The 144,179-nt window shown below is 45.1% G+C and overlaps 1 protein-coding gene across 1 annotated transcript; it reads right to left on the bottom strand.

The window, feature by feature from the left end:
• Positions 1-71,806: 71,806 nt before the first annotated feature.
• On the bottom strand, positions 71,807-121,319 carry ZNF644 (zinc finger protein 644). The gene is made up of 5 exons (XM_082266016.1): positions 118,392-121,319; positions 107,433-108,029; positions 89,679-89,801; positions 77,589-77,691; positions 71,807-73,114 (listed from the first exon to the last, which is right to left on the bottom strand). The coding sequence occupies exons 1-5, from the start codon at positions 121,294-121,296 to the stop codon at positions 72,922-72,924; spliced, it is 3,921 nt and encodes a 1,306-aa protein (XP_082122142.1). The 5' UTR covers positions 121,297-121,319; the 3' UTR covers positions 71,807-72,921.
• Between the last annotated feature and the right edge of the window lie 22,860 nt (positions 121,320-144,179).

Here is a 144,179-nt window from a genome sequence, read left to right as displayed (position 1 = left end):
CTTTACAAAGTGAAGCTTTACCACATTCACTTTGGGGTGGATTTACTAAAGGCAAATTGACTGTGCACTTTGCAAAGTGCAGTTGCACTCTGCAAGGGCAGTTGTTCTAGAGCTTATAAAATGAGCAGAAGGTCTGCTAATTTTCATCATCCAATCATGTGCAAGCAATAATGCTGTTTTATCATTTTTAGATTTCAATGCACGTGATTGGGTATTCTTTGCAAAGTGAAGGTTACCTAATTTACTAAGCTCTGGAACAACTGCACTCGCAGAGCGTGACTGCACTTTGCAAAGTGCACAGTCTATTTGCCTTTAGTTAATCAACCTCCAATCTCAGCGAAAAATGAGTAGAACTAAACTTGCAAAGTGCACCGTCTATTTGTCTTTAGTAGGTAAACCCTATTGAGTTCTGTAAACAAGCGGCTAATTATATGAGAAAGTGAAAAGAGCTCCACTTGCTGGACTACATAATAATAATGGTAAATATTTCATATTTGGCTGACACTGACTGCAACAAAACAGTTTTTTTTTTTTCAAAAATATTTAGAACCTATTTATTACTTTTTATTGCTGTATGTGAAGTTCTCCCTACGCTCATTTCTTGGCCTGCTGCTACAGAAAATAAAGGTGAAATCTGTCCAACTGGGTCATCTTTTTTTTTTTTTTTAATCTACTTTTTATCCCTGACCAAAATAAATAGGTACAAAACCACTATAACTTTGCTTTAATTTATAACCATTATATAAACTTGCAAAGCAAGACACATAGCCAGCTTCTCTAATGAGCAAAAACAGCTACCCCCATGTACACGTTATTACAGACTATACATAGAAAAGGGGTATTTTAAATTTCAATCTGTTTGTACATTTTCTGTTAAAAGAAAGCCAGTTAGAAAAAAAATAAAAAAATGTAAAGCTTACGTGCAGCCATAACAGAAAAATCAGTATAAGGTACATAATTTACAATTAGTAGGATGTGTCCCTTGTGCTGAGCCTTCTCCTGTTATTGGTAATTTTTCTCCATTCCCCTTAAACCCACCCCCTCACGCGCTGGTATAATCTTCCAGTGTAGAAGAGATATTACAACTAAGGGGCTGTGACTATGCCCTCTATTTCCACTTTTTTGATGAAAGTCTGTGAAAGCCTTTTAGTTGTATTAACACCGCCACAGTGGAAGATTATGGTGGTAGGGGTCAGGACAGAGGAAAAGTACTACTAACAGCAGGGGAATCTGCACAACTGAACCCTACCAGGTCACATTGGAGTCTGCCCATGGGAGTTTTATTGGAGTCTGGAAGTTCCACTTTAATAATAGGGGGACCCTCGTGTACCCTCCCCACTTGAATGAGTATGGGGTACGTATGCCTACCTATTCCCAAAAAAATAATGTCACCTTGCAATAAGGACACCAAAATGCTTGACAAGTCCTTTACTTAAAAAAAAAAATTCTCAAAAAAGTTCCTCATTGTAAATCCATTGTCAGTCACTATGCCCGCCACCGTTGACTCATAGAAAAAAAACCTGATGACTTTGGTGCTCGCAACCAATCTCCCTGAGCTGTTATCGGCTATCTAAAGGAAGGCTGGGGGATAGTAGGGACATCATTGGTTAAATATAGCCATAGCCATATTTGGGTAAAGTTATTGCCCAAATATGAGTATGTGGCCATATGTGGACACTGACATAACCGGCACCGTTCTGCACCCATTTTCCTATGTGGCTGGGTATTCTCAGCCAATTAAGTATACGACCCGGGTGACGTCAGTGGTTGTTAAGAACACGGCAGCTTCAAGAAGCCACTGCTTCCTTAGCAATCATTGAAAGCCAGAAGCTGTCATGTTTGTCCATGCCAATTGCCCTAAACAATCAGCATTCAGATGAACATCTAAATACTGAGCTCATCCCTAAACCTAACTGACCTGTCAGGTGGATATAATGTAAGTTCAAAACAACACTAATAATAAAATATGTTTTTACAATATTAATACGTATGTGTAAGATTATTTACATCAAGCTGATCAATTTACATATACATGTAAAAATAGTTGAAGTGTCTATACATTCTCTTTAAGCAACCATAAGCCATGTAGTTATATTTTTTTAAACACACACATTAATATAACCATTTACTAGGCATACCCATGGCATAGTGTTTTTTTACAGCTGAAATTGCATTTTGCTGTGTAAGTTTTCAGCATTGCTTCCTCTTGGTCTAATGTAAGAGCACATTGAAGTTGTACTTGTGAGAGGAGGTGGTAATATAAGAAAGAAGTATTTCCCACTGGGCGATGTGAATAGCGCTTGGAGCACAGAAGCCAGATGGCTGATGCAGAATCTTCTGCTGAAATACATCTCTATTCAAGATGATGTTGCACTCTATTTTCTGTCTGGGCTGTCAATATAACTCTGCCATGGTATTTAAATCACATTAAGCTTTCTTTTATTCATATACCCCCATGTGATTTTTTTTTCTGGATACAATGAATGTGCTTGCTTACAACCAGTGGTAGGATATGCTAGAATTAGTAGGTGAATTTAATCCCTTTGGGGACCATAGCTCCAACTCATGCATATAATGTCCAAAATTCTGTTTTATGTCTTATGATTGATCACATAAATAATCTTTCTGATTGCTAAATTCAATTTATATTCCTTCACAGTGCTGGAAATAAGGGCATTTTTAAATCGGGGGGACTGACAACTATTGAATATGTAACTTAACTTAAATGCAAAGAAAAACATTTTTTCTTTCTACAAACCACATTATACTAATCAGACACACATGACAAGACAAGAGCCTTGCTATAACAAGCCTGTGCCTGTTACACAGATTCTAACTGCATACAGAAATATACATCTCAAAGACATTGTTTTGATGCTTTATTCTATTATATAATTTATAATAAAATACTATACATTTTAAATGTTAATAATGAATGCAGCACTGTTTAACATAAAATACAACTTGGTCATGAAATATAAAATTTATTTTTTAAATGTGTTTATTTGAAAATCATATTGAAAATAAATATAGTGTGGAGTCCATAGACATAATCTGATATGAATTTAAAAAATGAAAGCTAAGCAAAATCCAAACAGGTCTATGTTTTGCATTTTATGGTTCTTAATGAGGTTCGGAAAGACAAATGAGGGGTAAATCGAATCGGTATCCTCAAATGCAGGGAAATTTGTTGGGATAACAGACTATTTTGTCTACAATCCAACAGGTTACACAGGAATTATAATATACAGTATTTTTGTATTTGTGAACTCCTTGAGCATTGTTTTACCATTTTTGTTTTTATTCATGTTACAAACATAATGTTTGCATTTTGTTTCAGGTCCTTACTGGATCAGTTTGAATTTCACTTAGCGTTCATTTAACTGAGATGCAATTCCTGTAATAGGTCTGTTTATAAGTGCTTATTTATTATCTGCGAACCTGATACAGGGTGGGGATGCCTGAAACTGTTGTTCAGCGTACTTACCTTTGCACCTTTGTTTGCACAGCAGCAAAATGTAGACAAATTTGTTGATAACCTTACAGTTTATCACAATAATTTTCTCGCGTACACCTGCGTGCCTTTGGTATGTCAGAGAGTAAAGAAAAGAAACTATGAACAGAGAAAAATTATTGCTTATTCTACAAAGGTATTCTAAAATGGCTTGGAAAAATTTGTTGATGAGCCAAGAAAAAATGAGATATAACTGGATCATATTGATATTCTAACCATTTCAGCCGCAACAGACACTTTCACCTCCTTCCTTCCCAGGCCAATTTTTGGCTTTCATTACTGTCACACTTTGAATGACAGTTACTCAGTCATGCAACACTGCACCCAAATAAACTTTGTATAATTTCTTCACACAAATATAGCTTTTGTTTGGTGGTATTTAATCACCACTGGGTTTTTAACTTTTGCTAATTAAATGAAAAAAGAACATAAATTTTCAAAAACCAAAAGTTTTCTTCTTTTCTGTTATAAAATTTTTCAAATAAATATTTTTCTTTATAAGAAGAAGTCTTTCTTCATAAATTCAGGCCAAAATGTATACTGCCACATTTCTTTGGTTAAAAAAAAAAAATCAATGTATATTATTTAGTCTAGAGGAAAGTTAAAGCATCCACAAACTATGGAATATATATATATATATTATTTTTTTTTTAATTAAACGGCCTCATTTCTTGAGGCCCGATAATGGCGGTACAGTACAAATACCCACTATATTACCCCTTTTTGGAAACGAGATAGTCTAAGCTGTTTAGTAAGAGAGTTGAAGTTGTAATTTTTTGGAAAATGAAGAAATTAAAAAAAATTCTTACCTATTGTCACCACTGCAGTACAGCGTCATCATATAACTTTTATTAACGTTAATTTTACAATTTTTTTAACATTGTTTTTGTTTTATATTACAATTTGTTTTCTTTTTTTTTCTACAATTTTTTTTTTCTACAATTTTTTTTATTTTTTGTGACCAGAGTAATGCAGTGTTACCTAGTGACACTGTATTACTCTGGAGAGGTGATCAGGATTTTTTTCTTTTTTTACACAAAGGGGTTGATTTACTAAAACTGTAGAGTGAAAAATCTGGTAACCAACCAGCCTCTAATTTCAGCTTGTTAAACTAAGCAATAACAAATAAACCTGGAAGCTGATTGGTTTTTATACAGAGATAAACCAGATTTTGCACTCTTCAGTTTTCGTAAATCCCACTATAATTGCTTATAACAGTGAATATTGTGACTGGCCACAGCTATCCCATGGCACAGATGCACTATCTTTGGCCCTGTCTGTATTATGTGATCACTGTGACTAATCACAGAGATCCACAAAAGAGTACACAATGAATGGCTATGAAAGGAAAGCCATTCTTTGTGTACAATTGCCTTTAGATCTGCTACAATTGGTCACACTGATCACATGGTACCATCAGTGGCCCAGTACACTGGTCTGTCATCCGCTGTGTCTAGTGGACACAGTGGGTAAAAGATCATGCCCAAGCATGGCCCATGGGGCATGCCTGAGGTGTGTTCCTTGAAGGACATCATACGACATCCACCCTGGCTAGCAGTGCTACCGCTCAGCCATCATATTACTATAGGCCTGGACAGGAAGCAGTTAAACTGCTTTTTGTAGTCAGTATCACACCTTCAGTCACATGGTCAGAAAGCCAATTTAAGAGCGAGACCAGAAGGTATTCTGCTGTTTACTATCATTGTGTGCACCAAACTGAGCCTGGACCAGAAAAAACATAGGAGGAAATAAGAAAAAGTCCAACAAAAATCTACACAATGTGTGAGAGATATCACCAGTACTGGGGTGCTGATCCTCTATACAATCCTAGTTGCTTGTAGTGTGCATGTAAAAATCCTGGTCGTTGCAGCTCCTCCTAAGATCCACTGGGTGGCGGATTTGATATGGATAGAAACTGAAAGGATAGGAGACAAGAGTGCACGCCGACCTCGGGTAATAACATTTTAATAGGGGACACACAATACACTGTACGATAATTGCACTCACATTTCTTCTCTTTATAATGGGCACATCTGCAAGGGCCTTCTCCTCATCCCTCTCCTGGATGGCTTACAATGTGCCCGTCAGCCAAGGACGCCGCCGCCTACTGTTTCTCCCCGCCCAGCGTCTATGAGCCGGGCCATAGTGCGCCTGCGCACCAGCCCGCTGGTTATCTTAGTAGCGCGAGTGCACCTGGAGCCTTGTCCGACACTCCACTCAGCACCTCTGGGTATGGGGGATATGTAAGAGGGTGTCAGAAGAGATTCAGCATTGCAGACTTGTTGCCATGACTATGCATTATGGAGGCGGAGCCTCCTTCTTCAGGTCCTGCCCTTCCTGCCTTTCTGCCTCCTTTTATAAGCATTCCAGCCGCAAATCTATTTAAATTTAAAGGGCCAGATACCTAAATAATGTAACCCATTGTGGGAGGGATGAAGGAAGGGACTTACAGGCAACCTAATATCCACATATAGTTGATATAAGCATGAAATACTCAAAACGTTACTCATCCCCAAACATATCTTATAGAATGGTACATATTCAGCAATTACAATTATAATTATAAAAAATTGTATCAATTCCTCAGATTAAACATGGCTCATTAGGACCATTTCAACCCTGGGGTAATTTACCATATGATCTTTAGTATTAATATTATTAACCAGGGGGGGGAAGGGGGGAGGGAGGGGGAAACAAATGGGAGGGAATATATTATATGATTATAAAATACTCTTTATTATAAACCGTGAAAAAAGTATATGTAAAAACTGTAGAGATTAAAAACTATAAAGGTTAAAAAGTCTCTATATGACATGTATATATGTATAAAAATGGCGGTTATAGAATTATCTGAATCATTTTTAGAACTAGTGTGTATATACATATTAGTCTACACATATTTGTCTACACATATTTTGTGGGGCTCAGATGATGGTACTGACCTCCAGTTCCTCGTTCAGCCCCCCTGGGGACATGGAGCCGAGCGAGAATATCCAGAATGTGTCTTGCCTACAAAGTCTGGAAAATCTAGGCCTTTAGTACAACCACCATGAGCTTTGCAGAAGTGCCTGGGTACGCTATGTTTGTCTTTCTTCTGCTCTATATAGCGGCGATGTTCTCCAAATCTAGTGTGCATGGCCCTGACTGGCCTCCCTATGTAGAGAAGACCACAGGGACAGTTCAAGCAGTATACCACAAACTGCGTACTACAACTAATGAATTGTTGGATCTTAAAGGATCTACCTTCTTTTGATTTGAAGCTACTTTTCCCATGTTCCATGAACGAACAGGCCAAACATCTACTTTGTTTACACCTACATGACCCTACCATGTTTAAAAACATTGGGATATTAACAACTGTTCGTTTATGTGATTTGATTTTACTTTGTGCAACCATACTCTTTATATTGTTAGCTCGCCTAAAAACAACCTTAGGTTACTTTGGGAGAACTCGACTTAGTGCCAAGTCTTGTCTCAATATAGGCCAGTGTTTATTGATTGCCTTTTTGATGGCCCAATGTTGGTCGTTAAACCTGGTGATAAACAGTATATCACGGGGGGAGGGGGTCCTCTCCAACCCTTTAGGCTCCAGACTCGTATAGCCTTCCAGGTAGCGGTTCCTAGCCTCAGGTAAATGTTCTTTTGGGTACCCCTTCTCCACAAACTTCCTCTCCAATGTATCTGCTTGTGACAGGCACTACACTCTGTCGGTGCAGGTTCACATCACAAGTAGCTTCACATCAAAAGAAGGTAGATCCTTTAAGATCCAGCAATTAGTTGTAGTACGCAGTTTGTAGTATACTGCTTGAAGTGTCCCTGTGGTCTGCTCTACATAGGGAGGACAGTCAGGGCCATGCGCACTAGATTTGGAGAGCATCGCCGCTATATAGAGCAGAAGAAAGACAAACATAGCGTACCCAGGCACTTCTGAAAAGCTCATGGTGGTTGTACTAAAGGCCTAGAATTGTTTGGCATTGAGGCCATACCAATGTCTCTTCCTGAGGGGGAAAGATTTTCCAGACTTTGTAGGCAAGAGACCTTCTGGATATTCTCGCTCGGCTCCATGTCCCCAGGGGGGCTGAACGAGGAACTGGAGGTCAGTACGATCATCTGAGCGCCACAAAATATGTGTAGACAAATATGTGTAGACTAATATGTATATACACACTAGTTCTAAGAACAATTCAGATAATTCTATAACCACCATTTTTATACATAAATACATGTCATATAGAGACTTTTTAACCTTGATAGTTTTTAATCTCTACAGTTTTTACATATACTTTTTACACGGTTTATAATAAAGAGTATTTTATAATAATATAATATATTCCCTCCCATTACATCAGTGTTGGATCGCACCATTGATCACTTTTTGAGCAACAGTGGGCTAAAAAGAAGAGGATCCAGGGGGACTCCCCTGTGGAAAGCAAAGCATAAAAAAATAGACTGTTATTTGTGAAAATGCATACAGTATATACAAGCCAGAATGTCCTGGACAGACAAAACTAGAGCTTTTTGACAAGCCACATTAGCAATATGTTCACCGATGAACGAATGAAGCTTTCAAAGAAAAGAAACCCATACCCACCATGAAACATGGAGGTGGTTTGGCTAGGTTTTGAGGCTGCATTTGCCAAGAGGCATTTTGAATCTCTGCAGATCAGAATGAAATTTCAAGACTATCAAGGAATTCTGAAGTGAAATGCACTGCACAGTGTCAGAAAGCTTAGTCACGGGTCATGGTTCCTCCAACAGAACAATGACCCAAAATACACGGCTAAAAGGACTCAAGAATATTTAAGAACAAAATGCTGGACTATTTTGAAGTCTGACCTAAAACATGCAGTCTGGAGAAGGCACTCTTAAAACCTGAGACAGCTGGATGAGTTTGCTCAAGAAGGGTGGCCAAACTTGTTGTTGGTAGGTGCAGAGGTCTCATTAAGAGCTACAGAAGTTGCTTGTTTGCAGTGACTACCTCTAAGGGTTGTACAACAAAATATTGGGTTGCGGGTCCTATACCATTTTATTTAAAATATTTTGTTAAATCAAAAGCAAAGTGTGATTTTTTCTAAAATTTGGAATTAACAATGATGGATAACAACATGCGGGTTCTTTCTTTTTTGTGGTACAGTGTAATTCCAGTCAAATACTAACTAAGCCTAAACCTACTCCCACCCCCATTCTAAGCTTTTTCAATCCAACTACACTGCAAAGGAACAAAGTCTATACTTACCTATTCTGAGACGGCTCCGGTCCAGTCACTTGATCTGGTCCCAGCTTAGAGGAGGAACAGATGCCCCAAAGTAGGCCTTGTGGGTGACATCTCCGCCCAGGCTCTGTAGTCATTGTGGGCCATCTCTCCTCTTCACTAAAACCTGGAGAGATCATGTAACCAGACTGGAATGCCCTCAGTATAGGTAAGTTTAGACTTCTTTCCTTTACAGGGTAGTTAGTATAGGTATAGAATAGGGGTGGAAGTAGGTTTGTGGTTAGTATTCGACTGGAAATATACTTTAAATTACATCAACTCAAAATTAAACAAACGTCAAAGGAATGCCAGAGCACTACGGATTACCTTTTTTTTTTTTTCAAAATGTTTTTTTATTGATTTAAAAAAAAAAGAGGCACAATTACAGAGGTACAAAAACAGCCCCAAACAAACAGTGATAGGGGTTTCGTAGAACCTCCTACTTCCGCCCCTCCTTCTCTCTCTGTGGATGAGCAGAATAACAGTTGTGCTTACAAAGTTAAGACAGCTAAGCTGGAATAAGCATAGGAGCCCCAACTTTCCCATAGCCCACTAACCCTAACACTAGTCACTGGATCAAAGCAGTCCTAAAACCACAGAGGAGAATAACAAGCTAAGAGAACACAAGACAGGTCAATTACATCATAACCACTTTCTTCCCCATCCGGCATCTACCCGAAATGATAGAGAAATTATTTGGGACTAGCCGTTTGTGTCCGCCACTCCATGCCTTCTCAAATTCTGTGGACAGCTCTGGTTTAGAGTAAGTAGTAATAAACCCCTAAACCTAGGAGAAGTGCCTTTGGGAGCTGCCAGTTACAACCATGATTATTCCAGAGCTGTTAACAGTTTGGATACTGTGATGTGGGGGGGGGGGTTGGCCATCAGATGTTGAGTGCTTCAGGTGAGTGTACTGTGACTGAAATTTTACTAGAGATCAAATTATTTTCCTAATGGATTCTAATGGAGTTTTTTTTTTTTTTTTACAAGTATGCTAATGACCTTGCACATCATCATAAAGATATGTATATGCACTGTTTTCTAAAAAAACATCTTGGTTCCCTCAATGTCTGAAACTCATATTACCCTCATACACGAGACCATTAAGGACTTCCATCATTGCTGTTCTTACAAACTCATTGCCTTATTGAATTGTAATTCAGAAGAAAACTGGTTGCACATCACAATTGTAATCCAATAAAATGTCCTTTATTATTTAAGTATGGGACAAAAGTGCAGGATAGGTTACAGTTGACATGTTTGCAACGTAGGATTACTTAGTCATAACGTTATGACTAAGCACTCCTACGTGTGAAACATTTCAACTGTAACCAATCCTGCGCTATTTTCCAATGCTAGAAGAATAAAGGAAGTTTTATTGGATTACAATTGCAGCGTGCAACCAGTTTTCTTCTCATTGTCACTGCGGTAGCGAGCCAGGGTCAGCATCTGTGAGTAATCCTTTAGATACCACACCTGAGCGGTATCTTGTTCTCTTATTGAATTGTAATCTGAAAATTATCCATCAAGGTGTATCAAGTGATTACATAAACTGATCCTGATCAAGCAGGGTTCTTTTGACTTCATAAGAAATGTGCATACATTAATACAAGACATCTTTCTATTCTTGAATACACATGAAGGACACTCCGTTGTTGAAATTATAGATTTTATCATCAAAATGGAAAGAATTCGCCAAAATAGGCTTTGCAAAAAAATTAATTCTTTGGATTTGGCTGCTACAAAGGAGCCCTATTGCTGCAATGGACCTTTTCTGTGTATATTCCAACTTCATTCAGAGAAGTGACAGGGATGTACACTTTCTCCCAAATTATTTTCCATAGCCATAGAACCAATGGAAGCAGTTCACCCCATTCCATCCTTATCTGGATTACATATTGGTTAGCTAATATTCTATTCAGGTCCTCAACAGAATTTCTGAAGCAATAGGTTTGAGTGAAAAGTAAGAGGAATCATTGCTGTTTCCTATAGATTCAGCTGCAGGAACTACTGCAGACCCACCCTGGTGGGTTAAAAAAAATGATGGTATTTTAGGATTATCTTGAATTTACTAGAAGAACTCAGTTGTATACTGTTTAGGGGCCTTCAGGTGCTGTATCAGCTCTTTATATCCATTCCAAGTACAATGTACAAATAAGATCTTGGCTGGATTGGTACGTACAAACCCAGTCCTCAAATTCATAATTTCCTTAATATATTAGATCTCCAGCCATGGGAGAGCTGATATATTAGGGGAAAATATGCTGTGCCCACAATCACTGACATTACTTTACCAAAAACAGAAATTCACATTTCAGTGAACTTGGGCAAGCCTGTAACCTTTTCAGCTTTTCTTACTTAAGTACAGCTTGCACATGCCATGAATTCTACTTTAAAGATGACTGATGGAAAATCTACAAAACCCAACTTTAACAATATTATACTCAAAGCATCCCCATCTGAGCTACTCTTTCTAAAATTAGAATAAAAATCAAATACAGTATATCATTTATAAATGAAGGAGGCTTTATGCATGCTTTAGGCAAAAACAGAAAAAAAGGAAAGTGACTCTCTAAGAGGGAGATAAAATGACAAATATAATGAGAAAGTCCAAAAATAACAGTCCAAATATGGATCCAAAGTTGGTAGGTGGGTGGCTGCGGGCTGGAAGAATGAGAAGCAACTCTGTGGGATGAATTAGGACAAAGAGACTAGCAGCGCCATCTAAGTGTAGTGGATCTTTGAAATTACTTAAATCAAGAGGTAAAACAACTCACATTTAAGAGAGTTTGTAAGTTCATAGTGTCATCATTCCACTGACAGCTTGAGCGTGAAGTTGCGGCAGGAGGCACAGGAGTCAGTGGAGCGATTACATTGGATCATTACCAGCCCAGGAGCACTGGAAACCACCAGTGCAACCAAGGCTGCACACCCAATGGATGCTTCCTAATAGCGGGACTGTTACTGTTGCAGTGGAAATCTATATTTACATGCATTTCACAAGCTCTCCTAAATTTGAGTTGTTTTACCTTGTAATTAAAGTCATTTTAAAGATCCACTACACTTAGATGGTGCTACTTGTCTCTTTATCCTAATGGATGCACTTGCTTTATATACATGGTCCCAGTCAAAAACAGAATGGGGAATTTTAAAAGATATTTCATAAACAAAGAGAAATGTAAAGTTCTATCACCTATGTACTGGTTAGCCATATGATTTCTAGTGAAAGCAAAATTAGTAAATTTGGAAAGCCAAATTATAGATAATATTCTTTTTTCCCATTTCAAGGCTTGCATTATGGCCATTTTTACTTCATTGCGGAAACACTCAATTTTCAAGTCATAAAAGCTAAGCTTTAACAAGTCTTATTGCAAGGACATGGATTCATGATGACAACACTGACATGAGCAGAGGTATAGAAGCCATGGAGGCTGCCAGACGTAATTTATGGTGTTGTGCAGTGCCCTCCAGTTTGCAGAGACTCCCGTCCTATTTCCTTCACTATCATCAGAATGACATAAGGTAGCTAAAAAGCTACAATTCTGAACTATTGGCGACATTTGTCCCAAGCTAAGAAATTTAATTTACAGTACATTTTTTCAACTATAAACAAAAAGAACCCATCTTGATTTTTTCCCAAGCATCCTGTGTAACACGGAACATATATTTTTTCTTTAATCATCAGCTTAAAACTATTATTTTAAAGTGCCAATACCCTCTGGCACTGCTGATTCAGTCACAGACCCATAGGGCCACAAGCAATGACTTAAAGTATCAGGAATGCAAACTCTGATACTTGCAAAATGCTCTTTAGCAGAGCCAGATCATCTACAAAGCAATCTAGGAAGGAACCTAGGGCCCAGTGAAGGTCCAGGGGCCACAGCTACAACCTTCATTCTCCAGCAGTAAACCAATGTGCCTGTTGGTCAGTTTAGCCAAGATGCAGAGTCAAAGCTCCATGGATCCACTCATTTCTTGGTAGACGTGCTCCATACAAGGAGAGCACCTCTGGGGAAAATAGCCCCAGCTGCACTGCTGTATGTGGGGCTTACTTAGCACCCAATCTTTCACCCCAAAAGATCCACAGAAGGGGTTCCCTGCCTTTTCAGAGCCCTTAGCATCATAAGGTCAGGCACTGCTCTAAAGGGGAGGCTGAACCTGTTCGGAAAAGAGGCTTTTTTCTTTCTTTGCTTCATTTACGGTATGATGTAAAACAACTGGAGGAGGACTATAGAGGAACTGGTCCTGGATGATTTTCCCCATTAATGACATAAGTGTTTAATGACCCACTCATCATATTGGGTGATGGAGTTCCAGTGAGTTTTCTAAGGTGAAGGCACACAGGTGGAGGTGCAAGGCTGCAGATTTGTCATTTCACTGTCTGCCTTCTTGTTTGGGGTCAGTGATTCAAAGAATATTAAAGCAGTGTCTATAAAGAGGTCAGCATATTTCTTCTTGTTCCTTCTCAGTAAAAACTGTGACCATTTTCTTCAGTCGAGGATAGTTATCTCTCCCTCTCTCTCTCTTTATACAGTAAATTTAAGTGTACCAGTTATGAAATCTATGGGGACTGTCAATGCTGACTTCCAAAAGATGCTTGGAACTTGGTTTCAAAACTGTTCTGAGTGACAACCCTGGGACAAGCATGCAGAAAATGAGGTCAGAATCCCCCAGCAGCATAAGGACCAGGCAATTAGCACTTCCAGAAAGAGAGGTAAGCAATGTCAGCCCACATTTCTCAGAATTTCCATAAAGGAGCCCTGTCATCAAAGTTACAGATGAATTCCAAGGCCATACAGGAGCACAGGACTGCAAGATGACTACTTTTAAAAATATACATAGCACCAATAGGGCAGCAAAATACAAATAGCTTGTGTCACCAATAGATTGCAGGTAAATACACTTAAAACTTCAAGTATATTAAATGCTAAATCATAGTGTTTTTTTTTTTTTTTTAATGTGCCTTTGAACTTGCTAGAAAATGACTCCTCCAGAAAGAGTACACTCTCTATCACATCCCCCATGTGATAGCCCCTTCTCTTCTGAGAGTGTCTACTTTCTGTCCTTGCTGGCCCAGTTCCTCAAGTTCCTCCTAGCAATCATACAGGGCATCTTCAAAATTTAAAAATATTATTCCTCTTAAATTCGTACTTGGTCTTCACATACTAATACATTTTGCATACATTGACAATTATGAACCACATTATGAACAGTAGTCTTTGTTTCATTATGGATTCAGTCTCCTGCTGCTTATGTTAAAATGATTGTAAAGGGTAATTTTTTTTATTAACCACTTCTGGACCAGAAGGATTTACCCCCTTAAAGACAAGCTATTTTTTTGCAATTTGGCACTGCATGACTTTAACTGGTAATTGTGCAGTCATGCAATGCTTTGTCAAAACAAAATTTATGTCCTTTTTTTCCCACAAATAGAGCTTTCTTTTGGTGGTATTTAATCACCTCTGTGGTTATTTTTTTTGTTTGTTTTTTTGTGATATAAATTAAAAACAAGTGAACATTTTGAGAAAAAATTACATTTTCTACTTTTTCTTATAAAAAATATCCAATAAACTACATTTTTGAAAAAACAAAGATTAAACCCTGCGCTAACCCTAAAACTAAAAATAAGTGTCAATAAAAAGTGTTGCAGCTGCTGTTCGCCAAGTAAATACTCAGATAGAATGTAGGTAATCAATTAACACAGCGCTAGCATATATGAATAAAATAATAAACTTCCTCATGTGACACAAAGAAATATGAACAATAACAATATATATAAATGTCCAAAAAATTGTAGAATTAAAAACATTTTCTTTTTAAAAATCTCTAAGAAAGTGTCCAAATATATAATCGGTGATAAAGTGCTCCAGTGCAGATCAAACACACGTGCTTCAAGTGGTGGTGACCCCTCCAGGACCCCTACTGACCAGAACATGTGGACCCTGTGAGGGTCTAATGAGCTTATGGACACTTAGATGTAAAAGACACCAGGGCTTCTCCTCAGGAATCAGGGGCTGGATGGACCTTCTCAACCATGAGTAATCCTAGATTTCCTCCAGACAGTGTTGCCAAGATAGAAAGGGGACCAGGAATAGTGAAGCCCGTTTTGAGGAGTTTTATTAAATTAAAGCCAAAAACATACTCACATAATAAAAAAATAAAGGGGCGAGGTAAATACAGTAAGAGCCGGGAGCGCCGCTAGCAGCGTTCATTCCACGGCTGGTCGGGAAGTAAACCGGAAGTGACGATAGCTCGGGTGCCGTACCGGAATTACGTCAACGCATTTCGCCCTCCCAATAGGGCGTTTTCAAAGACATCATATCCGGTACGCCAGCAAGTATTTGTATCATACAAAGGGCAATACTCATATCCGGTGCTCAACCCGCACCGAAAATCCTACGGCAAACAAATAAAGTCACTTCTTAAAAAGGATAAACATCAATATATAGGGCATATCATTAACCAAGTCAAATGTATATAATTATCTTAATATAAAAGCTATTAATATCTTCCGAGGTTACTTCCTGATCACATGATCTTTAATAAAACTTTATTTATACATTACAACCATATCGGCATGTAAAATCTTAAAATCATTAAGAATAATGGACTAAACCTAATTGATAAACTAAGTTTGCAGTGATAAATGTAGGTGAATACTGAATTAATAGGTAAATAAGTGTCAGTGACGAAAATATGTGTGGATATTAATATTTTGGGGTCAATAAATAAAATTATAAATTATATAAATTATCAAGTGTCAGTGACAAAAATATATGTGGATATAAATTAATATATTTATTTAATATGTTTATTTAGGTCAAAAGATAGATAAATTATATAACATATGTGTGAGTCATAAAAAATAAATGATAGGATGATAGTATGGTGATATAAAATACATAATTGTTGACCATATATCACACCATAAAGTGATAAATATGTGTATTAAATGTGAATAAAAATGACAATATCTGTAATAAATAAATGGTTCAGCCTTGGGACTGAGACAAGATTGCAGAGAGAGCTACAAACTGGATTTGTGTATCCAGCCCATTCCAGCTGATTTGGAGTTTTTCCCTGGTGGTCTCTTCCCTTTTGGCGGATTACATTTGAAGTCTACTGGAGCTGTCCTGCTGGATATAGGTGGTAGTAGTCCTAAACTACTCACTGCTCAATCCTTTCCATCCTCTGGTAAGAGGCTTCATGTGGTGGAGGTTTTCATGGAGTGTTTTGTGTCATCCATAACACACACCAGGGTGCATATCTATATTAAGCATCACCTTTATGAACTGTTATTGTTCGTTTGAACATTTAGAGGACTCTGTATCTCTCTTTATCATTTATTGTTGATGCTTTTTAGTGTCCATTTTGCTGGTCCTATTATTTAGGGGCTTGAGAGGTCCACTTATGAGATAGTACATCATCAAAACTTTTTAGCGCGACTCTTGTTGTATATATTGCCTTTCACATTCCAGGTGTTTCGAGTTCGCTGCTCCTTAAAGGCGTGGGTTCATTTGTATTACAATAAAATAATAATATAATAATCATGTAAAAAACGTGAAATATAAAATATGTGTATATAGTATAAATCTGAAATGTCTAATCATACGTGACCAAGAAATGGTATTTTAAATCAATTAAAATAGTATTAAATAAACAAGCCTAAATATAGGCAAAGATATGGTATGTAAAATGTATTAAAACAAAATTTTTTTTTACAATCTAGATAAAAATCTATATAAAAAGCTAAATAGAGTTGTTGGTAGAAAACAAGGGAAAGCTTTATGACTAAATGAATCGAGAGTGAACTTTGATTTTACCAATTAGAAAGAAAACAGTTTACATCCAGGCCAATATTAAGTCCCATAGGTTTGAGTGTACCTAGGCAGTGGATCCACTGGGTTTTATTCTGAGAGATGGATTTTTTAAGATCACCCCCCCCCCTCCAGTGAGCTTCCACTCGGTCGATCCCACAAAAAGTAAGGACCCTAGGGTCCTGATTGTGTACTAGTTTGAAATGGTGGGACAGACTATGGTTTTTATAGCCTATCCTAATATTATGAACATGTTCTCTTAACCTTACTCTTAATTCCCTAGTGGTCCTCCCTACATATTGGAGACCACAGGGACATGAGAGTAGGTAAGTAACATGTGAGGAGGTACATGTAATGAACTTGTTTATCGTGAACATTTTATCATAGCTGTGTGAATAAAAATCACTAGTTTTCCTCTTGCAGCATTTTGAAGTTTTGCAAATCATGCATTTACCGCAGCTGAAAAAACCTACTTGGTCTAAGAAGGTGCAAGTCTTTTTGGGAGGATTGGCAACATTATGCGCTAGTTTTAATCTGAGAGTTTTGGGTTTTGTATAAATAAAGTTAGGTTTAGAAGGTAAAACAGATTTTAAAATGTCATCTTTAAGAAGGAGGGGCCAATTTTTTTTGACAATTCTTTCAAATTGTGTATGTTGCCGTGAAAAACCTGTTAAAAAAGCAGTTTTATTAAAGATCATGTGATCAGGAAGTAACCTCAGAAGATATTAATAGCTTTTATATTAAGATAATTATATACATTTGACTTGGTTAATGATATGCCCTATATATTGATGTTTATCCTTTTTAAGAAGTTACTTTATTTGTTTGCCGTAGTATTTTCGGTGCGGGTTGAGCACCGGATACGAGTATTGCCCTTTGTATGATATAAATACTTGCTGGCGTACCGGATATGATGTCTTTGAAAACGCCCTATTGAGAGGGCGAAATGCGTTGACGTAATTCCGGTACAGCACCCGAGCTATAGTCACTTCCGGTTTACTTCCCGAACAGCCGTGGAACGCACGCTGCTATCGGCGCTCCCGGCTCTTACTGTATTTACCTCGCTCCTTTATTCTTTTATTATGTGAGTATGTTTTTGGCTTTAATTTAATAAAACTCCTCAAAACGGGCTTCACTTTTCCTGGTCCCCTTTCTTTCTTGGCAACACTATCTGGAGGAAATCTAGGATTACTCATGGTTGGGAAGGTCCATCCAGCCCCTGATTCCTGAGGAGAAGCCCTGGTGTCTTTTACATCTAAGTGTCTATAAGCTCATTAGACCCTCACAGGGTCCACATGTTCTGGTCAGTAGGGGTCCTGGAGGGGTCACCACCACTTGAAGCACGTGTGTTTGATCTGCACTGGAGCACTTTATCACCGATTATATATTTGGACACTTTCTTAGAGATTTTTTAAAAGAAAATGTTTTTAATTCTACAATTTTTTGGATATTTATATATATATATAATTATTGTTCATATTACTTTGTGTCACATGAGGAAGTTTATCATTTTATTCATATATGCTAGCGCTGTGTTAATTGATTACCTACAAACTACATTTTTTTCATACATTTAGGCCAAAATTTATTTTGCTACATGTCTTTGATAAAAAAAAATGTAAAAGCAAAGAAATGCAAAGATAACACAAGGCCCAGACCACCCCCCCCCCCCACCACAAATGACCCCTTTTCAGAAAGTAGACACCCTAAGCCATTTGCTGAGAGGCATATTGAGTCCATGGAATATTTTATATTTTGCCACAAGTTTTGGCAAAATGGCAAAATTATTATTATTATTTTTTTTTTACACAAAGTTGTAATTTAAATGACATTTTGCTCAAACATGCCATGATTATATGTGAAATGACACCCCAAAACACATTCTGCTGCTTCTTCTGAGTATGGAGATACCACATGTGTGAAATATTTGGCAGACTAGCTGCGTACAGGACCCCCGAAAACCAATCACCGCCTTCAGGCTTTCTAGGGGAGTAAATTGTTGTTTTCACTCCTCACTACCCATCACAGTTCCAGAGTCCATGAAATGCCAAGACAGCACAAAACTCTCATAAATTACCCCTTTTCGGAAAGTAGACTCCCTAAGCTATTTGCTGAGGCATTTTGAGTATTTTGCAGATCTCGCTTTTTGTCACAAAGTTTTGAAAATTGAAAAAAGAAACAAAAATTTCCTTTTCTTTTTTTTCCAAAACAAATGAGCTGCATAATACTCACCATGCCTGTGCAGCGGCAACAAACTACGTGCATTTTTAAAAGCCTTTATAAGCCTTGATAGGTTACACTTTAGAATTACTGCCCTTGATCTGACGTTTGTGGCGATACTTCACATGCATGCTGCAATCGCTGTTTACATATGACACCAGACCGATGCTTGCGTTCGCCTTGGCGAGCAAACACAGGGGGTCAGGGGTGCTTGAATTTTTTTTATTATTATTTATTTTGCTTTTTTTATTTTATTTTAACACCTTCCCTTTCATTTTTTTTTATCATTTTTATTGTTATCACAGGGAATTTAAATATCCCCTATGATAGCAATAAGTACTGACAGGTACTCTTTTTTAAAACAGGATTGGTGTGATAAGATGCTTTCCCAATTTCTTAATGGCGCTGATTATATCTTGCGAAATCAAAGTCATCAAATGCTTGTAGCTTCCGGTATCCTCGGCCATAGAGATGATTGGAGCCATTCTGGTCTCCAATCAGCTCTATGGTCAGCTGACGAAACCACCGCCTACTGTCTCGGGTTACCAGGTGGGACAGGAGAGCTCAAGAAAACTGTGGAAAGCGGAGGGGGGGGGGTAATCGCTTGTAAAAGCAGTCTAGCAGCTAATTATCTGCAAAGATTGCTTTTGCATGAACACCGACCACTGGCTGTGGTAAAGTGTGTGGTATTCCCACCATTAGACCTCCCAGCATCCACCCACTTCTAATGATGGGCATACATGCAATTTTCCTTTATTTTCGGACAGTCCATGGGCTCAATGGAAAAAAAAAGAACATAGCAGATTCCTCCATTCGCATCAATCGATGTGGATGAAGAAATCTCTGCCAAGAAAAGTGCTAAAAAATATATGGCGAAGCATAGGGGAGATCAGCCCCCTGTGTCCACCCAATCCCCTATGCTTTGCCATATATGCTCCTTTTTAGACTGTGGTGGTAAAATCCCCTCTTACAGTGCTGCAGTCATTGAGTTAGGTATATGCTGAGAGCAAACACCGTTGCTGTCAGAATAAACAAATCAGTGCTGCAGCTGATAGGCGTACCTGCAAAGCAAACTGTGGTTAACAATGAAAAACAGTAACAAAAAGACATTATAGTATAACAGTATATTATAAAGTACAGTAAAAGTAGAAAGAGTAGAAAAGTAAAGTAAGAACAGAAAATTAACTCAATAAAACGACAACTATTTTTGGCTTTTTTATTTATTTATTTTTTTTGTATCTTTTTTTACACTTTTTTGTAACTGTAATAAAAATGTTCCAGGCTAGGGTCTCTCAAAATGCGAAAGCCATCAAACTTCTTTTGAGACTCTTTGTGAAAGTGCGCCCTAGACTGTGCCACGCTGTACCCTATACTAATACTCTACTAGTGTGTGGTAGCGACGGAAACAGTCCCCGATGCAGTGACCAGGTTGGCCAGGACAGGAGGGACAAAAATGGCAGGTGTCACCCCTATATCCGCATTTTCTACAGACACATCTTCTTTGGGATGCTCTTTGGGTAGGGGTACCAGGGAGGACATCTGAAAAATACCTCTCCTGCAGCTGGCTCACTGCATCTGGATTGTGAAATTTGGCCACAGCACTTTCTGGATACAGAAGGGCTGTGAGGATCTCTTCCTAGAATTTTAGGAAGGATTCACTTCTTCTTGATACTTTGTATAGCACATAAGCCTTCAGCAGAGCCAATTGGAAAAAGTATACAGACACTTTTTTGAACCAGCGTCTGGCCTTACGGGAAATTAAGTATGGTGCCATCATCTGGTAGTTGAAGTCCACCCCTCTCATGTTAGGTTATATTTGTGGACACAGAGGGGCTTCTCAACCACACCAGTCGCCTTTGCAATTTGAACTGTCGTATCTGCGTGAATGGAGGACAGAACGAAAAAATTCTGTGTGTCCTTCCACTTCACTGCAAGCAATTTATTACACTTTAAGCAGGCTCTCACCACCCCCCCCCCCCCCCGTCTAAGTCAGGAATCTACAAGTTGTTGGGGGGAAACCCCAGCGATTAGGTCGCATGGTGCCATATGCGCCAATTCCAAAATGAAAAAGGTGACTAAAAAGTGTTACGCTTGTGTAATAAAAGTAAAAGAAATGAATATAATATATGACAGCGCTACCAGGAAAGTAATAAATAATTCAAAGTGATCCTCAAATAGTGATCAATATAAAGTGCACTTAATGATAAATATGACAATAAAAATTTATATATATCACAATATAAAGTGCAAAATGCTTTGTGCTAAAATATGACCATAAAATTAATATATGTCACAATATAAAGTGAAATAAACAGTATAATAAGTGTTAAAGTGATTCAGTGTAAAGTAAAGTGCAGTCCAAAATTATAAGTCCATTGGTGCATTCAAATGCGGTGCTGGACAAAGGGTGCTTAAGGTGTTCCACACTGTGGTGAAAAGTGCTCCAAACGGCCCCTTTTGGGGATCCACTCACCAGATGTTATAGGTAATCAAGCCTTAACAACCATGGACTCTCCAACACAGCCCTGTGGATGGATGGATCTGTATGTCACAAAACGAGCCTCTAACCTTTACTAATGGTCCCCCTCGATAGTATTTTCAAAAGGAAGCGAAGGAGCCAAACATAGTGAAGCCCGTAGCAACTTTTATTAAATATAATAAGTAAAAAACTACTCACAAGCGTAAATAGGATAGACAGCTTTATAAGAACCACATAAAACGTAGCATGCGTCCACTTCTGGGATCGCTAGCCGGCTTGCGTTCCACAAGATGGAGGAAGTGACGCTGCGGACGCACTTCCTGTTGACGGCATACCACACATTGAATGGGCAGACCTCAGAACATCCTTTCACCTACGTGTTTGTCAAACAAACCAAGTTATTGTATACTTTGACTGAATACAATTGTTTTTAACATGGTTTTCTGAATAAAATATTGTATATTGTTCTATATATGCTTACCTCCTTTACTTGATGTGCCGAATCCTACAAAGTCCCATACATAAATATGACCATGACTAGGTTCTAGGACTAGCGGGTCAGATATTTTGTTATATTTAAACACTCTCAGGGATGTGGATTTGCTACAGCGAACAGAGTTGATTATATATTTTCATTATTTCCGAACTTAAGAGAAAAGTTTTTATGGTAAGTCAAAAATCCAATTGTCTCTATGGTTCATTGACGGACGCAGTCCTCTGATCCATATCATTAGGGACATCCTAAAGCAAAGTAAAAAAATGAGGGGTGGGAACAGCAGAAAAGAACAAGTCCCCAAGGCTAAACATAGCCAACCAGGTAACATAAAACTCATCGGAAACAAACACTAAACACTCTCAAGGAAGGCCAAAAGCCCTCCAGACAGCAGCCAGCAAAACTTTGCGGCCAAAAGAGTCATCCGTAGATGCCAGCACATCCACCTTATAAAATTTGGTAAATGTGTGAACAGATGACCAGGTAGCCATCTTGCAACCTGAAGCACAGATGCCTGTATGGCGAAAAGCCCAGGAAGCACAAGGCGCCCGAGTAGAATGCGCCGAACCTGACCCTTAAAACCCCGCACCACCGTCTGTCTGATCCAACTGGAAATAGTCGCAGCAGACGCAGGCAGCCCTGTTCTTGGGCCACCTGTGAGTACAGAGAGCGAACCTGACTCACGAAAAGACTCAGTAGTCGCCAAGTACACCTTGAGTGCCCAAACTATATCCAGAGTATGCAATGCATACTCCTTAGGATGTTTGAGCTTAGGACACAAAGATGGTAATACAATGTCGTCGTTCAAGTGAACACTAGAAATCACCTTCGGAGGGAAGGACGGATCCGGATGAAGTACCACTTGTCTCCGTAAACCAACACATAGGGAGAACAATAGGACAATGTCGCCAGTGCCGACACCCTGCGTGCAGAGTGACAGCAACCAAGAAGGCCACCTTCTGCAACAAGATAGGCAGGGGATACCCCCGAATACTTGCAAAAGGAGGTTCTTGAAGAACCGACTGCACCAGATCAAGGTTCCCAGTTGGTGAGGGAGATCGCACCGGAAGCACCAAGTGTCACCTGGAAGAAGTTAGGCACCAGAGAACTGGCGGCCAACGGCCTTTGGAAGAAAATTGCCAAAGCTGAAATCTGATCCCTGATAGTATTCAAGGCCAACTTTTGATCAACTCTCTGTTGAAGGAAAGCCAAGATCCAGGCCACCGAGTAAGAGTGAGGGGAAGCCCAAAGAGACGCACACCACGCAATATACGTCTTTCTTGTTCGATGAAAAATCATCCTAGAAGTCGCTTCCCACGCTTTAAGCAGAGTGGGAATCACTGAAGCAGACAATCCCCTGCCCTTCAGCACCTGGCTTTCAACAGCCAAGTCGACAAAGCCAGCGACCGTAAAGCAGGATGGAAGATTGGCCCTGGAGACAAGAAATTCTCCCTGATAGGAAGTCTCCAAGGAGCGTCTGTGACTAGCCTGACCAGGTCGGCATACCAAACTCGGTGAGGCCAGTCCGGAGCCTCGAGAATGACCAGAATCCCTTCCGCCTCGATCCTGCAAAGAAGTTTTGGCAGCAACTTGAGAGGAGAAAAGGCAGACCGTTATCGCTCGCTCTCATACGATTATGCGTGCGTCATCCTTGCGCAGGTGACCATGCTAAACTTCTCAGTATCGTTCATGTTGAACTTAATTTAATATTTTTTATTAAAGGCATCATTGATAAACAAACATATATTGTCTACAATACAATAATAATGAGAACATTTTAGTCACATCTTATTATCCCAAAAAAAAACCTGTTGATGCCTTCACCTATTTTATCCCTCATTTACCACAAAACAAACCATAAAACCAAAAACAAAACAAAAAAAATTGCTCCTTTCCTTCCCCTCCCTCCCACCTTCCTCTCATCCAATGGCACAAATTTTTTTCCCCATAGGGCCAATACTCCATAAGAGCTTTTCCTTCTTCCGAGAGAATAAATAGATTCCAGGCTTCCCATGGTTTGCTTATATTTTTCCCTATTATGTCTAGAGGTGAAAATTAAATCTTCCAACTTATTTATTTCCTCGACCTTCATTACCCAATCTTTTACCGTAGGTGCTGACTCTTTCTTCCACTTTCTTGGAATACATGCTCTTGCTGCATTTAATAAATGATTTACTATAGAGCTCTTATATTTTTTGGTGAAAGTTTCCGACAATTGTAAGATAAAGAAAGCAGGGTCTATTGTAATCTCTATTTCAGTAAATTTTTGTGTCACTCTTTTGACCTCTTCCCAGTAATGCCTTATCTTAGGACATGTCCAGAATATATGAATTAAAGTGCCCTGCTCTGTCCGACACCGCCAACACCTATTCGATACTGTAGGGTAGACCTTATTTAATCTATCTGGAGTATAATACCAGCTTGTCAGTATTTTATAATTAGTCTCTTGGATCTTAGTACATATTGAAGTATTAAAAACTCGTTCTATTATCTTATGGCGCTGTATAGGAGAGAAAGAACACCCCAATTCCCTTTCCCATTTATCAAACCTAATTGAGCTCAGTTGATCCAGAAGTGTAATTAATAAGTTGTACATTTTGGACAAAATATGGGTTATGTCACCTGGGTCTGAACAATATTTTTCGAAAAGAGTCAAGTGTCTGTCAAAGTCTTGGGGGTTGGGGATAGAGTGCAAGAAATGATGTAACTGTATCGCATTCCAAAATAGTAGCCTATATCTACCCTCCCTGTCCATCAACTGTTCTATCGTAGGCCATTTTTTGCCCACCAGAAAGTGTAAAGCTTGAAACACACCATTATCCCGCATATCTCCAAAGGGATGTGCATCTAGGCCTACAGGAAAACTCAGATTCCCTAAAATAGGGAATAAGGGAGATCATCCATTTGGCCCAGAATCCGAGGGCCGCTCCCTGAAACTATTTTTAGAGTATTACCTATCAAAGGGTGAGTCCTCAACTTAGATGGCAGAATACTAAAGCACCAAGCGGCCCTTTTTAGTGGTATTTCCGTTTGAGCTTGTTCCAGCTGTACCCATAGCTTACCCTCTTTATGTTTACACCAATCTATCTGTCTACACAAATGTGAAGCTTGATAGTATTTGTGTACATCTGGTAAAGCTACACCTCCAAATTTTTTGGCAGGGACAGAATTTTACGTGATAATCTAGGTTTCTTTTTAGCCCAAACAAAATTAATAAATAGTGTATTGATCTGTCTAAAATATTTTAAACTGGAATCTTGATTGGTAATGTTTGTATCATATACAAAATTTTCGGTAGTATTGTCATTTTTAGTAAATTACATCTACCAAACCAAGAATGCATCCCTGTATTCCATTTTTCCAATAAAGTCTTAATTGTATTAAAAAGAATGGGGAAATTATTCTCATATACCTGTTTTACTTCTTTGGGCATGGATGTACCCAGATATTTTATAACCTTCTCTGACCATTTAAACTTAAAATTTTGTTTCAAATTTTGTAGAGTAGACCGAGAAACATTAATACCCATTGCCTCCGATTTATCAAAATGTATCTTCATATTGGATAAAAATTTATATTGTTCAAATTCCTTCACTAAATTTGGTAAAGATATTTCAGGTTTAGTAATCGAGAACATCAAGTCATCTGCGTATGCAGTTACCTTGTAGTGTCCAGCTCCACACTGTAATATCTGGATTTTCTCTTATCCTACAAAGAAAAGGTTCCAAAGTGATTATAAACAGAAGAGGGGACATCCCTGCCTCGTTCCATTCATAATAGGGAAAGAATTTGACAAGATTCCATTAACTTTAACCTGAGCCCAAGGTTTAGAATATATAGTGTGGATCCGTTGCATCATACAAGGTCCCAAACCTATGTATTTAAGAGTAGAAAACAAACTCCCAATTTATGCAGTCAAATGCTTTTTCTGCGTCCGTTCCTAAGAGAACGCAAGGTTGTTGAGACTTATTTATTAGATGTATTAAATTCAATATTTTAATTGTATTATCTTTTGCTTCTCTCTGTGGGACAAATCCTACTTGGTCCAGATGTATAAGGCTATTTATATATTTTGTCAATCTATTTGCAATAATTTTAGCAAACAACTTCAGGTCCAGGTTTAATAGTGAAATTGGTCTAAAACTTCCACATAATGTCAAATCCTTCTCCTCTTTAGGAATAACCGTTATCTGTGCTCCCAATGTCTCTCTACAAAAGTTAGTTTCCACTCCCACTTCATTGAACAATTTAGTCAGGTAGGGTCCCAGGACCGGAAGAAAGGCTTTGTAATATTGTAATGTGAAGCCGTCAGGGCCTGGGGCTCTACCCGGCTTCATTGACTCAATGGCCTCTTGTACTTCCCTGTCCGATATTTTGGAGTCCAATTCCTCTATCATCTCTCTAGTTAGTGTAGGCATGTTTGAGTTAATAATATATTCTTCTATTTTAGAATGATCTATTTGATTAATTGGTAAGCTGTATAAGGCTGCATAAAAGTCTCCAAAAGCTTGTGCTATTTGTTTAGGGAGCATAATTTTCTGTGCCGTAGGGGATGTTATCTGGGATATGTATCTGGATTTCTCAATTTCCTTAACTGCTTTTGCGAACATTTTCCCACACTTATTACCTGATTCATATCCCACCTTTCGACTTCGTTGTATGGCCGCTTTGGCCTCATACTGCAGAAGGTCTGTAATTTGCATATGTATTGCATATACTTTTTTCTCTATTTCTATAGCTAGGGTCTTTTTATGTTCTTTTTCTATATCTTGTAAAGATGATAAAAGTGAGTCTAATCGTTTTTCTCTTTCTTTTTTTATTCTAGATCCGTGTTTAATTAATGCCCCCCTAATTACAATCTTGTGTGCTTATAGAACTCCAGTCCCACATTCTGATGTATCATTAGTTTGGAAGTAGTCTTTTAATTCTTTTAGTATATCATCTCTTACATGTGGGTATTGTAGGAAACTTTCATTTAGTCTCCAGAATCTATTCGTCAAATTTGATCTTTCTTTTTTTCAAAAAAATATAATTTTTATTGAGGGTAAACAGAACATTGTAGAATTATCGCAGAGAGAACACACGACATTCGACAGTAACATTAATACAAAGAATACATAATAGAGAAAATAATAGCAATAATACAATAATACTCAGTTGGATCAACATACCTTGTAAAAATATATAGCATTTGCAATATATAGCATAGAAAGGTTCAACCGTATAAACGGGAGACATTTGTGTTCAAAACTTCCAAGCATGTGTATAGGATACCTCAGCATCAATTCTAGAACCCAAAATAAGTAAAACTCTAAAAGGGAGGAACAGCGGCAGATAACATAGGAAGGAGAGGGGGAGAAAAAGAAAAAGAATGTGGAAGGGGGGAAAGGAGAGGGGTAGGGGGATAGACATTGCACTGCAAATCACAATCAGATATAGTTGATGCAAGCACGACTCAACCTTCTAACAGCCTAATTATGACCAGCTGAGACGGAGCCAAGGCTGGGTCATCAAGCCATGGATGCCATAATGAGGCTAACTTCTTATGTGCCTTTCGGTGTTGGTATGTCAGTTTTTCCCTAATCAAAGAAGCATTAACCTGTGCAATCCACTGCCCTGCGCTTGGAACCCTGGAGGAGATCCAGAATCTAGCAATAAGCTTATGAGCAATATAGAGTAATCTTAAAATAGCCACATGAGCATTTGGAGTCAGGGTGTCCACCTCCGGAGCACCAAGCAAGCAGAAAATTTGATCTTTCTGTTAGTGAATACCACAACATAATAGGTGCATGGTCTGACCAGGTTATATTCCCAATTTCAGTGTTTTGGACCGCTTGTAAATGTCTATGGGGGATCAAAAACTGGTCTATCCTAGAATAGGTCTTATGTACTGAAGAAAAAAAGGTATAGTCTCTCTCCGTTGGGTGAAATAAATGCCAAACATCAATTAGTTGATGATCATGGAGTGCACTAACAGTTTTTTTCCTAAATCTGTTAGGAATAGAGGAGCGACTACTAAAGGTATCCAACTCTGGTGTTAAGGGGATATTCAAATCTCCTCCCAACAGAAGTTGTCCCTCCATAAAGTCCGACACTATTTTTAGGGTCTGTGAAAAAAAGACATCTTGTTGGGAGTTGGGTACATATACTGAACCCAGTGTAACTTTTATTCCCTCAATCAGTCCTTTAACCAGCATGTATCTCCCTTCTGCATCAACTAAAGACTCTTTATGTTCCCATGCTAAGCTACTTGAAATAAAGATAGAAGTCCCTTTTGACTTAGTTGTTTAGTTTACGGAGTGGTAACTTCGGGGGTACTGTTTATTTCTCATAACTGGGATCTTATTCTCTCGGAAGTGCGTTTCTTGAATAAATGCTATATCTGCATGTGTGCGTCTCAATTAATTGAAAAGCATGCTTCTTTTTTCTGGAATATTAGTTCCTCTTACATTGTATGAAATAACTTTTATAGGTGCCATTGGATACAAGCAATTAAATGGAAAAAAAGGAGAAGGAAAGAAAAAAGAACCCCCCGATAAAAGGAAAAAAAAAAAAAAAGGCCTTCAAGTAAGGAGACCTTAAATGCTAAGCCGATAAGCTATACCTATTATACAGCACCGCCTTCCCCTACTGCATGCAGTCCTACTGAGGATTCAACCCGGACATTTACCGGGGTGAGGTTCCCAGACCCTCCCATTCTCACCCTTCTAGACTATACCATGTCTGTTAAAGCAAAAGATTCCCCACACACATATCTTCACCCTTTCTCCTATACTGTTTATATAAAGATAAGGAAAGAGGAGAAAAAAAAAAAAAAAGGGGGGGTAGGAAGGTAAAAATTCTACTTAACGTCCCAGCATATATAATAATGGTAATCTCAATTCATTCCCAGCCCCCCTAAGCTTACTAATAATATTGACAGCCTGCATATTACATTTTGTAACAATAATTGTACTCAAAACTCTAAAGGGTATACCTCTTTTGTGGAAAAGGGAAAAACAAAAAAGGGGGGGGAGAGGGATAGGAGGGTTAAGGGTTCCCACTGACGCCCCGATGTGTGTGACACCGGTGATTTCAGTCTAACCCCACTCCCCTAAACCATGGTGAATGTGTCTAGTGATATAAATTTGTGACTCTTAGTAAGTGCGGAGAAAAAAGAAAAAACCCCAAACAAGGGATAGGAGAGTCAATGGTTCGATAATTTCAGTTTGAACCCCTCTCCCCTAAACCTTAGTGAATGTGTCTTAATAGTGTATACTTGTGACTCCTAATAAGTGCCAAGAAAAAAAAAAAAAGGGGGTGGGGATTAAGGATAGGGAAATATTCCCCCCCCCCTTTCGCCCTCCTAAACCATGGGTGTGTCTTAATAAAATAAACTTACGTATTACATTCTTATAACCTTGATCAAATACAACAAAAGTTGAGTCTCTTAAAAAAAAAAAACAGTGAAAAAATACCCCATCAATCCTACATCATAAATCAATACTTCCCAACTCAAATACAATTCATACCCCAACAAAACCTATCGTGAGGAAGAGAGAAAAAAGAAGTGAACCGTGGGTGTGTCTTAAAAGTATAAACAACCTTCGTATTACATTTCTTATAACCTTAACCACTTAAGCCCCGGAAGATTTTACCCCCATTCCGACCAGGGGGTATTTTGCGATTCGGCACTGCGTGAATTTAACGCACAATTGCGCGGTCGTGCGACGCTGTACCTAAACGAATTTGACGTCCTTTTTTTCCCACAAACAGAGCTTTCTTTTGGTGGTATTTGATCACCTGTGCGATTTTTTGATCACGCGCTATAAACAAAAAAAGAGCGTCAATTTTGCAAAAATAGCAATATTTTTCACATTTTTTTATATGAAATTCCCCCAAAAAAAATGTAAAAATCAAAATTTTTAAAAATTTTCGGCCAATTTATTTTATGCTACCTATGTTTGGTAAAAAAAATCGCAAAAAGCGTATTTTGATTGGTTTGCGCAAAAGTTATCGCGTTTACTAACAAAGGGAAAGATTTTTGTCATTTTTGTTGTTTTTTTTTTTAACGCGTAATGGCGGCGATCTGCGATTTTTTTTGCGGTACTGCGACATTGCGGCGGACAGATCGGACCCTTGACTGACATTTTTGACACTTTTGGGGTTACCAGTGACATTTCTACAGTAATCAGTGCTATACATATGCACTGTTACTGTAAAAATACACTGGTAGTGAAGGGGTTAACTTTATTTGGAAGGGAGGGGCTGTGTGTGTCCCTAGGGGCGTGGTTTCTACTGTGATTGGCTGTGGCTCTAGCTGTAAGGACACTGATCAACGGATCTACATACCAGATCCGTTTTATCAGTGTCTTTGCAGCGAGGAGAATGACAGGCAGTTTGTTTACACAAGCTGCCTGACATTCTCCCTCTCCCCCGCCGATCGCCGAGTGACCGGCGGACATCGGGTCCGCTGGTCACACGCGCGGGGGGGTCCGTGACCACGCGGGAGCGGGAGCGCGCCCCGGGGGGCGCGCGCTCGCTCCCTAGACCCTCACAAGCAAGCAACGTAGCCCTACGTTAGTTTGCCTGTGAGGGGCTGACCGCCGACGTAGATAGTCGTGCGGCGGTCGGCAAGTGGTTAATCAAGTGCAGCAAAAATTGAGTCTCTTTTTAAAAAAAAAAAAAAAAGACCCCTCCATATCTTCATATACAATAATTCAAGTTCCTTCTTTCTTTTTTCTTTCTTTTTCATCAGCGCATATTTAACCGCGATAGTAATGACAGTCTCCTGATATGTTCTTCTGAAATGGATTCCCCCAGGTCATCTCTGGTCTAACATCCAGGTTTTATCTTTTATTATCTTCTATATTTCTTCATTCTCATTCCGATTCTCTGAGTACAGATCTGTTGATAACCAATTGGGGATATAAAAATCCTTTAAACCCAGAAAAGTAAATAATTTAGGTAGGTCCTCTAATGATCAAATTCATGTTGAACTTAGTATATGTTCTTGCCTACGACAGAACCCATGGTGCCACCAGTGCATCTGCCAGAGGGTCCTGGGAGCGGACCACAAACCTCTGCACTATCCTGCAGATGCAACGCCAACAGATCCACATCTGGAGTGCCCCAACGAAGGCACAACTGCTGGAACACCTCCGGATTAAGGGACCATTCCCCTGCATTCAAGGCCCGTCGACTGAGGCAATCCGCCTGCCAATTTTCCACACCTGGAAGGGAACAGCAGAGAGCTGAAAAATGCGCTCAATTGTCCAGTAAAAAGGGGAGGAAGGATTCAAGATCAAGACTCCCTGGTCACCCGGCTCAGCTGGAACTGAATGTCCAGAGAGATTGGATTCCAGTCCCATTTGAGAAGGATTGCCTCCTGGGGAATCCTCGAGTGAAAGGGACCGTCTCAAAAGATGACACCATCAGTCCCAGTACTTACATGCAGGTCCGAAGGGACGACCATGTGCTGGACAGTAACAGTTGACCGCAGTCTGAAGTTCCAAGAGTTATTTCCCCAGAGGGAGAAGCACTCTGACTGAGGATGGGTCCAAAGTCAGGCCCAGATAGTCCAGTCTCATGGAAGGGACTAGAGATGACTTCTGAAGGCTCAGAATCTACCCAAACTCCTCCAGAGTTCACGTGGGGACTTCCAAATTCATTGTAAGCACCATAGGGGACTCCACATGGAGAAGCAGATCGGCCAAGAACCCAGGACTGATACACCTGCTGCCGCAACAGCGCCAGGACTGGAGTCAACACCGTTGTGAAGATCCGAGAAGAAGAAGCGAGACCAAGGGGATAACGCCACAAACCGACAGACCCATGGCAAAAACGGAGAACCCGTTGGTGTCCTGTACATAACGGGATGTGAAGGTAGGCATCTTTGATGTCTATGGAGGCCAGGAATTCCACTGATGTAGGGAAACCACAATCGTGCGAACCGATACCATCTTGAATTTTTGATCCGCGTTGTTGAACCAGAGCCTGAACTGCCTCAGAGCGCCTGCAAGCGATCCGGGAACAGCTGCCCATTGGAAGGGAAAAACTTACCGGAAACACGGATCAAAACTCGATCTTGCAACTAGACCACATGAGCCCCTGAACCCAGCTGGCTGGGATCCGTGCCAGCCGCAGGTCCGAGAACCGGCAAAGACGCCCCCCTAACCCATATATGGGTGAGGACGCACCTTCAGGCCGAGTAGGCCTTGTCCGCAGGTCTGAAAAAAAACAATCTAATGTGCGCCAGACCAGGGTCTTTTGGAACCACCTGAGAAAGTCTTGAAGGACTTTGCCACATCGACTGTCCTCGAGGGACGAAGAAACTGTTTGTGAGCCAAAAGGGAGGGACCCCATCCGCAATGAAGGCCCTTACCCTTGTCAGCCCGTGGAAGAAAATCACTCTTCCCCCCGTGAGACCCTTATATAATGTCATCCAGGGCAGCTCCAAACAGGTGATCCCTCTGAAAAGGGAGATCCATTAGGGCCTTCTTAGAAGTTTGATCCGCAGACCAACACTCCAGCCAAGTATACGCCGGACAACCACCACCAAAACCGACAGGTGACCCAATAAAGGAGCCGTGCCCAGCGCGGCATCGCAACAATTTGCAGCCGCCGCGCCAGTTCATCCAACAGCTCCCCCAGGGCAGGAGGGACTCACTCCTCACCAAATCACGGCGTTGGAACTCTGCCCATCAGGCAGAATCTTTGTGGCAAGGGCAATCACAAACACTGTTCCCAGTGCAGAACCAGCCAGGGAGTACAGATCGTGGGCCATAGCCCGCGTCATCCTATCCCCCAGGTCCTTAAAGGACAAGGATACCTCCACCAGAACAACGGCAATCCTATTCAGCCTAGAGACCGTAGGTGCACCTTAGGTGGTACAGACTCCTCAAAAGGATAACGTCTAGCAGCCGCCTAAACACCCCAGCGGAACATCTCAGACAGTCACATTCTTTATGAGCATGCAAGCAAATTAGGCTGCTCCGGATGGCATGTGTACCAGATGCAACCTGCACCCCAAATTGCAGGGTGTCACGCACCGAAACAACCAGTGCATCCACCAGCGCCTGTATCATGCGCGGCAGGGGAGGTAGAAATGTCATCCTCATTATCCGAGGAGACCGGGCGCAAGGTAACAGACCTGGCAGGGAGGCCCCCGTCTGCGGCGGCTGAGACAGACTCAGAATCCAAGACATCAGAGGAGGCAGCGGCGGTGGAGAAACGTTTCAGCATACCCCCGCCCTCTCAAGGCCACCTCCACCCGGGCCCAAATGCTTCCCAAACTACCAAAAATGCACTGATGGACAGTGGAGCTCTGGGAAAGGCCCTGCGGCCTCCGTGAGGGGGTCAGGTGGGATCACATGGTCTGCAGGGTCCATACTGAACCAGAAGAACCCGCCAGCAAACTTTGCAAAAAAAATTACAAAAATTAAAAATTCAGCGCCCCCCGCAGGTCAGGCACGCCCGCAGACCCCCAACAGAGAGAGAAAGAGGCCCCCAGAACCCACTGTCCCAATATGCATCCTCAGGACAGCACGTGTAACCAGCAAGCCCTCCCATAAGGGAGTGAGCAATGGAAACTGCCCAGGGTGAAGGGAGGAGCTCCACCCCCGGAAAACGCCTCCAGGTACTCCCACCTAGATTCACAGCAGAGAATCCACTGCAAAATGGCTGAAAACGGGTGTACCAAGATGGCTGCCATCATAATAACAGACGAAGCTACAACAAAATGGCAGCCCCCCTCGGCAACCGGACCCACATAGAGATTTCACCCCCTCCCCACACCGCCGACAGCCCTCCTACAGCAGGAAGCACTGGAGGAACCGACCGAGCCCCCCCCCGCACGATTGTCCGTTGCATAACAGGACAGAGGGCAAACCCACGAGTGTGAGGGTCCGACCATCCCAGGGAGGGGCCTGTGTCCACCCCAAAATCCGCCAGGGAAGAGGGGGGGGGAACATTTACTCACCATACCAGGAACACAGGCGGGCGCCATCTCCTGAAAGGACCCCTCTCCACCACAGTGTGGGGGCTGTCGGCCAAATAGGAACGCAACCTGGCGAGACGTTTAACTCGTGGGATCAGTCCCTGTCCAGTGGAACTATGTCGCGGCTGACCCAGCGCGGAGCTAAAGCCTGCACTCGCTCGCTGGCCAGACTGGGGTGACCACTGGATCAAGATGCCCAGCCCGGCATAGTTGCTTGAAGATCTCACAGGAAAAAATTCAGAAGGAAAAGGCTGGGTAAAAAAAATCTACATAAAAAAATACTTTTATGCCAGGACCAAAGATCTAGGAACTAGGTCCTTACTCCTGACTAGGCAGATTTAAAACTGACATCCTATGCAGGAAGAGAGAGGGTGTACCCCCCGGGACTGCCCATAGGCGTAGCCAGAACTTTTTTTCAAGTGTCCTAATCCTGTAGGGGGCAGTATAACCCTACTGATCTGGATCAGAGGACTGCGTCCATCAATGAACGATAGAGAAATCCAGTTTTCTCTTTCGTTCACTGACCGCCAGGTAAACCCGAATCGCCCGTATCACATCTCAGGAATGGAAGGCAATTTCCTTAGGATGTTTAGGCTTAGGACATAGGGACGGTTGCACAATGTCATCATTCAAGTGAAACCCCGAGACAACCTTAGGACGGAACGCCTGGCAGGGTCATAACACCACTTTGTCCCTATAAATCACCAAGTAAGGTGACTGACAGGTTAACGCAGCCAACTCTTAAACAGGACAAGCGGAATACACTAAGAAAGCCACCTTCTGCGACAGTGAGCAGAGGAGTTTCTCAAAGAGAGGCCTTTGAAGCACCCGCAGAACCAAATTGAGATCCCACAGAGGTACCAGGGATTGCACTGGAGGAGCCAGATGGTGAACTCCCTGTACAAAAGTGTGAACCAAAGACTTCGCCGCCAACGGCCTTTGGAAAAAAAATGGCCAAGGCGGAAATCTTGCCCTTGATGGTGCCGAGGGCTAAACGTTGATCTACACCCAATTGTAGAAACTCCAACAGGCGAGATACAGAAAAGGAGCGAGGAAAAACCCCTGGGACTCACACCAAGTAATATACACCTTTCAAACTCTATGATTAACCCTCCTGGAAGTAGATTTCATAGCCTTCAACAGCGTAGGAATCACCACCTCTGACAGCCCTCTGTCTTTCAGCACCTGGCTTTCAATAGCCAAGCCGTTAAAACCAGCGACCGTATAGCAGGATGGAAGATTGGTCCCTGAGACAGAAGATCTTCCCTGAGAGGAAGTTTCCAAGAGACGTCTGCTACCAGCCTTACACGGCCTGTGTACCAAGACCGGCGAGGCCAGTCTGGTGTCACCACAATGACTGGAAATCCTTCTACCTCGATTCTGCGTAGCAGTCTCAACAGAATTTGTATTTGCAGAAAGGCGTAAATCAGACGATACTGACCCCAAGGGGCCACCAGAGCGTATGCGGCGTCGGCCAAGGGGTCCCGAGACCGTGACACGAACCTCTGCACCTTCCTTTTGAGATGGGAAGCCAGCAGGTCCACATCGGGGGTCCCCCACTGAAGACACATTTGATGGAAAACCTCCGAGTGAAGAGACCATTCACCTGGATCCAACGTCTGCCGACTGAGATAGTCCACTTGCCAATTCTCCACCCCTGGAATGTTCACAGCAGAAAGGGCCAGAACATACTGTTCTGCCCACCTCAAGATGCCGGCCACTTCCGAGGCCGCCAGGGCACTCTTTGTACCGCCTTGATGATTGACATATGTCACAGCCATAGCATTGTCCGATTGTATCCACACAGGGCGCACCTGCAGACGATCCGTCCACTGAGACAGACAAAATCTGATTGCCTGAATTTCCAGGATGTTGATCGGCAACCTGGGACTCCTCCCAAGTCCAGACACCTTGAGAAGAACACACTCCGAAGACACCTCCCCATCCTACAGACTAGCATCCATGGTGATTACAATCCAATACAGAGGAAGAAAGGATTTTCCCAGTCCCATGCCACCATAGGATAGACTTCCTCGAACCCTGACTCAACCGAATCAGACTGTCCAATGACAGCGGATCCTTGTTCCATTTGATCAGGATCTCTCTGTGCAAAGGTCTGGTGTGGAACTGCGCAAACGGAACCACCTCGAAGGTAGAGACCATCAGACCCAGCACTTGTATGCAAGTCCTGAGTGATGATCGATGGTTCGACAACAGGAGCCGAACAGCCTCCTGTAGCTTCAAAAGTTTTGTTTGAGGAAGAAACACCCGGGCTGCCACTGAGTCCAGAGCCAGACCCAAGTAGTCCAGCTTTGTGAATGGAAACCAAGCAGATTTCTGAAAATTCAGTGTCCATGCGAACTCCTGCAGAGTTCGAACCGTAACCTCCAAGTTGGCTTCTAGAGCCGATGAAGACTCTGCACGCAGAAGCAGATCGTCCAGGTAACCAAGTACCATAATCCCCTTCTGCCGTAACAAGGCCAGAACTGGGGCCAAAACCTTTGCAAATGCCACAAATTGAAAGGGCTCCTCACCTATGGCAAAACTATGAAAACACTGATGCCTGACATATATTGGAATATGAAGGTAAGCGTCCTTGAGATCGATAGAAGCCAGCAGATCTCCTTGATGAAGGAAAGCTACTACTGTGCGGATGGATTCCATCCGAAATTTCTGAACCCGCACAAAGTGGTTCAGAGCCTTGAGATCCAAGATCGAACGAACCTTGCCTTCCTTCCTGGGAATTGTGAACAGATTTGAATAAAAACCCTGGAAACGTTCCAACTCTGGAACCGGCACAATAACTTCTTGTGCTAACAGGTCCTGCACTACTCCGTTAAAGGCCCTGTAGCCGCTCTGGAGACAGGCATAAGTTGGAAGGAAAAAAACAGAATTTTTGTAAAATCTTACCGTAAAATTCCTTTCTCTGAGTCCTCCGACAGTCGCCGCCCACTCATACAGTCTTCACCAATGGGTATTGACTTCCTCTCCGCAGGAGTAGCTAGGCATAAGACTTGTTAAAAACAAAAGCATTTAACAGACACACCCATGGGGGCTGTCCCACTGGTCAATACCCCCCTGCAGTAGCCATCCCAACTCAGTTTGGTAGCATAGCAGTAAGTGTACAAGAAAACCCCAAAAGAGGGGCGGTGACTGTCGGAGGACTCAGAGAAAGGAATTTTACGGTAAGATTTTACAAAAATTCCGTTTTCTCTTACGTCCTCCGACAGTCGCCGCCCACTCATACAGTCTTCACCAATGGGATGTCCCAAAGCAGTGTAGACATGAGGGGTGGGAGACGCAACCGTATAAAAGGCAACGCAGTACCCACATCAGAGAAAGGAACCTTACACACACAGTAAGAGAACCTTCTGGGCAACAGAAAAGGCTCACCAGGAGCAACAGCCCAGGAAAGCAAATAACCCAGGAGATAAACAACCCCAACAACCAGAGACCCACAAAAAAACAAGGGTCCCCTATGGCACTGCAGCACAGAGAACTTTGCAGCCAAAGGAGGCATCAGCTGATGCCAGAACATCAACCTTATAGAATTTGGCAAAGGTGTGCACCGACGACCAAGTCGCAGCCTTGCACACCTGGGCCACCGAAGCCTGATGCCGGTAGGCCCAGGACGTACTCATCGATCTGGTAGAGTGCGTTCCTTCAAAGCATAGGCCTGGACAATCGTCTGTCTGATCCATTTGGCAATGGTCGCCGCAGACGCAGCAATGCCCTTCCGAGGTCCCTCAGGAAGGACAAAGAGGGAATCCAATTTCCGAAAGGATTCAGTGGACGACAGGTAAACCCTGATCGGCTTGACAACTTCAAGGAATGCAACGCAACCTCCTTGGGATGTTTAGGCTTCGCACAGAGCGAAGGCAACACAATGTCCTCATTCAGGTGAAAATCAGACACCACTTTTGGGAGAAAGGATGAGTTAGGTCGCAAGACCACCTTATCCTTATGAACCACTAGGTAAGGGGAGCGGCAAGACAACGCCGCCAACTCCGACACCCTGCGAGCCGAAGTGATCGCCACTAGAAAGGCAACCTTCTTAGACAGCAGAGGCAACGATATCTCCCGGATGTTTTCAAAGGGAGAACGCTGTAACACGGACAGAACCAAGTTCAAGTCCCATGGAGGTAAAAGCGCCCTCCGGGGAGGGGCCAAATGTCGCACACCTTGAATGAAGGTGCGAATTAAGGAATGAGACACCACAGGGCATTGAAAAAGAACAGCCAGTGCAGATACCTGGCCCTTTATCGTGGCCAGCGCCAGGCGCTGGTCCACACCAGACTGGAGGAAAGCCAACACTCTCGTCACCGAGTACAAGCGAGGAAAAAACCCCCTGGAATCACACCAGGCAAAATAAGCTTTCCAGGTACGGTAATAACTTTTACCAGACGAGGCTTTTCTAGCATTGATTAAGGTAGGAATGACCTCTGGGGAGAGACCCTGTCTCTCAGGACCTGGCTTTCAACAGCCAGGCCGTTAAAGCCAGCGACTGTAAAGCAGGATGGAAGATCGGTCCCTGAGACAGTAGATCTTCTCACATTGGAAGCCGCCAAGGAGGTGCGACTGCTAGGTGAACGATGTCCGCGTACCAGGACCGGTGTGGCCAGTCCGGTGCCACCAGAATCACCCAGTTCGGTTCCGAGGCCAACCTGCGAAGGAACCTGGATAACAACTGAATCGGAGGAAAGGCATACATCAGACGATGCTGATGCCAAGGGGCCACCAGCGCTTCCGAGGCGTCCGCCAGAGGATCGCGCGTTCTTGCCACGAACCTTTCCACCTTGTGGTTTAGCTGAGACGCGAACAGATCCACGTCCGGGATCCCCACTTCGCACACAGCATTTGGAAGACCTCCGGGTGAAGGGACCATTCCCCCTGATCCAGGGTCTGGCGGCTCAGATAATCTGCCTGCCAAATCTCCACACCCGAAATGTGAACTGCCGAAATCGCCGGGACATGAGTCTCGGCCCAAGACAGAATGCCGTACACCTCCCGGGCCGCCCGGGCACTCCTGGTGCCCCCTTGGTGGTTGATGTAAGCCACAGCAGTAGAATTGTCCGTCTGTACCCGTACAGGAAGGCCCCGAAGTCGACCCGACCACTGGAAGAGACAGTTTGATCGCTCTCAATTCCAAGATGTTGATTGGAAGGGAGGATTCCTCCTCCGACCAAGTGCCCTGGGCAGACAGGTTGCCCAGGACTCCACCCCAGCCCGACAGGCTGGCATCCGTGGTAATCACTGTCCACAGTAATGGACGGAAAAATTTCCTTCCAACACAGCCGGGGACTGAAGCCACCACAAAAGATCCATTCTGGTCTGGCGACTCAACGAGACACTCAGATTCAAGGACTGAGGTAGCCTGTCCCACCTGGCCAGTATCACCGCTTGGAGAGACCGCGTGTGAAACTGAGCAAATGGTATCGCCTCGAAGGCTAATACCATCAACCCCAGGCACCGCATACAGGTCCTGAGTGACGAGGATTCGTTGTTCCTGAGAGACCTGATTTTGTTCTGAAGGGTGCAGGGCTTGTCCTCCGGCAGAAATACCTTCGCTTGAGCAGAGTCCAGAACCATTCCCAAATAGGGAAGACGAACCGAAGGAGACAAAGTCGACTTCTGAACGTTGATGGTCCAACCGGACTCCTGGAGCGTCTGTACCGTAGTCGACAGATCGCGCAACAGGCTCTGACTGGCACTCGATCTTAACAGGAGATCGTCCAGATATCCCAAGACCGCAATGCCCTGTGTCCTCAACAGGCCCAAAACAGGCGCCAGCACTTTGGTAAAGACCCTTGGAGCCGAAGCGAGACCGAAAGGCAACGCTACGAACTGATAGTGGTCCTCCACTATGGCGAACCGGAGGTACCTCTGATGACCCTCGAAAATGGGGATGTGCAGGTACGCATCCTTTAGGTCGATAGAGGCCAGGAATTCCCCTGGACTCAGGGAGGCCACCACCGAACTTTCGAACCCGCACTAAGCGGTTCAGAGCTTTCAAATCCAGGATCGGACGTACCTTGCCCTCCTTTCTGGGCACAGTGAACAGATTTGAGTAAAACCCCCGAAAACCTGTCCCGATGAGGCACCGGGACAATCACCCCCTGGGCAAGGAGATCCTGCACCGCTTGATGCAGGTCCTGTAACCGCCCTGGGGTCAAATGAAGATTTGAGGGAAAGAATCTGTCCGCCCGCCGCAAAAGGAATTCGATCTTGTATCCTGATCGAATGATTTCCTGAACCCACCTGTCCGGAATTCGGATCAGCCAAGGTTGGAGGAAACCGCGCAAACGTCCCCCCACCCCTGAAACAGGTGAGGGCGTCCCTTCAGGCATTGGCGGATTGAGCCGCCGCAACGGCGTGGCCGGTCTTTTGCTTGCCCGCCCAGGGCTTTTTCTGGCCACCTTGGCCCTTGAAGGGTTTGCCCTTGTTTTGTGTCTTGAATGCACGAAAGGCCCACTGATTGGGTCTAAAGGCGGGACCCCGCTTACCACGAAAAAGGCTTGTTCTTCGAATTCTGGGGCAGCAGAGTGCTTTTGCCCCCATTGACTCCTTTCACCAAAGTATCTAAGGCCTCGCCAAAAAGGCGAGACCCTGCATAAGGGAAATCAGCCACCGTTTTTCGTGACGTCTGGTCAGCCGACCAGCTTTTCAACCAGATCAGTCGACGGTTAAGTACCGCGACACTAGACAGGCGCGCAGCCAAAGGGGCCTCATTCAAGGCCGCATCGCACAAATACATGACCCCTTGATGAATTTGGTCCACCATGTCCAGCGTGGCAGGTGGGGCAGAATCAGACGCGAGAGTGTGTCTAAGCACCTTAGTCCAATCCGCCACCCTCTGAGCCACCATGGCAGAAGCGAAAATAGGTTTGAGCATGGAACCCGCCACCATGTAGGCATGGCGGGCCAGAGACTCCAACCTCCTGTCTGCAGGATCCGGGAAAACCGGGGTATCCTCAGTGGGAAACAATGTAGCCTTGTTTAGTACGGCCACAGTGTGATCCACCTGGGGAGCCAAACACCAGCGCGAATCCGTAGAAGGCGCAAAGAGGTAGAGCAGATGAAACCATTTAGGCACCGTGAAGGGGCGTTTCAAACTGCGCCATTGTTCATTCACTGTGTGATGAAACTCAGCGGGGCAGGGAAACACCTGCGCCAACTTGCGGGACCTATGTGTACCAAAGGAGGACACAATGCCCGGAGGATTGGGCTCATCCTCCAAATGTAGTGTTTCTTTAACAGAAGAAATCAACGCATCCATAGCTGCGCGTTCTTCAGGCGACCACGGGGGAGAATCATCTACCCCCTCCACCTCCGCCTCAGACCCCAGCGGGTCCTGAGAAGAGCGAGACCCTGAAAAGGTCACGCCACCCACAGCAGCCACATCACCATCTGAATCAGAAGAGAAAGATATCCTAGGCCTTTTTCTAACAGCACGTTCAGCCATCAGCACCTCCATTTTGGACACTAAAGTCGCCACCACAGCGGCCAAATTAGGTAGAACGGGGGGTTCAGCAGAACTGGGTTCCCCCACCAAGGCTGGGGGGAATTTGCTGTCCTGAGATTCCATTGCAGAAAAACACAATGTAAAAGGTCCAGGCCCTTTAAGAGCGCTGTGGACCCCGCAGCCCACCGCTATATATATTGTGTACACAGACCCCCTACAGGGACAAAACTGAGCCAGAAAGGATAAAACAGAGTAAATATGGAAAGGACAGTCTGCAGAGCCCCACAGAGTGTTACCACACAGATCGCTGCTCCTCGCCAGGGGCTGAACTATATGCTGCAGGCTAAGGGAAAATGGCTGCCCATAGGAAGTAATGGGAGGCTTCGGCAAGATGGCCGCCGACATGTGCTCGGAACGATCGTTCTGCCACACACAAGATGGCGCCGGATGGCGCCAAAACCACTACATAGCAAGCTGTTGCAAAAGCCCACAGTGAAGCCAGACATGCTGCCCACACCTAAAATGGCGGACTGCGCGGTTTTTACCCGCAGCGGCCGCCGCACACATAGTCTGCACCTCCAAACACCAAAGTGACACAGGAGAGGGGCCCCCATACCCACACAGTGCCAGCAGTGCAATAAAAAAGACCCCCGCAGGGATCGCATCAGGGAGCCCCTCAAATGCACAGACATGAGGGGACACAGCACACAGGACTGCCACCCCAGACAGAGGCCCCACACAGAAAGTACTTACCTGTAACGGATGGCGTGGGGTGCCTCTATTAAACGGAAAGCCTTTCTCAGATGACAGGGAATTCCGTCAGCCAAAATGTAGGACACTGCAGCACTGAACCGCAGATGCATCCAGTGAGGTGGCCACCTCACAGGCTGCATCCCTTCTGCGAACAGGGATGGGTCGTTCTTAGTGCCAGGGCGAACACATAGCTGAACGCTCAATGGCGGGCTGGGGATCCATTTGACCCTCTGCCCTGGAGAGCCAGGGCAGCCAGTCTGATTCCCAGCTCCGCAAAATCCATCTTCGTCCGAAGATCCGACTAAACTAAAGCTGACAAAATAAACAGCTAGTAAAGCAAAGAAAAAAATGAAATTTTTGCAAATAAAAATCATAAGAAAAGATTAGAAGGCTGAGACTGTAGCCCCAGCACAGGGAAGCCTATCTACTCCTAACGCTAGGCAGAAGACAAACTGAGTTGGGGTGGCTACTGCAGGGGGGTATTGACCAGTGGGACAGCCCCCATGGGTGTGTCTATGTTAAATGCTTTTGTTTTTAACAAGTCTTATGCCTAGCTACTCCTGCGGAGAGGAAGTCAATACCCATTGGTGAAGACTGTATGAGTGGGCGGCGACTGTCGGAGGACGTAAGAGAAAACTTGCAGGGGCAAGGACCTTTCAGGCTGGGGAAGGCTTGTCTGTGGAACCAGAAGCGCCCGATTTGGACTTACCATTCCAGGGTCTCTTGGAGCCTCCTGCAAAGTTACGGGTGGATCTTGAGCCCTTTTCCTGCGAGCCAGCCTGTGGAAGTAAGGTACTCTTGCCTCCCATAAGGCCTTAATGATCTCTTCCATAGAGGCACCGAACAAACAGTCACCTACAAAGGGAAGGTCAGTCAGTACCTTTTTAGAAGCCTGGTCAGCTGTCCAGTACTTCAACCAGATCATGCGTTGAAAAAACCTGCCATCCAGGAATGCATCACAAATATACTGTAACCCTTGAATAAACGAATCCGCCAGCTCAAAAGGATGTAGACTCCCCTCCAGACCCCTTCCGTTAAGGTCTGAGATACCAAGGTGATAGCAAACACCGGTCTTAAAATTTAAACAGCCACAGCGGAAAGGTACCAGACCAGAGCCTCAGCTCTTTTTTCCACGGGGTCCTTAAAAGACGGGGAATCTTCCACCGGCAAAAGTGTGGTCTTATTAAGCCTGGAAACATGAGAGTCCACCGGCTGTGGAACCATCAGTTTCTTCAGAACAGACTTCTCAAAGGGATATCTTCTAGCAAAACGCTTCGGTATACAAAATAGGCAGGAAAGGGAAAAACCTTATACACCTTGGAAGATTTGCGGGTGCCAAATTGCAGCAGCTGAGTCCTCCAACTTTATTACCACACTGAGACAATCAGGGCCTCCACAAGTGCTTTTCATGTGCGGCTGCAGAGGAGGAGGACTCAGCCACACTATTAGAGCACTTTGCAGGGCCATATCTACTTTGGCTACTAGTGACTGCAGGGCTGCCATCATGGCTGCCAGGGCAGACTGAGACACAGAGGTTCCCGTAGCTTCTAAGGTTGGATTGTGTGGTGAAACGAGCTCCCCAGGCTCCATGACCAAAAGGGGTTAAGCGAAACTAAGCTGCTCAGTAAAAAAAAAAACATTTTTTTTTAAAATGGGAGGCCCCTCCCCCCTGTGCCTAGTGGTGACACCACAAGAAGCAGCGCACCCGCGGCGCTGTATACAGCAAGGAAGGGTAGTGTACCCCCAGAGACTCACCACCCGAGCTGAAAAGCTCCAAAATGATCTGCCACACTGCCTGAAAAGAGGAAGAGGAAACGCTGACCTGACACTAGAGGCCCCAACAGCCTCAGCACTGTCTCTAAAGGAAAATGGCCGCCAATGCAAGTCTATAGGGAAACCAAAAAACATTCCCGCTGAACTACAGAAACATGGCCGCCAAATCGGGAATCACAGAGACCACGAAAAAATGGCGGTACCACGCGGTGCTGCACGGGACCCTGGACCCCAGGGAAAAAATGTACAGACTCCAGGGGGGAACCCCTTAGGCCCCCCTCCATGCGCAGAACCCAGTTCTGGACACCCCTAACAGGGACCAACAGCGGCATCAACCACTGGTCCTTCAGCCCAGCACCATGTAGCCCCTGTGACGAGACCAACCTCGCCACTGGGCATTGGAGGAGCCTGGTTGCTCGCCTCCTGCAATATGACTATGGACCTAGAGGCTTTTACCCCTTTAAGACTGTATTTGGGCCTATATGGCCTGTATTTCTATGCTTCTGGCCCTTTAAGGAAAAGACCTGCAGTTTTGTATTGGCACTTCGGACCGCCAAAGTGCCGGAGTAGTCTAAGTGAACACCATGCGACTAACGAACACGTGGCAGCGGCCATTTTAATTCAAACAAACGCGGCCCCATTGACAATGGTTAGTTGTACTAACTGGGCCGTTCGTACATTTGGACTGTTCGAATGTACTTCGACATTCGAAGTCCATTCATCTCTATGGGGAAATAGACCGACCGCATAGCCCAAATCCATGGAACTGTTTTGGGCATGAAAATGTGCCTGCGGTCGGTCAGAAAAGGACTTCCGTCTAACCTTTTAACCCCTGGAGGGATTTCTATGATTTTTGGTTATGTTTGCATTTGAAGTATGCTGATTCTGAAAATGTAAGTTTTATTTGAATGTGATGCATATTTTAGAAGTTATGAAAATGTTGCTTTTTGTCCAAGGTGGCTCCCCATTCACCTTTTGTCAGGTGTGCTAATGACCTCACCTGTTGTCTGCTAAGGGAGGTATTGACACTCAGAGTAATGTGTATTGAGGGCTCGTTAGGGAACCATTGTTCTGTGTCTGACTATAGTTTACATTGATTGCCCCCTGGGGCTTCTGTCTCCTTGCATTGGTCAAAGCTATCTGACCAATCCCTGTTGACTCATTTTCAAGTCCTCATTTGCATAGCAGTCCTTCTGGTCAATCTATCTGACCAATCACTATTGACTCATTTTCAATTCCTCATTTGCATGTCTGGAGAGGACCTGAATGGGAACTGTAGGTACTTTGAAATTGACCAATGGGAAAGCGGTTGTTGGGGGAAGGATGTTCCAATTTCTGTATAAAAGTGTGCTGTGTCCTTCCAATAAAGGTTGTTCCTGTTTTACCCTCAACTCGGAGCTTTGTCTCGTTCTTGGGGGGATTCACGGTATGCTGTTGGAGACTGATTGCTAGGAGTGTAAGCTGATGTATGCTTTTCCTGTTTGTCTGCTAGCAGCTATTCGTGAGGTTCCAGGTTGGAGTGATATTTTGTATCCAGTTCGGGAGTTTGGTGTCCTGCAAGTAGCTGTGCCTGTAGCCCTGGAAGGGGAAGATCTCCTAAACGGTTTTAACCCTTTTGTGTCTGGGGTGCCGTAACAATTGGTGGCAAGCGGCGGGATCGTTCCTACAGCCAGAAGGACAGCTACAGGAGACACCATTGCTCTGGATTTTACAATTGAGGGCAACGCATGTCCCAGTACAGCGACCCTCACAGCACAAGCATGGAACCAGCAGTGGAGTTCGATGAGGGTGCCATGGATGACCGAGATGCAGTCCGTAAAGGCATCTGGTACCAGGCACTGGGCATTGTGGAGTACCAGCAGGGTGAGAGACTCCCCAAGGAAGACCAGCGGTTGCAGAATCGAGTAGCCCTGCGGATGCCCTTCCTGGGGGAGCAGCCCCGGGAGGAATGGGTTAAAGAATTGGAGCTCCGGGTATGGCAGGAGATGTGGCTGGTGGATGCCTACCAGGCGCTGTGGTGGTGTGTTGCACAGTACCTGCCCTGGACAGCCGAGCATGACAAGCCAGAGGGAGAGGAGTTTGATGGTCCTGGCTTGTTATGGGAGTCTTTTTCAGAGCTGGAATTTGGGAGCCCTACACAAGCCCGGTTCAGTGATCTCTTGGAGTGGAGGGAGAGCAGGTATGACTGGGACGACGCTCACGAAATTGAGCAAGACCTGATCCACCTGGTGACCCGGGAGATGGAGCTAGAACAGGGCTACCAGCAGCTGTTCCAATACAGTGAGAAGGCTCAGCAGGAGAGCAGCAGGACAGACCCAGAGCCAGACCCATTCAGAGGGGACAAGATGGTACAGTTTTACTGGGAAGAACCCCAGGTGCCCAGTGGAGATGGGACCGAGGTCTCTCCACCGGTCCTGCAGGGAATTGGGAGCCCAGTCTCCATTCCCCGGCGGCAGTGTAAAGTGCAGGGAGAGGAGAGCTGTGTCCTCCCTCCCCAGCGGCAGGCTGAGTTACAGGGGGCAGAGGTAGTTGTTCCTGCCCCCCAGCAGCAGAGTTGTATGCCGGGAAGGCAGTGTGAAGTACAGGGAGAGAAGAGCAGTGTCCTCCCTCAACAGCGGCAGTGTGATGTGCCGGGAATTGGGAGCCCAGTCTCCATTCCCCAGCGGGAGATACAGCAGGGAATTGGGAGCCCAGTCTCCATTCCCCAGCGGCAGAGTATCCTACAGGGAATAGAGAGCCCAGTCTCCTTTCCCCAGCAGCAGGACTCTGTGTTGGGAGGAGAGACAGTCAGTCTCCCTCCGCAAAGACTGGAAGTATATTTGGGGGAGGAGCTTGTTACCCCCTCTCCCCATGAGCAGATTGATTTGTTGGGAATTGGGAGCTCAGTCTCCATCCCACAGCAGCAGAATGTCCTGCAAGGAACAGAGAGCCCAGTCTCCTTTCCCCAGCAACAGGACACTGTATTGGGAGCAGAGACAGTCGGTCTCCCTCCCCAGGGGCTGGAAGTATATTTGGGAGAGGAGCTTGTTACCCCCTCTCCCCATTGGCAGAGTGATATCCAGGGAATTGGGAGTGCAGTCTCCATCCCCCAGTGGCAGATTGAGCTATTGGGAATTGGGAGCCCAGTCTCCATCCCACAGCAGCAGCTTAACGTACCAGGGGGAGACAGTAAGCCCCCCAACAGTGCAGATGGGACCGTGGTCTCTGCACTCACAGCACAGGGGGTAGGGACAGTCGGTCCTGACCCCCAGCAACAGGGCTGTTTAGCCAAAGGGAAGACAGTCGGTCTTCCCCCACAGCAGCATGGTTGTGTATCTAAAGGGGAGACAGGCGATCTCCCCCCTCCAACAACCCGTCTCCAACCAGGCTACTTCTGTGGTAGCGCTGGCACCAGGGCAGAGTAACGCTGGTCTCTGCCCACTCAGCAACCCACCAAGGCAGTCTGCCAGTCTCCCACACAGCCGTGGTGAGGCACCTGGACAAGATTCTCCGCTGCTCAGGTGTAGTAACCATTTATTGTGGGTGGGCTGTACTGCTGTTTCTGTTTTGTGGGTGGGCTGCTGGACTAACACAGGCACTGACCGGCAGAAGGTCAGATACCCAGTTAGTCTGTTTGGAAAAGGGGAGAAATGTGACGAGACCAACCTCGCCACTGGGCATTGGAGGAGCCTGGTTGCTCGCCTCCTGCAATATGACTATGGACCTAGAGGCTTTTACCCCTTTAAGACTGTATTTGGGCCTATATGGCCTGTATTTCTATGCTTCTGGCCCTTTAAGGAAAAGACCTGCAGTTTTGTATTGACCGGAGTAGTCGAAGTGAACGCCAAGGCGACTAACGAACACGTGGCAGCGGCCATTTTAATTCAAACGAACGCGGCCCCATTGACAATGGTTAGTTGTACGAACTGGGCCGTTCGTACATTTGGACCGTTCGAATGTACTTCGACATTCGAAGTCCATTCATCTCTATGGGGAAATAGACCGACCGCATAGCCCAAATCCATGGAACTGTTTTGGGCATGAAAATGTGCCTGCGGTCGGTCAGAAAAGGACTTCCGTCTAACCTTTTAACCCCTGGAGGGATTTCTATGATTTTTGGTTATGTTTGCATTTGAAGTATGCTGATTCTGAAAATGTAAGTTTTATTTGAATGTGATGCATATTTTAGAAGTTATGAAAATGTTGCTTTTTGTCCAAGGTGGCTCCCCATTCACCTTTTGTCAGGTGTGCTAATGACCTCACCTGTTGTCTGCTAAGGGAGGTATTGACACTCAGAGTAATGTGTATTGAGGGCTCGTTAGGGAACCATTGTTCTGTGTCTGACTATAGTTTACATTGATTGCCCCCTGGGGCTTCTGTCTCCTTGCATTGGTCAAAGCTATCTGACCAATCCCTGTTGCCTCATTTTCAAGTCCTCATTTGCATAGCAGTCCTTCTGGTCAATCTATCTGACCAATCACTATTGACTCATTTTCAATTCCTCATTTGCATGTCTGGAGAGGACCTGAATGGGAACTGTAGGTACTTTGAAATTGACCAATGGGAAAGCGGTTGTTGGGGGAAGGATGTTCCAATTTCTGTATAAAAGTGTGCTGTGTCCTTCCAATAAAGGTTGTTCCTGTTTTACCCTCTGAGCTTTGTCTCGTTCTTGGGGGGATTCATGGTATGCTGTTGGAGACTGATTGCTAGGAGTGTAAGCTGATGTATGCTTTTCCTGTTTGTCTGCTAGCAGCTATTCGTGAGGTTCCAGGTTGGAGTGCTATTTTGTATCCAGTTCGGGAATTTGGTGTCCTGCAAGTAGCTGTGCCTGTAGCCCTTGAAGGGGAAGATCTAAACGGTTTTAACCCTTTTGTGTCTGGGGTGCCGTAACAGCCCCCCTACCTAATTTCACCCATGCCCCCAAACAGGGGCCAGGGGAGACAGATGAGGGTATCCAAATTTAAGGGGGAACCCCGCAAAGAAGAGGAGGAAGCACAAGGGGGAGGAAGGACACAGGGGGGCTTGTGACCACCCGAACGATTACGCAAGGATGAGCCGGCTTGGGACACAAGGAAGGCAACACAATGTCCTCATTTAAATGGCAGTCAGAGACAACTTTGGGCAGGAATGATGGACAGGGACGAAGAACCACTTTATCTCCAAGGACCATTAAATAGGGACTGTGCCAAGATAATGCTTCCAATTCCGACACTCTGCGGGAGCTGAACGTCATCGCTCCCAGGAGTCAATGCGCCTGCACTGGCCCTGCTCGTCAATTCCGGTGCAGGCGTGTCATTCCCTGCTAAACTGCTTCTGGGCAGGCCCGAAAGCTATGCAGGGATGACGCGCCTGCATCAGGAGTGACGAGCAGGGCCGAGGCAGGGCATTCTGGGACTCCGACATCACCAAAGAGGACACCGAAGAGGACGCTCTGGCTTCAGCTGCCCACACCTGAGATGGCAGCGCTGGAAGAGACATTTTCAAGGTAAGTATTTCTTCTAAAAGGTAAGTGAACCCAGGGACAGTTCAGAGGCTATCATTGCTGAAATACACTAGCCCTGACTGTCCCGGGGGTATTTTTATCGAAAAAAATGTTTTGAGGCCGGAACTCCACTTAAAGAAGACTCGCAAGGCAGACACTTGGCCCTTGATGGTAATCAAGGCTAACTTCTGATCAACACCCTGTTGAAGAAAGGTTAAGATCCGAGCCACAGAAAAGGATTGAGAATGAGCGCCAATCGACTCAGACCAAGAAATGTAAATATTCAGAGTTTGGAAGGCGTATATTAGTTGGTGTGAGTCTTGAGGGGGTTTCCCGCTCTGGAAACCAGCAAAGATGTCCCCAATCCCAATAATGCTGAAGGAGTCTTGTCTGCTGGTCTGGGGAAGCTAGCTCTAGGCTTACCAGACCAAGATTGCTTGGAAACTCCCGGGGAAGATTTCCGTCCCAGAAGCACAAAATAATTTGCTTTGAGCTGAGAAGAAGGAGGGCCCCCGTCTGCGGCGAGGCTCCATCCCTTTCCTTGACTGTGGCAGGAAGGTTCTCTTCCCTCCCATGATACCCTTAATGATGTCATCCATGGTAGGTCCAAATAAGAGATCACTTTGAAAGGACAGATCAATGAGAGCTTTCTTAGAGGCTTGGTCTGCGGACCAATTCTTAAACCACAGTACGCGCCTAACCACCACCGCTGAAACAAAGTTTGGACAGCACAGGAGCTGTATCCAAAGCTGCATCACAAATAAGCAGCACCCCATGTACCAACTGGTCTGCTAAATCAACATAAGCAGTGGGGACCTGCTCACCCCCCAGGCCCTGGCGCAAAAGCTTGGCCAATTCAGTTAGGGTCTAAAGCACACCAGAGCTGAGGCAAAGCCTGCCGCAATGCTGAACCAGCTATAGTAAACATGCTGCGTGCTGTCAGAATGTTATATTCAGAGCAGTATAAATAGTGTCTATTTATGTCAATAAGCAAAGATCTGTGAGGTAGGAGAATCTCAACTTATTTCCACAAATCAATATGTAACAAGTTCGTTTTAATTGATTAATTTCTTTTTAAAAGCATATACCAATCTTAGTGAAAACAGTCTACAGTATGGAATATATAAAAATATTTATTCACAAGACATGTATTCACAATAAATGATCAAAATGGAAATGACACAAAAAGATAACTTTACATAAAATACAAACTTAAAACGATAAATGCAATGTGATATTTAGCTCAATCATGAAAGCAAAAATAAAAGCAAAATGAAAGCAAGATTACCTTTTCTCCAGGTATAGCATAAACCATAGGTAAGTGTTCTAAATAATCAGACCACAATTGTCTGCGAATGGCGCAGCCGACAGTCACTCCACTGCAGATGGAGCGAGAATAAGCTATGCAAAATGGAAGACTAAATTGCAAATAATGCACTAAATCTGATATTGATAAAAATGTATAAAAACAAAAATCAGCTTTTTAGAGAAAAATCTACTATAGTTTATACGGCTGGGATTGTAATCTTATTACCCTTAAATATGCAATATAAAACATATAAGGAAGGAAATAAACAATTGTTAATATCAAATAACACAAGGTATATTTACCACACTTAAGATGGCTGCGGTGAAAATGAAAAAAAAAACAGTTCCAAATGTCAGTTCGTAGCAACTTTGCTATGTCACAAACTGTTCCTCATTAGTCTCTTTGAATTTCGATCTCCTGGTAAAGAAACTCAAATGTTCCTTGAAATCTGCAGCTTCAGCTTGTAAAGTCTTAATGGAGACAGAAATTAACTGCTGCAATGGCATTGGCAGCTACCATTCAAAGCACAGTAAAACAATGCTGGCAATTAGGAATCTGAGAAATCTCTTTGAACGTTGGTTGAACAATGAAAGGTTTCATTGAAGGGTCTAGAGCAGTGGTTCTCAACTCCGGTCCTCGGGACCCACCAACAGGCCAGGTTTGCAAGATAACTAAATTACATCACAGGTGATCTCATTTGCTGCTCAGTGATTGCAGTATTCTAGTCTGCATCCCCCAAGGTAATACTTAAAATCTGGCCTGTTAGTGGGTCCCGAGGACCGGAATTGAGAACCACTGGTCTAGAGTGTCATACACCTAGATTGAGTTTTGCTCACATGTGCAATGCACCATTCTCGCATCTCCTTCAATTGAAAACAGGAGGTAGTGCGATTCCTCTCAATGGATTTCCTCGGATCAAATGCACAAAGATCTTTTGAAACAAATCTTCCTCTCCGTCAACAAGAATCTGGGGCGTCTCGTAGCATGATTCCTGAAGAAGGACCCGATTCAATGAGGGGTTCCGTTTTGAGCTGGGCTCCAAGGAGTGAGATGACCTATCCGATCGCCGCGTTTATGGTAAACATCATCGTCTGTACCAATCAACGACCTGGCATGGAAGGTTAATCTCCTCCTATTAGATGAAACATACAGTATTAATACACATTCTTATCAATTGACATTTCAATGTGAGGTTGATATCCTAAGCTTTCTCAGAGTTCTCCTTTAGTCCACCGTGTGATCAGCCTTTTATATGATCACCATGGAAGGTGAGACTATATATGCGACCTTTCCTAGGGGCGACTGACTTCTGGGGCTCATTAACATGGGGATGTATTTATCGACATGGATACCACGCATTGAACAATGATATAATATTTTGTAAAAACATACCTACTACTTGGGAGGAAAAATATAATATCTCCCCCTATGGGGCATCAATGCAATTTTTTTTGTAGGCAACAAAACTACCTGACATTGAGGATTCCTTCTTGATTACCATATACAACCTTTAACCTCTTGACTTCATTACGTCATTAGGGTTTGATCCTCCTTGGTATCACCGTCATTGGCGATTTTTTTTTAAATGTGTCCGCTTTGAGCGACCTGTTTGAGTCAGAGGGATGAAGTGACCACTGAAAAATAGGAGGGTAGTTAGTATCTAACAACCAAGATCCCCTGGCAGGGATTTCAGGATCCTCAATACTGTGACCTGGCGATAAAATGGTGTTAGAACCTCTGTTTCCTGTGCCTCTATTCAGTGTATCCCTCTGATTCCTGACCACTTGGGCATTTAAGGATTTTGTGACCCTCGGCTGGCCACAGGATTTGTTCCTAAAGAGGAATTATTTTGGTTCTGGGCTGCAGTGCCCTGAGTGAACCAAGTTATCAGCTGATCCAACTTGGCTTCTACTCAACTGAAAACCTTTACAGAATTGAATTATTGGCTCCGCCTTTTGCGGTGCCTATATCTCTCTATCTTTCCGAGGATTTTGGGGAGCCCTAAGATGGGGCAAATCCCTATTTATTTGTGGGTGTCCCCCCCTGTTAATTGGTGGGATGTCCGGTGTCCTTCTTGAGGTATCCGGTGTCCCCCTTGGGGCCTAGGTGGCATGTCTTGCTCCTTTGCCAAACTTATTATTATGTACATAGGCAATGCCTCAAAGAACAGGGATTTAAATTCCAGGTGGTTGTACTTAACTCCTTCATTGAAGGGTGGTAGGCACTTTTGAGTACAGCAGAAAAAAATAAATTCAATGGGGCTTTGGTGCTGTGTACATTTTAAAATTGTAGATCTAGCAGCAGTGAGGTTTTTGTATGGGCTGAATTTTAAATGACATCCTACAGGCTGAACACAGAAAGGGTGTTTTCATAGGCGTCAAGGTAATTAGTAATATCTAAGGACCCTTTCTTAACAAAAATCGAGACAGTACTCTTTTCAAAACCTTATTAAATTCTGGAGGTGTATGGTATCTTTTTAGGGTGCTCGTCTTATTTGCGGTGACCTGATATGACTCATATGGCTGCCCAATTTCTGCCCTCCTATATTTAGAAGATGGCTGGGTGTAGGACGTGGACTCTCTGCCTGACTCCCCCCCCTTTGTCTGGGTCATAACCATCAGACTGGGAGTCATATCTGGGTTTATGAATAATTACTTCATTTTTAATGCAGGACTAATAAGCATAACCCTTTTTTGCATGGACACCATGACCTTTTGGAACTCTCCTATTTATTTACTGATGAGTTTCTGTCTTGACTTGAACTGTTTCACTTTTTTTTTTCCACTGCTGATTACTCGGCAACTAAATTTTCCACTGCTGGTTATTCGGCAACTTTCGCTAGAAAACATTTTTCTTGCTTAAAATGTCCTAATTATTGCATTAATCATTTACATTTCTCTTTCAAATGGTTACTTTCATTACAGCTTTCTTAATAAGACTTCTACCACAGTTCTACTTCATTTTGCAGTTTCACGCTACATTCTCTTAACTGATGTGTCCCAATAGAGGTCACTTTCACCTGCTCAAGGAGGTTCCTCATCTCATTCTCTTATATTTGGAGTTGGGATTGGAACTTTACTAAATTCTTTTTGCTGAGCCTTCTGGTGCAGTTCCTCACAGAGATACAGTAAGATTAACCATGACTCAAAAAGTATGTGATCACGCTTCCTGATGTCTTGGTGTTAGAGAAGCTATTGGTGAGTTCATACATCGGGTTTTCCTCTACCCATGTCAGATACCCATATTTGGCCCGACTTCTGAGGATTTTAATATATATATATATGACTCTAACCAGCTTTTACATATTCCACCATTTCAGACTCAGAGAGGTGTTTCCACACATTCTAGATCTGTGCTGAATCTACTGGAGTTGTGGCATTACCACTAGGGACTCACATCTTGCCAGAGTTGGCAGCGTGAACATTACCTGCTGTAGACATTATTAGGGCGTTTCTATCAACATTCACAATTTTAAAAAAAAAGTTTTTTTTATTTTTTTTTGCAAAGTTATGAATTATGTCACCATGATCAAAATTATGATTGGCATATGTAAGAAATCAATAATATCTCGCTGGGGCCTCCATTATGTCAGAATATTTATACTGCTCTGAATATAACAGTGTCTATTTATGTCAATAAGCAAAGATCTGTGAGGTAGGAGAATCTCAACTTATTTCCACAAATCAATATGTAACAAGTTTGTTTTAATTGATTAATTTCTTTTTAAAAGCATATACCAATCTTAGTGAAAACAGTCTACAGTATGGAATATATAAAAATATTTATTCACAAGACATTTTTTCACAATAAATTATCAAAATAGAAATGACACAAAAAGATAACTTTACATAAAATACAAACTTAAAACGATAAATGCAATGTGATATTTAGCTCAATGATGAAAGCAAAAATAAAAGCAAAATGAAAGCAAGATTACCTTTTCTCCAGGTATAGCATAAACCATAGGTAAGTATTCTAAATAATCAGACCACAATTGTCTGCGAATGGCGCAGCCGACAGTCACTCCACTGCAGATGGAGTGAGAATAAGCTATGCAAAACGGAAGACTAAATTGCAAATAATGCACTAAATCTGATATTGATAAAAATGTATAAAAACAAAAATCAGCTTTTTAGAGAAAAATCTACTATGGTTTATACAGCTGGGATTGTAATCTTATTACCCTTAAATATGCAATATAAAACATATAAGGAAGGAAATAAACAATTGTTAATAATATCAAATACACAAGGTATATTTACCACACTTAAGATGGCTGCTAGCTTCAAATGGTCGTTATCAGAGTCCTTAAGATGGATGCCTTCTTAAAATGGTGGCTTCCCTCCAAGTTTCAGATCAATGATGGAGTAAGATGGAGTATGTCTGGATGAGTATATAGATGGGTGTAGTAGTGTGTATGTTGCAAGTGTAATGTGTGTTGTCAGTATGTAATGATGTGTCCTATTACATCTGGGTTCTCCTTTTTATATGGTATTGAACAAAGGACTATTAAAATTACCATATGTTAAACCCAGACGGATGAAACATTATCCCCATTGGTTGGGACATTCTACCCATTAACTGGTGAGGTCATAGTCACACCGCTTTAATCATGCCCAATATTTTGGATAATAAAACTATATGATAATTCCTTTATATTCAAGATTAACCATAAAAGCAACATAAAAACTTGTCCATACTCTCAGTACATACATAAATGTCCATCTATATCTCCATCACTCATCTTGGCAATTATTGGATCTGGTAACACCATTTATAAAGATAATTTTTAATACAATATATATATATATTTATATTGGAAAATCTCATTTACCCCGAGACTGCATTTATTAGCATCTCCAAAGGGGGCAGCATTGTACTGCTCATTAGATTCAGTATATAAAATAATTAGACCACTATTTTTATCTGATGACCTTTGACCTCTTGGCTAGTGAAGATCCATTAATTAATTGAATTCTGTCATTACTGTCAGACATAGTGTCTGGCTTGTAGGATTTATATTACCTTAAAAACTTAAACACAAACTTACATAAAGTGAGGTAATTTAGGTGGAATTAGTTTTACCTAAGTAAGATTTGTTATTTAGCAAGAATATAAACCCAACATATGGTATACAGATAATTTCTAAATATGTATATGCCTTACATAATATGACATGATTATTACTCATATTTTCTTACATACGATATAACGTATCTTTAAAAAATATTGTTTAAATGAACCTAATGGAATACACTATTGTCCATTGTTAAATACAGATAGACTAACGTCTGGACATCAGTGACTAGTATGGTGTCTCGCTAATTGACTCTGATGAGATGTCCATGTATTACTTATTTATGACTACATAGATACAGAGATCTTCTATTGAAATTCTAGACTCTTTTGTAAGAGACATTTTGCAAAAGAACATATATGAACTTTCATTCACCTCCAAAACAAGATGGAAGCTGTGCTGTTCAAAATCTATATGCATAAGATGGAATATACATGGCTTTTTAAATTCATTTTTTTTTCTATTATTTAATCCCCCAATAATCCTGACAGTGCCACAGCCTCCGCTTTCTTGTCAGCCTGGTTCTTAAAGGACGGGGATTCCTCTACTGGGATCATAGTTGCTTTATTCAACTTGGAATCAGGAGGGTCCACCACTGGTGGACTAGCCCACTTTTTTGTTTTTTTATAAATGACTCCTCAAAAGGGTAACGTACAGAAAAACATTTGGGGACCACAAAGGATAATTTTGTTTGTTCCCAAATAACAATTTAATTAAGACACATAAGGAAACCCCTTTGGAGTACGATGCGACCTGTGCGTACCAAACAACAGTCACGTCCGTGGCAACATCAGCCGCATCCTCCATTTTTAAAGTCTCACGTAGTGCAGTGATAAGTGCATCTACCAGCGCTTTTTCATTCGCTGCTGCGACCATGGAGGAATCATCCTCACTATCGGATGGATCAGGGGGGTGTGATATTAAATCCCCCTGGACGGGCTGCGTCCACAGCGGCATCAGGCTCAGAAGCAGATGAGACAGCCTGAGCAGGGTGAGGCGAGGGACGCTTCCTTCTGGGCCTTTGTCCTTCACTGGGGACAGGAAGGATTGCAGGACCGCTGTCAGTGCAACCATGGGAAGCTGGATTTCCGAGGGACCTGCCACCTCCATGAGGGGGTCAGTGGGAGAGATTTGACCCTGAGGCTCCATAAGGAAAGGAAGACTTTGCAGTACAAAAAAAATGTTGGCACCACTAAAGGATCCCCTCAAGGCTCAGGGTACCTATCAGCAGAGAGAGAGAACAGGGACCCCCAAAGACACACCCTACCGACCGGAGGAGTGCAGAGAATTTGAACCCATCATCATCATCATCATGGAAGCTATCCCTGTTCATATGTCCTGGGCACAGGAAGAGGAAACTGAGGAGGAACTTCGGCATCCACACGAGACTTCAGCTGTTGCCAGCATCTCCCAAATCAAGGGAAAATGGCTTCATGACATCATCTGACTACACAAACATGGCCGCAACTGGAGACCAGCCAAACTAAGAGAAAGTGGCCCCTGTGACATCATTCGACTAGATAAACATGACCTCCAACCAGGGACCAGCCAGACTAAGGGAAAACAGCCACCATCAGCTACAAATGCTGCAGCATGCTGCCAGGATCTTTCCTGCACCCTCTGCAAGGGGACCCACCCTGAAGGTAGGACACACATTTAGGGGAGACTCTGCTCTGCACTGGGACCCCCTGCACTATACCGATACCGCAAACAGCAGGGCATGCATCTAGGGGTCTCCTACACTGGGACCCCTCCAGACTACCAGGGCAGGAACACACACTATCCCAGGACCCTTACAGAGTGGCGATAGCGGGGGGAGACCCCAGGGGTCTATGCTGCATTCTCTGCCCTGGGACCCCCACCAGACTCTAGGTCCAGACAGGGGGGAGACCAGCTCAGTGAGGGAGAGGAAACCTGCAGGCAGGTCTGACCGTCCCTGGAGGTTACCCACATCCACCCCACAGAAAACCACCAAAAGTTGGGGGGGGTATGTACTTACCCTTTCATGGTGCGGGTAATGCTGCAGACAGAACTCACCACCGAAGTAGTGGAGCTGTCGGCCAAGGGACCGCTGCAACTCAGACCCAAGCCCAGTCGTATGCAACCCTGCAAGATGTTTAACTTGCGGGCCAGCCTCCGTGAGGCTATGTCGCAGACAACCAAGCACGTAGCTGCCATCTGCACGCACTCGCTGGCTGGGGGGGGAACCACTGGATCTAGACAATCCAGCCTGTCGCCCAGCCTGGCAGTTGATTGTTGATCTCCCGAGAGAAAAAAAGATGTAAGGAAGGAGAAAATTGCTAGGACCAGAGATCCCAGTCGGAAGCCTAGGTCCTTACTCCTGACTAGACAGATTACAGTTGATTACCTAGAGCAGAGAGGGGGGTTATATACCAGCTGAGGACGGCATAGCCAGGTGGTTTTTTTTATGCTTAGTCCTACTCCTGGAGGAGGCAATATAATCCACTAAAAAAGGAGCAAGAACAATGACACTTATCCCGAAGGAGAAAGCCACTCAATCTCACCCACTCGGCGCTAAGGTGCTTGGTTCTACATATAATAGCATATATAAATGAGGTGGTAAAACCGTCAAATATTAAAATCAATTAAAATTGATATAAAAACAATAAATCATAAAAAAACCCTTTCGGATCTCAGCAGCTGTTATATATACAAGAAACTATGAAAATGGTGTGTACATATAATAAATCACATGCAAACACTAACAGCGCTATCATTAATCACATAGTCCATCATATGACATATCTATAATGAACTTCAATCAAATAATGTCCAGTTTGCTGGCATCATCTCCACAAAATCCTGTGTGTGTTCAAGTGCTCTGATACAAAGGAAGGTGCCCCTTCACCACACCGGCATGCCCCCCAAGCAGTGCCCACGTACCTCACTGTGGGGAAATGAAAGCCCAACAAGATAAGCTTGGGATGGACAACCTCTATCCAACAGGCCAGGCACTTCACAGGAATGATGGTTCACCATAGGAGATGCAAAGACAGGACCAATAAGGCACTCTTTATGACACAGCTCCGGACTTCCATAAAACTGCAGACTGGATCACTCTATGCATGGTTATGGAGTTACGCTATGAGCATCTATTTTCCTTTATGCATGATATGGCATACATGGAGTGATCCAGTCTGCAAACTTTACATCCTTTTTTTCCCACTAACAGAGCTTTCTTTTGGTGGTAATTAATCACCTCTGCACTTTTCATTTTTTGCGATATTAATAAAAAAAATGCGACAATTTAAAAAAAAATAACAATATTTTTCTACTTTGACAGTTAAAAAATATCCAATATATTAAATTTGTCAAATATTTAGGTCAAAATGTATTTAGCTACATGTCTTTGACAAAAAAATTCTCAATGAGCGTATTTTTAACCGCTTTAAGACCGGAAGATTTTACCCCATTCCTGACCAGGCCATAATTTGCGATTCGGCACTGCGCTACTTTAACAGACAATTGCACGGTCGTGCGATGCTGTACCCAAATTACATTTATGGCCTTTTTTCCCCACAAATAGAGCTTTCTTTTGGTGGTATTTGATCACCTGTGCGATTTTTACTTTTTGCGCTATATACAAAAAAAGAGGGACAATTTTGAAAAAATAACAATATTTTTACTTTTTTTTATATGAAATTTCCCCCCCCCCAAAAAAAATGTAAAAATCTAAATTTTTTAACATTTTAGGCCAATTTGTTTTCTGCTACATATTTTTGGTAAAAAAATTGCAATAAGCGTATTTTGATTGGCTTGCGCAAAAGTTATCGCAGCTACTAACTACGGGAAATTTATGTCATTTTTATTGTTTTTTTTTAACTAGTAATGGCGGCGATCCGCAATTTTTTTCGGGACTGCGACATTGCGGCGGACAGATCGGACCCTTGACTGACATTTTTGGGGGTACCAGTGACATTACTACAGTAATCAGTGCTATAAATATGCACTGTTACTGTGAAAATTACACTGGCAGGGTAGGGGATAACTTTTATTGGTGATCAAGGGGTTAATGTATGCCTGGTGCTTACTAACATGTGTGGGGGGAGGGGATTGTGTGACACAGGCACAGATCGCAGGTTCAGCTATGCTGAATCCTGCAATCTGTCACCGTTTGTCACTTAGGAGATCCGCCCGCTTTGTTTACACAAGCGGGCGGATCTCCACACTCGATCCCCGACGATCGGGGAAGAGCGACAGTAATCACCGCGGCTCCTCCCCTGGCCCGACTTCCGCTGTGACTGAATACAGCGGGAGTGCGCGGCCCACAAGGGGGGGGAGTCCAGCGACGTAGGTCTGCACTGGTACTGCATTAAAGAGCAAGAATGATATTGCACAAAATTAGGTGGAATACTGGTGCTCAAGGCATGTAGTGGGTTCCCATGTCCATGGCAGGACAGACTTAGCCTATGCTCCTTGGTTGGCCTCGGCATGGGAGGTTGTTGAATGTTACCACTCTCAAAGCCTCGTACACACGTACCGATTGTTGGCCGTGAATTTTCGGCCGCCGGCCGATTATCGGCTTGTTAGTATGATGCTTCCGACAACCGACTGCGACTTTTCGGCTTTCGGCTGAACAAAATCTGGTGTGCATGCTATAAAATTTTTGCCGATTGTTCCTCAGTCAGTAGATTTCGGCCGACAAAAATTAGTTGAGCAAGACTGGGCATGCTCAGAGAAGAAAAAACACACTAAAAGTAGACCAGAACATGACATCACTTCTGCAGTTGGTCGTGTGCAGTCTAGAGCACATTTCAACCAACACAACAACACTGGACAAAAGACGGCCGATCGATCAGGCCAACAATCGGTGCGTGTACGAGGCTTTAGGCCCCTTTCACACCCGCTGCTCTACTCTTGTGAAAGGACCCTACACTTGTGACTTTATAGACTCCAGAGGATTTACCCATGGGCCCACTAGGATGCTTTTTGTGGTCTGGCCCTGGTAAGACCTTCAGTTCTTTAGGGATTGGGGTGAAGATAGGCATACACTGCATAGTAGTTACAGTGAATGACAATCATAGATCTTAGGGAAAACTCCCAATGGCTAGAAGTATGCTCAGTTGACACTTTTCATGGCCTGGGAGGTCCTTGTGGATCCATGAATTTTTATTTTCATGGCCTGGGAGGTCCTTGTGGATCCATACATTTTTTTTTACCGCGCTTGAAAAAATTTGAATTTTTACTTACCGTAAATCAATTTCTCTGCCGACGGATGTAGCTGCTGCTTTAAAGCGGCGTTCCAGGCACAAAAACATTTTTTCAGTGAACATACCCCCGGGACAGTCAGGGCTAGCCTCTGATCTGTCCCGGTTCGCACTTACCTGCAAGAAGAAATACTCACTTATAAAATAAAATTTCTTCCACAGCGTTGCCATCTCTGTTGTGGACAGCTGAAGCCAGCGCGATCCTCTTCCGCATCTTCTCCCAGAATGCGCCTTCACCGGCCCCTCTCGTCACTTCCGGCACGGCGTCGCACCGGAAGTGACGAGCGGGGCCAGTGCAGGCGCATTGATTCCTGGGAGCGATGACGTTCAGCTCCCAGGAATCATTGCAAGCCGGAAGAGACGGCACGGGCCGAGGCCGCAGAGGGAGTAAGTGACGAAAGGTATTTCTTTCTACAATTACAAGGTAAGTAAAAATAAAAAAATAAATAAATAATCCTAACTATCCAATTCCTTTTCAGGTGAAGCAAAGCAAGCGGATGGGCACAAAATCGATTAGGTCGATTTTGTGCCCGGAACTCCGCTTTAAATGATAAACGGATTGGTAATAAGCCCCTCCCACTAGGAGTGACCAAGTAGAGCCAAAGGTTTGGGCAGGGGGCCCTGGGCTATTACCCCTGGCCTCACCGTTGCATCTTCAGTTTAGTTGCAAGCAGTGAATAATAACCAAAACCCATATCTTCAGAGAAAAGAGGGGTGGGAGCTACGTCCGTCAGACTAAGAGAAATGGATTTTACGGTAAGTAAAAATTCCCATTTTCTCCTTCGTCCATTGACGGACATAGCTGCTGCTTTAAATTATAGACAGATGGGACGTCCAAAAGCAGTAAGCACTGAGGGGTGGGGAAAGGACAAACTTAAAAGAATGCAATTCCCACAGGTAACATAGCCAACTTTATAACATGGAGCCCAGCAAGCAACAACTGGGGCTCAATTGTAGCAAAACCATAAAGGAGAAGGGAAAGTAGACTGCTCCTAAATGGCGGCCTGCAAAACCTTGCGGCTAAAGAACGCATCCGAGGAGGCCAACACTCTGTAAAACTTGGTGAACGTATGTACAGACAACCTTGCAAACCTGCATCACCGACGCCTGATGGCGGAAAGCCCAAGAGGCACTCAACGCCTACGTAGAGTGAGCAGTGACAGGGAAAGGAGGAACCATGCCCTTAAGAGCATACCCCTTCACCACCGTCTGTCTGATCCATCGAGAGATGGTCGCCGCAGGCGCAGCCTAACCCTTACAGGGGTCCAGCCGTATTCACAGAGTCCGACTTACGAAAGGACTCAGTAGTCTCCAGATACACCCATATCGCCCGAACCACATCCAAGCAATGCAAGGCAATTTCCTGAAGGTTTCGGACAGAGTGACTGAAGCACTATGTCTTCGTTCAGATGGAAGTCTGAAACCACCTTAGGAAGAAATGACGGATTAGGCCGTAACACTACCTTATCTCTGTGTATTACCATATAGAGAGAGCGGCAAGATAGCTCTGCTAGTTCAGAAACCCTGCGCGCAGAGGTGATAGCCACCAAAAAGGCAACTTTCTGCGAAAAGACGAGCGAGGAAATGTGTCCTATGTTCTCGAAAGGAGATTTATGAAGAACCAATAGAACCAAATTAAGGTCCCAATGAGGTAACGGAGACCTCCTGGGGGGAGCCAAATAGCGAACCCCCTAAAGAAACGTACGAATCAAAGAGTGCGTAGCCAAATGGCATTGGAAGTACACAGCCAAGGCTGAGATCTGACACTTAAAGAGTGCCCAATGCCAAACGTTGGTCAACCCCTTTCTGCAGAAAGGTCAGGATCCTGCTGATAGCAAAGGATCTAGGAAGCAGCTTTAGCGATTCGCACCAAGCAATGTACGCTTTCCACATACGATGATAAATCTTCCGAGAAGTGGACTTCCTAGCCTTGCGTAAGGTAGGGAATAACAGAATCGGAAAGACCCCTGTCCTTTAAACACCTTGTTCTCAACAGTCAAGCCTTTAAAGCCAGCGACTGTAAAGCAGGATGGAAGATCGGACTCTGAGATAGAAGATCTTCCCGCAGAGGAAGTGTCCACAGGTCTGCGACCTTCAGCCGAACCACGTCGGCGTACCAGGATCTCTGGGGGCCAATTGGGAGCCACCAGAATTACTGGAATCCCCTCCAACTCGAGATAAAAGTTTCAGCGGAGGAAACGCAAAAATTAGCCCGTACTGGCTCCAGGGCTTCTACTGCATCGACCAGAGGATCTCTGGACCGAGCCACAAACTGAAACTTTCCTGTTTTTTCTGGAGGTGAACAGGCGCACATCCGAGGTCCCCCACCTGAGACATAGCTGGCGGAACACTTGTGGATGCAGGGACCACTCTCCCTGATCCAGGGTGTGATGACTCGGGTAGTCCGCCTGCCAATTGTCTACGCCAGGAATGTACACGGCCGATAGGGCTGGGACGTAGTCCTCTGCCCAGCGCATGATCTCGGCAACCTCCAAAGCGGACAGGACACTCCTGGTGCCCCCTTGATGATTGACATATACCACGGCCTGGACATTGTCGAACTGGACTCAGACAGAACACCCCTTGAGATTGTCTGTCCAGTGGAACAGACTAAACTTGACTGCTCTCAGTTCCAGAATGTTGATCGGGAGCTTTGACTCTTCCAACGTCCAGGTCCCTTGAACATTCAGGGTGCCCAGCACTCTCCCCTAAACCGGTCAGACAGGCATCTGTCGTCACCACCGTCCAGAATACTGGATGGAAGGATTTTCCATGGAGAAGATTCAGAGAGATAAGCCACCAATTCAGGGAGTCCTTGGATCTCCGACTCAAACTGTCCAGGGATAGAGGATCCCCTGTTGCAAAAGTCTTGTGTGGGCCTGAGCATATGGTACGGCCTCGAAGGAGGACACCATTAGGACCAGCACCTGCATAGATGACCTGAGAGACACCAGGTCGCAAGCCAGCAGCGACAGAATTGCTTCCCTTAACTTCTGTAACTTCACGGGAGGTAGAAATACCTTTGCCGAAGCTGAATCTAGGATCATCCCGATACCCCAGTCTGGTTGTTGCAACCAGGGCAGATTTCTAAAGGTTGAGATTCCAACCGAACTGCTTCAGAGTGTGAATCCTGTTCCAATGTCACAGATGAGTCCGCTAGGAGAAGATCATCGGGGTACCCCAGAATCGCTATTCCTCTCAGTCGCGGCAGAGCCAGGATAGGGGCTAACACCTTGGTGAAGACCCTGGGAGCAGAGGTGAGACCAAATGGTAACGCCACAAATTGAAAATGGTCCTTGCCCACCTCGAAGCGGAGGAATCATTGATGACCCTGGCAAATAGGGACATAGAGCTAGGCATCCTTGATAACGATCAAGGCCAGCAGGTCCCCCTGATGCAAGAACGCCACCACTGACCGCAGGGACTCCATGCGAAATTTCTGGACACGCACAAAGCGGTTCAGAGTTCTGAGGTCCAAGATTGGACACAATTTGCCCTCCTTCCGTGGAACGGTAAACAGGTTCGAATAGAACCCTCGAAAGCGTTCTTGATGAGGAACTGGTACAATCACACCTTGTGACAGCATATCCCAAATCGCTTCCTGCAGCTGAAGATTGGAGGGAAAAAATCTGTCTGGCGGACGGGAATGAAACTATCTTGTACCCGGACCGAATTACCTTGTGGATCCACCTGCCGTGCAACAGTGAGGTCCAAGGATCCGGGAAGAAACAGACGTTCTCCCCACACCCCTGAAGTGGGTGGGGGCGCCCCATCAGGCAGAAGGGGTCTGCTTGGAGCAGAGGATTTCAGCTTACCAGCCCACCGTTTTCCGGATCCTCTTCCGCCCCAAGTCTGTTTGGTTTTCTGCGACATGGTCGCACGAAAAAGATGCTTCCAGGCTGTAAAGGAAGGACCTCGCTTTCACGAGGGAGACTTACCCTTAGTCGAATGAGGAAGAAGTGTGCTCTTCCCCCAGTGACCGTCTTGATCAAGTCATCCGAGAAGGAACCAAAAAGGTGATCACCCTGAAAGGGAAGATCTGCCAAAAGCTTCTTAGAAGCCTGGTCGCCCGACCGGGACTTTAGTTAGATCGCACGTCTGATGAGCACACTTACCACTGACACTCTGGCTGCGAGCGGAAGAACGTCCATGTTAGCATTGCATACAAAATTGCAGTCTGTGATAATTGGTCAGCGAGTTCCAGGGCAGATGATGGTAATGGGGTTACTGTCAGTGCTTCTCTCAGAGCCTTTACCCATTCAAATATAATCTGAGAGGCTAGAATGGTAGTCAGGGCAGGCCTGAGAATAGATTCCCACTACCGTATACAGGTGTCGGGATTAACGATAAACGACCAACACTGATGAGGTACGGCTAATTACACGGTACTCTGGCCAACATGACCAGGTACGATCAATTTTAAAGAAATTTTGGTACCTCTTAGAGGCTGATGAAAAGGTATCCAAACATATTGGTGACCGTCCTCAGATAACATTTAAAAGGTCTCGATCATTAAGGGACCAGTTGGTCCATAGTCATTACACTCCTTCAAGCAAATGTAAAAGGAAATTAACGGGCACATATTCTTGCAGAAGATGCAACTTCTGCAGATATTTGCCCAATTCGAGTGAAATCGTTCTTCCAAATGGGAAATTATATAAACCCAATTTTTATGCAAATTGCCAAACTGTTGGAGTTGTATATATAATGTATTGTAGCTGTAAAGCCTTCTATATAGGCAAAACTAAAAGACCTTTTTCAATAGAATTCGAGATCATGTTAAACTTGTCAAAAACAAGAAGTTCGAAAGTCCCATTAGTCGCCATATGGGTCTATATCATGGCTTTGATGATAAAATGATGACATTCTTTGTCTTGGAACATGTTCCACTGAATGAACGAGGTGGAAGTGTAGACAGAAATTTATTGCAACGTGAAACCAAATGGATATTTAATTTATCAGCTATTCAGTATCCTGGTATAAATGAATCCATTAGTTTCAAGCCCTTTCTTGGCTAGGTAATGTCAAAAGAATTCATTGTTAGTTAAAATCCAACATTTGGGTTGAAAACTAACAGGTCAGGATCCTGTGCTTTGACACAGTATCCTCTTTTTTGTGCTTTATGCATTATTAATTTATATAGTGTTGATATGAATTGATTGTATCATGTTTTTCAGATGCAGTTTTCTACTCACAAAAGAACAAGGAATTTCTCTTTCTTTATCATATTGCTTTCAACAATTCCTGATCCTTGCCAGTAGGTGAGCATGACTGGGGGCGCCGAACGGATCGGGTGACCTTTTTCCATCAGATTGAGAGGTAATTCGAACTGGACTTCTTTCTTGCCTCTGTTCTTGTTGCCCATATGGGCACCCGCGGTGCCCTACCTTATTTTTCCAGGTAAATTGGTCCGGCCTGGTTAGTAGCAGCACCGCCCTTTATTCCCAGCCGATTTCCTTTTTGGAGCCTTATATTACATCCTTTTTCTTTATACATCTTTAACATCTTTCTTTTAGCAGATGAATGCATATTTCTTACTATAGATACGAGAGAGTAATTGAGGCAGATTTTTGTATGCGACTGTGTCCTATAAAATCTTCTTTATATCTTTATAAGATTCTCTCAGGTAAGTATCATTGCTTAATTAGCATCATTTGGGTCGATCTTAGTGTTGAACCTATTTCGGACTATTTGTTTCCTTCTCAATCTACCTCCTCTGCATACATGGCGACCGGACCGGATGCGGTCATCCTCGACTTCCGGTTCCGGGCCGCATCATGTGATGCGGTCGCGTCTGTATGACGCACTTCCCGCTTGGCTTCAATTGGATCGCCGGGCATACCTCGCTCTCACTCCCGCGGTGACATCAGACGGGGATTTCTTCGGTAATGGAACATTTCTCCTTCTTACTACTCTACTGATTCCTTTTGGGCTTAGATATGCTGACTAAATTACCTCATGCTTTATGCCCCTCTTTCTCTCTTAAGCAGCATTGTTTTGGAGCACCCCATTGGGAAAGTTTTTTGCAATTTGGCGTCCGATCACATATCAGTGTGGATGGAACTCCATGTGTTCAATATTGCCTCATAAGGGTAAATATTCTTGGTCATTTCACCACTAACATATTTCTTACAATTTGAGGTGTACCTATACACCATATATATATATATTTCTTTTGTCTCTCTTAAAGGGATACTTCTTCCTGGGGATTTATATGGGATAGTCTTTGCTCTCCCTCCACGCTTTTGATATTGGAATACCCTTGAAGTATATTTCATTGCTAATTCAGAATAGGTAAATATATTCCCATTCAAGAATGGGATATTTACAAGACACAAAACCTATATTGTTTTTAATGTATTCCTATATTGCAGTCTCTCATTCTCAATACGTATTATCCTTGGCTTGGCTATCACCCTCTCTATGGGTCAACTTTAAGGGGCTAGATGTCTCAGTTCCTCCCTCCTCATTCACCTGGTCTCCGGCGCCTACGTTGTGTTCAAAAGAAAGGGGTCAGTTCTTTATAAAAGGTACCTTTTTGATATTAGTGCTAAAATTGTGAAATGTATGAGGGCTTCAAATTTAGGACCTTTTGGTTTATGCCCCAGTAGTTATTCCTTTGTTCTATTGTTTATGTTCTTTTTTTTCCTGTAATTTAGAAATGTTCACTCTCAAGAAATATCTGGCAAAACTCCTGAAGAAGCTATTATGAAGATGGCGAAACATGTAGAGTTGATATTTTTGAGTGCATTCCTTTGCTTTTAACATTTTATCTAATGTCCTGTCTTGTTCCTTTTCTTTTGTGTAATAAAATGTTCAATTTTTGAGAATTCAGATTTTTCTCCATCATTTGCACCTTTAAAGTCCCAATTTGCCCCCCTCATTGTAGTTACCATTTATCATAGGGATGTGGTGCTTTTTATCCTATCTCTAGCAATATTTTCAAAAATTTAGGTGACGGGATTAGGACCTCAATACGTCTGTCAACTAGATCAGAGAGAGATGAGGATTCTGCCAGCGGTAAAACCGTGGCCTTGGAAATACCACATATCTGGGGGTCCACCTGAGGGGGGACTGTCCATTTGCATAAGATGGGTAACGTCTAGCCAAACGTTTGGGAATTGCAAGCGTGCGATTAGGTCGCCGCCATTGTTCCTCCACTAAGGCAGACAAGACTTTGGGACAAGGGAAAACCATTGTCGATTTCTTTGCCCTGAGGGATCCATAGGATACCAAGGCTGCTTGCAATTTAGAAATCTCATCCGTGATTTTTAGGGTGTCCCTCACTGAGGATATCAAAGCATATACCAGCACCTTTTCCTGTGCCAAAGCGGGTGTGGAAACATACTCTTCCACGTCAGAAAAGTCTGAATGCGGGGACACATCCTCCAAAGGGGGGGGGGGTTTGCGTCGCCGGCGACCATTTCGGCCTCAGAATCTGAGATGAGACAGGCGAGGGCGTTTCTCATTAAATGCTGCCGCAATAACTGCCCATTTTTCTGGACATTTCTTGCATCACAGACCATAAAGTCACATCATGAGCCTCAGATGCGGGCCCCAACGATACATTGGGGGTCGCAGACAAACTTGGGGAATCCATATTAGACATATGGCCAAACAGTAGAATTGCACAGTAAGAATGTAAAGAGCAGACAGGGAAAACACAGGAACCTGCACCGCAAGGGGTTAAACAGAAGCTTCTCCTGAAAACAGAAGCAATGGCCTAAGAGGGTTCAATCCGCGCCCAATTGCCAAATATTAACACCCGAGGCTAAGTGAGGTTACCAAGGCACCACAGGTCCCAGCAAGTCCGGCCCTACCAGCATGCACTGCGCCTTTAAGAGGCAATCGCGATGCACGCCGTGCTACTCCAGGGGATAATCGTAAGCCCCCTAAAGGCCTGAAACCCCCCTGAAGATGAAAAGGTGAAGGCCAGGGTAATTAAACTCCTCTAGAGTAGTTACCACAAGGAGAACACAGCAAGGTCCATCAGCAGCATGAAGAGAATGTAGAAGGAAACTCCCCCGCCCACAAGAGCCAGAAGCTCCTGTGCCGTTTTGTCTCCGGCTCCAGCAAAATGGCCACCGGCATTACAGTGATAGGGATACCCAGGCAGGCTGCTGAGGCCTGTTAAGGCTGCAGGCCACGGCAAAATGGCAGCTTCGCGCCGATGAGCATGTGATATCGGGCCTAGTGAGGTCTACTCTAGTACCAGGCCTGGGGGCCCTCCCAGCGGATGAACCCCCCCAAGGTAGTGGTATGAGGCAAAACCATGTACCCCCCTCCGAGGCCTCCCCCCACTACCCGGTATAGCACCTGAGGCGACACATAGGGGACCCCCCACTAAAAGTGTCCCGGGGGTCCGGAGACCAGGGTAGGGAGAGGTCAGGGTAGGAGGGGAAGGTCCCAGGTGACCCCTCATAGTGGAGGAGATTGGTAGGAGGTATGGGTACCCGAGGGTCCTACTCGCCTATGAAGGGGCCCACGTCCAACCCAGGCCGCTAACCAGACGGGGGGACTGTACTTATCAGACCACACTGCTGAGGGTGGGCGTCCATCCTGACAGACCGCCTCTGCACCGTAGTAAATGGTGCTGTCGGCCAAGGGGCACGCTGCGACGCTGGCATGCCAGGTGTGTGCTTCCCGACGGGGTGTTTCACCCACAGGCCAGTCCGTGGGACTATAGTCGCTATGGAGACCCAGCGCGGAGCTACGGTCTGCAAGCGCTCGCTTTTACAAACTGGGAGACCGTAAGGCTCTCATATAGCCAGTCCGAAACCCAGCCGGCATTCCACAGGAACTGGAGTCCGCAGCAACAAAAAATAAAATAAAAAAAAGGTTCCCTTTAAGATGTTTAAAACAGAGCTAGGACAAAAAGGTCCAAGCAGGGAGCTGTTTGGTCACTCCTAAGACCAGGCAGCTAAAACTGAAGATGCAACGGTGAGGCCAGGGGTAATAACCCAGGGCATGTCAAAGCCTTTGGCTCTACCGGGTACCTCCTAGTGGGAGGGGCTTATTACCCATCCATCTATGATTTAAAGCAGCAGCTACGTCCGTCGGTGGACGAAAGAGTTAGTATTTTTTTGAGGCACCCCAATATGAAGCCCCTCTCCTTTTCTTACAATTTACTTCTTGGTTTGGAGTCACAGACAAACTTCTACTTTATCAGGGAGTGGGATCTAGGTGTCACTAGCACAAACCATAAAACAAACAGCAAGGCTATACAGGTGCACATATCCCCCATTAGCATCAAAACACAGGAGACTTGCTATAAACTTTATTCTAGGTGGTACAAGATCCCAGCTCGGTTGGTATTAAAGTATCCTGTGGCAGGGCACTAGGACTGTGGAGTGACAGGCACGTTCCTCCACCTGCAATGTCTGAAAGTAAATCCTTTTGGGGGCAGAGACTGAAAAACCTGCAACTCCACATCCCCACATGACCCCTACTAAAAAAGGGGTTTGTGCCTCATCTCCTAAATTTTAGATTATAGCCTTTGAAAGAATGCAAGGGAGCTTTGGCCAAAAAATTGGTTTATTAAGGTAAATGAGATAATGGGGAAAAAAAGCCAGTGGACCTAAAGGCTGAGGGATCAGTAGAATACATTCTATAGGGGGGTAGGAAACCCATTGATTGCGGTCCATCTGTCATCTGCAGGAAGGTGACAGGTAGACTGCGAACAGGTTCCTGAGCCACCAAACCCCACCCTTCTAAGTGCCAGTCACCTTCTCGCCTTCCAACTTTAATCCTCCTCCGTGGCTCCACTGTACCTTCTATGTCCCGGTCTCTCCCTCCTGCCTCCACCACTGTCATCAGTGAACAGCATAGACCGGGAGGCAGCACAGCTCAGGACAGACGGGGCAGAAGGAGCTGTCCAAAATAACTTTTTAAGTTAAACCGCAGGTGATTAAATGCTAGGACACAGATCGTTCCTAAGCAACCAACCACCAGCTTGCTAATATGAAAAGTCACTGCCAGCTCCCGCCCTTTGTACAGAACTGTGCTGCCTCCCGATCTTCACTGTGGAAACCAGTAGGACACTGCTTTGGGAGGGAAGGGAGACCAGAGGTTATTGCTATAGAAAGGAAGAGTCAGAAGACACCACCGAGTATGTGTGTGGGGGAGGTGTGATGTGAAGGGGGCAGAGAACACTGTCATAGGCAGGGTCACCCCCAAAACAGTGTCCTCTACCTCTCTTTACATTACCCCCCCCCCCCGAACCCTGCATTCTGAGTGCAACGCACCCCTTAAGCCTGCATTCTGATTGTTATGCATTGGTTAACCCTGCATTCCCTACTACTAAACCCTGCACTCTCTTGGAATACTTATTTTTGTAAAAATATATTTAAAAATAAATAAATAATAAAAAGAAAAAAGGTTGGATGATCTTACTGCTCTTTTTTTTTTTTTGGGGGGGGGGGGGGAGCTTTAGAATTTCCTGCCTATATGATTCTTAGACGCAAATCTGGCCCTGGCTGCAAATCATTTCAAAAACATCATCAGTGTTGTTTTAAGTATATCTCCATCTCTCAAAGGTTGCCTACCCCTGTTCTATAGCATCTGGGCGATCAGGATACACTTGACTATTCCAGATTCTTATTAGGGGGCCGCAGGCTATTTATTGAGTTCTTCCAAGAACTCCCCTCACATCTTGGCCATGAGTAAAGAGCATCAGGAAATTTAGAGCTTTGGTGTTTGTGATCTTTACTTTGTTTGTCAACTGTTTACTAAGAAAGAGAAGATCTTCACAAATACATTGGGCTGAGACATTTGGCTTGGATTCTCATGCTCCGTTTTGGATTCTTAAATGTCATCTGCCAAAGTTTATCAAAGTTAACATCAGCTGTTGTGTTGTGAACTAATGGTTTTTATAAACTGTACTGTGCATATACCTTACCAATGGGTGGTGTGCAGAATTAATTCCTCATCTTTCCGGTCATTACAGAATGATTAAAAAAAAAAATTAAAAACACAAATGAATAAGGCTGTCGGTGAAGTATAATGTACAATTTTTACTGTAAAACTGAAAAATTATGAAAGCTTAAAATCCAAGAATGACTTCTTACCCACCAAGGCATTAGAATGACAAAAATTCCATCCTCACAACACATTTATTTCAATAGTTCTGTAAGTAGGCCCTTAGCACGAGCATAGTGTTACACAATTGTCATACACAATCACATCCAAAAGAGCTCTAAAATTGCAATTGTAAACATTCTCATATGTTGAAATATTAAACGTTTTGCTAAAATGCTCAAGTGTAGAGCGTAACTGAAAATCTTCAAAGTGTGTGGTGAAAAAAAATCTACTAGTACAGAAATGGGGTTTAATAAAATACTAAGTAGACAAAATGGCTAAGAACATTCATTAAAAAGAAAAACAAAAAACATAAGTGAATTTCTTGCCAAGCAAAATAAGCTTGCTCAAAACCTACATAAAGAAATGTCACGGGTAAATACATCTTTGTTGACAAAGTAGGAGGTAGCATGGATGCACCAGTTAGTGAGAAATGCAACTGAAATAGAGTGTATTTTCTTACAACAAATAAATTCCAGTACTATTTACACTTTTTTTTTCAGAAATAGGTTAAACAATCCACCCTCCACTTTTTAGTACAAAAGCCTTGTGTAATAATAATAATAATAATAATAAAAAAAATTCAACACAGGTATCTTCTGTACAGAATAGCAACTGATTGCCCTAGTCAAATGAACAGTCTTGGAACTCTGCAGTATAATGGTAATACCTAATGCCCTATACAAACCAATAAAGTTTTAGGAACGGTCTTTAGAAAATATATTGTATAAACACAATTAGATTTTTTTTTTATAATTTAAAGCAGATGGTTTTCCATGGTTGAAGGATATTTAGTATTTGATACTTGGTTAAAACTATTTAAAAAGGCTTAAATTCATGGGTGTTTAGCTTAGCACATTATGTAGGAAGAAAAGTGTAGACTGTTAGGTCTGTTGATAGTTCAGTTTAAGGTTGCGGCACATCAGTATCTCTTTGTCCTTTGTACTATAAACAATCGTAGAAAAGAAAAGAAAAAAAAAAAAAGTCCTAATATACATCCATGGTAACTGCATTGTCTTGTATAATTGCTTTTATGTTGCAGCTTCAGCCATTAATAAAGGGACATTTGTTTCAGTGATTGAAGGGGGTTTCTTTAGTAGCGGTTCCACTTCAACCATTCCAGCTCCAGTCCGTGGAAGGTTTGCATTGACAATGTGACGTTGCAAATGTTTTATCCAATCTTCTTGTACAGACAGAGGTCCACGAAAGACTAGTCCACAAAATCTGTTAAAAGACCACGCTTTTTAATAAAGAGCTTTAAAAACAAATGCTTCAATATCAAGTTACACCCATCACAATGATATTTCAGACAAAATTAAACCACTAAAAATTGTTTAAAACTGAAGATAAGGATCCAAAGCATGCATCAGTCTAAAGAGGAACTCCAGTGAAAATGTTCTTTTCTACTTTTTCTTACAGCAAGCAAAGATTTAATCAACTGGTATGGTTTGTCTTAACTGACAAAATCTACACACCAAAAAATGGAATTCTAAAAGGTTATAGCTGTCACAGGAACGGGGATAGAAGGAAAATCTCCAACTCAGTTTCCATCTCAAACTAATTTCAGTTACAACTGTCATTGGTTGATTTCCCCTCATCAATTTTCCTTCACTTCCTATTGTGTGAGTGTAGGTGTGGAAAAATAGCCCAAAGTACAAAAACAAATTTCAAAACAGTTGGGACGCTGTGAAGAATCTAAATAAAAACCAAAACGCAATGATCTGAAAATTATAAACCCATATTGTATTCAAAATAGAAAATAAGAAAACATATCAAATATTTAAATTGAGAAAATGTACCATTTTAAGAAAGGTATGTTCGAAATTGAAGGCAGCAACATGTCTCAAAGAGTTGGGACAGGGCCATGTTTACTACGGTGTAGCATCTCTTCTCCTTGAAGCAACATTCAACATCTGGGAACTGAGGAAACAAGTTGCTAGAGTTTTAGAAGAAGGATGTTGTCCCACTCTTGTCTGATATAGGATTCAATTCTGCTGAATAGTCCTGGGTCTCCTTTGTCATTTTTTGTTTCAAGATGTGCCAAATATTTTTAAAATGGTGAAGGGTCTAGACTGCAGGTAGGGCCAGTTAAACAGCCGGACGACTTCTACTACGAAGCCATGTTGTTGTCATACTATATATGTATTACAGTTTAGTATTTTCCTGCTGAAATATGCAAGGACTTTCTTGAAACAGAGGCGGTCTAGAAGGCAAGCTCTAAAACCTGGATACATCTTTCAGTATTAATGTGTTTTCAGATGTGCATTCCATATGCACTAAAGCACCCCATAACATCAGAGTCGCAGGCTTTTAAATTGAGCACTGATAAGTCGTAAGGCCCCAATCCCCTTTAGTCCGGCAGATCTGGTGCTTAGGGTTGTTAAAAAAAAATAAGTCCCATTTTAATTAATCTGACCACAGAACAGTTTTTCACTTTGCAACAGACCATTTTAAATGAGCGTTGGCCCAGAGAAGACAGCAACGTTTCAGGATATTATTCAGATATTGCTGCTTCAAGAGCTTTACCTTGCATTGTTGGGTGGCGCAGCAAAGTGTGCTCACAGACCAGGATTTCTGGAAGTAATCCTCAGCCCACACAGGGATTCTCCATCACAAAATCATGCCTGTTTTTAATGTAGTGTCTTTTGAGGGCTCAAAGACCATAGGCATCCAATACTGCATTTTTTACGTTGAGGAACATTATTCTGAAAATGTTTGAAAATTTTTAGAGGCAGCTTTTCAGAGATTGGTGAACCTCTGCCCATCTTTACTTCAAAGATACTCTGACTTTTAAGTGGGGTACACATTATAAGAAAATTGGGCGAACGATCATCCGATTTTCCCCGCTGTTACACAGCACATCGGAACCGATGAACAAAAATTCGTATGAAAATTATCGTACGACAAAGGCTTTTTTTTTTCGTTATTGTTTCCCATCATGCGCAGTCTTTTTTGATTTTTCTTGTATGAAAACGTACACATTGAATGAAAATCCCCACACAAGAACATCTTGGAGTTTGTCCCTTCGAGAATTTTCATACGTAAATTCAGAATCAGCTGTAGAAAGTGGTGTACACACTATACGAAAATTCTTAGGATGAAAATGTTCGCTCGATAGTCTTATAGTGTGTACGAGCCTTAACCACTTAAGCCCCGGAGGATTTGGCTGCTAAACGACCAGGGGGTATTTTGCGATTCGGCACTGCGTAAATTTAATGGACAATTGCGCGGTCGTGCGACGCTGTACCTAAACAAATTTGGCGTCCTTTTCCCACAAACAGAGCTTTCTTTTGGCGGTATTTGATCACCTGTGCGATTTTTTGATCACGCGCTATAAACAAAAAAAGAGCGTAAATTTTGCAAAAATAGCAATATTTTTCACTTTTTTTTATATGAAATTCCCCCCAAAAAAAAGGTAAAAATCAAAATTTTTTTAACATTTTCGGCCAATTTGTTTTATGCTACCTATGTTTGGTAAAAAAAAAAAAAAAAAAAAACGCAAAAAGCGTATTTTGATTGGTTTGCGCAAAAGTTATTGCGTTTACTAACTAAGGGAAAGATTTTTGTCATTTTTGTTTTTTTTTTTTAACGCGTAATGGCGGCGATCTGCGATTTTTTTTGCGGTATTGCGACATTGCGGTGGACAGATCGGATCCTTGACTGACATTTTTGACACTTTTGGGGTTACCAGTGACATTTCTACAGTAATCAGTGCTATATATATGCACTGTTACTGTAAAAATGCACTGGTAGTGAAGGGGTTAACTTTATTTGAGAGGGAGGGGCTGTGTGTGTCCCTAGGGGCGTGATTCTTACTGTGATTGGCTGTGGCTTCAGCTGTATGCAGAGTGATCAACGGATCTACATAGTAGATCCGTATGATCATCTCTCATACAGAGGGGAGAATGACAGGCAGCTTGTTTACACAAGCCGCCTGACTTTCTCCCTCTCCCCCGCCGATCGCAGAGTGGCCGGCGGACATCGGCGCGCGCTCGCTCCCTAGACCCTCACAAGCTAGTGACGTAGCCCTACGTCACTTTGCCTGTGAGGGGCTGACCGCCGCCGTAGATAGTCGTGCGGCGGTCGGCAAGTGGTTAAGATTCTCTTCAAACCTAATCATGTTATTGACCTGTTTGCAATTAACCTAATTAGTTGCAAAAGGTTCTTCCAGCTCTTCCTTGTTAGTACCACTTTGCCAGCTTTCTGTTGCCCTGTTCCAATTTTTAGGAGATGTGTTGCTGCCATCAAAATTACTTTTTTTTTTCCTTAAAATGGTACATTTTCTTGGTTCAAAGGTTCAATAATTTTTCTATCTTCTGTTGTGAATAAAGCATGGGTCTATACGTTTTGCAAAGCATTGTGTTGTTTTTATGTAAATTTTACACAACGTCCCAACTTTTTTTGGAATTGGGGTTGTACAAGAAACCTTCAATGTGCTTAATCACAATCTCTAGAGCTATGTTGGTAAAGGATATAAATCCTTTAGTTTTTATGCATTTGGAATTCCTGGACTGATACAGAAGCCAAATTTAATAAGTATAGGATTATATAAAAAAAAAAAAAAAAAAAAAAAAAAAAAACACAGCCAACATTCTCACCTATATTGGCTGCAGCATAGGTCTCCCGCTGACCCCCACCAGCTCGAACACTGAGAACTGAGTGATCATATGACTGCAGACTTTTCACCGTCAGTCATCGTTTTCTGCTTCTAGAGTGTTCACTGGAGTGCCAGGCTGGAAAGGGGGAGGCTCTGGCTCTAAGCGGCACACCGAGGCTGAGCCAGCTGCCGGTCATAGATCTGGGTGGATCCAGACATTGTCGGGACCCTTCCAGAGACTGGAGCGGATCTGTGATTCAGGTGAAAAGGAGAATATTTAAACTCCTAATGCAACAGCCAACAATCAGAAGGGTGGGTGCTGTGTTTTCAAATAATGTAGATAAAAGGATTTTACAGCAAGTACACAAATCACTTTCTCTTCCATTCATTCAATGACAGCAAATATCTGTTGAATACTGGAACGTCCCAAAGAAGTTTTCCCAGGAGGGCGAACAAAACAACTCAGGAAAGCAGTAAGAATGGCATCTGAAAAAATCTGGGGCTGCATCAACTTTAAGGGATAAGCCTGAACAATCTGTTGAGTTAATCTAGCAATAATTGCCAAGGAGGACAGTAGACCCTTGAGGTAGAACAAATAGGGACTCCGTTTTATGAAAGGAGGCCATAGCATCTAGATACCGCAATAGCCCAGGACACATCTAGATACATACTACAAGGCCCTCGCCTTGTGATGAACCAGTTTGGGGCAGAGGAGCGTCAGAACAAGTTCATTTAAATGTAAGGCAGCTACAATTTCAGGGAGAAAAATCCCTGCGCAGGCACAAAAAAGGGAGCATACAAGGTAAGGATGCCAATTCCGAAACCCTAGGAGCCAAGTTGATAGTCACCAGGAAGGCAGAGTGAACTAGGACATCTCTCAAACAGTAGAATGGGCTAAATTAGCAGGGGAGGCAAAGGGGGCCTTTCACAGTACTGCATAAAAGGCTCATAGAAAATTTATATATAAAACTGAGGAAAGCAGTGAAGTCAGTATTCCTGCATACTTTTGCCATGTCAATGGTTAAGGAAGAAAGCAAGGATAAAGGCAAGTTCATATATTTCTATAGACCGATAAATACTGTACACATCTGTAAAATATACCTGCATCTCAAAACATAAACTTCATCTGCACTGTGCGGTAAAGGCAGCACTTTCTTCTTGCTTCCAGACCGTGATCGTGACTTTTTTTGCTTGCAGTCCAAAACTAGTACACAAAAAGTAACATTTAGAATGAGGATAGATCTCCACAAAATGAACACATATTTGCTTAATGTAAATAAAGTACTGTATGTAAAAGGAATAAGCTCTTTTGTTCACGTTGTTTTATCTACGAGTTTACAATTTGTAGCATTTTACATTGTAGTTAACTATATTTACTGGACTAAAACCATCCTCCTGTTTGGCTATTTTAAGTTAAACTTTGTACATCCATTTAACTTTTGGCATCTATTTCTATAAAAAGCAACAAAAGAAAAATACAACAAACACTGCAGAAGTTGTGCTTTAGGCTGGGTTTACACTGGTGCGATCACTGCTGTGCAGATCACATGCGATTACTGTTCGATGCAAATTCAGCCAGTCAGGAGTAAGCTTCGCATTCGGACCAATGTGATGCAGGCCCCTTTTTTGGTATTTATACCCTTCAAACAGATTTGTGTACCATTTCACAGTTCGCACTGCGATCCAATATGAAGGTGTCATTAACTTTACATTGACACCCGCAGTGGATAGCAGATGGCAGTGTGAACTGCCTGTGAGTGAGATGTGAGGCGGGAGCCCGCACTGGAATCACACGGGTTCCCGCATTGCACAAGTGTTAACCTAATCTTAGTGCCATCAACGTTTGTTTATTGACCTCTTCGCACCAGACAGAATGCAAATATGCGTCTTTGGCTTCAGGGGGTTGCCTGCAGCTAGAGGCATCACCCCGGTACCGTTGTTTAGAGCCGGCGGTCGGCTTTCTTGTAATGACAACCAATGTGGCTGAGCAACCGCTCAGCTGTCATTACAAAGGAGCAGGAGGGGACATACCCCTCCTGCCGTGGCTTGCCCAGGTCTCCTGTCCCACCAGGAGACCCGAGGGACCAGCTGACATGTCTGCTGGCTGGCCGAAGACCCGTACAAAGCCAAATTTGGCTCTGATCAGGTCCCTGATGTAAAAAGCCTTAAAAAGGCGCCAGATTTTTTATTTTATTTTTTTTAAAAAGACAGTATTTAAAAGAAAACAAACTTGACGTTTTGAATGCTTTCAAGTGCAAAGAAGGGATTTCCGGTCTTCTAGACCCCAGATCACTCCATAAAGACCACCTGTCATTGCCTATTACTGTCACAAGGGATGTTTACATTCCTTGTGACAGCAATAAAAGTGATGAAAAAAAAAATTGTATTTTTGGCTTACCGTAAAATCTATTTCTCTGATGTTCGTTGACGGACACAGTTCCTGGTATTCAGAACCATTGGGTTATACTGTCCCCTACATGAGTAGGACATGGGCAGTCCCAGGGGGTATACTCCCTCTCTCTGTTATAACTGTATAGTTTTGTAACAAGCAGTGTCAGGAAAATAATAAACTCCACTGAGGGGTGGGTGCTGTGTCCGTCAGTGAACCTCAGAGAAAAGGATTTTGTGGTAAGACAATAATCCAGTTTCATTCATTGACGGGACACAGCTCCTGGTATTCATAACCATTGGGACGTACCAAAGCAGTGTCACAAACATGAGGGGTGGGAATAACCAAAAAATTTCCAAGGCTAAACATTAGCCAATAAGGCAACAGGGGCTCAACCAAACAACTGAAGCCCACCTGAAAAAAAACAATACACCCTCAAAGTGGCTCAGGTCCTCTTCAACAGCAGCCTGCAAAACCTTACAGCAAAAGGAAGCATCCGCAGATGCAAACACATCCACTTTATAAAACTTTGTAAAAGTGTGCACCCACAACTAGGTGGCCGCCTTGCAAATGTGCGTCACTAATGCCTGATGAGGGATGGCCCAGGAGACACTAAGCGCAGTAGTAGAGTGCGCCTTGATAGGGAAATGAGGAATCTGACTCCTGATGCAATAGGCCTAAACCACAGTCTATCTGATCCATCCGTGAGCACAAATAGAGAGTCTAAAAATACTCTGTACCTGCCGCCAGGTAAACCCTTACTGCCCAGACCACATGCAAGGCAATTTCCTTCAGAAGTTTAGACCTGGGACACAGGGAAGGCAACACAATGTCTTCATTCAACTGAAAGTCAGAGAACCTTAGGAAGGAACGACGGATAGGGGGTGAAGAACCACCTTATCCCTGTGAATCACCAGGTAAGGTGGACAGGATAACGCCGCCAGTTCCAACAACCTGCGCGCAGAAGTCACTAAAAGGGCCACCTTTTGGGACATCGTAAGCAAGGGAATCTCTCGAATATTTTCAAAAGGAGGCTTCGGCAGAGCTAAAAGCACCAAATTCAGATCCCAAGGAGGCAACGGAGCCCGCACTGGGAGGAACCAAATGTCGGACACCCTGAAGAAAAAGTACGCACCAGGGAGTGTATGGTCAAAAGGTTGTTGGAAGAAGACTGCCAAGGCCGACACCTAGCCCTTGATGGTACTGGAGGGCAATTTCCGTTCAACCCCCCCATTGAAGGAAGGTTAAGATCCGAGCCACCGAGAAGGAGCGAAGAAGAACCCCAAGAAAACTCATACCACCCAATGTACGTCTTCCTAGAAGTAGATTTCCTAGCTTTCAACAGGGTAGGAATAACTGACATAGATAAACCCCTATCCTTCAGCACCTGATGTTCAACAGCCAAGCTGTCAAAGCCAGCGACTGCAAAGCAGAATGGAAGACTGGCCCTTGGGACAGAAGATCCTCCCTGAGAGCAAGCTTCCAAGGAACGTGAGCGACCAGCCACACCAGATCGGCGTACCAAGCCCGGTGAGGCCAGTCCAAAGCCACTAAGATGACCCTAATTCCCTTCTGCCTCGATCCTGCGTAGAAGTCTGTGCAGAAGCTTGAGAGGAAGGTATGCATAAATTCAGCCGATACTGACCCCACAGGGCCACCTGGGCATCTGTGGCATCCGCCAGAGGATCCCTTGACCAAGCTACAAACCTGGGGGGGGCCCACAAGAGACAGCTGATGAAACCTCTCTGGATGAAGGGATCACTTCCCGTGGAGCCTGCTGACAGATAATCCGCATGCTAATTTTCCACCCCAGGAATGTGTACAGTGGAAAGGGCTGAAATTAACCACTCTGCCCACCTTAGAATGCCAGCTATCTCCAGAGCCACCAAGACACTTCTTATACCCCCTTGATGATTGACATAAGCCATGGCCGTGGCATTGTCAGATTAAATGCACACTGGACAGCCCTGAAGACTATCCGTCCGATGATTCAGACACAGTCCGTTCACTCGGAGTTCCAAGACGTTAATTGGTAGTCTGGACTCTTCCAGCGTCTAGATCCCCTGAGCAGAATGCCTGCCGAGGACGCCTCCCCAGCTGGACAGGCTGGCATCCGTGGTGACCACTGTCCAATACAAGAGGAGGAAGGATTTTCCCACCCGAAGCGCCGGAGAACAAAGCCACCATATCAGGGACTCCCTCGCTCCCCGACTCAGCGGGATTTGATTGTCCAGAGACTGCGGAGTCTTATCCCATCTGGTCAGAATCTCCCTTAGCAGGGACCTCATATGGAACTGTGCAAAACCAAACCGCTTTGAAGGTAGACACCATCAGGCCCAGCACCCGCATGCAAGTCCGGAGGGACGACCATCTGTTGGACAGCAGAAGGGTGAATAGCAGCCTGCATTTTTTTGAGTTTGTCCAGAGGAAGGAGCACTCGTCTGAAAGTTCAGAATCCAGCCGAATTCCAACAGAGTTCATAATGTGATCTCCAGGTTGTCCACCAGAGCAGAGGGAGACTCTGCTCACAGAAGGCGATCGTCCAAGTAGCCCAGTACCGTGATCCCCCATAGGCGTAGCGGCTAGCACCAGGGCTAACACTTTTGTGAAGACCCGAGGAGCAGAGGCGAGACCAAAGGGTAACGCCACAAACTGATGATGCTCCTCTCCCACAGCAAAGTGGAGAAATCGCTGGCCACTGGCACATACTGGAATGTGAATGGTAGGCATCCTTGCTATCGACAGAGGCGAGGAAATCCCAGACGCAGGGATGCCACCACAGTTCGAATGGACTCTATTCTGAACTTCTGTACCCCCACAAAGAAGTTTAGCGCTTTGAGGTCCAGGATTGGACACACTTTGCCTTCGTTCCAGGGAACTGTTAACAGGTTTGAATAAAAACCCTGAAAACATTCCTTCCTTGAAGGAACAGGTCTTGTACCGCCCCAAAACAGGCCCCGTAAGCAGTTTGGGGACAGGCGCAATTTGGAAGGAAAAAAACCTTGTCGCGGGACAAGAGCAAAACTCGATCTTGTAGCCGGACTGAATGACTTTGTGGACCCACTTATCTTGCACTAGGGAAATTCACGGGTCTTGAAACCAGCGAAGATGGCCCCCCACTCCCGATAAGGGTGAGGGCGCACCTTCATGCTGAAGGAGCCTCATCCACGAGTCTGCAGAAGCCCTATCTTGGCTTGCCAGACCAGGAGTTTGGATACTCCTGAAGAGGCCCTGAAAGGCATGGAGCCCCTGAAAGTCGACCCTGAGGGACGAAAAAACCTTATGAGCTGAGGAGGGGTGGCCTAGGTCTATGACGACGTTCCTTGCGCTTAGTAGCCTGCGGAAGAAAAGTACTCTTCCCCTTCTGTGAGACCTTTAATAATGTCATCCAGGGTAGCTCCAAACAGGTAATCTCATTGGAAAGGAAGATCAGTCAAGGTCTTTTTTGAAGTCTGATCTGCAGACCAGCACTTGAGCCAAAAGACAAGCCAAAGAACCACTGCCAAAACAGAGGCGCGAGCCATCAGAAGTGCCGCATCCAAGGAGGCATCACAGATAAACTGCAGCCCCTGGGCCAGCTGGTCCGCCAGCTCGGCAAAAGTAGGGGGGAGCTGTTCCCTCTCCAGGTCACAGCGTAAAAGCCTAGCCCACTCGGTCAGAGTTTGCAACACTAGCGCAAATGGTGAATACCAGCCTCATTGCTGAACCAGCCAGAGTGTACATATTGCGGACCACAGCCTCCGCCCTCCGGTCAGCCGGATCCTTAAAGGCCAGAGACTCTTCAACCAGAATCATGGTTGCCTTGTTTTAATCTGGAAACAGGAAGGTCCACCACCAGTGGCAAAGTCCACTACTTAAGAAGGGACTCCTCATAGGGGTAACGCCTAGTAAAGTGATTAGGGACCCCACGGGGATGCTTTGGTTGTACCCACTCTTTAGCGACAATTCTGTCAAAATAGGCAGGGAAAGTTAACACCTTTGCGAGTTCCAAAGGGTACTTGCGCCTACGTCGCAGCTTCAGCCGCGTCTACCATCTTCAGGGTCTCACGTACAGATACAATCAAAGCATCCACCAGCTCTTTTTCGTGTACAGTCGCAGATGTGGAGGAATCATCCTCATTATCAACCTGGTTGCAGACCCAGTAGCGTAAACCCACGTCCGCCGAATCAGATTCAGGCTCTGATGAGACCGATAAGATACTTTTTGCTAGCCCGTCGCCCACAGGCTACCACCACCTGGGACACAAGAGACTCCAGAACCGCCGTCAGTGCATGGATGGATAGATGGTTGGGATGTAATCCACGGCCGTGGCATTTTCCGATTGAATCCGGACTGGACAACCCCGTAAACGATTTGTCCAGTGACTCAGGCAAAGCTTTATCGCTCGGAGTCCCAGAATATTGATCTGAAGTTTGGACTCTTCTACTGTCCAGGACCCCTGGACACACAGCTTCCCCAGCACTCCTCCCCAGCCAGACAGGCTGGAGTCTGTGGTTACAACAGTCCAATACAATGGGAGGAAGGACTTGCCATGGCGTAGTGCTAACAAATGAAGTCACCATAGAAGAGCAGTCTTGTGTTGTGACTCAACCAAATCATAGTGTCCAAGAACTTTGGATCTTTGTTCCATTTGACAAGAATTTCCCATTGTAAGGGTCTCTTGTGGAACTGAGCAAACGGAACCGCCTCGAAGGTTGGCACCATCAGACTTAAGGCCCGCATGCAAGTCCGCAGAGAGGACAGATTGCTGGATAACTGCAAACTAATCGCCCCTGCAACTTTTTCAGCTTGTCCGGTGGGAAGAAAGACCCTTGCGCCGAAGCAGAGTCCAGAGTCAGGCCCAGATGATCCTGTTTTAAGGATGGTACCAGGGCAGATTTTTTTAAATTGATGTTCCAACCGAACCTTTTCAGGGCCTGTACAGTGATTGTCAAGTTGCCCAACAGGGCTGAATGGGAGTCTGCTCTCAAAAGAAGATTGTCCAGGTACCCCAGTGCCGCAATCCCCCGTTGTAGTAAGACCCTGGAGGTGGAGACGAGACCAAAGGGTAACGTCACAAATGGATAATGCTCCTCTCCTACAGTGAAGGGAAGAAACAGCTGGTGTCCAGGGAAAATAGGAATGTTTAGATATGCGTCCTTGATGACGGAAGCCAAAGTCTCCCTGGTGTAGAGCCACCACTACCATGCGAATGGACTCCATTCAAAATTTCTGTACCTGCACAAAGCGCTTAAAAGCCTTGAGGTCCAGGATTAGGCGTACTTTACCTTCTTTCCTGGGCACAGTGAACAGATTTGAATAGAACCCCTGAAAGCGTTCCTGGGAAGGAACGGGATCAATTATCCCTTGCGACAGCAGATCTTGTACCGCCTCTCGTAGATCCCTTAACCGGTCTGGGGATAGGCGTAGATTGGACGGGAAGAACCTGTCCGACGGTCAAGATCGAAATTCGATCTTGTAACCCGATTGTATCAGTTCGTGGACCCATTTGTCCTGGAATCAAGGAAGTCTATGGTTCCTGGAAAGAAGCGAAGATGTCGCCCCACCCCAGATATGGGTGAGGGTGTCCCTTCATGCAGACGGGGATTTGTCTGCAGGTCTGGATTGGCTTGTTCTCGGCTTACCTGACCATGTCTTCTTGGAATCCCCAGAAGACCTAAAGGGCTTAGATCCTTTCCCCTTTGTGCCAGAGGCACGAAAGGGCCGCATGTGGGCTATAAAATAAGGCCCCCGTCTATTACGCAGTGAGATTGTAGAAGAGGAGTACTCTTCCCGCCTGTGAGTCCTTTGTTTGGTTCCTCATTGGATGAGTTAAACGGTCTCCCGAAAAGGGGAGATCTGATAGAGCCTTCTTTGAAGCCTGATCTGCAGACCAGCTTTTTAGCCACTCCATGCGTCTAATAGCTACCCCCACCTCAGGCAATCTAGCTACAAGGGGGGCCGCATCTAGTGACGCATCACACAAATAAAAGGGCTTGGACAATTTGATCCATTAGAGCTGTCAGGCTGTTCAGTCTGGAAACCGAATGGTCCACCTTCGGTGGTACAGTCCCATCTTGCAGACACAGCATCCGCGAATGGGTAGCGCCTTTTAAAATGTTTTGGCACCACTAACATCTGTTTGATGCGCCCCCACTGTTCGTTGACAATTTTGTCAAAAAGTTCCGGACAAGGGAAAACCTTGCCCGACTTCTGGGATTTTTGGGTGCCGCCAAAAGAATCGGTTCTGCAGAATCATTCACCATTTTTGAGTTTCCCGCACTTGCACTAAGTGCTTCCACCAGCGCTCTTTCCCACGTGGCTGCAGACAAGGATATATCGTCCTCGCCATTCGAGTGCGATGACGCAGATCCCTCAGGAAGGCATACGTCCGCGGCGGCCATATCCATCTCAGAATCTGAGGATATAGGCGAGGCAGAGGAGGGCATAGGGCGCTTTTTACTAGTGGTATTTTTGATAATCACATCCACTTTTTGACACCAGGTTTTCCAAAACTGCCGTTAAGGAAGACAGGGGTTGCGACCTGGAGGTCCCCGCAACCTCAAGGAGGGGATCAAGAGGTGAAATTTTTTCCTGGGACTCCATTATGAACCTCAGAATAACGTAGTGTCACTATAAAACTGCAAAAAAATAAAAAAAATTAACTGCACCGCTGCACCAGCAGTACTACAAGTCCCAGCCACTAGCACTGCCGATTGCAGGATGAGCGAGGAAGACCTACAGGGACCCCAATAGACATACCAATTGATATGGAAAACAGGATCGTTCTATGTAGAAAAAAGATCTTCACAGGAAGAGGAAATACCTGGGTCATTCACTAGAGTAAAGGCCTAGCTGCTCTCTGCTGTGTAGCAATCGTGGACTCCAAGAAAATGGCATTCTTATGGGGAAACCACAAAAACATGGCCGCCCAAGCATTTCAATAGGGAAGTCTGCAAAATGAGGCTGAACGATTCTACAGCAAAATGCCCCCCCCCCCTCTCCCCAAAGTTATGGGGGGGGACACTTACCATACCAATGATATCGGTTGGGCACCCCTCTGGGGTGAGGGTGCTCACAGCCAAAGGGTACGCTGCGACTCGGGCCATTGTATGCGTCCCGGCGAGGTGTTTCACTCGCAGACCAGCCCTTGTCCATTGGGACTCTGCCGTGGCGAGGCCTAGCGCTGGGCTATAACCTGCACACGCTCGCTGGCCGGGCGGGGAGATCTTAAGGATCTAGGATATCCAGTCCAAAACCCAGACTGGCTGTTGATTGCAGTTCTTTCAGGAACATAACTAGCTAAAAAAAAAATTTAACAAAGGTTCCCTTTAAACAAAAAAAGCAAGCTAAGACCAAAGTCCCCAGCCGGGAACTAGGTCATACTCCTAAACTAGGCAGAAACAAACTGAAGCCTATAGCAGAGTGAGTAGGTGTATTCCTGCAGGGACTGCCCCATAGGCATGGTAAAGACATTTCCTGCCTAGTGTCCTACTCCTGTAGGGGGCAGCATAACCCAAAGGTCAAGAAGAATATGGAGCTGCGTCTGTCAATGAACGATAGAAAAAAGGCTTAGTTTTCAAGTGGTAAACTTTGGGCCTTTAATCAGCATTCAAAGGGTATTATTGCAAGTCCCATAACCATTTCCAAACCACCCACTGTGTATTTATGTTGCTACTTTTCCGTTAAATACCGGTGTTATGGCAGCTATTTTTAAACAGCGGGCGGTCAGCTTTGACATAAAATTGGTCCCAGCAGCGGATTTGCCACAGGATCACTTTTATGGTCAGCGGGAGAGGTGCCCCCCCCCCCACTTACCAGAGCTGTCAGTAGCAGGGAAAACGAGCCGATCCTCTGTGCTGATGGGCAGGAAGTCGAGCGAGGGCTATGCCCTTGGAGGACCGGAGCGACGTCAATCACCACTTCCCCCTTAAAGGGCCCTTTTTTTTTTATTGCTTTTAAGTAAATGTGAGATCTGAGGTCTTTTTGACCCCAGATCTCATATTAAAGAGGACCTGCCCTGCTTATTTTTATTACAAGGGATGTTTACATTCCTTGTAATAGGAATAAAAGTGATCAAAAAATTATGAATTTTTTTTTTTTTTTTTAAAGGGACAGTGTAAAAATAAAATAAGAAAAAATAAAATTTTAAAGCGCCCCGTCCCTTAGAGTTTGCGCGCAGAAGCGAATGCATACTCAAGTTGCGCCCACATATGTAAACCGTTTTCAAACCACACATGTGAGGTATCGACACGATCATTCGAGCAAGAGCAATAATTATAGCACTAGACCTCCTCTAACTGGTAACCTGTAGACATTTTTAAAACATTGTCTATTGAGATTTTTACGTACCAAAGTTTTTTGCCATTCCATGAGAGTGCACAATTTTAATGCATGACATGATAGGTATCAATTTACTTGGCGTAACATTATCTTTCACAATGTAGAAAAAAAAATTTGGCTAACTTTACGGTTTTCTTATTTTTTATTTAATTTTTAAAATCCCATAAAATTGCATTTGTAAGACCAATATGGTGTGACAAAGTATTTTAACGATCTCCATTTTATTCTCTAGGGTCTCTGCGAAGAAAAAAAAAATTCTAGCAAAAAATACTGATACTGACTTTTTAATACTGACTTTTAAACAAGTGTCAGAAATAGACCTGATCCTTAAGTGGTTAATGGAAGATTAAAAGAAATCGGATTAAAAGAAATTTGACATATGAAATACCTGCACTACTGTGTGGAGTATGCATGTTCTCCCTGTGCCCGCATTCGTTTCCACTGGTTTACTCACACACTCCTAAGACATGCTGGTAGGTTAACTGGCTCCTGGCTAAAATAGCCCTAGTATGTGTATGACTGAATGTGAGTTTGGGACCTTAGTTTGTAAGTTCCTTGAAAGCAGGGACCGATAGCGATACAAATGTCCATAAAAAGCGCTGCATAAATTGACGGCGCTATTGAAGTACTTGTAATAAATTTTAAAAAATTATCAAGCTCTGCTATAACCCTGGAGAGTTCAGTCATTGGCCTTATTATGGCACTGCCTCCAGAACTAAACTTCTAAGAAGTCGACCCACTAGTAAAAGAAGGGCAGGGCTGTCATTCGCTTGTGTCTGAGAGTTCCTTCCCTGCGGCTAGCATACAGAGAAGAACCTTCATAAAATCAGCACCAGCAGGAACTGAAAGTGCAAGAAGCCCCAAAAGAGTAATTTTTACTGGGAGGTGGGGGGTCTGGATCACAGCCTGCACACTCCTCAAAAGAGAATGATTGTTTGTTCCTGGGCTACTGTTGTCCCTTTTAAGTTAACCCCATAGCGACATAACACATATATGCGGTGTCCAGTGAGTGGGCTTTAACCCTTAGTGACTAAGGTTAAAACAAATGTTATTGCCGAAGCACAATTTTGCAACTTTGACATGGGTGGGTTAGTAATACATATCATCGCAAATACATTGTGTATCCAAGTGGATAATCTTTTTTATCAGGACAAATTGGGCTTTTTTTTGGTGGCAAATGGTAATGTTAATCTCCAGATTTTTTTTACTATCAAAGTAAAACTGGCCTAAAAAAAAAAAAAAGTTTTTTTTTCTAATTTAGCTGTAGATTTCTTGCTGTTATCAAACTTTACTGCCTAACAACAACCCAAAATAAATTCTCCTGCTTCTGAAGATTGCAGCGATACCACAAATGTGTAGGTTAGTTGTTGTTCATACCCGTAGTAGGGCCCAGAATCAATGTTGCACGTTTATTATTTTTTTCCCCTTTTATTATTTTCACACACCTTTTTGTTTAGATCTTACTTTCCTGCATGAGGCCTTAAATATTTGGGCCCTTTCACACGAGCTGTCCAATCAGGTCCACCTGTCAGCTTTTCAGGTGGACCTGATCGGACCTTGCAGTCTCCTCAGTCGATCGGCCTATGTCAGCGGACATCCGACACTGTTCGATCCTGCCCGCAAAATCCAGATGGATGGTGGTCCTATTATCCATCCACCTGTTGGATCGGATGAAAAATGGAGAGATGGTCTGTTTCCATCCAATTGCCCTATAGAGGAGAGTGGGACTGTGTCCATGTCCACGCCGCATAGCGTATCAATCCCCCGATGAGCAAGTGGAATCTGTTGCACAGAGCCGCCCCTGTGAAAGGAGCCTTTGTATGTGTATACCCTCCTCTGCTACATCAGATCTACACATTGGATTTTTTACTGAATGCATTCAGTTAAACCTTCTCCATGTAGCCCCCCCCCAAATACTTACCTGAGCCTGATCTCGATCCAGCAATTAACACAAGAGCATCAGCTCTCTTGGCTCGCTCTCCTCATTGAACAGAGAGGCACCAGAGGGAGCCATTGGCTCCTGCTGCTGTCAATCACAGCCAGTGAGGAGACATGAGGGCGTGGCCAAGCCACCATGCTGTGTCTCAATGGACACACCGAGCCAGCTTGGAAATGAATGCACACAAGTGCCCCCATAGCAAGCAGCTTACTACGGGGGCTGTCGACGACTGGGGGGGGGGGGGGTGAGTCGGGCTGCTCTGTCAAAACCATTGCACAGAGCAGGTAAATATAACATGTTTGTTTTTGTTAATACAAATTGTGGCTTTAGAATTTAACAATTCTTGTGCAAAAGTTACAGATTTCCTATTGACAGTATAGTGGTATAACGTCGTATGGTAATTTTCTATGCATACTATTTAGTAAAGTTGATTCTAAATAAAGTTTATTTTTAATGCAGCAATGCAGTCTTAAAAGTTTCTTTAGGAGGTTCTTGTTTGTAAATTACTATTTATGCCAGAAGGCTCTTTGCACGGCATACCTGTTCCAGTCAAAAGACCAGCACTCTTCTTTCGGGAATATGCACGCAAATGGTTTGACAGGCTAACTGCACTTGTAAAGGTTGTATTGCAGTTCAAACAAGTCCTAAGCTTTGCCGACATACCTACAAATTAAAAATCATACAAAACGAAAAACATTTAAATACAAATCTATCCCAAAAACATCTATAATATGATACAATTATATAAATAAAAAATATGCAAATACAAAACGATCCTGAAAACATTTACAATATGATACCCTTACATTCGGGTATATTTTTAAGTATGCTAGAAAGACAGAAAATGAAAACTCTGTTCATCTAGTTGGAAATTTTGTGGCCCTGTAACCTTCTGTGGACCTGAAGCTGAACTCTGGGCACAAAAACATTCAAATTTAAACATATTCTTCAATAGCCACAAATGATAGGAATCCACTTTGTGTGCGCCCAATGCCTTTGAAAACCCAAATAGAATATAAAAAGGTAGCAGTGACGTAATCAATATGCTATGCTACCTTTAAATGATTGGGCACCGGCTAAAAGAGCGCCTGTAGGGATATCCACCCGTATAAGTTCTCCCCACTAGCTAAACTCCAAGCAATAGAGAGAACAAAAGAGCAAAAAGGAGGGACATGTGTCCTGCACTGTAGAAAATGGATTTTACTGCAAGGAGAACAGGAGGCAGGGTCTGAAAGTAGTATATTACATATTTATTGCGGAAAAAAAAACAAAGAAAAAAAAACAAACTGCAACTGACATGTGGCAGATAAAAACAATGCTCTTTCAATCTCTTATTGAGTAGCTCATGTATGTGTCTATACCAGCTATACACAATTGCTGCACTTATTCTGGGGCTCCTGACATTCTAATTGAAGGCTCCTGACATTCTAATTGGACTTTACAGACTTTATGCTAATCTAAAATCTTATTGTGTACACTAGCCACCTCTTAGCTTCAAATACACACCTACATTTTTAAAGGATTTTACTGGTAGGTCTACAGTTTCGTTTTGCAAATCATACAGCACAGACACAGGCTTCTTAGTTCTCCTTTACCAAAAAACTGCCTATGCAGATATGGGACGTTCGTAGATGAAAATTTGTGCAGCATTTAACCAAAATTGAATAACGCCCCTGCCATAGGAGTAGGCCCATTAAAGTCTCTCTTTTTAAAAAAAAAAAAAAAAAAGAAACAAACATGATATACTTTCCTGGCCCAGATCCTCCTCTTCTCCGGTCCCTCTTCTGTGCTCCTGGCCCCTCCCTACTGTTGAGTGCCCCCACAGCAGGTAGCTTGCTATGGGGGCACCTGAGCCGAGTCACAGTTTCCTGTGTCCATTCAGACATGGAGCCGTGACCCGGCCCCACCCCCTCCCTCTCCTGATTGGATGGCTGACTGCAGCAGGGGCCAATCGCACCATGCTGTTATCTCAGCCAATGAGGGGAGTTCCGAGCAACTGGGAAAAACTCCTGCAACATCGCTGGATAAAGATGGGTTTAGGTAAGTATTAGGGGGGCTGCTGCACACAGAAGGTTTTTTATCTTAATGCAAAGAATGCATTAAGATAGAAAAAAAGCCTTCTGCCTTTACAATCTCTTTAACTGGTTGCCGACCGCCGAACGACGCTATACGTCGGCAGTCAGCCCCGGCCAGGCAAAATGACGTATATATACGTCACTAGCCTGTCACTTCCTTGTGAGCCAATAGCGGTAGAGCACGCGCCCGCCCCTGCTCGTTCCCTGGGAAGTCAGTGCGTGTGACCGGAGGACCCGATGTCCATCGGTCACTCGCGATCGTCCGCCGTGAAGGGAGAAAGGCAGGCGGCTAATGTAAACAAGATGGTGATCATACGGTTCTACTATGTAGGACCGTTGATCACTGTTCCTACACTAGTAGCCATGTCCAATCACAGTAAAAAGCACGCCCCTAGGGACACACTTAACCTCTCCTTCCCCAATAAAGTTAACCCCTTCCCTGCCAGTGTCATTTTGCAGTAACAGTGCATATGTATAGCACTGATTACTGCAGTAATGTCACTGGTAACCCCAAAAGTGTAAAAAAAAAAAAAAAAAAAAAAAAAAAAAAAAAAAAATCAAAAAAAAAAAAATCGCAGATCGCCGCCATTACGCGTTAAAAAAAAAAAACAACAAAAATTACAAAAATCTTTCCCTTAGTTAGTAAACGCAATAACTTTTGCGCAAACCAATCAAAATACGCTTTTTGCGATTTTTTTTTACCAAAATTATGTAGCAGAAAACAAATTGGCCAAAAATGTTAAAAAATTTTGATTTTTACATTTTTTTGGGGGGAATTTCATATAAAAAAAAATGTGAAAAATATTGTTTTTGCAAAACTTACGCTCTTTTTTTGTTTATAGCGCAAAAAGTAAAAATCGCACAGGTGATCAAATACCATCAAAAGAAAGCTCTGTTTGTGGGGAAAAAAAGGGACATCAAATTCGTTTAGGTACAGCGTCGCACGACCGCGCAATTGTCCGTTAATGTCACGCAGTAAAAAAAAAAAAAAAAAAACCCTGGTCAGGAAGGGGGTAAAATTTTCCGGGGCTTATGTGGTTACATACCTCAAAGCATGACTGGAAAACTCCCAAGATGTTGCTAGGACATTGCTAAGAGGCGCACTTATACTGGTCACTTTCACCATCACAAGAGTTAGCTCTTTCTCATATTCAAACCCTCACATATGCTTTGACTAATAGCTGGGTCTCCATTGACAACATCCTAGGAATTTTCTTGGAGCTTTCCAATTAGGCTTTATGAAGTACGTAAATGGCCTATACCTATAGCAAAAGGTATTCAAAATTAGTCAAAGCTGCAGTTTTTTTTTTTAATCTACAGACTTCCTACAGCAGTTTTTTGGTAAAGGTGAACTAGCCCTTCAAATTATGACTTGGACATCCAAAAGCAGTCAAACTGAGGGGTGTGCAACAGAGCAAACAGCTGCAGCAGGCCCACATAAACTGGTCAAGGAGGGCTCAATATACTCAATGATAAACTTGTAGCACCTTACACCCAAACCTGACATCAGAGGAGGTCTGAACATCCACCATGTAGAACAAACGCTTAACCTCTTTACCACCTCTTCTGTGAGCTAAATGGTGGTGGTGGCATACACACTGGCAGCAGTACAGCTGCTCTATTGCTTTCACAAGCCTCTACAAGTCTTGCCCTCCCCCTCCAATAACAGCCCTCCGTGCACACATCGCTGCGCCCATCAGCAAACCCAGGACTGGCATGGTGGGTGCTACTCTCCCCATACTAATGATCTGGAAGCAACATTTAAAAAAAGTGACTTTTCTCAGCCGCTATGGCCAGGGAAGAAGCTACTAGAGTATGATCTCTGATCTTTTAGCTTCATTTGAGACACCTAATTCAATAAAGAGAATCTGTCAAAAAAAAGTGTGATGGAAAATAAATTTTAGTGAAAAATATCTTTTTAATAAGTGTAAAAAAAGATTAAAGTTTCACACTAGCTCTTGAAAACGCCCAACAGTGAGAGCAATAATTCCAGACCAATTCTTTACAGTCAACTCTAAAGTTATGACCTTTAGGGGCTTTAAAAAGGGTCACCTCTGGAAAATATAGGGTTCCAAATTTTGTTGCCATTTCATGCAATTTTAACTAGTTCCCTCCTGTCCTATAGTCAAATGACAGCCGGGCAGGACCTTCGTCGTTCTGGGTGGAAGTCTATTGAAACCAGAAAATCCCCCAAAAGGATGGAGGCATTTACAAATTTAGCATTTACTATACAAAACTTGTGAACCCATTAAAAAAAAGTTCAGTGCCTTCCGATCTAGAAAGGCCCGAAATGCTCAATTCAGTTTTGGGATTGTAAAGTGGTTCCAATAGAACCCTTGAAAGCATTCTCTTAGTGGTGCAGTAGTAATCACTTTCTGGCTCAAAAACTGTTGGAACAGCACAAAGAAGATCTGTCCACAGTGACGCAGAAGGCGGCAGAGGCATTAGCTTCATTCTTGGCTGGTTTGGAAGGCCATATCTTCATTGGAAAGGGAAAAGAGGAACCCTTCATAACCTCTGAAGTACAGGTGGAGACATTATCTTCTGGAAGGGGACAGTAAATTCCAGTTGACAATGGACAGAGAAAGCAATAAGGATGGAGCTTAGTCCTGACAGTAACGGTTTGATAAACTGCCATAGAAACAACTGTAGGTTGCATGGCAGGGTCTGCCAGAGCAGAGATAGCCTTAAAGTGGACGTAAACCTGCTTATATACCCAGTGAAGTGAACAGCCTCAGATGATACACAAAGATGAAAAAAATCTTTAAGTTTTATTTGTATATCTGCTGTCTTCAACTTTCTACACTGTTTAGAAAGTAAATATCGTGTTAGAATTTTTTCTTCCCGATCAAGTACTGGGTGTGGATTCTTGGCATACACTGTGTGACAGCCGATTGGCGGAAAGGCACACTCTTTCGCTCTCCCCCCCCCCCCCCATATAGGAGGTATAGGAAAGAAGAAACATTTAGAGCGGTGAATTGGCCAGCTCTCTGTTACTCTCTATGCACCTACCCCGAGATACATTTCCAGCTGCTTTTATCTCCCGTGTCAGAGAACTTGTCAGAAGATATGCTGATAACAGAGCAGCAGAAAGACACAGAACTTAGGGCTTTGTAGAAAGATAAGTAAACACTACAGATACATGTGCCCAGGTCAAGTTGAATTAATGGGGTTTTACATCCACTTTATGGAGGGCCCCTAAACATCTTATCCACCAAATCTTTAAACATAGGATTATCCTCCACAGGGGCCATGAAGGTATTTTTAGGGTAAAAGGGCTGGATCTTCCATGGAACTGCCCATTTTAAAAATAAACTTTCAATGAAATACCTCCAGGTGAAAGGTTTGGGGGGGGAAATCTCATCGCTTACTAGACACCTTAGCGCAAACAGACTCTGGCCGCCTCAAACTGAAAACAGGAGCGAAGAGTGCACAGTTTTAATCCGCATAGCAATAGTCTCTTTAGGTTTTGGATCAATTTCTGTAGCAGGTGAAGATTTTTCTTCAGCAGATGCCTCCTCCTTTGTTACCATGTTTGGCCCAAGATGCTGTCAAAAAATTCCTCTCAGACAGGAAGAATGAGGCAGGTGTGGCCACTCCTTAGAGGCACAAACTGAAAAAGTTTCTCCTCCACTGCAAAGTGCAGGTAGTGCTGATAAAGCGGAAATATAGGGGTGTGGAGGTGGACATCGATATCCACTAAGGTCGGCCATAGACATTTCGAAACTGGGCCAGTTCAGTAGGAACCGGGCGAGATACGAGCCATGTATGAGCAAGTTTCCCAAATGGGTGTCACATCGTCATTTGGCTTGGGCACTGAACTGGTTTGGAATAGTAACCAGGAAAGCTTTCTTGGATCTAGAACAAGGGCAATGACCCCGAGTGAGCATTCGTTTCTGTGCTGTAAGCACATTTGAAAATAATGAAGCAAAAAAATGGCAAGATGCAAAACTTCAGCTTGTAGCCCCTGGACACAACCTTTTGAACGCAGACATCAGATATCTCAGGCCCATACGGTTACAAAGTCCAAGTGTACCCTCCCTTGCAGAAGTGCGGGAACTCCTTCGTTGGGAAGGTTTGTTGCCTGGCTTGCAAGCTTGGGCCTCCAAGACCTTCTCTTTAGGGTTTTGTGTTTCGCCCTGGAGTTCTTCCTAACCCTTCTTGGTTACACTTTTTGACTTTTTTGAGGTGGTAAGAATGCTCTCCACTTTTGGAAAAATGTATCTACAGCATGACCTAAGAGGCATTCACCCTTAAAAGGCATACGTTCTAACTGCTTTTTGCAGGGGAGCTCGGCTGACCAGCATTTAAACCACAGCACTCGCTTCATGTGCAAAATTTCCCATCCACACAAAAGTGCAACGCTTCAGAGAAAAGCTCCAAGTGATGCTACAGGGCATGAGTTTAAAGTTACAACCCAATAAAACCCAATATGTGTAGCACAACTTTAATCTTCGTATGTAGGTGCACCTGGTGTGCATCCCTATATTCATACAGTATGTGGGGTTTTAAAACATTTTGTTCAATTAATTTAATTAAACTAACTTTATCACATAAGGGGCTGAAAGCCACTGAAGAGAGGCAGGTACTCATTCCAGACACTCGTGAGGCCCCATTAGTAATGTTAGGTCAAGGATGCAGAGTGCAAATGGTACAAAAAGAAAAACCGAGGAAAAGGCGCCATTATAAAGCAAAATTCTAACTCTGGGATGTAGTAACCATCTCCTAAAAGGCATCAAGGGGCCAGCTTAGTTTTCACAGGGGAAAGACAGCTATTACCAGCTGATTTGTAGGTCAGGAAATCCCTCTAGAGAAAAAAAGGGATGCCAAGAGGTACCATGTACCACAAGGGTGAATTCTAGTGAAGGGAATAATTCTACAGAAGTGAGCGAGTTATGACAGGGAACCATTCCAGCACATCATATGGACAAGGGCAAGGGGTACTAGGATATAGAAAATCAAGCAAAATAAGTAGAGATGCATTGTTTTGTGCAAAAAAAAAAAAAGATTTTTGGTTGGAGCCGCTGTACTAACAATTTGATGTTAGTACAACAATCTCCCCTGCTGTACTGGTCAGCTGCTGGTTTTCCAGGATGCACGTACGACAGGGGGCTTCTGTCGGACCAGCTGCCATATAAACTAGCAGAATGTTGGCTGGTTTTTACTGAACCAGCTGATGTTGCCCGACAATTCAGTCCAGGATGCACTAGGCTTAAATCTCAGAACTGGATGTACAGAAATTTGGCAGATTTCTATGTAATGAATCTATGTATTTAGTATTTTGAATCAAGTTCAGCTTTAACAATGGTAAATTTTTCATCAAATTCAATTCTTTAAAAAAGTAAATACAAGGATTTAAATATATGGCTAAAGTCACGCATGGGCTAAGTTAGAGATTTCTTACTTAGTATACAATATTTAAATGTTCAGAACAGAATAAAAATCTGGTTAACAAAGTGGTAATTAAAGTGTTTTACCCATAAGACTGTAAAAAGGCGCAGTACTAAATTAGTTTGCTGATGAAGGCTGGGAGAAAAGGTGGTAAAAACACACAACCAAACAGCTGTTAGACAAAACATTTTATTCAGTGCCTTATGTTTATTACTCTAGATGCGAAACCAATAATGAAAGTTAATGATTTGAAGTTTTTTTTTTACAAAAATCTTTGTGCTAAACAAATGATCAACAAACTAGATTCAGTGTGTCACAGATCAAAGCAACGCTAACCTGAAGCACTTTTTGCAACCAATTTTAAATCTCACAAAAGCTAAGGTTTTCAGTTAAATCTTAAGCCAGCCGATCTATATATGGGATAGCTGTTGTATACAAGTTGATCTATTGATCAACTTGTGTACAGCTAGCCTATCGGGTTATTTCCAAACGATCAATGCCTCCGGATGTAGCCGGCAACACTTCACTGTTCATTGTAGAACACAATAGCACTGTGGGAATGATTCCCCCATCAGCACAGATTGTGTTATGGGGGGGAATTGATTTGTACTTTTCTTTCAAAACGCTATTCAAAAAAATGGATAATGCATGGCCTGCCTTATGAAACTGAAAAGGAAATTTAACCACCTCTTCCCCGGCCTATTATAATCGGTGGCCTGGTGCTAGAAATATTGCTCTATGGCACACATAGCTATATGCAAAGTGTATCACAATCATTGTTTGTATGCACAGGCCCAAACATTCTGTGCTTGGGTGTAACTTTAAAAAATTTACTTTTTTTTTTATTTTAACAACTTTTTTTTTCCCCATTACATAGAAGACAAAAAGTCCCCTGTGATAATTTTTTGGTGACAAGTTCTCTTTAACAAGACATGCAGGGTCTTAAAAGAAAATTTTTGAAGGATAAATTTGTGTATAGCTAGCATAAGTGAGAGCAGGTAGCTTGTGTCAAGCTACCTGCCTATGAAAAGAGAATCTGTCATGCATATTATAATATAATCCTGTCTAAAAATCTACAAAACCGCATTTTAGGTCTTTAAAAAAAAAAAAAAAAAAAATTTCTAATAAAAATTTGGATCCCTGAGTCTGATATGTACCAGATTCAACCTCTAATAGTATCTCTTTTGTCTGTTATTCTCAGAGTAGATAAGATATTTTGTGCCCTAACCATATATACTAGAGTATAAGCAGACCCGATTATAAGCCAAGGCACCTAAATTTTACCACAAAAAAGTGGGAAAACTTATTGACTCGAGTATAAGCCTAGGGTGGGAAATGCAGCAGCTACTGGACCCAACTGGACCACCATGAGACACAAAACAGGGGTTGCGAGCATGGTACAGGAGATAAAGGGCTATGGGCATGGCACAAGAGATGGCACAGGCATTGCACAAGAGATAGTACAGGCATGGCACAGGAGATGCAGTGCTCCAGGCATGATACAGAAGAATGTCCTGTACCATGCCACAAGCACTGCATGAGGAAATGCAGAGCCTGCGGAGGAGTCACACTTACCTGTAGGTGAGGCGTCTTACATTTAAAAATAGCGCGGCCTGCGCCAACACGTCACAGCGCATGCGCCGCCGATGCTGGGGAAAGCCTTTACACGTTTGGCTATTCCTAGGCAGGCGGCGCACGCGTGGTGACGTGTTGGCGCCGGGCGGCGCCATTTTTAAAAGTTAAGCGAGACCGTGATTCGAGTATAAGCCGAGGGGGGCTTTTTCAGCATAAAAAAACATGCTGGAAAAAGTCTGCTTATACTCGAGTATATACGGTAGCTGGTTATTTAAATTTACCACTGCATATAGATATTCAAGAATAGTCTTGTCTTTTTTTTTTTTTTTTTTTAAACTTTACATCGGAACTAAATTAAACATCACACTTTGAGGATTTTTTCTGATTATTCAACAAAAATCAACAATCGGCCAAATAATCATTATGATAATAGTTAGTTGCAGCCTTAGAAGTAATTGAGTGCCTGACTTATGATGACTTGTCATTGTCTTTCTGCAGCTGTTCTGTGGCGTGTTTCCCCTTACCTCTATGCCTGCCTGAGAAAAAAAAAAAAAAAACAGTGCTCTTACTACACTGCCTTGCCACTGCTTTACTGCAGGGCTTGACATATTTGCCTGAAATCTAGGAGCCAGCTAAAAAAGTTAGGAGCCAGTTTTTTTTTTTAACTAACAACCAAGCTTTATTTAATAAAACGGACACTAAATTTACACAAATACGACTAGAACCCCACTCTCCTCAATTGGATGGAAACAGTGTCTCTTTCCATCCGATGCCATCTGCCAAATATTTTTTTTTTTTTCAATTCTTATTAAAAAAAAAAATTATATTATATATATATATATATATATATATATATATATATATATATATATATATATATATATATATATATATATATATATATATATATATATATATATATGAAAAAATTTATTTTTTACATTTAAAAAATAAAATTAATAATAATAACCACACTCCCTGCCCACATACCTTTAAGCAAATGTAACTGGACAGGGAGATGAAGCCTGCAAAAACTTCCCTCTCATCTCCTCTTTGGAAGGAGATGGGAAGGCATTGAGAACATTGGCAGTGGAAACAGTCATTACTCCCGGCCACCACAAGAGGGCGCCAGTTCCCCATTGGAAGCCTCTCATCTCAGAAGGCCGAAAAGGCGGGGCCTCAATTTTTGGACAGCGTGGAAGTCCGTGCACTCGGGGGGGAGGTGGGGGGCGCAAAAGGGACAGGACACCTCCTGCAGGGCACCCCAGGCGCCTGGTCGCTAATTCTAGTCGCAAAGGCGACCTGGCGCCTGGGTTTTGTCGAGCCCTGCTATACTGTATTACCATCCTTTTCTGAGGAAAAGGCTCTGTCTGTGAAACGCATTGACAAATATTGAAAGGACGCTCCACTGCTTATTCCTGCACGTGCTATACAAGGTATAAGGCCAATATGGTACTTCATGTTCTTCTGAAGTGTTCTCTCTCTATATAGCGACTGTTCAATTTTTTTAAATTTTACTTCTTTTGTTTACCACCATTGTGATGTGTTTTACTGTTCTTGGGACTCGTATAATGTTTTATTTAAATACATAAAGGGAATAGATAATTTTTAATAAAATTAAACTCTAAAATGGCTTTGTAGCGATTGCATATGTTACATTTTAAAGGTTTGCTTTAAAATAGTACATTAAAAAGTTTTTTGTTTATTATGAACAGTATACAGTTTAGTTGCTTCAGTTATGTGTATTTGCATTTGTTTGAGGTGATTTACAGAAAGACTTGTCAAAATGGTAAGCGTTACTGAGAAGCTACATGCATGCACTGTAAATACCTCCTTAACTGTGCATATATTATATTAAGGCTTACCTATAGGTAAATGACAACAAAGTGGGTTTACAACCACATTAAAGGGGTTGTAAAGGTTTGTTTAAAAAACAAAAAAAAAAACAAACATGTTATATTTACCCACTCTGTGCCCTCCCCTTCGAGTGCCCCCACAGAAAGCCGCTTTCCATGGGGGCACCCATGCGGGCTCACGAGTCCCACTGCTGTTTCCATTGACACAGACAGCGGGACTCGGCCCTGCTCCAATGTCACTGGATTTGATTGACCGCAGCAGGAGCAAATGGCTCCTGCTGCTATCAATCTGTCCAATGAGGAGAGAGATGGCGTCTGGAGCCGCTGGGCTCGGGCCGATTGCTGGATCGGATGGGTTTAGGTAAGAAGAGGGGGCGCTGCAGGAAAACGGAATTTTTGTATAATCTTACCGTAAAATTCCTTTCTCTGAGTCCTCTGACAGTCGCCGCCCACTCATTCAGTCTTCACCAATGGGTATTGACCTCTTATCCATAGGAGCAAGCTAGGCACAAGACTTGTTAAAAACAAGTAATTTACATAGACACACCTATGGGGGCTGTCCCACTGGTCCAATACCCCCCTGCTATCAGCCATCCCAACTCAGTTTGGTAGGAAGCAGTTAAAGTCCAAAAAACCCCAATAGAGGGGCGGGGGCTGCGACTGTCAAGAGGACTCAGAGAAAGGAATTTTACAGTAAGATTTTACAAAAATTCAGTTTTCTCTGAGTCCTCTAACAGTCCTCGCCCACTCATTCAGTCTTCACCAATGGGATGTCCCAAAGCAGTGTAGACATGAGGGGTGGGAAACGTAACCGTCAAAGGCAACGCAGCACCCATGTCAGAGAAAGGAACCTTACGTGAACAGAAAGGTATCCTCTGGGCAACAGAAAAGCTCAACTGGAGCAACAACCCAGGAAAGCAAATAAACAAGGGAGAAACAACCCCAACAGCCAGGGACCCGCAAAACTAGGGTCCCCCTCAAGGCACTGCGGCACACAGAACTTTGCGGCCAAAGGAGGCATCTGCCGATGCCAGAACATCAAGTTTGTAGAATTTGGAAAAGGTGTGCACAGACGACCAAGTCGCAGCCTTGCACACCTGGGCCACTGAAGCCTGATGCCGGAAGGCAAAGGATGCACTCACCGTTGACAGGGATGGGTGGTACCCATTCCCTAATCGAATAGGCCTGTACAATCGTCCGTCTGATCCATTTTGAAATGGTCGCCGCAGACGCAGCCATACCCTTCAGAGGTCCCTCAGGAAGGACAAAAAGAGAATCCGACTTCCGAAAGGATTCAGTGGACGACAGGTAAACACTGACCGCCCTGACAACATCCAAGGAATGTAAGGCAAACTCCTTAGGATGTTTAGGATTCGCACAAAGCAAAGGCAAAACAATGTCCTCATTAAGGTGAAAATCAGAAACCACCTTTGGAAGGAAAGATTGGTTGGGTCGCAAGACCACCTTATCCCTATGAACCACCAGGTAAGGGGAGTGGCAAGACAAGGCCGCCAACTCCGACACTCTGCGTGCAGAAGTGATCGTCACCAGAAAAGCAACCTTTTTCGACAGCAGAGGCAAAGAAATTTCCCTGATGTTTTCAAAGGGAGGACGTTGCAAAACGGACAGAACCAAGTTAAAATCCCAAGGAGGTAGAGGCGTCCTCCGAGGAGGGGCCAAATGACGCACACCTTGAATAAAGGTGCGTATCAACAAATTAGACGCCAATGGGCGCTGGAAAAGGACGGCCAGTGCAGACAACTGACCCTTAATCGTGGCCAACGCCAGGCGCTGGTCCACACCAGTTTGTAGGAAGGCCAACACCCTCGCCGCCGAGTAGAAGCCAGGAGGGAAACCTCTGGATTCACACCAGGCAAAATAGGCCTTCCAGGTACGGTAATAGATCTTACCGGACGAGTCTTTGCTAGCCTTGAGCAAAGTAGGAATGACCTCAGAAGAGAGACCCCCGTCTCTCAGGACCTGGCTTTAAACAGCCATGCCGTTAAAGCCAGCGACTGTAAAGCAGGATGGAAGATCGGTCCCTGAGACAGCAGATTGTCTCGTAACGGTAGCCGCCATGGAGGCTCGACGGCCAGTTGAATGATGTCCGTGTACCAGGACCGGCGTGGCCAGTCCGGTGCCACCAGAATCACCAACTTTGGTTCCAAGACCAACCTGCGCAGGAACCTGGACAACAACTGAATCGGGGGAAAGGCACATATAAGACGATACCGATGCCAAGGCACCACCATCGCATCCGAGGCGTCTGCCATAGGATCGCGCGTTCTTGCCACGAACCTTCCCACCTTGTTAGCCGGGACGCGTACAGATCCACATCTGGGGGGATCCCCATTTCGCACACAGCATTCGAAACACCTCCGGGTGCAGGGACCATTCCCCCTGGTCCAGGGTCTGGCGGCTCAGATAATCGGCCTGCCAGTTCTCCACACCCGGAATGTGAACTGCCGAAATCGCCGGGACATGAGTCTTGGCCAAAGACAGAATACTGGTCACTTCCTGGGCCGCCCGGGCACTCCTGGTGCCCCCTTGGTGATTGATGTAAGCCACTGCAGTGGCATTGTCCGTCTGCACCCGTACAGGGCGGCCCTGAAGACGATCCAACCAATGGAGCAGGCACAGCCCACTCTCAATTCCAATATGTTTATGGGGAGTGAGGATCCCTCCACCGACCAAGTGCCCTGGGCAGACAGGTTGCCCAGGACTCCACCCCAGCCCGGCAGGCTGGCATCTGTGGTAAGTACTGTCTACAGTAACGGTCGGATTTTTCGTCCGCCACAGCCAGGGACCGTAGCAACCACAGAAGATCAAATCTGGTTTGGTGACTCAGAGACACTCTCAGATCCAAGGACTGAGGGAGCCTGTCCCATCTGGCCAGGATCTCTGCTTGGAGAGACCTTGTGTGAAACTGTGCAAACGGTATCGCCTCGAAGGCGGACACCATCAACCCCAGGGACCGCATACAGATCCTGAGTGATGAGGATTCGTTTTCCCTGAGGGCCCTGACCTCGTTCTGTAGGGTCCGGAGCTTGTCCTCCGGCAGGAACACCTTCGCTTGAGCAGAGTCCAGAACCATTCCCAAATATGGGAGACGAACCGAAGGAGACAAGGTCGACTTCTGCACGTTGATGGTCCATCCAAACTCCCGAAGCGTCTGAACTGTAGTGGACAGATCGCGCAGCAGGCTCTGGCTTGCACTCGATCTTAACAGGAGATCGTCCAGATATCCCAAGACCGCAATGCCCTGTGCCGGTAACAGGCCCAGAACGGGAGCCAGCACTTTGGTAAACACCCTTGGAGCCAAAGCGAGACCGAAAAGGTAACGCCACAAACTGATAATGATCCTCCGCGATAGCGAATCGGAGGTACCTCTGATGACCCTCAAAAATGGGGATGTGTAGATAAGCATCCTTCAGGTCAATAGAGGCCAGGAATTCGCCTGGACTCAGGGAGGCTACCACCGATCGAAGCGATTCCATGCGGAACTTCCGAACACGTACAAAGCGGTCCAGAGCTTTTAAGTCCAGAATAGGACGCACCTTGCCCTCCTTTCTGGGCACAGTGAACAGATTTGAGTAAAACCCCCGAAACCTGTCCCGATGAGGCAACGGGACAATCACCCCCTGGGCGAGGAGATCATGCACCGCCTGATGCAGGTCCTGTAACCGCTCTGGGGTCAAATGAAGATTTGAGGGAAAGAATCTGTCCGCCGGCCGCGAAAGGAATTTGATCTTGTAACCTGATCGAATGATTTCCTGAACCTACCTGTCCGGAATTCGGAGCAGGCAAGGTTGGAGGAAACCACGCAAATGTCCCCCCACCCCTGAAACGGGAGAGGGCGTCCCTTCAGGCAGAGGCGGACTGGGCTGCTGCACCAGCTTGGCCGGATTTAGGTTTGCCCACCCAGGGCTTTCTCTGGCCACCCTGGCCCTTGAAGGGTTTCCCCTTGTACTGTGCCTTGAAGGCACGAAAGGACCTCTGATTTGGTTTAAAGGAGGGGCCCGCTTACCGCGGAAAAAATTGCCCTTAGGATTCTGGGGCAGCAGAGTGCTCTTGCCCCCAGTGACCCCTTTTGCCAATTCATCCAAGGATTCCCCAAGCAGGCGAGACCCCGCATAGGGGATGTCAGCCACCGTTTTCCTTGAAATCTGGTCAGCCGACCAGCTTTTCAACCATATCAGGCGACGGTTAATCACCGCGACACTGGAAAGTCACGCAGCTAATGGGGCCTCATTCAAGGCCGCATCGCACAAATACATGACTCCTTGATAGATCTGGTCCACCATCGCCACGGTAGAAGGGGGAGCAGAATCAGCCACGAGGGTGCGTCTTAGCACCTTGGTCCAATCCGCCACAGCCTGACAGAGACAGAGGCGAAAATAGGCTTTAGCAGGGAACCCGCCACCATGTAGGCATGGCGGGCAAGGGATTCCATCCTCCTATCCGTAGGATCCCTAAACACCGGAGAATCTTCGGCGGGTACCAGAGTGGCCACAGTGTGATCCACCAGAGGGGCCATACACCAGCGCGAATTCGTAGGAGACGCAAAGGGATAAAGGAGTTGAAACCTCTTAGGCACCACAAAGGTGGGTTTTAAATGACGCCATTGATCATTCACAGTAGCGTGAAACTCAGCGGGGCAAGGGAACACCTGCGCCGCCTTGTGGGTCCTGTGTGTTCCAAAACAGGACACAATGCCCGGAGGATTGGGCTCATCCTCTAAATGTAGTGTTTCCTTGATGGCAAGAATTAGCGCATCCATAGCTGCGCGGTCCTTCACCGTCCAAGGGGGGGAATCATCCACCCCTGCAACCTTCGCCTCTCCCTCAGACAGAGAAGAGCGAGACACTTCAAGGGGCACGCCTCCTACGGCAACCATATCCGATTCAGAATCAGAAGACAAGGAAAAATGAGGTCTTTTTCTGACAGCACGTTCAGTCATCAGAATATCCACTTTGGACACCAAAGTCGCCACTGCAGCAGACAAAGTAGACAGAGCAGAAGATTCAGAGGAACCTGAATCCCCCACTAAGGCTGTGGGAAATTTGCTGTCCTGAGATTTTTTTTTAAATGTACTGGCCCTTTAAGCGCGCCGCGGACCCCCGCAGCACACCGCTACAGGACTGTGACAAACAGACCCCTGAGCAGGATAAACTGATAGCCAGAAGTATTTGCACACAAAAAAAGGACAGCAGACAGACCCCCCACAAGTGTTACCACCGCAGCCGATCTCTTCTGAACAGAAGGAGGAAGTGATGTCACTGCAAGAGACTGAACTGAGACTGCAGGCCAAGGAAAAATGGTTGTCTATAGAAAGTAATGGGAGGCTTCAGGAAAATGGCCGCCGACATGTGCTCGGAACGAACGTTTTGCCACACACAAGGCGCCAAAACACACCACATACAATGCTGTATAAGCGCCCACAGTGAAGCCAGACATGCTGCCCACACCTAAAATGGCAGACCGGCGGTGTTTAACCCCGCAGCGGTCGCCACACGTGTCTGTACCTCCAAAAAGCGCCCTAAAGTGACACAGGAGAGGGACCCCCACAAACCCACAGAGAAAAAAACCCCGCAGGGACCGGGATCAGGGAGCCCAAAAACGCACAGACATGAGTGGATAACAGACACACAGGACTGCCAGCCCCAGACAGAGGCCCCACACAGAATGTACTTACCTGGACTCAATGGCGTGGGGTGCCTCTCATCGACGGGAAACCGTCCACCCTCAGATGGCAGCGGTGCCGTCAGCCAAAAAAACGCAGGACGCTAGCAGCGCACAGGGAACCGTGGATGAGGCGTCCAGGCGAGGTAGCCACCTTGCAGGCTGCATTCCTGAGGACAGGGATGGGTCGTTTGTGAGGCCAGGGTGAACACATAGCCTGCTAAACGCTCGATGGCGGGCTGGGATTCCATAAGGCCCTCTGTCCTGGAAAACCAGGACAACCAGTCCGACTCCCAGCTCCGCAAACGCCGTCTTCATCCGAAGATCCGACTAACTAACCCTGAAAAAATAAACAGCTAGTAGTGCAAAGAAAAAACACATTTGCAGCAAATAAAATCATAAAATAGAAGAAGGCTGAGACTGTAGCCCCAGCACAGGGAAGCCTATCTTACTCCTTAACTAGGCAGAAGACAAACTGAGTTTGGATGGCTGATTGCAGGGGGGTATTGGACCAGTGGGACAGCACCCATGGGTGTGTCTATGTAAATGCTTTGTTTTTTTAACCAGTCTTATGCCTAGTTACTCCTGTGGAGATGAAGTCAATACCCATTGGTGAAGACTGTATGAGTGGGTGGCGACTGTCGGAAGTAAGAGAAATTTACTTTGCATGCAGCCAGTGACATCAGTGGCGCATGCGCTCTGAAGGAACGGCCATCCTTGCGGTTCCTTCAGAGCCCTGTGCCATTAAAGGCAGCTCCAGCTAATTAGATGCCCAGAGGATGCTAACTCGAAAGGAAGAAGAGTGAACATGTCGGCTGTGTCAGAGGTGTGGGAGCGCCGATGCGGGGGCTTCGTTCTAAGGTAAGCATTTCATATTGAGCTAGTATGCCATGCATACTAGCTCATTAGGCCCTTGTCTTTCAGGTTATTTTTTTCATTTTTATTTTTTGGAGGTTTACAACCTCTTTAGGGTAGAACCTTTTTCTTGGAACGTGAAGGGTTAGAACGGGGCTTCTAAACCGGGGTTCCTTGGAACCCTAGGGTTCCTCCTGAGGTTGCTAGGGGTTCCTTGAGAAATGGGCAATTTCTGACACTCAATTTCTGACACTCAGATAAGTTTCCAATGACACCATTGTTCCTTTTAGCCATCTGTAAGGGGGTAATTCTTCACAATGAGGACAAAATTAAGGAGCATTCTTCCCACTGTCACACTAATGTGTCATGAGTTGTAGATTTTTAATTTTTAGCAGGGATTCCGAGATCAGAAATGTATCTCAAGGGTTCCTCTGTGTTGAAAAGGTTGAGAAAGACTGGGTTAGATTGGGGAGATTTCCTTAACTTTATGTCTCAGTGAAGCAGCAGGTGTCAAGGAAATTGGAACTGAATAAATAAATCAACCAGGGACACAACTAATAAAAACATTAAGTGCACCAATTTTTACCCATTCTGAAGATATCTAATGCTGCACTATTAGGACAAAAACTTCGTACAGGGAATGCGAGTTTTGGTGTACACAAGTCCTGGTTTACTCTTTTGAGAGATTTGATCAACCCCAAATCCCCTAAATGCATACTTTTACTTTATTACACTTACCTGCAGCATTTTTTTTTTTTTTTTTTTTTACACGACAGAAAAACCGAAGCTTTAAATTATACAGAAGTGGCAAAAAAGGTCAAATGACTACATAAATGTGAACATATAAAAGGTCTCCTTACCCGAATGGAAGGTGAGATCAATGTTTTTTTGTGAGTTGCACATCAATGAACAATCTTCGTTTAAAGGATGAAGGCATTTCTGCGTCAACCTCTTTCTTGCAGTTTGATTGACCTTTAGAGAAGAGTCTACGTTTTTATCTTCACCTGATCTTTTTACTTTAAGAAATTCAGGCAATGAAGTAGATTGATCTTTGTCACCAGATGGACTTGTTCCATCACATTCACTTGGGCACAGCCCTTCCTGTAATATTTGCTCAGATGCAGTGTCATTTTTTAAGCCATTGCAGTGTTCTTCGGTAGCTGCAACACTGGTTTTTGAAAAGTCATTTCGGGAAAGCCTGTGTGCTGAGAAGGGTCTGTGGGCTGGTCTTTGAAATGGGCGCCTGTTGTTAAGAATCTTAAGGAGTTGTTCATACTTTTCTTCATTTTGCAGCATTTCATTTAGAACACAGATGGGTGATTTGTGTGCATCCCATTTATTCTTCCCAAGTCTTTTCAGGTGACCTCGAACATGGTTTGATAATCCAATTTTTGTATCAAACCAGCCTCCACACAGAGCACATGTGTGCTCAGAAGGGCTCTCCGACTTCTCTATTACTATTGGCATAAAGAAATTAATGTCAGATTCTGAATGCTTATTAGAACATGTTACATACAATACTATTATGAAATCAAGTCCATTCATCTCCTGATCAAAATGGTAAACATAAAAAGTAAAAAGGCCTGCTTCCGCCTCCCCCTTGCAGTGTGACCAGAGAAATCTGATCACCGATGCCTAAGAAAATCCAGAATGTGAATGTAGGAAAGTTAATTTAAAGCAAGATCATGTTTTTAAAAAAAAAACAAAAAAAAAAAAAAAACAACAACATATGATGCAAACGTTAGCGCTATTCAGCACGCAGAGATTAAATAAACAATACGAGCGGCTGCCGACTGCTGCCATTCATTCTAAAGTGTATTTCTAGTTTTGCAGCCAATTTTGGATAACATCTGCTTTTTGGGGAAAGGTCCACTTTACCATACAGTTAGGATTCTTCTTTCATGGCTGTAGCGAATCTCACTATGTGGGTAGTAAACCCAAAGATAAAAGCAAGCCAAGCGGTGTTCCAGCTGGGGGAAAGTCAGCAGCTACAAATACTACAGCTGCTGACTTTTAATACATAGACACTTACCTGTCCAGGGAGCCCGCAATGTCAGCACCCCAGCCGATTTTCGGGATCGGCTACCGGCTGCTGCCATTCGTTCTAAAGTGTATTTCTAGTTTTGCAGCCAATTTTGGATAACATCTGCTTTATAGATTTCATAATTAGATAAATAATTTTAAAAATAATTAAATTGAAATAATGCTTATCTTTTTATTTTCAATTGCAATTTTCTGAAAAATAACTTAACCTGATCTGTACTGTTATGGCACACCATCATCAGTAGTTAAGATGTGCACATGGTCTCTCCTTTTGAAAGAGCTAAAGATCTCACAGCTTGGGTGGAATACTGTATGTTATTGTTCCAGCACTTTAAAACCAAATTTGGTATTCTGCCTATAGAATCCTATGTATAATTTTGTTTTAAAGAAACGAGAAAAAATAGAATTTTTGTAAGAACTTACTGTAAAATTAGTCCTCTGACAGTCGCCGACCACTCAATCTGCACGTCTGGGTATTGGCCTTCTCCACAGGAGTAAGCTAGGCAGAAGATTTTGTTAGAATAATCACAAAACCTTTGTATAGACACACATACAGGGGGCTGTCCCTCTGGTCAATACCCCCAGCTAGCTTCATTCCCAATTCAGTTTGGTAGCGAGCAGTATAGAGATTCATGAACCCCAAAAGAGGGGTGGGGGGCGGCGACTGTCATAGGACTCAGAGAAAATAATTTTATGGTAAGTTCGTACAAAAATTCTATTTTCTCTTACGTCCTCTGACAGTCGCCGCCCACTCACCTCTGCACCTCATCTGCACGTCTGGGATGTCCTAAAGCAGTGTAGATGTGAGGGGTGGGAAAACGTAACCGTCAAAAAGGCAACGCAGCACCCAGGTCAGAGAAAAGAATCTTTTCCGATCCAGAAAAGGAATCACTGGGCAACAAAAAAAGCTTAACAGGAGCGAACCCAGGAGAACAAAAAACAAGGAATAACCCCCAACAGGAGGAGACAGGCACAAAACTAACCTGTCTCCCCCCTAAGGCACTGCCGCACTCAAAACTTTGCGGCCAAAAGCCACATAAAGTTTGTGAAACTTTGTAAAGGTATGCACGGACTACCAGGTCGCCGCTTTGCACACTTGAGACACAGACGCCTGATGGCTAAAGGCCCAAGACGCACTATTCGCTCGCTCTCGTAGAGTGCGCTGTGGCAGGGAAAGGCGGAACCCGATCCCTAATCGAATATGCCTGCACAATCGCCTGTCTGATCCTTTTAGAAATGGTAGCCGCAGACGCAGCCGTACCCTTACCCTTTCCGAATTTAGGTTCCAAGGGAGCAAGGGTGTCGTCCTTGGGGGAGCCAAGTGGCGAACCCCCTGAACAAAAGTGCGAATCAAAGAATTTTACGCCAGGAGGCACTGAAACAGAATGAACAGTGCTGACAACTGGCCTTTAATCGTGGTCAGCACAAGACGTTGATCCACACCGGTTTGCAGGAAAGCCAACACCCTCGCCACCGAAAAGGAGCGGGGATGGAACCCCTGAAACTCACACCAGGCGATAAGCCTTCCAGGTACGATAAAGCTTACCGAGGAAGCCTTCCTGGCCTTGAGCAAGGTAGGAATAATCGCAGACGAGAGACCGCTGTCTCTTAAGACCTGGCTTTCAGCAGCCACGCCGTCAAAGCCACAGACTGTAAAGCAGGATGGAAGATCGGCCCTTGAGACAGAAGATCGTCTCGAAGCGGAAGCCGCCAGGGGGGCTCTACCACCATTTGCATGATGTCCGCGTACCAAGACAGACGCGGCCAGTCTGGAGCCACAAGAATCACTAACCTCGGTTCCGAGACCAACCTGTGGAGGAACCTGGACAACAACTGAATCGGAGGAAATGCGTAAATCAGGCGATACCGATACCAGGGCACCACCGACGCATCTGCCAGAGGGTCGCGCGTGCGAGCCACGAATCTTTCCACCTTGTTGTTGAGCCGAGACGCAAACAGATCCACATCCGGGGATCCCCACCGCGCACACAGCATCGGAAACACTTCCGGGTGTAGGGACCATTCCCCTTGGTCCAGGGTCTGGCGACTCAGATCGTCCGCCTGCCAGTTCTCCACACCTGGAATGTGAACCGCCGAAATCGCCGGGACCTGGCTCTTGGCCCAGGACAGAATCTCCGCTACTTCCTTGGTGATTGATGTAGACCACCGCCATTGCGTTGTCCGTCTGAACACGCACAGGGCAGCCCTGAAGCCGAGCCGACCAACGGAGCAAACAGAGCCGGAGTGCCCGCAGTTCCAAGACATTGATCGGCAGGGAGGATTCCTCCTCCGACCAAGTGCCCTGGGCACAAAACTTGCCCAGAACTCCACCCCAGCCCGACAAGCTGGCGTCCATGGTAACCACAGTCCATTGCAACGGCCAGAAGGGCTTGCCTCCCGTCAGAGCCGGAGACTGGAGCCACCACAAGAGATCCGATCTCACTCGGGGGCTCAAGGAAATCGTCCTTTCCAGGGACTGAGGACGTCTGTCCCACTGGACCAGAATCTCCGCTTGCAGAGATCTCGCGTGAAACTGTGCAAATGGGATCATCTCGAAAGCCGATACATCAGGCCCAGGGACTGCATGCAGGTCCGGAGCGAGGAGAGCTCGTTGTCCCTGAGGGACCTGACCTCGTCCTGCAGGATCCGGAGCTTGTACTCTGGAAGAAAGACCTTCGCCTGGGCGGAGTCCAGAATCATCCCCAGGTAGTGAGACGAACTGAAGGCGACAAAGTCGACTTCTGAAAATTGATGGTCCACCCAAAATCCTGGAGCGTCTGGCTCGTGATCGCCAGATTGCGCAGCAGGGTGGCACTTGAACTCGACCTTAACAGGAGATCATCCAGATAACCAAGGATTGCAATTCCCTGCACCCTTAACGGGGCTAGAACAGGAGCCAACACCTTGGTGAATACCCTTGGAGCCGAAGCGAGGCCGAAAGGCAACGCCACGAACTGATAATGCTCCTCCGCGATTGCGAAGCGGAGGTGCCTCTGGTGACCCTCGTAGATAGGGACGTGTAGATACGCATCCTTGAGATCGATGGAGGCAAGGAAGTCCCCTGGACTCAGGGATGCCACCACTGACCGGAGGGACTCCATCCGGAACTTCTGAACCCGCACAAAGCGGTTCGGGAACTTCAAGTCCAAAATCGAAAGCACTTTGCCCTCCATTCTGGGCACTGTGAACAGATTGGAGTAAAAACCCAGAAACCTTGCCCGCCGTGGAACCGGGACAACCACTCCTTGGGCGAGTAGGTCCTTAACCGCCCGGCGGAGATCCCAAAAATGATCGGGAGTTAAATGAAGATTTGATGGAAAGAATCTGTCTGCGGGGCGAGACCGAAACTCGATCTTGTACCCTGAACAAATGAGTTCTTGAACCCACCTGTCGCGAACTTTGGACAGCCAGGGTTCTGGAAAACAACGCAGACGTCCCCCCACCCCAGAGACGGGTGAGGGCGTCCCTTCAGGACGAAGTGGACTGGACCGCTGTGCCAGCGTTGCCGCCCTTGGACTTAACCGCCCAAGGCTTCTTCTGGCTACCAGAGGCCTTGAAGGACTTGCCTTTATCCTGCGTCTTGAAGGCACGAAAGCACCCCTGATTAGGCTTAAAGAAGGGACCCCGCTTGGCGCGGGATGATTTTCACCTAGTCACCTGGGGTAAAAAAAAGAGTGCTCTTACCCCCAGTGAGCCCTTTGATCAGTTCATCCAGAGAGTCCCCAAAAAGACGACTTCCCACAAAAGGGATGTCAGTCACCGTCTTCTTTGAAGACTGGTCGGCCGACCAACTCTTCAACCAAGTAATACGGCGGATAGCGACCGCCGACAGACGTGCGACTAATGGGGCCTCGTCCAAGGCTGCGTCACACAGGTACAACACGGCCAGGCCCATTTGATCCATCATCTCCAGTGCAGCCGAAGAGGCGGATTCAGCAATGAGAGTGCGCTTAAGCGTCTTTGCCCACTCAACCACAGCTTGAGAGACCATGACCGAAGCAAATACGGGCTTCAGCAAGGACCCCGCCACCAGATAGATGTGGCGGGAAAGTGTCTTCACCCGCCTATCCGCCGGGTCTTTAACTACCTCAATACTGGGCACTTAAACCCCCTTCCTTCCCAGACCAATTTTCAGCTTTTAGCGCTGTTGCAATTTGAATGACAATTGCGCGGTCATGCAACACTGTACCTAAACCAAATTTGTGTCATTTTTCCCCCACAAATAGAGCTTTCTTTTGGTGGTATTTGATCACCGTCAGGTTTTTTCTTTTTTGGTGCACAAATAAAAAAAGACTGAAAATTTTGAAAAAAAATAAAAGTTTTTTTGTTTAGGTTATAAAATTTTGTGAATAGATAAGTTTTTTCCTGCACTGATGATGCCGCACTGGGAGACACTGATGGGGTGGCACTGATGGGGTGGAACTGATATGCAGCACTGATAGGTAGCACTGATATGCAGCACTGATGGGCACTGATATGTGGCACTGATAGATAGCACTGATATGCAGCATTGGTGGGCACTGATTGGCGGCACTGATGGGCACTGATAGGTGGCACTGTTGGGCGGCAATGATCGGCACTGATCGGCACTGGTGGGCAGTAATGGGCACTGGTGGGCGGCACTGATAGATGGCAATAACGGCACTGGTGGGCAGCACTGATAGATGGCATTGGTGGGCAACACTGATAGGGAGGGCACTGGTGGGCTCTCTGAGCCCTGCTTGCCATCCCTGGTGGCCATGGTGGGCATCCCTGGTGGTCATGGGTGGGCATCCCTGGTGGCTTAGTGGCACCCCCCCCCCCAAGGCTGCACTGGTAATCAATCATCTGATTACCAGCACAGACCCCCCCTGTGATCAGTGAGTAATTAGAAATACTCACTGATCACCCCCGCAGCAGCACCGATCCTCTTCTCTTCTCCTCACTGACAGGATCTGTCAGGAGGAGAAGAGATCGAAGCCGTTACAACGGCTCTATTTACATTACATGACGGCTGTGATTGGACACAGCCGTCATGTGATCAGGAGGGCCAATCACAGGGCCCTCCTGCCGAATGATGTTGCTCTGTGTCCGAGGGACACAGGCACATCGAGATCGCGCCGCTGCGCGTGCCCGCGGCGGCGCGATCTCTCTCCTTCTGAAGGACGTTCCGGAACGTCCATTCAGAAGGACGAGACTCCCACCCCGCCGTATATTTACAATGGCCCGGGTGGGAGGTAGTTAAAGACCGGGGAATCCTCCACGGGCATTAAAGTGGCTTTATTTAAACTGGACACAGTGTGGTCCACCTTAGGAGCCGCAGTCCAGCGAGAATCCACCGGATCCGCAAAGGGATAACGGTACTGAAATCGCTTGGGCACCACAAAATTATGTTTGATACGGCGCCATTGGTCATTCACGGTTTCGTGAAACTCCTCCGGACAAGGAAAAACCTGACCCGACTTTTGGGCCTTGCGGGTCCCAAAGGAAGACCGCTTACCCGACAGGTGGGGCTCATCATCCAAATTCAACGTTTCCTTAACAGAGCTGGTCAGTGCGTCCACCGCAGCGCGGTCCCGCGCTGACCCTGAGGACGAATCCTCCTCCTCCACATCCGACAGAGGACTGAGACACCTCAGGGGGGACGTTGTCCGTGGCAACCAAATCTGGCTTTGAATCAGAAGACAGAGGGCATAGGCCTTTTCTTAGAAACCCGGTCAGACATCAGCAAATCCACTTTTGACGCTAAAGTCGCAAGTGCAGCAGTTAGCGAGTACCTGAACCCTCCACCAGATCTGGGGGGGAATTTGCTATCCTGGGACTCCATAATAGCAATATCAATTTAAATGACGCTGGCCCTTTAAATCTGTGATTCCCGCGGTCCCACCGCAAACCTGCACCGCAAATGGAGCCCTTGTCCCTTGCTACAGGAATCTGTAAAAATGAGTGCTAGCAGAAATTCAGGTCAGAGAAAACAGTAAAAAGCCCCCCACAGTGTGTTATACTTGCCTGCGCTGCTGAGGATCTGAAGGAAAGAAGGAGGAAGTGACCTCACGCCCCTAGAGGCAAAGCCAGCCCTGAGCCACAAGAAAATGGTTGCCAATAGAAGTCAATGGAGAGAAAGCCCTGGGAAAATGGCTGCTGCCCACAAAGGACATCATGCCCACACTAAAGATGGCGCCGGATGGGCGCCAAAAGGATGACAGAATGGGGCTGAACAGCCTGCCCACACCCAAAATGGCGGCTGCGCGGTTTAGCGCTAATTGCGGCCCCAAAACACCATGCACTGTCCCCCACAGAGTACCACAGGCACCCTAGGGACATAGGAGACCCACGCACCCCCCCATACTGCGGTTAAACTGCGACAGCGTCCCCGCAGGGACCGGGAAGGGACACACAGGAACCGTACCCACAGCCACGAGGGGGACATCACAGAATCCATACTGAACTGTCATCCCCAAAACAGAGGGCCCACATACACACCCCGACAAACATGGTCAAAGACAGAGGGGTAGCAGGGTACTCACCGGTCCAGCGAACGTGGGCATCGCTCTGCGACAGGAAACCTCCCACCCTGAGTGGGGATGCCGTCAGCCGAAAGGGACGCTGGCAACACGCGGGCGTACCGCGGATGAGACATCCCAGCGAAGATAGCAACTTCGCAGGCTTATTCCTGTAGTCAGGGACATTGTCGTTTGCGAGGCCTGGGCGTACCAATAACCTGCTAACGCTCGATGGCAGGCTGGGAGTCCGTAAGGCTCTAGAATAACAAGTGCGAGTCCCAGCTCTGCAAATGCTGTAGTCTTCTAAAGTCCGACTAAGCAAATAGGAGAAAATAAAAGCTATCTTTAAAAGAAAAAATACTTTTTCAGAGAGAAACATAAAAAGAAGAGAAAAGCCTGGATCGAAGCCACAGCCAGGGAAAGCCAGCCTACTCCTAAGCTAGGCAGCAGAAAACTGAATTGGGAATGAAGCTAGCTGGGGGTATTGACCAGAGGGACAGCCCCCTGTAGGTGTGTCTATACAAAGGTTTTGTGATTATTCTTGTGATTATTCTAACAAAATCTTCTGCCTAGCTTACTCCTGTGGAGAAGGCCAATACGCAGACGTGCAGATTGAATGAGTGGGCGGCGACTGTCAAGAGGACGTAAGAGAAATTAAATTTTTGACTTACCGTAAAATCCATTTCTCTTTCGTTCATTGATGGACAAAGCTCCTCATTCTTCTTAACCATTGGGTTATACTGTCCCCTACAGGAGTAGGACACTAGGCAGGAAAAAGCTTGACTACGCCTATGGGCAGTCCCAAGGGGTATACACCCACTCTGAACTATGGGCACTCAGTATCAGAAGAAAGCCAACTCCACAGAGGAGTGGGTGCTGTGTCTGTCAATGAACATCAGAGAAAACTGGACTTTTGTAAGTACTTACCGTAAAATCCTTTTCTCTGAAGTCCATTGACAGACGCAGCTCTTATGCTTCTTATACCATAGGGTTATGCTTCCCCTACAGGAGTAGCACTAGGCAGTGAAAAAAATTCACTGACACGCCTACAGGGGCTGTCCTTCATGGCATAAGCCCACACACACTCTGCCACAAGCCAGTTTCGTAGCAAGCAGTGAAAAAAAAAAAAAAAAAATAAACACGACAAACCATCCCCATAACAGAGGGGCAGGTGCTGCGTCTGTCAATTGACTTCAGAGAAGGATTTTCTGTCAAGTTCTTACAAAAATACTGTTTTCTCTATCGTCTATTGACAGACACAGCTCTTATTGCTTCTCATACCATAGGGATGTCCCAAAGCAGTGTAGGCATGGAGGAGTGGAAAGAACACAAACCAAAAAAAAAAAAAAACGGGTAACGTTTTCCAAAGGCTAAATGTAGCCAACTGGGTAACAAAGCTTTACCAGGAACAACAGGAGCTTACCCATAGAAAGCAAATATAAACCCCTGAAAGAGAAAAACCGGTCTCTTAAGGTTAAACAGCAGCCTGTAAAACCTTGCGGGCAAAGGATGCATCCGAAGATGCCAACAAATCTACCTTGTAGAATTTTGTAAAAGTATGCACGGACGACCAAGTCACTTCCTTACACACTTGTGCAACAGAGGCTCGATGATGAAAATCCCAAAAAGGCACTCAGCGATCTGGTAGGACGCGCTGTCACAGGGAAATGCGGAACCTGACGCTTCAATGAATAAGCGTGTACAACCGTCTGCCTAATCCATCTGCATATAGTCGCAGCAGACGCAGACAAACCCTTACGAGATCCCGAAGGACAAAAAAAAAAAAAAGAAAGACTCTGTGGCCAACCGGTAAACCCTGATCGCCTGAACCACATCCAGGGAGTGCAAGGCAATTTCCTTGGGATGCTTAGTCTTATAAATAGGACTTGGGAGTGAAGGCAAAACAATGTCTTCATCTAAATTGAATTCAGACACCACCGTAGGAAGAAAAAACGGATTAGGTCGGAGAACTCCTTTATCTCTGTGGACGACCAAATAAGGCAGACAGGAAAGCGCCGCCAATTCAGATACTCTGCGAGCAGAAGTAATAGCCACCAAAAAGGCAACCTTCTGATATAAAAAGGCAGAGTTATGTCCCTATATATAAAAAACAATTTGCTGTGTGCAGTGCATGCCTGGACTGGACATGCTAGCAGGCAGGAGATTACCTCCTCTCACTCTTCCAGGCTCTCCAGCATTTCTATGAACTGCTCCCGGCTCAGCACCTCTTCTCCCAAGCCCAGCATCTCCTCCAGCCAGAGGAGCAGGGCTCTCTAGTGCTGGGAAACCAGCATCTCCAGATCCCATTTGTTCCTGAGCCAGGTCGCCGCCTTCATGAGCCGAGCTGCCTCCAGCACTACCCTGGAAGAGGGTGGCAGCAGTAGTTGGAATGATAGGCCGCCGGGGATCCGCAGCTGGACTTCACTCTGCTGGCTGCTCACTCCTTCCACTGAGTCAGTGGCTGCTGCGCTGCCAAGCAGTGCTCTATGTCCGGAGGGTCTACGAGGCCCGGGCCGCCTCCACCTTCCTAGTCAAAGCCCCACAGCTCACTCTGTAGCAGAGGCACCGGTCACTGAAAAAACCGGTCAAAAAAAAAAAAAAGGCACCAGGGTGCAGTTTCTAGTAGCAATGGCGACCTGGCGCCTGGGATTTGTCGAGCCCTGGCTTACACTGACAGTCTGCAGGAGTCCTGCATAGCACCTGCGATCTGCAGATCGTGGGTGCAATACTTTCCAGGCTCCTAGTGATAAAAATAATAAATGCACATTTGTTAACCTGCAAAAAGATGTGCATTTATTTTTTTTAAAAGCTGAACTTATCCTTTAAAACCTCAAGGCACATATGTTATACACTCCAGCTTGACAGTATAGCTATTATTTGTATACATGTTGATCACCTAAAACAAATATAGTTTAGTTTAACTGTTGCTCTCAATTACAAATATAAAGGATACATCGTTATTGAAGGTCAGTTTGTTTTCTTTTTTTCCTAATAAGGTGAGGAAATTTAAGTTTTTTTTAAAAAGTGCAACAAGTAGGATTAATATAAACATATATAGCCGCTTCAAACCCATTAATTCTCTTTGGTCCACTGTAAGGTCTTCTCAAACAAATTGGCCACTTTTAAGGCAAAGATTACAAGATTGTGAATGTCACTTCTTTACAGTTAAATCTGTAGCATGCTCTAAAGTTTAAGCGCTATGTAATATAAAATTCAAGAAAATACACATTTATATTTTATCACAGTGAAATAAGCAATGAGCTTTACTTAAAAAAAAAAAAGAAAAGTACCCACCTTTCCTTACACGCTTTGTTGGCGTTCCTGTCCTCCTGAAGTGCTGCATTTTATCACTTGATGCAATTTGCTCTGGAGACACCACATGGCGAGCTTCATAAGTTAGTCCAGCTCTGTGCAAATGTCCGCGAACATGATTTGATAACCCAACACCTGTTTCAAAGGTTGCAGGACAGTATGGACAAGACTTCTTTTCAAGAGCTAAATCACTCCAGTGGAATATAGAACTGTGGCCTGGCAATGCAGATTCTGCATTTTCCAAATCAACATCAGACATTTCTTGCATGTAACCATCTCCCTCACCATCTTCATAGTACTCAAAGTAATAGCCATCGTTATTATTGTAATGCAAGCCCTGGTCTTCATTGAGCTGGTGGTCTTCAGTTTTGTCTTTAAAAATTGGGTAAACTGCTTTTTTTGGTGGACTGTTGTATGCATCATCTGGTGATTCTGTGTTGTAACTGCAAAGCTCACTATTGTCCCAGGAATCATAATCATCCTTTTTATCAGACGGGTCAAGTTTTTTGAGTACAACATAAGTCACCTTTTGAAGGAAATCTGGATAACTATCCATATCTTCTTCAGTCACTGGTCTTTCCAGGTCTGCTCGCCGTACCCTTTTGACTGCTACCCTGTCTTTGAAGCCAACTAGTCTACCTGGGTGACGGTTATGAGGATCCATAATTAGGCATTCTTCCTGAAGATCTGGTGAACTTGAAAGCTGAAGTGAAGAATTACCCTCTTCCTTTTTTAAATTCAGTGGGAAGATGTGCGATTTTTTCAAGGTTTTGTAGCCATCCCACTTCTGATTATATATGTAGGCATGATTTATCCTTGCATGCTTTTGTTTCATTTTAAAGTACCTATGTTTTTGGTCATTGCTAGTGAAAAGTAAAGATTTATTTGGGGAAATTGAAGGACCACTGACAACAGACTGAGCAGCACTTTTTCGAGCTTTTTGTATCTTATGTTTTCTATACAACTTTGTAAAACTGTTACTTTGACCAATAGATCCACCATACGGTCTCTTCATGTCTTGCTTTAGGACAGAATTCTTTGGAAAAGGGGGCTGTTTCGCAAACTCTTTACTCTCAGATTCAAGTTCATTGTCTGAAAAACGTTCTTGTTTAATTACAAGGGGACCATTAAACTGGTCTAAGGTAGATGATGGATGTACATATTCAATGTGCTTTTTTAAAATATAACGGGTTGGTGCAGTAAATGAACACATCTTACAGATAAAAGTTGTAGGTTTTTTAGATGAAAGGAAATACGAATTTTTCAAGGTCTTTTTCTGATACTTCCTTTGGGGTAGATCAGACGTTAAAACGGAACATTTTATAACTGCCCCGTGAGCAATACCTCTATGACACTCCAATTCATTTTCAGTAACAGCCATGAAGTTGCACTCTTCGCAACAGTAATATCGCTTGTCTTTTTCATGGGTTTTGGCATGCTGCACAAAAGTCTTTGGGCAGTTGGTTCCAAACACACATTGTGGGCACTGCAGACGGGCACTTCTACCTTCATCTTGAAGCTCTTTGAGTTCACGAATCTCCTCCATCAGTTTCTGCCGTCGTTCCTGGTGAATAATCATATGCTTAAGAAGTGAATTTCGGTCCCTAAAAGTTCGCCCACACTCTTTACAAGCATATGGCCTTGGAACATTAAGGTGTCGAAAGTGATTATTCCCATCCAGGTGATACATCATGTGCCTGTGAAGGTGTTTCTTCTCCCTAAAATTCACATTACACTTTGTGCAGGGGTAAAATGATGGCTCTTGATCACTAGTACATGTTGGTGGTGACTGGGACTCACAACTTTGTACATCACTGGAAAAGAATGGGTCGACGTGAACAGGTGAAGTTTCTTCAGAATAATCACAAACAGGGCTATAAATATAATGACTGAATGCCTCTATAGCTTCTTTTGGAAGATGTTCTTCCGTGTCATCAAGAGAAGATTCAGACTTGATCTTCATTAAAGCATACTTGTGCGGAGCTATCACTTGCTCTTCATCACTCTGTTCCATCATATCTAAATTTAATAGCTTTGATTTCTTGGAAATATTTACATCATTATAAGCATCTTCGGAATAGCAACGCGTTATTTTACTACCATCCATTTTTCGCTTACGCTTTTTTTGTACCCTTACAACACAGTTCTTCTCTGACTCCTCAGTTTTTTCATTATTTACCGAGTCCCTCTCAGGACTGAAATTAGCATTGTTTGCTCCTACAGAATCAACGGCAATAGAGTAACTTTCCATCTGATTTTGTATCTCATTCACAGGTAACTTTTTTCTATCATTGCACTCATCTATGAGCCCTACTAAAGTGCTATCCAATCTGGCATTATTCCCATTAGATGTTTCACAACCAACTGAACAGGAGGTAGGATGTTTAAGGTTGGAATGGGTTTCTTTCTTGGCATGTGCTACATCAGGTATCAAGAATAAAACTTGCTGACCTGACATCTGTACAGAGTTCTTTGTAGGTTGATTTAGATCATAAACTACGGTTGAAGCCGAACACAAATTTGTTTGCAGACTCAAAAGGTGGTCTGTGGACATGGAAACACTGTCTGTATTCAGGATGGAAGTTTTATTTGAGGAGTAGGAAACTGGTCCATTAATATTTTCTTTAGGCAAGACAGGATTTTCACTAGAGACAGTAGTAGCACCTTCATGTATTAAAAGAGAACCCTGGATTTTACTTAAGGCTTTCTCAGACCTGTCCCTTAATAGTTCCTCCGGCACAGTCAATGAACTATTTTTCTGAAGAGATGGTTCAGAGACTTGTACTCTCTTATATATTACATTATCCTCAACAGAGTTGAAATTGGTGTCCTCTTTGAGGAACTCATTAGCATCAGTACTTTCAGCACTTATTTGGGACTCCTCCATACTGTTTTTCTTCCCATTAAACAATCTCTAAAAAAAAAAAAAAGAGAAAAGGTTAAAGTATATATTATTTCTTTGAAACAATAGGAACAAAGCATCTTAGAAATGTTAAAAATAACCCTCCAGTACATCTTAGTACTAAACATAACAAAACTGACAAAACGTGCAATCACTTATCAATTATTTCAAGCAGTGTGCCGGATACATGCATCTGTTGTCCCAAAACTCTAGTGAAATTTTATGAGAAAAAGGTTATCCTTTAACTTTATACACATCGCATAATACCTACATCACAAGTTGGAAAAGGCGGTCATTGAGCTCACTGAAACCCATGCAAAAAAGACTTCTTGATTCCTTTGAAGAAGAAAGGGAGCATGATCATATCAACATAAACACAGTTTAGTGAGCCATTTACTTAACGGACCATAAACGGATTTTCCAGAAAGCAGGAAAATTAAAAATGATATCCACTCTTGATTCACCAGAATGATTGCTCTTCCCTTCAACATGTCACACGGTTTACAAAAGTGGGTATACAATCAGTTAACATTTATGGTGTAAATCTAACTTTACTAAGTTGCCAGATCCTTAAATACAAACTGAATTGGAATGGTATTTTAAAGAAAGACTTTAAGGCCGAACAACAATAAAAAACGATCTGGTTATAAAAGAGAATGAACTTCTTAGATCCCCCTCATCAGGTTTTTATTGGCATCTTTTCTCACTTGAACTTCCCTTCACTTCCTTTATGACAAAGCGTTATGGGATACTGTGCAGAAATGGACTCGGACATATGAATTTTAGTTGAGTAAAGGGTTAGAACTCACAATTTCTATTGCTGATGTGCCCTTTTTGTTTTAGTGACCGCCACGTGTATTTTCCTGAAAGAAGAGCATTTATAATTACATCCCAGCCGTCCTATAGCAAAATGAGGGCTGGGCAGAGGCTCTCCCGTTCTGACTGGAAGTCATATGATGTCCTTTTGAACAAGCCGCTCGTGAGCGATCGGTAGTGTGTTGTGTCTTGCTGACGTACGCTCTTTACCATGTGACCAGCTGTGTCCAAAGCTGTCTCAAAAAAAAAAAAAAAAAGCAAAATTTCATTTAGGTACAGTGTTGCATGACCACGCAATTGTCTTTTAAAGTGTGACAGCGCAAAAAGCTGAAAATTGGACTGGGCAAGAAACGGGTGAAAGTGCCCTGTATTGAAGTAGTTAAAGCAGGTTTTTCCTTAACAAACTTGATTAACCACTTCAGCTTCAGAAGGTTTTACCCCCCTAATGACCAGGCCATTTTTTGCAAAATGGCACTGCGTCACTGTACCTTAATAAAATCATTCCCCCCCCCCACCCACAAATAGATTTCTGTTGGTGGCATTTGATCATCTCTGGGATTTTTATTTTTTGCGCTATAAACAAAAGAAAAAAAAAAAAATGTAAAAAAACAACATTCCCAATAGAATAAAAAAAAAAATTGGAATTTTTGTAAAATCTTACCGTAAAATTCTTTTCTCGGAGTCCTCTGACAGTTGTCGCCGCTCTTAATTCATTATAAATTGGGTAATGGCTGTGCACTCTAGGAGTAAACTAGGCAGTTATTAAACAGTTAACAGGTTTTTTAACCAGACACACCTCTAGGGGTCTGTCCTACAGATTATCCCTCAGCTACTTCCTGTATCTAATCAGTTTTGTAGCAAGCAGTACCACAAGGCAAATACAACCCCATATCTATAAAAATAGACACCAGAGGGGCAGGGGCGACGACTGTCAGAGGACTCAGAGAAAATAATTTTACGGTAAGATTTTACAAAAATTCTATTTTCTCTTACGTCCTCCGACAGTCGTCGCCGCTCTTAATTCATTACGATAGGGATGTCCCAAAGCAGTACCAAGGTGTGAGGGGTGGGGAAAAAACGCAACCATCAAGAGGTAACGAAGGCCACCCCAGGCAAAAAAACATTGCCCTTAAAAAAGGAACTGGAAAAAAAACAGGACCACAAAAAAACCAAAGAAGAGCCAAAAACTCTTCAAACAACTGCCGCACTTACAAAATTTGCAGCCAAAAGAAGCATCCGAGGATGCCAAAACATCAGGTTTGTAAAACTTTGCAAAGGTGTGCACAGACGACCAAGTCGCCGCCTTACGCACCTGAGCCACAGAAGCCTGATGGCAAAAAGCCCAAGAGGTACCGATGGCCCGAGTGGAATCAGCCTTTACAGGGAAAGGAGGAACCTGACCCTTAATGGAATAGGCCTGAACCACAATCTGTCTGATCCATTTTGAAATGGTCGCTGCGGATGCAGCTAAGCCCTTCCGAGTTCCCTCAGGAAGAACAAACAAGGAATCAGATTTTCTGATAGACTCCGTGACAGATAGGTAAAACCTAATAGCCCATACCCCAGCTAAAGAATGCCACTTCTTTAGGATGCTCAGGCTTAGCACAGAGCGAAGGCAGAACAATATCTGCATTAAGGTGGAAGGAAGAGACCCCCCTTGGGCAAAAAACGACTAGTTTAGTCGCATGTAGCACCAGGTAAGGTGAACGGAAAGACAAAGCTGCCATCTCGGACACTGCGAGCAGATGTGATAGCGACCAAGAAGGCAACCTTCTGGGATAAAACAGGCAGAGGAATATCTCTGACGTCCTTAAAGGGAGGTCGTTGCAAAACTGACACCAAATGCAAGACCCAAGGAGCCTTCCTTGGGGGAGCCAAATGACGCACCCCCTGAATGAAAGTGCGAAACAGATTCTGAGACGCTACTGAGACCTTCGCTACTGAGAAGGCAGGCGGGTGAAAACCCCACAAATCACACCAAGCAAAATAGGTTTTTCAGGTGCGATGATAAATCGTCCCGGAAACCGCTTTCCGAGCCTTCAGCAATGCAGGGATGACCGCAGTCGGAAGACCCCCATCCCTCAGGATGTGGCTTTCAACAGCCACGCCGGTAAAGCCAGTGACCGTAAAGCAGGATGGAAGATCCGCCCTTGAGACAGAAAATCGTATCGCAATGGTAGTGCCAAGGAGGTTCGAAGGCCATTTGTATGATATGATGTCTGCGCACCACGACCGACGTGGCCAGTCTGGGGCCACCAGAACCACCGAGATTTGTTCTGACGCCACTCGGAGAAGGACCCTTGATACCAGTTGAATCGGACGGAAGGCATACATCAGGCGATACTGATGCCAAGGAATCACCAACGCGTCCGTGGCGTCCGCCAGAGGATCGTGTGTTCTGGACACAAACTTTTGTCAGTTTGTTGTTTGGACGGGACGTAAACAGATCCACGTCCGGAGTCCCCCACCGGATACAAAGGAGCCGGAATACTTCTGGATGTAGGGACCATTCTCCCAGGCTCAGGCAGTCCGCCTGCCAATTTCCCACACCAGAATGTGAACTGCAGAAATTGCCGGGACATGCATTTCGGCCCAATTTTGAATCTCATGCACCTCTAAGGGCGCCCGGGCACTTCTGGTGCCCCCTTGGTGATTGATGTAAGCCACTGCCGTGGCCTTATCCGTCTGTACTTGGACCAGACAGCCCCGAAGTCGGGAAGTCCACCGGAACAAGCAAAGCTTTGTCGCTCGAAGTTCCAACACGGTCAGTGGGAGTGAGGCCTCCCCATGGACCACCAACCTTGGGCAGACAAACCTGCCCAGTATTGCACCCCAGCCCAAAAAGGCTGGCATCTGTGGTTACCACTGTCCATAACAGAGGCCGGACTGACCGGCCCTGAGTCAAGGCTGGCGATTGGAGCCACCACAAGAGGTCTAGTCTCACTTGATGACTGAGAAAAAAATTCACATGTCCAAGGACTGAGGAGTCCTGTCCCATCTGGCCAAGATCTCTGCTTGTAGAGATCTGGTGTGAAATTGAGCAAACGGAACGGCTTCGAAGGCCGACACCATCAGACCCAGCGACTGCATACGGGTCCGCAGGGAGGAGAGATCCCTGTCTCTGAAGGACTTGACCTCTTCCTGTAGAACCTGAAGTTAGTCCTCCGGTAGAAACACCAGAGCCCAGGCAGAGTCCTGGATCATGCCCAGATACTGAATATGCACGGACGGTGTCAGAGTCGATTGTTGGAAGTTCACGGTCCACCCAAACTCCTGAAGCATTTGGAATGTCATTGACAGATCCTGTGACATGGTTGCAACTGAGCAGGACCCTAACCAGAGGTTGTCCAGACAACCAAGGACGGAAATCCCCTTTAAACGCATTAAAGCTAATACAGGGGCCAAAACTTTGGTGAAGACTCTGGGAGCCGAAGGGCAACGCCACAAACGGAGAATGCTCCCCCGCTACTATGAAGCGGAGATATCCCTGGTGACCCTTGAAAATAGGGATGTGGAGATATGCATCCTGCAAGTCGATGGAGACTAGAAAGTCCCCTGGACTCCATGACACCACCACGGATCTGATAGATTCCATTCTGAAATTCTGCACCCACACCTAGCAGTGTAGGGATGTCAGATCCAGAATAGGACGCACTTTCCCCTCTTTTCTGGGGACAGTGAATAGGTTGGAGTAAAAACCCCGAAACCTGTCCTGCACAGGTACTTGTATAAGGACTCCCTGGGCGAGCATGACTTGCCCCGCCCCACGGAGACCTTCGAGGCGGTCTGAGGACAACCTGAGGTTTGATAGAAAGAACCTGTCTGCAGGGAAGGATCGAAAACTCGAGCTTGCATCCCGAGCGAATCAGCTTGTGAACCCACCTATCCTGAATCTAGTACAACCGAGGTTCTTGGAACCACTCCGATGTCCCCTCACCCCTGGTACGGATGAGGGTGTCCCTTCATGAAGAGGTGGATTGTGATGCCGAACCAAGTGAACTGATCTCAGGCTTACGAAAGGACCCCTGGTTTGGTTTAAAAGAGGGACCCCGCTTGGCGCGGGACGATTTTCCCATAGCCACCTGGGGCAAAGGAGTGCTCTTACCCCCAGCGAGCCCTGTGATCAGTTCATCCAGAGAGTCCCCAAAAAGACGACTCCCTGCATAAGGGATGTCAGTCTTTTTTTTGAAAGACTGGTCGGCCGACCAGCTATTCAACAAAGTAATGCGGCGGATTGCAACCGCGACCACCGTGCGACTAAGGGGGCCTTGTCTCCACCCCCCTATCCGCCGGGTCCTTAAACACCGTAGAATCCCCCATGGGCATTAAAGTGACTTTATTTAACCTGGAAACAGTGTGGTCCACCTCAGGAGCCACAGTCCAGCGAGAATCCACAGGATCCGCAAAAGGATAGCGGTACTGAAATCTCTTGGGCACCACAAACATATGTTTGATAAGGCGCCATTGGTCATTCACTGTTTCGTGAAAATCCTCGGGACAAGGAAAAACCTGACCCGATTTTTGGGCTTTGCGGGTACCGAAGAAAACACGCTTACCCGACAGGGGGGGCTCATCATCCAAATTTACTGTGTCCTTAACAGAGCTGATAAGCGCGTCCACCGCAGCGCGGTCCCGCGCTGACCCAGAGGACGAATCCTCCTCCTCCACATCCGACTGATAGGACAGGGACCCCCCTCAGGGGGGATGTTGTGCGTAGCAACCAAATCTGGCTCTGAATCAGAAGACAGAGGGCATAAGCCGTTTTTTTAGAAAACCGGTCAGACATCAGCAAATTCACTTTTGACGCTAAAGTCGCAAGTGCAACAGATAGACTTATGGAAGCGGATTCATGAATACCTGAACCACCCACCAGGTCTGTGGGGAATTTGCTATCCTGGGACTCCATAATAGCAACACACAATTTAAGCGACGCTGGCCCTTAAAAATCGGCGATTCCCACTGCCCCCACCGCAAATGGAGACCTTGTCCCTTGCTACAGGAGTCTGTAAAAATGAGTGCTAGCAGGAATCCAGGCCAGAGAAACCAGTAAAAAAGCCCCCCACAGTGTGTTAAACTTGCGTGCTGCTGAGGATCTGAAGGGAAGGAAGAGGAAGTGACCTCACGCCCCTAGAGGCAAAGCCAGCCCTGAGCCACAAGAAAATGGAAGAAAATAGAAGTCTATGGGAGAAAAGCCCTGGGAAAATGGCCGCTGCCCACAAAAGACATCATGCCCATACTAAAGATGGCACCCGATCAGCGCCAAAAGGATGACCGAAAAATGGCTGCTGCCCACACTGAGGCCAAACAGCCTGCCTACACCCAAAATGGCAGCTGCGCGGATTAGCACCAATTGCGCCCCAAAACACCATGCACTGGCCCCCACAGACCAACACGTGCACCCCTGGGACATAGGAGACCCCCGCATCCCCCACACCGCGGTCAAACCGCAACAGCGCCCCCGCAGGAACAGGGAAGGGACACACAGGAGCCGCACCTACAGCCATGAGGGTGATATCACAGAACCCTTACCTGAACTGTCATCCCCAGAGGGCCCACACACACCCCAACAAACATCGTTCAGAGACAGAGGGATAGTCATGGTACCCACAGGTCCAGCGAACGTGGGCACCGCTCTGCGGCAGGAAACCTCCCACCCTGAGTGGGGGTGCCGTCAGCCAAAGGGGACGCTAGCGTACCGCAGTTGAGACATCCCAGCTTAGATAGCAACTTTGCAGGCTTATCCCCGACGCCAGGGACACTGTCGTTTGCGAGGCCTGGGCGTACCAATAACCTGCTAACGCTCGGTGGCAGGCTGGGATTCCGTAAGGTCCTATAACAACCAGTGCGAGGCCCAGCTCTGCAAACGCTGTAGTCTTCTAAAGTCTGACTAACTAAGCGAAGGAGAAAATAAACTATCTTTTTAAAAGGAAAACACTTTTGTAGAGAGAAAACATAAAAAGTCTCAGCCAGGGAAACCCAGCCTACTCCTGAGCTAGGCAGCAGAAAAACTGATTAGATACAGGAAGTAGCTGAGGGATAATGTCTGTAGGACAGCCCCCTAGAGGTGTGTCTTGTTAAAAAACCTGTTATTAACTGTTTAATAACTGTCTAGCTTACTCCTAGAGTGCACAGCCATTACCCAATCGTAATGAATTAAGAGCGGCGACGACTGTCAGAGGACGCAAGAGAAAATCTAAATTTTCTCATCAGTTTAGGCCAATATGCATTCTGCTACATATTTTTTGGAAAACAAAATAAGAAGTGTATAATGATTGGTTTGCGCAGAAGTAATAGCGTCTACAAACTATGGGATACATTTATGGACTTTTTATTTTTTTTACTGGTAATGATGGCAATTAGCGATTTTTAGCAGACAAATCTGACATTGACACTTTTTGGCGACCAGTGACACCAATACAGTGACCAGTGCTTATAAACATGCACTGTTACTGTATAAATGACAGAGACAGGGAAGGGGTTAACGCTAGGGGTGATCAAGGGGTTAAGTGTGCTCCTAGGGAGTGCTTTCTAACTGTAGGGTGACTAGATGTACTAGAGCAGGCATCACTAAATGGCTGCCCGAGCTGCTGCTCTATCAGGACTGCCGTGGCTACGCCATTTGGCTGCGGCTTTTCTTCCCTGCCTCTGCCATTAGCAGAGCAGGGCAGATAGCCGGTTCTGGAACTGGGGCGGGACCGGCATTGAATGGAGAGAGGCAGCTGCCTGAATTCACTTTTCACGTTGGAGGTGATCGGCTGTTGGGAGGCGATTGGCTGGGAGTCACTCAGCCTCTCTCCATGCGGTGCTGCTCTGCTTTTGGTTCAAGATTGTCCCGCCTCCTGCTCTCCCCTCTGTGTAAGGTAGGAGAGTGAAGGGAGGACAGGGCTGTGAAGTTGTGAAGGATGGGGAGCAGGGGTCATGTACAGGGGGGCAGTGCTGTTGGGGGGGATGTGAAGGTGACCAGTGCTGTTGGGGGGGATATGTGAAGGGGACAGTGCTGTTGTGGGGGATACGTGAAGGGGACAGTGCTGATGAGGGGGATACGTGAAGGGGACAGTGCTGTTGAGGGGGATACGTGAAGGGGACAGTGCTGTTGAGGGGGATACGTGAAGGGGACAGTGCTGTTGAGGGGGATACGTGAAGGGGACAGTGCTGTTGAGGGGGATACGTGAAGGGGACAGTGCTGTTGAGGGGGATACGTGAAGGGGACAGTGCTGATGAGGGGGATACGTGAAGGGGACAGTGCTGATGAGGGGGATATGTGAAGGGGACAGTGCTGTTGGGGGGGGGGGGGATATGTGAAGGGGACAGTGCTGTTGGGGGGGGGGGGGGTTATGTGAAGGGGACAGTGCTGTTGGAAGGGGGGGGGATATATGTGAAGGGGACAGTGCTGTTGGGGGGAGGGGATATATGAAGGGGACAGCGCTGTTGGGGGGGATGTGAGAGGGACAGTGCTGATGGGGGGATGTGTGAAGGAGGCAGTGCTGTGGGGGGGGGGTGTGGTATAGGGGGCAGTGCTGTGGGGGGGGATATGAAGAGGGCAGTGCTGCAGGAGTGATATGTGAAGGGAGGCAGTGCTGTGTGACTGTGTGTGTGTGTGTGGGGGGGGGGGGGGTGGTGATGTGAAAAGGGCAGTGCTGTGGGGGGTGATATGTGAAGGGGACACAGTGGGGTGTGTGTGTGAGGGGGTGGTGATGTGAAGTGGGACAGTGCTGTGTGTGGTGATGTGAAGGGGGATAAGCAGCTGCACAGAAAACGTGCAGGGGTACCATTGACTCTTAAACGCAATGAAATACAAGGTGTGGTTTCCCGCACATGGAAATTGCATGGTGCAAACTCACCATGCAGTTTCCATGTGACTGCATTTTTAAAAAGGTGCCAGGGCTTTTTCCCAGCAGAAAACGTAGACACAGCAGCCCATTCAAATGAATGGGCTGTCGTGCCTGCACACCTGGGCTGTGATGTAAAGAATCCGAGTCATTACACAAAAATGCACTCTGGACCTCTGCTGGAAGAAAATTTTACTAATTGGACCTCCATGAATTTTAATTCAATACCCCTGTACTAGAGGAAGAGAGAGATCTGTGTTTCAGGTTAGCTGAAACACAAGATCTTTCTATTCCTCCCTGACAGAACAGCGGTCTGCCTTGTTTACATAGGCAGACCGATGTTCTGTCATTCCACCAAACGATCGGCGGGTCCCGGCAGTCATCGCAGCCGTCAAACCCACTGATTGGCTCCCGCTGTGTCCACTTACAGCAGGGATTGGCTCTCGGTGGCACGTGCGCCTCAGAAAACCCGTGCGGCAGTATTTATGCGGTGGGCGGTCTGGAAGTGGTTAAAAATAAATTAGAGGAATTCTTCCTCATGATATCATGCAATAACAAGGTTCAGAGACACGTTGATTGGCTCTGTGCATTTTGCCTGTGAACTGTTTTGTCCGATAGCTCAATCGCAGACATTTAACAGGCACAATTGCTACCTGTGCATGTTTTCGGCAGCACAATTTATGAACAGTGCTAGTTTTAGTCTTTTTTTACCATAAACAAAAAAGGTATGCAAGAGCCTTGTGGATTACCTTAATGTGGACCAAAGCCCCTCTCTATAGTGTGTACTAACCTGAATCTAAAGCACACAGTCTCTCCCTGTATGACTCACCCCTTATAGATTTAACCTTAGTCTCTTCCCTTTAATCAGCGCTCAGATTATTCAGAACTGTGTGCAATGCCAGATCCCCGTCCCCTGCTTTGTTTCGTAAAACGTGTTTTAGAAGTCTGTAAAGGAGAGAGGACTGCAGATAAACCGGTACATCATATGTGGAATGATTTGTTTCATCTTTGTGTGTCACTTGTTACTTCGCTGGGTGAATGTAAGGGTTTAGAGCCACTATGAAGGTTTCACTGATTTAAAAAAAAAAAACCTTTACGCCTATAGCCTTACGGCTTTTTCCTGAAAAGACACAAAAGCAAATGCATTTAGGAGGGGTATACCCTCTGTCTCTAGCTCTGAGGAAGAGGGTATACCCTTTGAAAGGAGTTCACTTTTGCACCTGTTGCGGATTAGTTGGTCAACCGATTAGTTGTCCTGCATACAGCATGCATCATTTGTTTACATAACAGAAAATACAGTGCAGCACACATACAGCTCAGTACACCGTCCATACGTGTCAGTAGATGGCAGAGAACTTGAGAATGTGTGATTAGCAATGCCTCATGGGGAAATGTAGTCCTGGGCAAAAGAAGGAACCAAATGATTCTCAAGGCAGGGTTTTTTTTTTTTAACCTTGCTGTAGGGACACTATACAGTACTATACTTTGCTGCTTCGTATAGGGGCGCTTTGAAAGCAGGAGGAGCCAAAAGGTGCCATTGGAGGGGGGGGGGGGGCCGAATAGGAGAATCAGTGCTGCTCTGTGCAAAACCATTACACAGAGTGTGCAAGTATGGCAAGTTTGCAGTTAAAAAAAAAAACATCCAACATTTACAATCACTTTAAAGGAAGATCAGCATCTGAACTCAGAAGCTTGAGGCTGATGGACTGGATGTGATACCAGGCATTGCAATTACATTTAAAGTAAAAAATTACCAGTATTGTGCATTTAAAATTATTATATTCATGAAAAAGTCTCAGCTTTTAGTACTACTTTAATATAAAAAACAGAATTTTTGTAAAATCTTACCTGTAAAATTCCTTTATCCGAGTCCTCCGACAGTCGCTGCCGCCTCCAAGTCATCACTGTTGGGTATTGACTTCCGCTCCGCAGGAGTAGCTAGGCATAAAGACTTAGTCAAAAGAACAAAGGCATTTGCATATACACACCCATGGGGGCTGTCCCATCTGGTCAATACCCCCCTGCAGTGACCACTCCCAACTCAGTTTGGTAGCATAGCAGTAGGTAATAAGAACATAACCCCAAAAGAGGGGCGGGGCGGCGACTGTCGGAGGACTCAGAGAAAGGAATTTTACAGGTAAGATTTTACAAAAATTCAGTTTTCTCTTACGTCCTCCGACAGTCGCTGCCGCCTCTAAGTCATCACTGTTGGGATGTCCCAAAGCAGTATAGACATGAGGGGTGGGAGACGCAACCGTAGAAAAGGCAACGCAGTACCCACGTCAGAGAAAGGAATCTTACATGCACCGTAAGAGAACCTTCTGGGCAACAGAAAACAATGCTCAACAGGAGCAACAGCCCAGGAAAGCAAATACCAACAGCCAGGGACCCATAAAAAAACAAGGGTCCTTCATGGCACTGCCGCACTGAGAACCTTGGGGCCAAAGGAGGCATCAGCGGATGCCAGAACATCTGCTTTGTAGAATTTGGAAAAAGTGTGCACCGAGGCCCGATGCCAATAGGCCCAGGACGCACTCACAGATCTGGTAGAGTGTGCCTTAACAGGGAAGGGTGGAACCCGTTCCTTCAAAGCATAAGCCTGTTCAATGTCTGTCTGATCCATTTGGCAATAGTCGCTGCGGACGCAGCCATACCCTTCCGAGGTCCCTCAGGAAGGACAAAGAGTGAATCCGTCTTCCAAAAGGATTCTGTAGACGACAGGTAAACCCTGATCGCCCTGACAACATCCAAGGAATGCAGAGCAACCTCCTTAGGATGCTTAGGCTTCGTACAAAGCGAAGGCAAGACAATGTCCTCAATGTGGAACTCAGAGAGCACCTTAGGAAGAAAGGAGGGATGCGGACGCAAGACCACCTTATCCGGGTGAATCACCAAGTACGGAGAACGGCAAGATAACGCTGCCAGTTCCGACACCCTGCGAGCCGAAGTGATCGCCACCAAAAAGGCAACCTTCTTAGACAGCAGAGGCAACAATATATCCCGAATGTTTTCAAAGGGAGCACGCTGTAACACGGACAGAACCAAGGGAGGTAAGGGCTCCTTCCTGGGAGGAGACAAATGTCGCACACCTTGAATGAAGGTGCGAACCAGAGAATGAGATGCCACAGGGCGTTGGAAAAGAATAGCCATGCGGACACCTGGCCCTTGATCGTGGCCAGCACCAGGCGCTGGTCCACCCCAGACTGGAGGAAGACCAACACTCTCGACACCGAGTAAGAGCGAGGGGAGAACCCCCTGGACTCACACCAGGCGAAATAAGCCTTCCAGGTACGGTAATAGATTTTACCAGAGGAGGTTTTCCTAGCCTTAACAAGGGAGGGATGACCTCAGGGGAGAGACCCCTGTCCCTCAGGACCTGGGTCTCAACAGCCAGGCCGTTAAAGCCAGCGACTGTAAAGCAGGATGTAAGATCGGACCCTGAGACAGGACATCTTCCCGCAGAGGCAGCCGCCACTGCCAGGTGAACAACGTCGGCGTACCAGGACCGGCGTGGCCAGTCCGGTGCCACCAGCATCACCAGGTGCGGTTCCGAGGCTAACCTGCGAAGGAACCTGGATAGCAACTGAATCGGAGGAAAGGCATACATCAGATGATACTGATGCCTAGGGGCCACTAACGCATCCAAGACGTCCGCCAGCACATTTATCGGGAGGGAGGACTCCTCCTCCGACCAAGTGCCCTGGGCAGACAGGTTGCCCAGCACTCCACCCCAGCCCGACAGGCTGGCATCCGTGGTAATCACCGTCCACACCAACGGACGGAAGAACTTGCCTTCCGACACTGTCTGGGACTGGAGCCACCACAGAAGAGCCAATCTGGTCTGATGACTCAAGGAGACACACAGATCCAGGGACTGAGGCAGTCTGTCCCACCTGGCCAGGTTCTCCGCCTGGAGAGCCCGCGTGTGAAACTGAGCAAAGGGTATCGCCTCGAAGGCCGAAACCATCAACCCCAGGCCCCGCATACAGGCCCTGAGTGACGAGGAGGGATTGTCCCTGAGGGACCTGATCTCGTCCCGCAAAGTCCAGAGCTTGTCCTCCGGCAAAAACACCTTTGCCTGAGCAGAGTCCAGAATCATCCCCAGATAGGGACGACGAACCGATGGAGCCAACGTTGATTTTTGAACGTTGATGGTCCACCCGAACTCTTGCAGCATCTGCACCGTGGCGGACAGATCGCACAACAGGTCCTGGCTGACACTCGATCTGAGAAGGAGATCGCCCAGGTACCCCAAGACTGCAATGCCCTGTGCCCTCAACAGGCCCAGAACCGGCGCCAGCACTTTGGTAAAGACCCTTGGAGCCGAAGCGAGACCGAAAGGTAACGCCAAAAACTGATAGTGGTCCTCCGCTATTGCGAACCGAAGGTACCTCTGGTGACCCTTGAAAATGGGGATGTGTAGGTACGCATCCTTCAGGTCTATAGAGGCCAGGAATTACCCTGGACTCAAGGAGGCCACCACCGAACGGAGAGATTCCATACGGAACTTCCGAACGCGCACAAAGCGGTTCAATGCTTTCAGGTCCAGAATAGGACGCAACTTTGCCCTCCTTTCTGGGCACAGTGAACAGATTTGAATAAAACCCCCAAAACCTGTCCCGATGAGGCACCGGGACAATCACCCCCTGAGCAAGAAGGTCCTGCACCGTTTGGTGCAGGTCCTGCTGACGCCCCGGAGGCAAATGAAAATTGGAGGGAAAGAATCTGTCCGCCGGCCCGGGAAAGGAATTCGATCTTGTACCCCGATCGAATGATTTACAGAACCCACCTGTCCGAAATCCGGAGCAGCCAAGGTTGGAGGAAACCGCGCAAACGTCCCCCCACCCCTGAAATGGGTGAGGGCGCCCCTTCAGGCTGAGGCAGACTGACCCGCCGAGCCAGCATTGCCTGACTTCTGCTTACCCGTCCAGGGCTTCTTCTGGCTGCCCTGGGCCTTGAAGGGATTGCCCTTGGATTGGTTCCGAAAGGCACAAAAGGACCCCTAAGTGGATCTAGGCGCAGAACCCCGCTTGCCACGAAAGGACTTGTTCTTCTGGTTCTGGGGCAGCAAAGTGCTCTTGCCCCCCGTGATGCCTTTCACCAGGGTATCCAACGCCTCGCCAAAAAGGCGAGAGCCAGCATAGGGAAAATCAGCAACTGTTTTCTGCGAGGACTGGTCAGCCGACCAGCTCTTCAGCCATATCAGTCGCCGGTTAAGTACCGAGACACTAGAGAGACGTGCTACTAAGGGGGCCTCATTTAAGGCCGCATCACACAGATACATGATTCCTTAGTGGATTTGATCCACCATTTCCAGCCGGGCAGGCGGAACATCATCAGACACAAGGTTGCTCCTAAGCACCTTAGTCCAGTCAGCCACCGCCTGAGCCACCAAAACGGACGCGAAAAGAGGTCTGAGCAACGAACCCGCCAACGTATAGGAATGGCGGGCTAGAGACTCCAACCGCCGGTCCGTGGGATCCCAAAAAACCGGGGTATCCTCAGAAGGAACCAAGGTAGCCTTGTTTAACACGGCCACAGTGTGATCTACCTGTGGAGGCACACACCATCGTGATACCGTAGCCGGTGCAAAGGGATAAAGTAATTTGAACCGACTAAGTACCAGGAATGGACGTTTTAGCGTGCGCCACATTTTATTTACAGTGTAATGAAACTCAGCTGGGCAGGGAAAAACCTGCGCCGACTTGCGGGTCCTGTGCATCCCAAAAGAGGATACAGTGCCCGGAGGACTGGGCTCATCCTCCAAATGTAGTGTTTCACAGAAACAATTCATACATGGTCGCCCGCCCTTCAGGCGACCCCGGGGAGGAGGTATCAACCCCTTCCCACCTCTGCCTCCCCCTCAGACCCCAGTGGGTCTGAAGATGAGCGAGACCCTGAAAAAGGGCACGCTCGCAGCAGCAGCAGCCGCCATATCACCATCTGAATCAGAGGAGAGAGACAATCTGGGCCTCTTTTTAGCAGCACGTTCAGCCATCAGCATTTCCATATTTGACACAAAGGTCGCCACTACAGCGGCCAAATCAGGTCCCAGAGGGGCCACAGGAGAACTGGGGACCCCCACCAGAGCTGTGGGGAATTTGTTGTCCTGAGAATCCATTGCTCAAGGTGACAAAACAACAGTGCAATAAAGTTCGTACTGCCCCTTTAAGACCGCTGCGGAGTGCGCAGCCCACCGCTACAAAGACCCCCAAATAGGAGAAGAAAAAAACTGAGCCAGAAGCGACAATACAGAAAGATATTGAGAGCGACAACCTGCAGGGCCCCGCAGAGTGTTACCACCGATGTCCTGCTTCAGAGGAAAAGGAAGTGCTGTCAGAGTAGGCTGAACTTATAGGCTGCATGACTCAGGGAAAATGGCTGCCCCATAGGATTGCATGGAAGGCTCCGGCAAAATGGCTGCCGGACATGCGGTCGGAAAGATCGTTCTGCTACCGCAAAATGGCGGCGGATGGAGCCAAAACAGCATGTAGTATTGCCCGCAGAGAAGCCAAACATGCCTGCCCATACCTAAAATGGCGGACTGCGCGGTTTTACCCCGCCGCGGCCGTCACACACACAGTCTGCACCCCCAACAAGCACCGAAGTGACACAGGGAAAGGGACCCCCAAAAACATACATCACCGCAGCGCATGCACAAGCGATCCCCGCAGGGACCGCATCAGGGAGTCACACAGGCACAGACATGGGGGACACACAGCAACACAGGACTGCCACCCCCGACAGAGGCCCCACACAGAAGTACTTTCCTGTGCCAGATGGCGTGGGATGCCTCTATGAACGGAAAGCCGCTGTCCTCATCTGACAGGGAGTGCCGTTAGCCAGGGACATGACACTGCAGTATCGCAGATGTGTCCTGTGAGGTAGCCACCTCACGGCTGCATCCCTGCTGCAAGCAGGGATGGGTCGTTCATAGTGCCAGGACGAACCACGGCCGAACGCTCGATGGCGGGCTGGGGGTCCATCTGACCCTCTGCCCTGGAGAACCAGGGCGGTCAGTCCGAATCCCAGCACCGCATGAATCCATCTTCTTCCGAAGAACTAAAGCTGACAAAATAAACAGCTAGTAAAGTAAGAAAAAACTGACATTTTCAAAAGAAATCAAATAAAAAAAAGATTAGATAGGTTTCCCTGTGCTGGGGCTACAGTCTCAGCCCAACTACTCCTGACGCTAGGTAGAATGAAACTGAGTTGGGAGTGGTCACTGCAGGGGGGTATTGACCAGATGGGACAGCCCCCATGGGTGTGTATATGCAAATGCCTTTGTTCTTTTGACTAAGTCTTTATGCCTAGCTACTCCTGCGGAGCGGAAGTCAATACCCAACAGAGATGACTTAGAGGCGGCGGCGACTGTCGGAGGACGTAAGAGAAATACAGCTATTGGGGTGGCTATGCATGCTAGCGCCTGATACTTCATCAGCATATGGATTGGAGTCTAGTGTGTGTTACCCCCAACATTTCATATTTTTGATGGGTGTGTCTGTGTTACTTAGTAGTTGTATTAAAAAGTATACTGTTCTCTTTGCACTGATTCCTTTTATGAAAAACACCTGGTGATCCTGTCTGTCTCTATGCTTTCGTATTTCAAACTGACCATGCCAGGCAAGGAAGTACATCATGCCAGTGTGGTCAGTTTGGTTCTTTACATTCTACTTGGGAGAACAGCCTGCCTGTATTCCAGAGCCTCATCCTAAAATCTTTATCCATGTATTTTACAATATGCTGCCAAAAAGTCACAGCTATTATACTTAAAAATAATATACTGATAAAAAAAAAATAAATAACTGCATCAAAAAAAAAAAAAAAAAAAGCAAAAGAATACAATAATTGTGGAAGTGGTGTCATTTTATAAATAAAAATTGTTAAATCGCAATTGCAAAGTATTTAAAATTCCAGTTTTTCTGCATTTTGCAGTATTATTAATCTATGTAATAATAATAATGTAAAATGGATATAGTATTATGTAGTTATGCAGATCTCAAAGTGTGTTCAAAGAGAACTCAGGATTACTATAGTTTGTCACCCTGCTGTTCAGGGGCACCAGTAAACTTGTTTTAAATGGGAAGCGTCTGTTCTTTCTTGAAACCTCTAACACCAGAACAGATGGATGAAGCATGTAAGGTTTTACCTCTGAGGTGGTAACAGTGAAGCCACTCATTAACACTGAATTTACCACTTCGTTAGCAACATTGCTTCCTGTTGAGAAACGCTAATACATAATCTCAAATGGAGTAAGCATACATTTGTCTACCTCTAGCTTGTAATCAGTTGCAACATGGACTTGAACGTTACCAGTTTACAGAAATTTCAGTGTAATTTTCTTTAATCTTTTTGGCCAAAGTAGTAACTCTTCTATAAACCTTTTACCCACGCTGTCTTGAACCTTGTTCTAATGTGACCCATTTATAGCTTTGCAGGCCCTGCTTGATGCTTCTTTAGCACCATTTTGGGGTGCTAAAATTGTTTTAAATTTTCTGTTGCTGTGTAATATGCCCCCGGTAAACTTCTGCAAGTCTTGAATCATTCAAGGGGCTTGAAATTAGTATGTGCATTTAGTATGTTTAATTAGGGCTAGATTGTAAATATATTTAGCCAGGGCTTCACTGTGATTAAGTATTTTTAATGACACAAATTAACAGAAATTTTTTTTAAGGCTGTTTTTTAGCATGTCATTTGCATAATCTAGTGAAGAGGCAAGTTTATTTTATAGGTAATTTTAGTATAATATAGTTGGAAGAAGGGCTTTCATATTTTATTACATTTTGTAAGGCAATATGTAGGTTTCCAATTGCAATCTTAAAATTGCCTATTGCCTGATTGTCATACTGATCACCAGGCTTCCAATGTTAGAAAGGAGGTCACTCATCTGCTGAGCACGTTCCTTCTTGTGGCACAAGCTTATTTTAATGAGAACTCCTCGCATGTAGCTCTTATAAGCCTCCCACACCATCAGGGGAGGGCTATCGGCCGTAGCATTGGAGGCAAAGAAACTTCTAAGCTCAGAGCCCAGCTCCTCCAGGATTGCAGTGTCCTGGAGAAGACTATCATTTAGCCGCCGCTGGGGCTAAAAGCATGGCCCGGCGAATCAGTGTACCGCTCGAAATGTCCGGGAAGATAGCAATCTGCGCTCCGTCAAAGTCCACCGGGCCTCTCGACCACGCCGCCCTCATCACCTGCTCCTTCACAGTGTAGCGGTGAAGGCGGCAAATCACGTCCCGCTGTCTGTCGGCATCTTGCGAACGGGGGCCCAGGGCTCGATGGACCCGATCAAAGAGGACGTCCACAGGGGGGTCTTGCGGCAGAAGCCTGTAAAGAATGGCCTGAACAGTCACCACCAGGACCTCCCGGCCAGTAGCCTCAGGTAGGCCCCGGAGCCGGAAGTTGTTGCGGCGGCTCTGGTTCTCCATGTCTACCATCCGGAGCTGCTGTTCCGCCAGGGCATCGGCATGGGAAGCTTGGACCTGTTCCAGGTGGGCAACCCGGGATTGAAAATCACCTAAGGCAGATTCTCCAGCCGCCACTCACCCCTTAACCAGGGTAACATCTGCCTTAATCGCCGCAAAATTGCGGCGGTGCTGCTCCGCGACCTGAGCCACGATGTCCTCCATGTCCCGTTTGGTAGGGAGGGAGCGGAGCAGCGCCCATATGTCCCTCTCTTCTTCCGGATTTGCCACTAGGGAGGGTTGTGAGGATGGTAAAGAGCCCTGAGATATCGCAGCAAGGATGGGCGGCTGGGGAGAAGCAGCCGGCAGAGGCGGCGAGAAGGCGGCCCGGGCAAGACCGCTGCTTGGGCCTACCGTCGGAGACCGCGGCCCTGGAGTCGGGGATTCTTGTAAAAAAACTGCGGATAGGAGCCGATGGTGTTGCCTGGGAAGCAGCTTTCGTCTTCCGCCGTTTGTAAGTGCTCATGTCAGCCTTCTAGCGATAATTTAAGCCGGTTAGGGAGGCCAGGAAGCGGGAGCACCAAAAAAGAACGTCCTCATACCGCCATAACCTAGCCACACCCCCACCAGGCTTCCATCCTAGTTTGACACAGAACAAGTATGCTGCCAGTAAATTCAGAACCTTTGCTTTTGTATACTTGTTTTGTTTTGGTGGTTGCAATGGCAGCCTGTGTTTTCCTGTATAACTGGCTTACTTTAAATCTATCACATCCATATGGAAAAAAAAATTACTTTGGTAGAGAAACAGTTATTTCTTGTGAATAAGTTTTATGGAATAAGGCCTCGTACACACTGGATGTTTTTACAGCTGCTCCTAGTGGTGTCTGTTTTTTTTTTTTTTTTTTGTTTTCACCTGGATTAAGCAGTATTTAGTGGCAGAAGCTTTAAGACTCGGTTCACACTTTCGGGGCGACCTGTGAAGTCGCATGCACCGCGACTTCGACACGACTTGCACGGACTTCATAAAATGAATGTCTATGCAAGTCGCTCCAGGTCGCCCCGAAGTAGTACAGGACACTTTTTCTAAGTCGGAGCGACTTGTGTCGCTCCTATTAGAACCGTTCCTGTACTACACTATGGGACACGACGGTGCGTGACTTGTCAGGCTGACCAAGTCGCCTGACAAGTCGTACCAGTGTGAATGGAGACTTAGAGTCAGGAAAAAGTCTGGGCAGAAAAAATGCTTGACTCTACTAAAAGCGCCTAAACGCTAGGCACCTTTAGTGCTAGAGCATTACTTCATTTTAATGGCATGAATAAATGATTAGGAGTGGGGGAGGGTTTCTGTAGACCTTACCTGCTTTTCCACCTAGGGTGGAAATCTAGGTCTTCCATAGATAGTGAGTGTTTTAACCCTAGCAAAGAAATGTGATGCTGGCAGGATCACTAGGTGACAATTAAGGGGGGATACCAACTTAAAGTAGAACTCCACCCAAAAGGGGAAGTACCACTTTAAGGACTCTTCCCCCGCTCCACTTGCACACTTGACACTTTTCACTTCGGCAACAGAAGTTCTCCTCCTTCCCTCCCCCTGCAGTCTTCTGGGACACTGACATGTATCCACCACTCATCATGCGCAGTGGGCACCCGGCTGTGAAGCCACAAGCTGTTACAGCCGGGTGCCCATAGTGAAGATGGCGGCGTAGGGAACCGAAGACAGCTGGTGAGACTGCCGAGGTATAGCTGACTTTTAAAAAACAGCCACTCGCCTTTCCAGCAGTGAGCTCACCCCAGCCGTCTTCATCTTTCATCCTCCCTTGGTGGCGCCAGCATTTTCACTATGAGCAGCGTTTTCCCACTTTACATGCGCATGTCGCGCGGCGCATCCTGACTGGTGGATGCAGTCTTCTGGGACCTGTCTGTGTCCCAGAAGACTTCAGGGGGGGAGGATAACTTCCGTTGCCGAACGCCGTGGTGCTCGGAACGGAAGTGGGAGTAGGTACCTGTCAAAATCAGGTAACCACCCCCCGCTCCTCAAAAGTGCAAATTGTGCAAGAGGAGCGGGGGATGAGTCCTTAAAGCGGAACTTCCTCTTTTGGGTGGAGTTCTACTTTTAGTTTTCCTCATTTTTGTTGTGAGGTATAGATACTTTAAATTAAAACTGTAGCAAGGCTATAAATATTCAGCTGTTTTTTCTTAAGCAATAAATACATTTAGAACACACTCTTACTGACCTGTAGCTGGATCAGTGTGCGGGGCTGGGTGAGAATTGGCTTGTAAAAAGAGTAGTGCAACTTACTGGTTTAGTTCCAGCCTGTGGCATTCATAAAATCAGTTAACGCATAAAGCCTCCGTTCACACTAGGTCGCTCCGACTTAGGGGGCGACCTGTGAAGTCGAGTGCAGCGCGACTTGCGCGGACTTCATAAAATTAATGTCTATGCAAGTCGCCTCCAGGTCGCCCCAAAGTAGTACAGGACCCTTTTTCTAAGTCGGAGCGACTTCTGTCGCTCCTATTAGAACGGCTCCTTTACTACACAGTGGGAGCGTGAGGACCGCGACTTGTCAGCCTGACAAGTCGCCTGACAAGTCGGATCAATGTGAATGCAGTCTTAAGGATTTGGACATCTCTTCAAGACAAATCGTACAAATCATATGAGTTGAGTATGCAAAATTCCTCTTTTAATTGGGGGAAATCTCTGATTCGAATAGTCAAGAAGATTAAGAAAAAAAAGAAAGGTGCAAGAGACGCATGTATTACCTTACTTTACATTTTATTAAACGAAGTACAAAAAAAATACAAAAGCTGTATGGCTATATAGTGCCTTGAAAAAGTGTTAATATTCCTTGAATTTTTCCCTCTTTTGTCATGTTACAACCAAAAACAATTGTATTTTATTGGGATTTTATGTGATAAACCAACACAAAGTGGCACATAATTGTGAAGTGGAGGAAAAATGAAAAATGGTTTTCAATTTTTTTTTTACAAATATCTGACAAATGTGGCATGCATTTGTATTCAGCCTCCTTTACGCTGATACCCCTAACTAAAATCTAGTGGAACCAATTGCCTTCAGAAGTCACATAACTAGTAAATATAGTCCACCTGTGTGTAATTTAATCTTAGTATAAATACAGCTGTTCTATGAAGCCCTCAGAGGTTTGTTAAAGAACATTAGTTAACGAACAGCATCATGAAGGACACACCAGACCGATCAGGGATAAAGTTGTGAAGAAATTTAGAGCAGGGTTATGTTATTTAAAATATATATATATATATATATATATATATATATATATATATATATATATATATATATATATATATATATATATATATATATATATATATATATATATATATATATCCCAAGCTTTGAACAACTCACAGAGAACTGTTCAATCCATCATCTGAAAATGGAAAGAGTATGGTACAACTGCAAACCTACCAAGACCACCCACCTCAACTGACAGGCCAGACAAGGAGAGCAGTAATCAGAGAAACTGCTAAGAGGCAGGTTCTCCTGTCAGATGAGAGCAAAATTTAACTTTTTGGCCTAAAAGCAAAAGGCTATGTGTGGCGAAAAACTAACACTGCACATCACCCTGAACATACCATGGCAGCATCATGTTGGGGGGATGGTTTTCTTCAGCAGGGACAGGGAAGCTGGTCAGAGTTGATGGAGCCAAATACAGAGCAATCTTATAAGAAAACCTGTTAGATTCTGCAAAAGACTTGAGTCTGGGGCGGAGGTTCACCTTCCAGCAGGACAACGACCCTAAACCTACAGTCAGAGCTACAATGGAATGGTTTAGATCAAAGCTTCTCCATATGTTAGAATGGCCCAAAGTCCAGACCTAAATCTAATTGAGAATCTGTGGCATGAAAAGTTCAGACACACTCCATCCAATCTGACAGAGCTTTTGCCATTTTGAAAAGAAAAATGTGCAAATATGTCACTCTAGATGTGCAAAGCTGGTAGAGACCTACTCAAAAAGACTTGCAGCTGTAATTGCAGCGAAAGGTGGTTCTACAAAGTATTGTCTCAGGAGGGATGAATACAAATGCGCGCCATACAGATATTTATTTCCCCCCAAACAAATTTGAAATGGTTTTTCTCTCCTGTTTGACACACAGCTCCATATTCTTCACCATAGGGTTATGTTACCCTCTACAGGAGTAGGACTAGGCAGACAACACAAAAGCTTGGCTACGCCCTGTGAGCCGTTTACAGCTGGCATAATCCTCTACTCTGCTTAGAGACGCTCCGTTTTTGTTTGCCTAGTTCAGGAGAAGGGCCTAGTCTCCATGCAGGGCCCTAGGTCCTGGGTTTTTTTTTTTTTGCTGTTTGTTTTTGGTTCTCAGTTTTTTTCCTGTGGAGATCTAGCAACTGCCAGGCTGAGCGACGGACTGGACTATTGCAGTTCCAGTGGTCCACTGAGCCCAGCCAGCGAGCGCATGCAGATTGGCCATTACATAGCCCCACTGGATGGGGGCTGGCCCATGAGTTTAAACGTCTCGCATGGCTGCATACGACCAGTTCTCAGGCTGAGTCTCATCGTTCCTTCTAGCCGACAGCTCCCCCACTTCCGTGGTGAGGGGGTTTCTGTCTTGGGAGTGTTACCCGCACTCTTCTCTGGATCAATAAGGGCACCCTTCTCTCCTTTCCTGGTTTTGGTGTGGGGAGCGGGTATTCTTTAGGGTGGTTGTTTCCTCCGGGGTTCGCTTCAACCCCCCCTCCCCTCATTGTCTGCCCGTGCTCATGGTGGGGGAGGGGTGGCTGGTGCCCAGTCTGTGGGTGCCCATGGCGCCTTTGGGC

Source organism: Pelophylax lessonae (genome assembly GCF_965119305.1).
Source record: "Pelophylax lessonae genome assembly, chromosome: 8".
In the NCBI taxonomy this organism is placed as follows: domain Eukaryota; kingdom Metazoa; phylum Chordata; class Amphibia; order Anura; family Ranidae; genus Pelophylax; species Pelophylax lessonae.
The sequence above is the reverse complement of the archived record's forward strand: the minus strand, read 5'-3'. Positions and strand labels throughout refer to the sequence as shown.

What these genes read in the sequence shown, in the direction of transcription:
- ZNF644 (XM_082266016.1), bottom strand. Translation starts at nt 121,296, where the DNA reads ATGGAGGAGTCCCAAATAAGTGCTGAAAGTACTGATGCTAATGAGTTC. An exon ending in TGATCTCACCTTCCATTCGG is followed by an intron (nt 89,802 to 107,432) that starts GTAAGGAGACCT and finishes TTTAATTTGTAG; the next exon opens with GTATGTCGGCAAAGCTTAGG. An exon ending in TGGTCTTTTGACTGGAACAG is followed by an intron (nt 77,692 to 89,678) that starts GTATGCCGTGCA and finishes TTTGTGTACTAG; the next exon opens with TTTTGGACTGCAAGCAAAAA.